Source organism: Pteronotus mesoamericanus, unplaced genomic scaffold (genome assembly GCF_021234165.1).
Source record: "Pteronotus mesoamericanus isolate MK-2021 breed Mesoamerican mustached bat unplaced genomic scaffold, CSHL_Meso_final contig_502, whole genome shotgun sequence".
Lineage (NCBI taxonomy): Eukaryota > Metazoa > Chordata > Mammalia > Chiroptera > Mormoopidae > Pteronotus > Pteronotus mesoamericanus.
In genome coordinates this window covers 5,801,304-5,944,860 of record NW_026555187.1, presented here as the reverse complement: position 1 = coordinate 5,944,860, position 143,557 = coordinate 5,801,304, and the positions used below count along the sequence as shown (strand labels likewise).

The 143,557-nt window shown below is 49.3% G+C and overlaps 1 protein-coding gene and 2 pseudogenes across 1 annotated transcript; all 3 read right to left on the bottom strand.

The window, feature by feature from the left end:
- Positions 1-30,394: 30,394 nt before the first annotated feature.
- On the bottom strand, positions 30,395-31,404 carry LOC129074891 (heterogeneous nuclear ribonucleoprotein A1-like; annotated as a pseudogene).
- Positions 31,405-49,824: 18,420 nt separating this feature from the next.
- On the bottom strand, positions 49,825-85,454 carry SLC25A37 (solute carrier family 25 member 37). The gene is made up of 4 exons (XM_054578984.1): positions 85,120-85,454; positions 54,554-54,782; positions 52,513-52,569; positions 49,825-50,716 (listed from the first exon to the last, which is right to left on the bottom strand). Exons 1-4 carry the CDS (start codon positions 85,327-85,329, stop codon positions 50,196-50,198), a joined length of 1,017 nt encoding a protein of 338 aa, XP_054434959.1. The 5' UTR covers positions 85,330-85,454; the 3' UTR covers positions 49,825-50,195.
- Positions 85,455-86,956: 1,502 nt separating this feature from the next.
- On the bottom strand, positions 86,957-134,621 carry LOC129074931 (60S ribosomal protein L10a-like; annotated as a pseudogene).
- Between the last annotated feature and the right edge of the window lie 8,936 nt (positions 134,622-143,557).

The window sequence follows — 143,557 nt, the reverse complement described above, 5'->3', positions numbered from 1 at the left end:
CCAGTAAATGTCTTTTGATGCTCTGTCCCACAATGAGACCCCTTGAGCCAAGCCTGGTGGTGTCCTGTTGAGGTGCTGGAGGGTGGCAGAGGCTGAGCAACGTGGGTGGAGGGACAGAGGCAGAGTCAGAGAATGTTCTCTGAGAGCTGAGCGTCATCAGCTTGGCAGGTGCAGTCGCACCGGGAGCCATTTGGGACCTCGGGATGCCACTGTCACCCTGGATGGTGTTTTGGGGGTTGCTGCCTCTGAAAGGCCAAGAGTGGGAACCATGTGAAGAAATGACTGGAGGTCTCTGGAAATCCAAGGTCTGCATCAGAAGAAAATAAATGGGACTCTAATTAGAAATACCCCGGCAAAGGACCATGGAAGTCGGCTGGGACATGAAAATCCAGGCATATGTCCTTCTTGCTTTTGCTGTCTTGAGCCCTCCCGTGGTCCCAGGAGAGCCTTTGTTTCTAGAGCTCCCATGGGGGACAGGATGGTCCCTCAACAATGCAGCTGCACAGGGTGGCTCCCCTCCTGAGAGGCCACCAGCACTCCACAGGCGATGGCCCGTTGGAGCCAGAAAAAGGGCTGTCCCGTGCAAGGAGCTGCGGCGAAGGGGTTCTCCTGGGTGGCAGAAGATCCACCCTCCTGGTTTGGTTCCTGGCCCACTCAAATACGTTATGCATCACATCTGTGATGACAAAGTAACTGTGACTGCTATTTTTTTTAAAAAATAACATAAAGCTACTATGATTCCTTCATGTATATGAGTCATTATTGTGTGTTTGTTAAAAGTTTCAATCAGCCATAATCCTTGGGTAAACCCCACGGGATGTGACAACACCAGTGTAAATGGAATATTTGTTAAAGGGGCGGTGGCGTGGGGTAGAGAAGCCATTCGCCGGAAGGCCCAGGCCTGGGTTCAGGTATTAGCGCTCAGTGAACTGGAGCCTGGTTCACTTCTGAGACCGCATCTGTACCCAGGAAACCAAGCCAATGACTCTTCTAGCCTTTCTGTGCAAGAATGGTTAACAAGTCCTCTTTATAACCACATCTCATGCATTGCCTTGCGTTTTCTTTCTTTTTCATGTGTCTTGATTCCACCAACAGTTCGAAAACACATTGTGGGTGGAGATCCTGTGTGTTGCTCCTTTCTCTACCCACTGAGGTCTCACCAGAGCGTGGGGGGCGACAGGGACCGAGCAGGTGATTTGCAGAGCAAATGTGTGAAAGAACGGCCTTGAATCTGTCTAAACTCTAGCTCATTGTTACCGCACAAAAGTAAAACATTTTCTCCAACTTGAGACGGCCTCGGTAACATAATAGGAAACCGTTGGCACCAAAACCCTTACAAACTCCAGCAGCTGTTGATGATTCTTTGTCTTTCAACTGGTTCTGTGTCAGCCAGGGGCCTGGGAGGAAGGGTGTGGCACTCTCAGAACAGGTCATCTAAAGTGTGTGTGTGGGGGGGGGGGGGGGGGGGGGCTCTGTGCAAAGGGTGGGGAGGTTTAGGTCAAGCAGGAGGGGAGGAGGCAGTAGAAGCTTGCAGGGAGCAGGAGCGGCTGGGAGCGGGGGCTCTCCGAGCAGAGACCTAAAGGGAAAGTGAGGAGAGCCGGTGAGAGAGAAGGCCGGCGGTGGGGGGAGGGGCGGCACCCAGGCAGGCCTCCCCGGGAAGGGTGTGGCCACGCGGCAGAGCGGCAGCTGGGCAGGCAGCCCCTATACCCTGTGTCGCTCTGGCCACCCTGACTCCGACACCCCCAGAGGGACCATGATGTCCTCAAACTTCTTTCCGTTATAATCCTCTTCCCACACATAACCCCACTGAAAGGTCATAAAATACATTTCTGAAAGACCAATGACAGTGCTGGGATTTTTTATTTTAATGAGATTGTGTGATCCGAACAAGCAAAGCAAGGGAGCCCCAGGCCAAACCATCAGCAGAGAGAGCAGTCCTTCCCGCGCGGGGCTCAGAGGAGGCCCCAGCCTGGGGCACCCGGTACCTGGGACCGGCACCGGGTGGGCCACGGCGGCGGCCACTGGGCAGTTGTCAGGGCTCCTGATGAGAGGCAATTACCTCTTTTCTTGACTTCGGCTGGCCCCAGAAGTTCTGGATTTTGGCTCACAATTCCCTTGCAATACACTTCTTTCGATGATATGGGTTCTTCTTACTAGATCTCTGCCGGCTTTGCCTAGCAAATCGAGTTCTGGAGCTGTTTCCGGGATCACAGGCCGTTGGTTCCTCCCATCCCATACTCACTTGCTCTGCTCTGGGCATCCTTTCTGCTCGGGATAGAAGTGCAGGCTAAACCCAGCGAGCTGCATGTTCCATGGGGGGCTCCTAAGGGCAGGCGGGAGGGCCTGAGGGAGCAGCGGTCCGTGTCCCAAAGGGCTGCCATTTCTACCGCTGCAGCAGACTGAAGGGAGAGGAAAGAGGGAGCTCCTTTGAAGAAGGAAATACAACGTCGATGCTGTGAACGTGCTCTCCTCATTTTGCCTACACACCTTGAAGATAAACATCACATCTGACATGTCCCACCCACCTAGAAGCCCCGAGAACACAGATGCATTTAACTGAAGAAGAAATCCAAGCCATCTGCTTACACAGACCAACCAAACGGCAATGTACGCTGCACACACGGTGCTGACCCTGCCTTTTTACCCTATAGTTTAACCATTAAATACAGGCTATCGGAAAAACTTTCATATCAGTACATAGACGACTTCCACATTCGTTGTTTTGTTTTGTTCATTTACAGCTATATGTTATTTCATAGTACTGATGTACCATAGTTTACTTAAACAGTCCCTTACCCAGAGATAATTTAGATTGTGTTAGCCAACTTTCTGGTCTTCACTAATGTAAGAAGTGATAAACGGTAATTTGAAGTAGTTTCATTTTGCATTTATCTTATTATGAGTGACATTGAACATCTTTTCAAGTGTTTAAGCGCCATGCGTATTTTTTTTTCTGTGATCAAAGATCTGTTTCTATACCTTTTCCTGTTTTTTTATTCATTGTGTTGTTGGTCTTTTATTATTCATAGAAATCCGACATCTAAATTTAGGGGCTAGAAAGCAATGGACTTAACATTTGCTAAAGCCCACACTCATTATTTCTGAAATAAATACAACGTAACTGTATTTAGATTACAAATCAACTCCACCGTCTTAACATACAGGACTTTGTTTGACTTCATAAATTTAGCTTAACAGAAAATATGGACATTGCTAAAACCACCACATGCCATAGACTCTTACAACTTGAAAACTAGAAGAAACCTTCCCCACTATTTAACTCCACCTCTTCATTGCACAGCTTTAACTGGGAGACACCAAGACCAGCAGCCTTAGTTAATAGAACTAGCCCAGCGATCTTCATACTCTACTTTGTTGCTCCTTTTAATCTGCTACTTGGAAAAACCAGAATTTTCCATCCTTGGCCAGAAGTCCCTCTCCGTGAGCTGCGGGAAGAGCCAGCACCAGACCCTTGAATGACAGCCCAGGGAGGCTGAGCTCAGTCTTGCTGGGCACTTCTGGCTGCTTCCCTTGCTCCTCCAACCTTGACCTTCGGCTCCTACAAAGGGAAAAGTCTGGCAATACTGGGTAGACAAACAAACATTTTGGATTTTCTCTCGAGTGATAGATGGGGCAGAACAAGGCAGTGGGGCCGAGGAGTGGCTAGGAGAACTTTCCAGAGCACAGCACTGCACCGAATCACGCCGTCCAAGGTAAACATGCAGCTCAGAGAAATTCTGAGCCCTTGGCCCCTTCTCTTCATGTCTGCCACCCTATAAAGCAGGCGTAATATTTGATGAGAAACAAAAGATTTGAGCAAACCAGATCATAATCATGTACTGAGAATAGAAACAGAAGCTTAATTGTTTAGATCCTGGAATAACAAATGACATGAGCTATAAAACTCCAAACGGGAGGCCCGGGGAGAATTCAGGCGCTAGAGGAGCCAGGGACCAAACTGGAGGGCAATCGGTTCATTCCCCTGCCTCACTCTGGCAGCCTCAGAAGAAGCAGATATCCCTAGGCCAGAAGGAAAGTTAGAAAGGCTGTCCTGGCGGGCCTGGCCGAGTCGTGCCAGAGGGAGAGAGGGGGGCGGCCCACCTGTGAGGGATCGTTGCAGGGCTGTCCTGGCAGCGGTGCGGGGACAACGGCCCACACAGGCAGGACTGCCCTGTGCAGCGGGCCGCTGGGGCCGCTCAGAGCACGGGCGGAGGCTGGGCAGGTGCTCGGGTCCAGCTGCCCGTCACCAGCCCAATCCCGCAGGCAAGGATCGTTTTTTTGCAACGGCACCTGCAGGGCTGCCCAGAGGCAAGGTGCCCTGCAGACTACTGGCACCCTGGGGGCTTGTGCAAATGCAGACTCTTCAGGCTTCGGGGAGCTACCCCATCGGACTCTTCCCATTAACAGTGCCCCAGGCGATTTGCACCTCCTTAGAGATGGAGAAGCACTGACCTAAAGCACAGGGGAACGCCCTTCATTTTGCAGAGAGGAGCTGGATCCACAGGCGAGAGCTTTGCTTGGAGAAGAGATGGGCTGCACCAGACCTCCTGGGCTCCAGCCCTTTCCTGGCTTTTCCAGACTAATAACCTTTATTATCTCTGATCTGTTCTATCAGAGTAGCACAGCCAAGGACACAGGGCCTGGGTCCCTCATTATTTTTAGAGTTCAAAGCCTCCTGGAATCCTCAGGACTTGTGACATATTTTTTCAAGACACCCTGTTCACTTCTGAATGGGGATCCTAGGATTCTCTCTGACCCAGAGCCATGGAGCTGCCCCTGGCCTGATCCAGCTCAGAGCTCCAGCCACCGAATTCTAGCCGGACCCGGGGCGAGGAGGGCGGAGGGTGTCAGGCGTGCGCGGGGGTTCACATGTGAGTGTCACAGAGCACGCACACGCGTGAGGAGGGGAGTGTGCATGCAAGTCTTGCTCTTCTACTTGTCTTTTGATTTAGAGCTTTATCACTCTCCTAAGGGTCTGAGCCACGCACTCAGCTTGTCACACAGTCCCAAAGGGCCTGCCCCCTAATTTTCTTTGCACTCCTTATCTGTACTGATTGTACTTCTAAACTTGGAATGGCTCTTAGCTTAAGTTGTTCCGTTGTTGATACATTTTCTCTCTCGGTCTCTCTCTCTTCAATCACTTTACTCACTGCTGGACAGAGAGAAAGTCTTGAGGTGGAAGTATCAAAGAGGGAATTCAGAGGCGCAAAGCCCAGTTACAATGCATCATTTTGGAGTAGCATCATCTGGTGGTTTAACCCTGGGTTCACCACTTCTCCAGAAAAGCTACTTTCTCCTCATTATTTTCTCATTATCTTTTTCTGTTCTTTTTCTTCCCTCTCCCTCCTCACACCTCCCTCCCGCCCCCGCTCCCTCCCCCGAGCTCTCTCCCCCTTTTCCCAGGGAGAACCTCTTTTGTCTTCTCTAAACTGATTGTGACTTCCAAGCTCCCCTTGGTGAGACGAGGAAAAAGAAAGTCCAAGGAAACCCGTGTCCACAGCAGGTCCTCCTGGCATGAAAGCCTCTTCCCCAACAGACCCTTCTGGTCGGCCCTCGTCCTGGTCAAGGGGGCCGGCCCCTCCCCTCGCTGCTCCCTGCGGCTGGAGACTGGGGAGGTGGCACTTGTGCATGGAGGCCACGAGGCCCTGGCCCGCTGGCCCCGGGAGGAAGCCGCTGAATTCTGTCCCTGCTCCAACACACCTCCTTCTTCTCCCCCCAACTCTAGCCTTTGGTAAGGCGGGTGGAAGATGCTGAAGGAGTTTCCACCAGATACCTTTCTATTAAAACAAAATGCAGGAGGACCCGCTGCTTTCTTGCCTGAGAGAGCAGGGGCGGCAGCAGAAGTTTAGGGACGTTGAGGTTTTCCGTTGCACGCTGGAGAAGAAGCGTGCGAGCCTCTGGAAGGAGCAGAGGCAGGGCGGGGTGGCTCTGTGACTTTCTTTCCACGTGCCCGGGCTAATGGACAAGGCAGCCTTTCCTACACTTTTCCTCCTCTCTTCTCCCTCTCATTCTGCTTCAGAGAAAGAAGGGTCCCACCCCCAACTCCCACCCCAGAGGGACTTTCGGCTCGTGAATAGCTAGGTTACAGGAAAAGCAAGGAGAGATGCTCCAGTACAAGGAGGCTGGGACTAGCCCAAGCCATGTGTCTCACTATTTTGTTCTGCCGCTCCACCTCTCTGAATCTTAATCCCCTTGGATATAAAATTATGATGTTGCCAGTGATCCAATCCACCGCACAGGGATATCAAAAGAACCGTGTTAGGTAATGTATGTGAAAGAATTTTTTAAAAGTATAGATTACTCTTAAGATATCATATTACTGTCTTAAGTGCTTTGTGGAAATAAGTTTGAGTAAGACTTCTTTACCAAACAGTTTCCAGTGAAATTGGGGAGACAAGGCCCAGGGCGTACTCTAACAGCTAATTATGCGAGGGGGGCGGCAAGGATCAGACGATGGGACAGACAGCGGTGAGCAGCTAGAGACCTACAAGCTGTCCAAATGTAGAGCAAAGAGTGGAGGAGAAGGTCGCATTAAACAGAGGGGAGCTATTGTGGGTTGAATTGTGTCCCCACCAAAGATAGGTTGAAGTCCCAACCCTCAGGACCTATTGGGAAATAGGGTCCTCGCGGATGTAATTAGTTAAGATGAGGTCACACTGTGTTAGGTCCAACAGGACCAGTGTCCTCATAAGAAAGGCAAAGAGAAGAGAGAAGGCCATGTGCTGCCAGAGGCAGAGACTGAAGTGATGCAGCCGCAAGCCAAGGAGAGCAGGCCACTATCAGCAGCTAGGAAGAGGCAAGAGGAGTCCCCCCCGACAGACGTCAGAGGGAGCACGGCCCTGCTGCCACCTCGACTTCAGACTGCTGGCCCCCAGCACTGGGAGGCAACAAATGGCTGTTGCTGCAGGGCGCCAGGTTGCGGCAGTTTGTTAGAGCAGGGCCAGCAGATGAAAGCGGGAGCTGAGCGGGCCTTGGGAGGTGTTGCCGTACCAGGCGCGGCAGGGAGAAGGGGACGCTGTGTGATGTTAGTCATTTCTCCGTAGGCTATCATGTGCTGGAGTAATGTCTGTGTTCCTGGAATAAGATCAATAATTTCTGGTTTTACTATCTACTGATCAGAATTATTGTAACTTTAGTACCTCATATATTTGGTTTGGCTGCACAAACTCTTTTTAAATGACTTCTCCTTGCCTATTATCTATTTATTGCCCATGAAGTATCCTGCTGACCCTATTCTTATTTTTAAATCCATGTTTAGCTTTCATGTTTATTGATACTCAGTTCTTAGTGGTACCCAATTTCCTGGTAAATTTTGACATTTATCTCTGAGGTGAGCAATACCAAATGACTTAATGTGAAATCCCTGAAAGCTCTGTGAGTTCTGTTTGATACTCAACACATTGTGCTTCAAGGAAATCCTGTTCTCTGAAGAAGCTTTTACGGTCTACTGGATCAGCATCATACCTCAAGAAGGATCTAAGAGCCGTATTTACACATTCAGCTGTCATAGATCCAAAGTAGCCATTAGTAATGATTAGGTAAATAGAGTAACTTCAAATGTCCCTAAATACATATTTGCAGGATAATAGGCTATTGGGTGAGGTGTTCCTCTTTTAAATAAGCCCAGCTTTTGCAAATGAAATTCTGTTGGGGTTACAAGCATGCTGGGCAAGGTGGTCCCTATTATTGTGTGTTAACCAGTTAAGTTATCATGGTTGTGTGTGATTGCATCTTAGCATTCTTCGGGCTCCCTAAGAACCATACAGAGTGTGCAGCACTTATTCAGTGCATGGCCCAGGATACTAAACAGTATTATAAGTTTTAGAGCAGAGGCTGTACTCAGGTGTCCCCAAAGTAAGTGATGGATCCTGTGTTCTCTTCTCATTGCTTCAGAAAGCCTAACAGAAATCATTCATTTACACTTAAGTAACCATATGATCTAATTTGAGCATCAACTATGCCTTTTAAAGGTTAAGAATTTAGATAGGCAGTCTGGTTCAGACTGCCTATCATTCAACGCACTAGCTATAAAAATCATGTCCAGTTTGTTCAGCCTCTCTGACCCTCAGCGTCCTCATCAGTAAGTAGGGTTGGCAACAGTACCTACCCTGTATGATGGTTGTGAGGCTTACCTGATTTGAAGGACAGAAGACATTTAGGGCAGGGCCTGGCATATAGTAGGTTCTTGATGAGTGCTTACTCTGACTTTTGGTTTACAGGTAAATTACATGAATTCCAACCCGATATGTTATGCTAGTCAGAATCTCTACTTGGATAACGGCATGTCTCAAATTAATTCCCATAATTATTAAAAATAACTTATTCAAAAGCTATTTCCTAAAACCTGGTTTATATAAGGAAGAAAAAAAGGAGTCATTAGTGGTGAAAATATTAAAAATCGCTGTGTCTTGGATTTTTTATAAAAGATGATCTTATTTCCATTGTGTTGACATAGCATTCACATCCATAAAGGAAAGATCCACTCAGAAAGCCCAGTCCTTGCAAACAGTATAATCCTAATGTAATAATAATAGTCGTTACTTAGCAATTGGACACAGTATTTAACCCACGCTCTCTCAATGTCCCATTAAAATATCCAAGGGGAGTCAGGAGAATGCAAAATGAAAATGAAATTTGATTGACACATAGTAAAATCTGGCAAGAACCGCCAGTAACTAAGGCAGATGGAGGTAAAGGGAAGAAGAAACCTTCCCAGGCTGATAGAATGTGAAGCGCCCAAACTAAAAGCCACGCTGGGGAGAAGATTTGCAGCACTGATGCTGCAGGCGATGTTATCGTTGCCTCGAAACTGAGCCAGGTGCCTGCTGGGTCATTTCCTGGGTCCCCAGGGCAGCCTCTGTGTTCTCCTCCCACGCCATTGCCACATCATGTTGATACTGACTGTTTAGCAGCCTAAGTCTAAATCTGAACTGTAGGAACTATGTACTGGGCACATTTGCATCTCCAACTCCTGGCAGAATATTGGGCCTACAATAGATACTCATTAAATGTTAAACTGAACTATGCAAACTTCACTCAGTGTTTGGCTGAAAGTGAGCTGTATTCTCTCTGCTGTACCTTCCTGGACTAATAGTTTTGTGGTCTGTCAAAAGAAAAGAACTTGTTTACTCATTTGGTCAGCAAATAACTTATTTAATTAATGTCTTCTGAGTTTCGACCATGTGCCAGACATTGTGCATGTGTTCAGCCTCATAAGACTTGTTTCTTCAGAACCCAAATGGATGCTTAGTGTGACTAACTTCTTTTCTAGGTTCTTAGAAATGCTTCCTCTAATAATTCATTCAAGAACTTTCCCTAAAATAGATGTCAATCTCATTGGTCTATAATTTGATCACTGTACTTTGTCACCATTTCAAAATTTAGAACAAGCCACCGCTTCCATCTCCAAACTCCTGACACTGCTCTCGTTGCCCGTGGCCCTTCAGACGTCACTAGCAACAGCAGCTGGACGATCTCAACCTCACGTTCTCTGTGGGGCACACAACGTACATATTTTAGGGCCAAAAGACTTGCAATCATTGAGAGCAGGTACCTTACCTTTCCTCACCCAGTTCAGTTTTAATTCCTCTTATAGTTTATAGGAAGATCATCTTCCCTGAGAAAGAGAAAAGGAGCTTGATGGAAAATGGAAACTGGATGGTCATGCTTCCTTGGTAACCTGAAGGCAGGTCACTAACCTAAGTGAGGAGACATCAATACCAAAGTTTTCATTTGCCTGAACTGAGGATGAACTGCTATAAGAATTGCCCTCTTAATATAAAATAATTATATTTTATGTAATTAGAAGTAGATGGACACAATTAGAAAACTGAACAACACGTATGAAGCAATAAAAATTATTAGAAAATAATTAGAACTGGAAAACTGGACAAAACATATGAAACAATTGTTTTCAGTCCCTGGTCAGGGCACCGACCTAAGTTGCAGGGTTGATCCTGGTCGGGGAACAAACGGAAGAAACATTTAATGTGATCAATGTTTCTATCACATCAATCTCTCTCTCTCTCCAATCAATAAACATATCCTCAGGTGAGGATTAAAAAGAAAAAAAAGAACAGGATTTAGGAGTCAAATGACCAGATTGTAGAACTGGATCTGTGTGAATCTGAAGAGGACAACAAGTTACTTAACGTTTCTTGGTTTCAGTATCATCCTTACAAAAGTGAGAACAGATAATCCTAAAGTGCTTCCAATAAAATCAGTTTCCTTGCTTTCTAGAGAAAGACTCCCACACAACCACTCCTCTGCTCTCATTGCTCAGCATCGTTCATCTGCTTTCTACTCATAAGTTCAAAAGTCACATCTATAATACTTCAATGCCGAATTGTATTCAGTTCAGTAGATACAATACACAATAGTACCTCTCCATCCAACTCTTAGTTTCCTTCATCTCTCTATTCTCCAGAATAACACCAAGAATCAGATAAAAAGTTTTGAAACAAGGGGGAGGGGAGGGGCTCTGAGCAGTCCATTCAAAGGTTGGGAAATTTTTTTAAAAGAAGAAACCTATAGTCTTACTTAGGGTTAATTCTGGGGACATTTTACATCCAAATGCAATAAGATTAATTAGTTGTTCTCAAATCCCTGCTAGATAATGATCAGCAAATTAAAAGGTACATTGACAAACCAATTACAAGGGAAGAGATAGACAAATTGTAAAACACAGGTACAGCAAAATACAAATAATTCTAGTGTAGAAAATAAACTGTCCTGCACACAGGCTTTAATAGGTCCTGAGGGAACTGCTGTGTTGGAGCTAAGTACAGTCACTAATGCTCTAAGGGACAACCTCTCAGAGGGTCAGACACCCGGATGGTTCTCCGGAACGACTCGGCCTCTGACGGTTGTGGAAGGCCAGTGTCCACCACAGTGCATTTCACTTCGCCACTGTTTCCTACGTGTGAGTGTTGCATTCTCAACCACACTGCAGCTCGGAGGGAGGCCCGGTCACATCCCTCTCTGTGCCGTCCCTGCAACCTCTTCATCTGCATCATGAGATTAATGACACCGCCTTCACACGAATGTAGTTCAGGTAAAGGACTCAGGCATCTAGACAGAGTCCAGTGCTCAGTTATCACAGGTCAAATGAATGATGTTTGTGTCTTGTTACCAGGAAGGACTCAGATGATGGACTTAGGGTCCCTCCGCCTTCTTCCACGCTTCATTCCATGCTTGGGCTCCTGCTCTTCTGCCCCGAATTTACTAATCCTCCTCCCTGCACAATTAAAACAATCTCTGCAATCCTATCCATTTCCAAAGATTTCTGGAAGGCCTGACAGCTTCTCCTCAGCCCCATGAAAAGCGCGTTCCTGTAAACTTCACATTGTCCCTACGCTTTTCTCAATGCTCTTCTCTGACGCTCAAAATTTCTCCTATCTGATATGAGGAGTTTACAGATTGGGTTTAATATTTTATTTTATTTTCTCTTTTCTCCTATGTCCACATCAAACGGTTGTCTTAGACTACATATTTTGCTGGAACATATCTTTGTAACTTTTTAGTTTCCTGTAGGCCATTGGGTGCTTAAAAATACCTTAAGAAATACAGTGTGAATTAGGGAATTAAGGATTCAAGCTCTTCCAAGAGGATATTTCCACTGGATGCTTTTCTATGACAAGCTTTTTACAATAGAAAAAGGAGAGTATTTATTCGTGATGAACTCTTCTGTAATCTCCCGGGACAGGGCAACACGCCCGCTGTGTGCCTCTTACAGGGCTAATGTGGGGCTACGGGAGGTAGACGGTGCCAAAGCGATAGAAATCAAGAGTGCTTAATATATTTAATTTGTCTTTGCATAATTGTTATAAGCACATTTTTCATCTTGGAACATTAAAGAAAAAGAAGAAAAGGACCCACATTGCCACCCCGCTGATTAAGACTGCTGGCACAGACTGCAGAAGTGCTGTTGGAATAGCGAGCCTGTGCAGAGAACCCAGTGCCCGCTGGCGGAGCGTGAGTCTCGGTGAGAGGAGACCAGAGCTGCTCTGGGGACGGAGTTACACAGCTGGGGGGAACCATGGGCAGCCCAGTGCCAAACGGAGTACTTACAAAGGGGAGACAGTAAAGCCACACAATTTGTTTCCACAAGTGCTTCACGATACTATATCCAAAGTGTGAGAAAATGTAAAGAAAAAAAAAAAAACAAACTGTTTCAGTGACCTTCTAGTTGAGGAAATGTTCCTGGTCCCAGTAACACCCACTGGCCAGGTAGCAGACAAAGATTCTTAGCCCATCAACTGTGATGCAACCAAACCTTCAAATAAGGTGGGTTATGAGATGTTGCAAAGTTTCATTTTGATTACACCCCAGCTTAGAGATGGCCTGACACTTCTGCAGAGTCATGGCCAAAACAAACTCTAAGATATGCCTGGTCGTTTGGGCAGATACGAAAACACACACTAACCTTAAGCAGGTTAAGTCCTCGCCGTTCCTCCAGAACAAACGACAGCCTGAGAAAAGCAAGCAGTCGTGTGTATTTGTCGTGGGAAATTCTTAAAATGTGCACTGTATTTGTGCAAGGTATGTACCAAATGTCCCCACTCCGTGCAAAGCACTGCCACCCCGACGTTGGGCGGCATTGCCTTTTTGTGAAGTGGTGTGGGGGCTGCTTTTCATTCTAGTCACAAGAATTTTACTTAGGATTTTTTACATTTATACCTGCAGCTTCTAGCTTTGAATATCAAATTCCATGCACCTTAAATTTTTAAAAATATTTCTCCCTTTCTTATTTATTCGTTTGAGAGGGAGAGACAGAGAGAAGAAGGGTGAGATAGGAGAAACATAGCAAAACATTGATTTGTTATTCCACTTAATTTTCCACTCATTGTTGACTCTAGTACGTGCCCTGACCAGGGATTGAACCTACCGCCTTGAAGTACTGGGACAGTGCTCTAACCAACTGAGCTAGCCAGCCAGGCCTTAAATCTGATTTTCATCACTCAAATCAAGTTTAAAAATTAATAACTTCATAAATTTCCACTCTAATGTTGCTAATTCTCCGGCTTACTAATATCTCTAAAATATTTCCAAGTCACAAAGTTTATGACTTACTCTGGGATTCTCGAAAATTCAGTAAAAAGTGATTTTCTCTAAATACTTCAGATAGAATTGAGTCATAGAATATTTGAGCTGTGCAACCTGGGAGATTATTCAGTCCCATCTCTTCATTTTACAGTTGAGATTTTGAGAGATCAAAAGCTTGACAAATAACAGCTGACCAGTGGGAGAATCCCTACGCATTTCCACCTTAGCAAACACTCAGCTGGCATTTGTTGACGGTGTTGTCTGTATCAGGAACTTGTATGGTCTTGCCTCTGGATTTGCCAAGATGGAAAAACTTCTCAAGGAGTTCACATTCAAGGAGGAGCAGATTATTCATGGTTAGACCTTGGGAAAACATACAATATTTAATACTTTGGTTGGTTAAAAAACCCCAGACCTGCTACTCACACAACCCTCATTTTGCCTCAGCCAGGTCCATGTGAGAAATGCGGCCACAACTGTGCTTCAGATCCTAAGATCTAAAGGGGAACTCACCATCCCGATACGGGTTATCCAGGCATCCAAGCCATGAGGATGCATAAAGCAGCAAAGCTCCTTTACACATTTATTTAGTGAACATACGATAACGTCCACTATATAACTTTCCACTTAAAAACGCATGCCCTCTCACTCAGCGCTGTGTTCAGTTTCACTCTCTGGGTCTATGTCTCGTTGGTCAGTCTTTCCCAGATCTTTTTAAACGTCAACACAACTCGGTTGCCAATCAGAATGAAACTCTTCCTCAAAAAACTGATAAAGTCAATCAAATCGATGTGGAAGAACTGCCCGATCACAGGCCAGCTGCTGAAATAAGATGGTCAGCAGGAGAAAATGGCAAAAATGGGGGCATAAAAATTATTTCCAGAAAGAATGGTCTGGGTATCCTTGAAATAAGAGAACTTAAAACAAAAATCAATGAAGTTCTTGAATACTTTTCCCAAAATGACCCTTCGTGTAACTATAGAATGAAAGTCAAAAAAAAGCAGAGGCCGCTCTATTACGCCAGCGTATACTTTTGCCAGAAAAATTGCACACTCCAAAGAGAATAAATGTGTATCATCCTTTGTTCCTTCTAAGAAAAACACAGTTTTAATTTAAATATATATTTTATATACAAAATAAGAGAAGCTTATTTTTAAGAGTTTCCGTTAGATTCTTCAAGATATAGGCCCTATCTATCGACTTTTTAATATAGGCACTTGTTCCCAATTTCAGGCGGTTTTTGTAAGCACAGCTTTCCAAAAAGAGCTGACCTGTAAGGGTCGGCATGCAGGACAGAAAGGACAGCAGACGGTCTGTGTCACACAGCCACCCTGGCAGCCCGGAGTCCCTTGATTCTCAGTCACTCAGGATTGCTAATCTCTATGCAAAGAGGGAAGGAATGCGCCTTGCACTCAACATGGCTTTTCAGTCGAGGTAAGACTTTGACGGCAAGAGAAGAAGTAAAAGACACTGAGGGAAGATCTTAGGGAACATCAAATAAAATTTGTTTTCCCTTCACTCTAGCTAAAGAAATGACATGTCTAAAATTGATTGTAATCCGAAACGTACATTCCAGGGATAAGACGTGCCCATTTTAAAGTGTGTTCTGGTGCAATTAAGAGACACACTTAAGATGGGGATTAATCTTGATTATTCTGTTTAGGGTTCTTTTTTTTAAAGAGAGAGTACACAGAAGAAACTGTACACCCCGGCACCATCGCCCCTGCCGCCTCGCGGCTTCCAGCAAGTGAAAAATAAGGCCAAAAGGGGTGGGTTCCAAAGGGCTGTGGATTGAATGCTTCCCCCCACCCTGATTCATATAGTGGTGCCCTAACCCCGATGTGATGGTATTTCGAGGTGGGGCCCTTGGGAGGTGGTCAGGGTCAGAGGAAGGCATGATGGGATCAGTGCCATGAGAAGAACAGGAAGAGAGAGCACCAGTGTGCGCTCTCTGCCTCCCCGCCCCCTTCCCCACCAGGTCAGGACACAGAGAGGAAGTGGCCGTCTCCACGCCAGGCCGTGCGCCATGGCCAGGAGCCGATCTGCTGGCACCTCGATCCCGGACTTCTAGCCCCCAGCACTGTGAGAAATAAAGGTCTGCTGCGTGAGCCGTGCAGTCTATGGTGTTCTGTTGTGGCAGCCAGAGCTGTCTAAGACACAAGGTCTCCAAAGCAAGTTCCGGTTCTTCATGGAAGGTTTCCAGGAGGCCACAATATCTTCTTATGCAGCCGTGAAGGAGAGGGCAGGGTCTGGAACAAACAGACTAGAGGTGTCCCGTCTCACCGGAGGACAGGGCCTGGCCGCCTCTGCATCTCAGGGGACAAAGCATCCGCCCCATCCCACCCGGGCCATGCCCTTGGCTTTAGAGACCAGGAGTTGTGCTGCTTTGGGTCATTTCAGGGACTAGATGGGGGAGAGGGAGGGGCAGCCGCAGGCCCTCCGGCCTGGCTCAGGCTCCACCCCGCCTAGCCCTCCCGTCCACCCGACTTCTTGCTCCTCAGCACGTACCCTGAGGGGAGCCCACCCAGGTCTGCCTTCGACGGTGACGTCCTTGGTGACGCTGCCCTGGTGACGGAGGGAGACCAGGGTCGGGCATCGAGACTGCGTTTCCCTAGCAGCCCTTGGCTGGTCCACACGGAGCCCCGTCAGCTGTGGCCCCATCACGGTGGCCCTTCCGTCCTCCTGCGCAGCTGTCCCCAGCGGCCGCGCCCATGGCCGGTGGTGACTCGCGGCCGTGGGGCCTCTCTCCTGGCGGGCCTGTCCACCTCACCCTCGGGCCGTCTGGGCCTGGCGCTGGGCCGCACTGCTCTCTCGGTGGGCCACCGACGGCAGCTTCCCGCAGGGCCTCCACGAGAGTCCCGTGGGGACGGCTGGGCTGTTTGTCACCTTCTGTCCTTGCGCAGAAGACCCCACCAGCACCGAACACAACTCACTAGCTCACCCCTCCTCCAGCCCCGACCACTTGCTCCATCGATGCCCACGCGCCAACTCCCGCAGCAGCGAGCTCGGCCCCGCCCTCGCACGGGCCGGGCGCGGACGTCCCCACTCGGTCGGGATCCGCGCTCGTCGCAGTCTCCCTGGCCCTGCTCTAGCCAGACTATTGAACGGCGTCCTCGCTGGCGTCTCCGACTCCAGCCTTTACCCTCTCTAGCGTATTTTCCACCCAGCCTCATTTATTCGTTCTTCGCCATGCGCAGTAATCTTTGGCGATTCCCTATTATTCGCAGTTTTAAAACCAAATGCTTTAGTAAGACAGGTGAGACACTGCACCATCTCAGGACCTGACCCAACTCTCCCCACTCACCCGTCACTGTACTCTACCTTGTACCTCGCATTCAGGTCTCAGTGGGACACGCACAGTGTGAGTTCCACCTGTGCCCTCTCCTGGGCAGGCCCAACCTCTCTACCATGAGCGTTTGTATTCAAATTCAAGCTCAAAATTTATGTTCTGCAGTTAGCCTTTCCTCCCTCTTCTCAATCTGAATGCACGCTCTGGTTCCCCCATTCATGTGACACTTTAATAATTAATAGGATGACCCCATCTTCTGGTTTGCTTGGGACAGTCTTAGTTTATGCTGCATATTCCTGTTTATTTTTAATGATTCTCTCCTTTTGCCCTCAAAAATTCCAAATTAGGACAATAAATGATATGGTCACTCCACGTACCTAATTCTTCTATTCTAATTATTTCTATACTTAACACATAGTAGATGCTGGGTATTATTTGTTAAAGTGAATTCTAGTTGTGCCTCAAAGGCTAAGTATGATTTGAAAAGGCAGAGAGTAGAGACATTTTAAAAATTATTACAGCGATATTAGAGATAATACTAAGAGATCCCACTGGGAAAAAAATTAGCTAATTTCAAGACCATCCCAGACGCAACAAGTGGATTTCCTGATCTGATGAACAAAATGCACCCGGGAGGTTCCGGAATGTGAGTTTTGGGCTCTGACTACCGCTGCTCCTCAAGCGCTGAGCAGCCCGAGAGGAGGCCGGGCAGTCTGCACAAGGACCTCCGTGAGGATGTGCCTGTGAACGTGAAACAGACTCGGTGCATCGGAGGCAATGAAACAGCACTGCTCCTCCTCACAGTGAATCCGTCAGTAGACCAGGTGTCCATTCAGTATGAATGTTTTAAAGGTTAAGTCTGAAATAACCAGTTAGCATCTCCAACTTGGGATGCATAGCTCTGTAGCGTCGCCCCAGCTTCAGAACTCCCCACCGGGTTGCCGATGGTATCTGCTGGGACCACATCACAGCTCAGTGTCTCCTCTGCCCAAGTGCAGTTCCGTCTCCCCAAGCACCGCCTACTAACCCTTCTACCCACTAACCAGGTCCGCATCTGCTTCAGGGAGCCTAGCTGGCCACGCTGGTCAAAGAAACAAAGACGAGGTTCGTGATTTCAACACACAATGCAACTGAAATGATCAAATATATACTCACAGAAATAAATAACAACAGTTTAACACAGGTTATAAATGTTAAGTCTTGAAGGTAGACACAGCGTCTCACTCACCTGAGCCTCTCCAGTGCCCTCCAGCAGTCGTGGCCCCACGAGCTCTTTGTTGGTTGGATTCACAGGGGGTGGACCGCAATGATCGCACCTGAGACGGGCTCTGCGCCCAGAGGAGCCCAGGTCGCTGTGGGGTCTGGCTCCTAGGAAAGTCTTCACTAAGAAAGTGCCACGTCATTAAGGCAATGATATAAAGCAGAGAGACAGAAACACAATCCGATATATAAGAGAGAGATCACAAAGAATCGAGACCAGATGAAGAGAAAGGAAGTCTGGGCAGCTGTCTAACTTGCCAATGATAAGGGGTAAAATATCATCAGAAATACAAACAGGTGAATACTTGTCTCTATGTGTCCAGACTTCTCTCCAGGACAGTGTGAGATGTGAACGGAAGTAAAACTGCTGAACCATGAGGAGAAAGCCTGAAAGGCGCATGCTCAGATGACAACACATGGCCACTTACCTTTCTTCTGAGGAGGCAGGGCTGGGGGACGCAGGTTTGGGGGGACAGCTAAATTGTCACAGATGTTAAAGAGGTTGGGGGCCATGGCCACCACCCCCTTCTCTGACCTTCCCCCATGGAGCCATCAGCCCCTCCCCTAAATAAATGGCAAACATTTAAGAATACTGGTTTAAAAGGATCTCAACTTCTTGGCCTTCCCTGGGTGCCCACATGTCTCAGTCCAGCCCTAAATCTGCAGATAAGCAGTTAAGAGGATAAACCAAAAGAGGTATTCCAGAAGTTAGTGATGTGACCCATTAATGCACGTAAATCCTATTTGAAGCTGTTTGCATTTTTCCGAGCTCTATACGCATACATTGTGTGTGTGTGTGTGTGTGTGTGTGTGTGTGTGTGTGTGTGCTGGAGACACAGAGGGGAGGCCTAAGCTGCGCTTTCACTGCGAATCTAATGAGGTCCAGGTACTTGTGGGAAGCTGGTCATTATCTCCTGAGACTGACCCCCAGCCCTCAGGACCAAGGCCTTCTCTAAAAGAGACTCCCCTTGACTTCCCTGGAAAGCAAAAGGATACAAAAGGAGGAAACTGCCAGGAGAGAGGCGTGGTGAGGCGAGGGTCACGGCACTGTCTGGGGAAGTGGCTGTTCCTGGGGGAGGGGTGATTTTCATTTTAAGCAGTGCGAGGTTTGCATTTGGAGCGTGTCCTCTTGACGGGTTGCTAGGGTCACTGGTGGTTGCTCAGTCCCACTGCTCCCCTGGAGCACAGAGCTTTGCATACCTGTTCCAGCTGAAGGTTGTAAAGAAGGCAGTTCTACTCTTGCATTCACCTGTCAGAGCATAGAGGAAGGTATAATAAGGCCATCGTGCAGAGTATAGGTAGCTCCTCGCGATCCGGAAACACAGCGCTGCCACAGGACTTTGGGAGGGTATTATAGCAAAGATGATGAGGCCAGGGCCACCAAGGAGGAGGACAAAAGCGCCAAATCCAGGTGGCCATTCTTGAGCCCCTATGAGACCCCAGGAAGTCTGAAGGGCCCAAGGACGTGTAAGGGGTTGGAATACCCGAAGCTTGGAGGAGAGAGTAAGTCAGAGAAAGACTGCTTTGGACAACAGTGTGGTGAGAGCCAGAAGGAAAGGGGGTGGGCAGAGAGGAGGGGGACAAAGCAGGGACAAATGGGGACTGAAAGAGACTTTACTTTGGGCAACAGGCACACAATGCCATGTGTGGATGACGTTTTGCTGAGTTGTACACTTGAAACGTGCGTGGTTTTGTGAACCAATGCCACCCCAGTAAATGTAATAAAAAATAAATACTGCTTTGTTGCAAATACAATGACTCTGCTGTTCACTCCTAACACCAGATGGCCGTTCTTGGGAACACGGGTACGTGTGCGTGACTCGATCCACTGGGTTCACAAGGGGGACACGTTCACATCTGGACAGCTGGAAGTCCCTCCTCTCCTGGCTGCTCGCATCTGCCGTGGAGAGCGAGGTGGGCAGGGGGCTCACGGCGGGAGCGCTCACCCGCTACTCTGGGAGGGGCGCTCCATCGGTTTCCACATCCTGCGGTTCCGGTTCCGGTCGAGGACTTCCGGAATCCGCAGCAGGAGGCCGATGTGGAAACAGCCTCCCGGAAGGCAGAGTAAAGTGGAGACCACGTGATCGGAGGGGCTGAGAGCTGAGGGACCGCCGCAGGGCCAATGTTGGAAGTCCTGCCGTGACAGCCACACTCAGTTTTGGACGCTGTTTGGGGGGTTTTGGAGTATTTTTCTAGGTGGCGGGTTGTTTTGAAACCACGTCAGCTCCTTTTTTAATGTAATTATTAGAGTGGACACTGCACCCACACGGTGAGGCAGGGCAGGCAGGACGTTCTGCTCAGTGGCACACACCGCGCTCCGTCCTTCAACCCCGTTATTGTCGTCAGTGTTGCCTTCTGGAGCCTCTTTTGGACAGAAAAGCAACATAAATATATATATATATATTCTCACCCCCTTTCACCTGAAATAACATATAACACTTTGTTTTGGGGAGAAGGGCTCTTGTTTTTTTAATTTTTGTGTATTTTTAACTGTATTTTTACTTAAAAAATGGGTGTCTTCGAGACCCTTCCATGTCAGAAGTTTTCCTATTATTTAAAACTGGGATGATATTTCCTCATGTAAAGACACCATAATTTTTAAACATGTCCCTGTAATTGCAGTTAGGTAGGATACAGTATTTTGCTCTCGCAAATAATCTGGCAACAATGCAGCCAGGAGGAGGGTGTCGCATGGTTGTACATGCACACGTGTATCCAGAAGATAAATTCTTAGAAGCGGAAAGGGATATACAGATTTGTAATTCTGATAGATACTGTGTGTCTGACTGTGTGCCTGTGCGTGACTTATTTGGGATCATTTTAGATTTACAGAAAAGTTGTAAAGATGACGCTGAGTTCACATACCCCTAACAATACTGTATGTTTTTTATAGACATACACAGAAAGTTTTACGTCATCAACTCTGTTTTGCTTTGTAGTTTTAATGGCAGAAAAATAATGCATGATTTTGGTTTAGTTACTTTTTGCTTTCATCTTTTACATTGAATTCTTTAATTCATCTGAATTTATTTTGGTATGATATAAAGTTCAGGTAGTGATATAATTTATATTTTTCCTTTTTTAATGGAAATTTCCAGATATCTTAGCATCTTTCACTGATTCTTCCCTTATCTCCTACTTTGCATTTCTGCCTTTATTACATACAAAACTTTTATTCATATTTGGGTCTATTGGTGGGCTCTCTATTCTATTACATTGATCTGGCTTTTAAGTATTGATGTTTTGGGGATAATTTCATATTTTAATCAACTCATTCCTTTCTCTGTTGTTTTCTGAGCTGATTTTCTTGGTTTGATAGGCAAGCCATTATATTTGTTAATAGCGGTGACTTTGTGTCCTTTTAAAAGAACATTGATTGCGTTTGCTTTCGTTCCTTGTCTTCTTCCACCTGCGAGACCTGGCGCGATGGGAAAGGGTGGCATCAGGCGCGCACGCAAAAGGGCCTCGCCACTTGCTCCTCTCTCCCCAGGGGCAAGAGGGAAAGGCAAGTGGGCTCAGAGAAGGGGCAGATGGGAAGGCAGGGAGTCGAAGCCCCTCCCGTCTGATGACTCCTGTCTCTGTTGGGTAGGAGGCAAGTGGTCCTCTTAGTGCGGGTGCTGAGGTGGAGGATGGAGAGGAGCAATTTCCTCTGGGGAGGACTTCAGGGGAGTAAGCGTCCTCAGGATAAGAAGCGGCTTTTAGTTAAGATGAGACGGAAAGCAGAACAACGGGAGAAGAGGCTGGGGATGGGGTCTGCTGAAAGGGCTCTGCGGGAATGCTTAGGAGCAAAAGGAGCAGCAGAAGCGTGGGTCACGGAGAGAATCCTCCAGCATCATGGGCATGAGAGTGCTGGAGGGGGGTGCGTGGGCGGGGAAGCGTCCCCCTGGGGCCTGACCAGGGTCCGCCGGGCCGTGAGGCACGGGCAGGCTGGTTGGCGCAGAGTTCCTGAAAGGGGCGGTGACAGCGCCCCATGGCGCCTGGGCAGGTGTGGAGCTGAGGGGCAGCTGCCACAAGGGGCGCTGATTATCTTTCTAAAGGGGTCCTAATCCAGGAGAGAGGACCAGCAACAAACCCTCATCATGTGTTAAAACTCAGCACTCCCAGGGCTTCCGGCGCTGGCCAAAATGGGCGCGCTCACCATTGCCTATCTTTGCCACTCATCACAACAAAAATTCTATTCCTGGTCAAGATGGTGCTGCCGGTAACTAAGAACCTCCCACAGGCACATCGGTGTTACACCTAAACTACAGAACACCCATCATTCAGAGCTGCCTGAAATCTAGCTAAATGGAAATCTTGCAACTAAGGATATAAGAAAGAAGCCACATTGAGACTGGTAGGAGGGGCAGAGATGTAGAACAGACTGGTCCCACACCTATACGTGGTGGATAAAAATCAGGAGGGATATCTCAGCTGCAGAGATCCCCCTGAGAAGTAGTGATCCCAGCCCCACACCAGCGCCCCCAGCCCAGGGTTCCAGGGCCAGGAAAAGAAGTCCCCATGACTTCTGGCTGAAAAAACCAGCAGGGATTGAGGCTGAGTATGACACGAGTTTCTGGAGTCGCAGGCAGTTCATCTTAAAGGGCCCACACACGGGCTGACGTGATTCACTCTCTCTGAGCTCCAGCTCTGGGGCAGCAGTTCAAAAGGCACCAGGAACCTATGGGGCTGGAGAGACAGCTCCTATAGGAGCTGGAGAGACAGCTTTCTCCCAAACGGAAGTGCTGGCAGAGGCCATTGTTTCTTTCCTGAGCCAGCACAAATCCCAAGCTCACCATTAAACTTCATGACTGTGGAACAAATCCAAAGAGGCACAGTAAATTTTGTGAGAAATGAACTATGATATAAACTACTGACCAAGTCCCAGACTACACTCTGAGTCGCATGTATGTGGGGGATGTTTACATAGCATAGGCAAGACTTTGGATGCCAAACTGGCATTGGACCCACCACTCACAGTAGGTAAAACAAAGCTTGCAATCTGAACATAATCAGGTTGCTTGCCTGCTAAAACAAAGAACGAATGCATATATATTGACCAGAAGATTTTAATAGGACCCTCACAACATAATATTCAAAGTATTCAGAATACAAATTAAAATTACTGAGTGACCAGGGAAATGGGGCCAATTCTCTGGGAAAAAAATTACATTTAACAGATGCCAACCCTGTGATAACCTAGATGTTGGAATGATCAGACAAGGACTTTAAAACAGTATTATAACCAAACTCCATGAACTTCAGGTATACACTTTGGACAAGAATGTAAAGATAGATGTTTCATCAGAGAAGACTATTTTATTAAATCTGGAAAATGTAGAACTAAAACTAAATTATAATACATGGAATAAATAATTCATTGGATAGGCTGAATAGCAGAATGATGATGACCAAAAAAAAAAAAAAAAAATAGTGAGCAAACCTGAAGGTTGATCAATAGTAATTTTCTAATCTGAAGGACAGAGAGGAAAAAAAATTTTTAGAAAAAATAAATCAAACTTTAGGTACTTCTGGAATGATATCAAAAGTTCTAACATTCATGTCATTGATGCCTCAGACTGAGATGATACTGGTACACAAACAGTATTTGAATAAATAAAGGTAAAAAACTCCCAAATTTTGTGAAAAGTATAGATTTACAAATTCAAAAATATTGGTGAGCCCCAGGCAAGAATAACTCAATAAATCATAATCAAATTGACAAAAATAAATTATAAAGGGAAAAAAATATTGAAAATATCCAGAGAAAAACAACATATGACATACATGAGAAAGCAGTCCAATGACAGCAAATTTCGCATAAGGAATTGTGGAGGCTGGAAGTCAATGGACAGGACCTCTTGTGCTGAAGGAGAATTGTCACCTGAGGCTTTATATCCTTTGAATACAATTCTCCAGGAAAAATAAAGACATTTTCAGATGAAGAAAAATTAATAATTTTTTTTTACCAGAGGATTTACTCTTTAAAAAGAAATATTAAAGGAAGTTCTTCAAGCTGAAGGGAAATGATAGCAAAGGGAAACCTAGGACTTTGGAAGCACAACAGAAAGTAAAAAACCTGGATTAAAATAATACACCATTTTTCTTGTCTCACGGTCTTGAACACATGTATGATCGCTGAGAGCAGAAAGTATTTTACGTTGTTTAGTCTAACTGGAATTCACATACATTGTTGGTGGGAATGCAAAATGATACAGCCACTTTAGAAAACTATTTGGCAGGTTCTTATGAAGTTAAACGTACACAAGCCGTATAACCCAGCAATCCCATCCCTAAATATGTACCCCTACAGAAATGACACTTATGTTCATATAAAAACTTGTATGTAGATGTTTAGAGCATCTTTATTCATAATCATCAGGAGCTAAAAGCAATTTAAATGCTCTTTGATTGGTGAATGGATATACAAATTGTAGTACATCCATACAAGACAATAGTCCACAATTTATAGCACACTCTGAAAAGGGCAGAACTGTAGAGATGGAGAACAGTTTGTCGGGGGTCAGCAGGAGTTGATTACAAGAGGGCGACACAAGGAAACTTGGGGAGGGATGGAACTATCTTGTACCTTGATCACAGTGGAGTTTACATGACTTTGCACTTCTCAAAACTCAGAACTGAAAACTAAAGAACCTCGTTATTCTTTATGTAAATCTATAAATTTTTCAAAATTTAGCAGTCTGTTAATTTCCTCAATTTTACATGTCCCTCCCTAAGTCACTGGATATATTCCTAAAAACTGAATGCAACTTGGGTTCTCTTAAATTTAAATATTTAAGAACTCACCGAGGGCTTGCTTTTACAAAGAATCTGTGGATTTTTTTGCAACGTAAACAGTTAGGGTATCTGATACTTGCTGTTATTTGTGTACCCTGGAGTTTTGAATTTCACCCTCATCTAAAATGAAGTGAATATGCAACTCCGATGATTTTTCAGGATATTCTTTTTGGGGTTTTTTTTTCTTTGTTTTTGACAGCTCTGACCTAGAGAAGGGCAAGTTATCCTCACAGCTCCCCCAATGCCGTGTTGGGAAGAGAAAGAGTCAGAGCGCGGCTGGGCAGCCCCAGTCCCCCAGGACTGGCCACTGGAGAACCCCAAGTTCTCTGAAAAGTGAAGAGGACAGTGAGAGGTGGGGTCGGGGGTGCCCAGTGCACAAGGACACGCCCTTTGTGAGGCTGAGCTGGCAGCTAAAGGTCCCTGGGCCGGCGCCCTGCCAAGCCCAGGGCCGCAGGCCTCCTCTCACCCTGCCAGCCTCAGAGCTCCCTGAGGTCAAGGGCAAACAGCAATGCCACTCGAAGGAGGAAGTCGCCTTTGTCTCAGCCCGGTGCTCAGTGATGAATGTCAGCAATGACACCTGTTCAACAATCCTGGTAAACTCGGTGCGCCTCGTTCCGGCCGCTGCCTAGCCCCACAGTTAGCTCAGGTGCTCTGCTCGCCAGGTCGCACATCCTGGTTGCATTTCCTCAGGCCTCACTGTCCCAAGCTGTGTTTCAGGGTCAGTAATCTTTCAGAAAAATTGCAGACAGCTCTGCCTTTGCCCCTCCTAGGAAGGTGTTCCTCCTTTGCTCAATAACTTCCTGAAAAAACAATGGGTGCAAATCTCATTGTTACCAGTCACGGAACATAATAAATGTCCAGGGGAGTTCCCCAGAAAGCAGGCCCTTCTGCAAATTGAAGCCTCCTTTTGTAAAGGAGCTAATCCTCCCTTCCCGTCACACACACGCACATGTGCACACACACACAAACACACATGCACACACTTATCCAGTTGCCTGTTTCTCCAGCTATTAAATGCTTATTGGAGGGGATTTTTGTCTGCTGAGCACTCTCTTGGTTCCTAAAGTCACCTGTGATTTACAGCAACGATTCTGGGAGGCATGACTTGAACTTACCTGCTGGATGTCAAAACCACTCCGGGGAGCTCTAAGCTGCTGACGGAGAATGTCCTCTTCTTTCTGTAGCGCTTCTGCTTCTGCTAACTTCGCAGGGGCACCCGGCCCTCCCACCGTCACAGAAGGAGAAGGTGGCGCCTTAACCCAGCATGAGGGGAGGACAGACTTTAGAAAGCAAGCGGTTAGTAAACAAGAGAAATAGACTGTAACATCCGTGTCCTCTCATGTTGTCCAAATACATCTAGAGTTTATTTTCTTACCCTGGGGTTCTCACTTTGATTCAAAGAGATCTATTACTACTGCTATGAGTTTAAAGGAAAGTGTAAGTCAAACTTCAATTGTTAATTGCCTTATTACTGACAAGCCAAAGAGTACCCATTAATAAGAAAGAGTCCAGCAAACCCTGGTCCAATCCCTTCCTTGTTCTCCACCAAGCTCGCCCGATGCTACCTGATCTACCTGTTGAAGGAAAGTCACAGGTCAGCATGAGTGAGACGCAGCCCCAGACCGTGCCTCGCCTGGCAGGCAGAGCCAGGCTCAGCCCAAGGACTCCATAAGAGCACCAGCCATAGAAGCAGAATCAGTGAACAGCTGTACAGGTCCGAGTCCCTAAATCCAGCTCCCCCAACAAATCAAAAATGTTAAGTTTACCCGCATCCCACGTTAGACATGCTTTAGAATGGCAGCTGCCCCTCTGCAGGGCAGGACATGCCCTGGCTGACAACACGGAGGCCAGGATGGGGTTGGTCAGAGGACGAGCCTCTCCAAAGGGACGGGAACCTCCCACACTGAGGTCCTCCTCCAGCATCATCCCCAGGGTCACCTCCTGCCCTGGGGTGGAGATGAGGATGGGCCTCATACCCGGCGGCAAACTCTGAGGAACCGGATGGAACACTCCTAGGCGGTGCCCTGGCCAAAGGGGGCGGCTGCTGTCAGCCTGCATTCCCGCCCCCACGGTTAGCGTTGCCCTGGGGGGTGTTTACTCCTCCCACCCACTTTTGTACTTTCTGGTCACACCTGACACAGAGAAAGCCCTGAAGTAGCCAAGGGCTGCTCCTCGGACGAAACACGCACAGGCCACCAGACCTGCGGCGGTGAGCGTGTGCGCGCCATCTCTGTGCAACCGGACAGCGAGCTCCTCGGGCGCAGCGATCATACGAGGAGGGAGAAGGCGATGCAGACAGTTCTAACTGTGGGTTAGCGTGATTTTGACTAAAACCTGGAGGTCGTCTTCTCTTTGTTGTTTCACATGGATGGCACATGATCCATCCCTCACCCCCACCCTCTCATTGAAAAGTGAAGCCTTCAGACCACTTCTCTGACACAAGCATCAGATAAGGAAGCAATACAAGAAAAACAGTGGCCTTCCTTCGCTCACCGAGGCGGCAGCCATGCCGGTCCCATCCTCGGGCTGTAATAATCTACAAAATATGAGTGACAAAATCTTACTTTTGTCCCTTAGGTCCTTTGCTGGCCCTTGTTCAACCCGTCCTCAGTAAGCAGCGACCGACCAGAGGGCCAGGCTGGCCTCGGGCAGGTCACTTCAGCTCCCTGAGCCTCACCTCCCCGACCTGTACAGTCTAGAATGGAACTGCGCTGACGTCACAGGGGTCGTCTGAGCATTAAGTACCCGCTGTCTGGAAAGGGGCTTGGTAAATGGTAGAAGCTACTCATATGCCGTGATGTCAGCAGGCCTGGCCCAGGGGCTCCCTGCCCCTGAGGCAAGCCCCGCAGCCCAGCCAGCCAGGGGCTTCCTTCTCTGAGGCATCCAGCTCAGGCTTCATTCTGTCCAAGGGCACATGCCCCATGTTGTCCTAAATTAGTATTCACACTAAAAGTCCCAAAATGGCACCGTGTCTTTTTGGTGCCCGCCCCTGCCTTGCACTCTGCATTTTTACAGTCCGGTCAGGTGGCTGAGGCCTGGCTATGCCAGCACAGGCCTGCGGCTCTTCTGCAGGGCCCTCTGCCTGCCCCTACCGCTCCCCTCCCCCGAGCACCGTCTCCCCAGGGTGCCACATGCTCCCCATTGGACTTTCTCCAGCCCACTCACACCCATCACTCTGGAGCCGGCTTCACCTCGCTCTTCTGTGAAACTTTTCTAAGGCCCCTCCTCCCACGCATTCCCCAAGTGTTTCTTTCTTCTGTGTCTAGCAGGTGCCCGCCCTGTGCAAGGCGTGGGGGGCGCCAGGGCCAACCTGTCAGAGTTGCTCCTTCCCTCGTGGATCTGGAGACCTTGCTGGTAATAATGGTCCGGAGCTTAGACAACCTGCCTTGGGAGTTTTTCCTGCGTGGTTACTTCATGCACATACTTTGTGCAGACGCAGCCGGACAGCCAGATCTGTTAGAAAGGCTCTTTGCAGAACCCCCACCCCGCCCCAGAGCAAAATAACATGAGAATTTGTCAAAATAGTTCATGCCGCCACTCGTGGCTGTGAGGTGAAGAAATACATGGGGAAAATTCCCAAACTCTGAAGGATATTCAACACAATGATCAATTTAAAAATTAAAAATGCACGAGCAGGCCTTGATGACTTACCAGGTACAAAAGGTTTACTGCAAGGCTCCTAGACAAACATGAGTTAATGCAAGTTCTTTTAGAAACGTTTCCATTTGAAAAAAAAATTCTGGTACTGTAAGTGTCCAGACGCTGAGACTGACTAGTTTCCGGTTTGACAGGTGAGAGGAGGGGACTTGTGTATTCATGAAAATCAGATGCCACCTCGTGGACAGAAGTAGAAATGCAGGAATTTAGCTGAGCCAAAGACTGGATTGCTCTGGGAATCACATACTTGCACAGAATTACAGTCTACAAGCAACATGCTCCATCCCAGAGGGGACCGTGTATTTCCGCTTTTACCCTCAAAATCCTTCTTTTCCCTACCCTATGATGTCCTTACAGACATCGTCTTTAACTCACACTCACGACATTACAAGCCCACTAACGCCTGCCCTCTCTAATCTTAGGGCTGGCTGTCACCTCACCCTAAATCCGGTGTTGATTAACCCCGGAAAAGCCCTCAGATAAATTTTGATCTCTGAAGAGCAAAGGTGACATCGCAGATACTCTGAAGGGTATTAAGTGAAGCACAGTTTCATTTCATAAGCAAAGAAAATCCCAGAGGCAAGAAAATGGATGCTTTGGTAAAAGTTATTGAAGCATCAAAGAATTTTTACATGTTTTATAATTTGCAATATTTATATTTTGTGATATTTTATGAATTACATATTTCTATTTTACAATATTATTTTATGCTATTTATTTTTTATAACATTAATAATTTGCAATATTTTATAGTCACATATAAGTAACCAATTTTGACATCCCTGAAAGTCCAGCATTTTCCTCAGACTAAGAGTTATTCACTAGAAAAGGTCGATATAAACATAATCGTGCTTTACTGAAGTTATTATCTATTTGGATGTTTTTTAAACAAAAGTTTAGACGTGCACTATAGAAAGACACAGACTGTCAGAGCAGATCAAATAAGACCCAGTTGTAAGTTGTCTACAAGAAATCCCCCTTACATATAAAGACACAAACAGGTGAAAAATAAATGGATTGAGAAATAAATATCATGATAAGAAGAATTAAATGAAATAACCATATGAATTTCAGACAGAGTGGACATCAGAGCAAGGAGAATCCTCAGGGAAAAACAAGGGCACACCCAGCGATGAAGAGTCCATTCCCCAAGAAGGAAAACAAACCTTAACGTGGATGCACCTGAACACAGAGCAGCAAAGGCTATCAGGCCAAAACTGACAGGACTACGCGGAGAGGCAGATGGCTCCTCTATTGCAGCTGGAGGCCTCAGGACCCCGTCAGAAAGGGACAGGCCCAGCAGGCAAGACAGCAAGTATGTAATTAACACCACCGTTAATTATCTGATATAACGGACATCTATAGAGCACTTCATCCAGCAACAGCAGAGCAACATTCTTCTCAAGCTCACACGGAAGAGTTACCCAGGGGGACCACATTCTGGGCCCTAAAACACACTTTAGCAAAATTAAAAGAAAAGAAATCATATAAAGTCTGCTCTCAGAGCCCAGTGGAATTAAATTAGAAATTGGTAACAAGAGTTAGCTGGGAAATCCAAGCATACTTAGAAATGGACATTAAACATTTCTAAATAACATGCGGGCCAAGGAAGAAACTAAAAAAAAAACGTTAAACTGTTTTAAACTACATGAAAATGAAAACACAATTTATCAAAATTCATGGGATGCACTGAAAGCAGTGCTTAGTGGAAAATTGATGGCTTTGAGTGCTCACTTTAGAAAAGAAGAAAGATCTAAAATCCATCATGTAAGATTTCACATTAGAAAACTAGAAAAGGAAGAGCAAATTAAACCCAGCATAAGGGGGAAGAAAAATAATAAACATTAGAGCAGAAATCAATGAAATTGAAAACAGAATTCGTTAGAGAAAATCAATGAAACCAAAAGCTAGTGCTTTGAAAATTGTTAAACCTCTAGACAGGTTAAGGAAAAGAGAGGACACAAATTACTAATATCAGAAATGAAAGAGGGATTATCACTACAGATCCCATGGACATTCAAAAATAAAAAGAACTACTATGAAATTTATTATTTTTTTAAAAGACACATTTATTCAGCGTCATGACCAGACTATTACATTTAGCAATCAACAGCATGGGTGCCAAAAAAAGAAAAACTACATTAAAAACCTTTCGTTGGAATGCTTTACACTTTCCAAAGAACAGAAGCTACAATAACCTGTTACACAATTAGTCACAAATACAGTCCTTGAGTTTTTGCCCATTCACATGAGTATTGTCTAAAACGTGTCTTCTTTATGGCAGCTGGGCCCTGCCACCACTGTGCCTGGCTGAGTTCACAAATCTGTCGTAACCTGTAGCTTTCTTGTCACCTCTCTGCCTCTCCTCTCCTGCTAAGCTTTGTTTCCTGGCAGCAATTAAAACCTTCTGCCACTGCCGTAGCTACTGCTGCTGCTGGAACCACCATAGCCACCTTGGTTTCGTGGTTTGGCAAAGTATTGGCCTCCACCACCATAGGGGCCAGAGCATCTGCCTCCAAAGTTTCCTCCTTTCATGGGTCCAAAATTTGAAGATTGATTGTTGTAATTGCCAAAATCATTGTAGCTTCCGCCACCTCCAGAACTGCTTCCATCACTACCAAATCCCGTACAGCCATCCCCACCGCCACCACGGCTGCCCCCAAAGCCGCCTCGACCGCTGCGGTTTCCTCCACGGCCAAAGTTGTCATTCCCACCAAAACCACCTCCGCGGCACCTCCAGAGTCTCGACCTCTTTGGCTGGATGAAACACTAGCCATCTCTTGCTTAGACAGGGCTTTCCTTACTTCACAGTTGTGGCCATTTACAGTGTGGTATTTCTGAACGACAATCTTGTCTACAGAGTCATGGTCATCAAAGGTTACAAAAGCGAAGCCTCTCTTTTTGCCACTGCCTCGGTCAGTCACGCTTTCAATCACTTCAATTTTCCCATACTGTTCAAAATAATCTCTTAGGAGATGTTCTTCAGTGTCTTCTTTAATTCCACTGACAAAAATCTTTTTCACAGTTAAGTGGGCACCTCGTCTTTGAGAAACTTCTCTGAAGACAGCCCTCTTTGGTTCCACAACTCTTCCATCCACCTTGTGTGGCCTTGCATTCCTGGCTGCATCCACCTCCTCCACAGTGGCCTATGTGACAAACCCAAAGCCTTTGATCCCTTGGTGTTTGGATCTGTCATCAGCACACAGTCTGGGAGCGTCCCCATTGCTCAGAATGGCTCCTCAGGCTCTCATCAGTTGTCCCAAAGGTCAAACCCCTGAAAAAGAGCTTCCGTAGCTGTTCCGGCTCTTTGGGGGACTCTGACTTAGACGTGGTGACTGCAGGAGAGGAGACTTCACTGATGCTACTCAGAGGCATCCACCGGCAGAAAGGAGCTGAAAATTATAAACCATAAATTTGACAGCCTAGTTGAAATGGACCAACTGCTTGAAAGGAACCATCTGCCAAAAACTCACACAAGAAGAAACTACCTGAACAGTCCTGTATTTACTAAATAACTTGAACCAATTGTAACATTCCACATGGAAAGCACCAATCCCAGATGGTTTCACTGATGACTTTCTACCAAACATTTAAGGAAGAAATTACCAGTTCTCTACAGTCTCTTCCAGAAGACAGAAGCAGAGTGAATACTTCTTAATTCATTCCATAAGGCCAGAGTTACCCTAATAACAAAAGCCAGACAAAGACATCACAGGAAAACTGCAGATTAAAATCTCTCATGAACATAGAGACAGAAATCCTCAGCAAAATATTAGTAAATCAAATCCAAAAATGTGTAAAGAGAATTATATACCATAATTAATTGGGATTTATCCCAGGCACACAAGATTGGTTCAACATTTGAAAATCAATGAATGTAATCCATCACATCACCAGGCTAAAAGACCATATCAGGAGATGCAGAAAAAGCACTTGACAAAATCCAACATCCGTTCATGATTAAAATGCTCGGTAAACAAGAACAGAGGAAAATCGCTTGAGTTGATAAAGAAGATCGACAGAGAAGCCACAGCCAACATCATGCTTCATGGCGAGAGATTCAAAGCTTTCCCACGGTTTCAGGACCAAGGCAGGGATGTCCGCTGTCACTGATCCCTTTCAACATCGCGTTGGACATCCTGGCTAACGCAGTGAGACAAAAAGCAAGAGCGATACTAATTGGTAAGGCAGAAATAAAACTGCTTTTGTTCACAGATGAAATAATTATCTATGTAAAAAAATTAGAAATTGGCAAAAAAAAACAGGACCCTTCTGAAAATAGTGATTATATTAAGGTTTCTGAGTATAAGGTTAATATACAAAAGACAATTATTTTCCTATATACCAGCAATAAATATGTGGGATTTTAAAGTAGAAATACATACAATTTACACTGGCACCCAAAATATGAAATACTTAGGTATAAACCTAACAAAATATTTAGAAGATATGAGGAAAACTACAGAACTCTGATGAAATGAAAGAAACAAACAAGTGAATGCTCATGTATAAGAAAATTCAATATTGTTAAGATGTCAGTTTTTCCCAATTTGATCTATAGATTTAATACAATTCCAGTTGAAATCCCAGAAGGTAATTTTGTGGATATTGACACACTGATTCTACAGTTTACATGGAGAGGCAAAAGACCCAGAATGATGAAATCGATATCCAACCTCAAGATTTACTACATATAAGCTACAGTTGTCAAGATAGTGTGGTTGAGGCACTAGAAAAAAAAGAAAAAGAACAATGGAACAGAATAAAGAGCCGAGAAGTTTCATCAGCTACCAAATTTAAAATTTTGACTCCGTATACATTTCTAAAATTTGAGAATACGTCCAAGCTTACCCAGTTCTCTAGACTTGCCTCCTAAAAGTACCATTGTTGCGAGGAACATGGGATCTTTTCTTCCGTGATGGTGTGGATCTGAGGTGACACGTGAGGATTCCAGTGTCCTGTTGATGTGGCTTCTCTTGGAAGCTCTTCACTTGCTCTTAGTCACCTGTTGCAGTCACTTTCCATAGTGGAAGGGAAAGCTGGATTCAACCACCAGCACTCTGCTCAGAGAACACAAGTGCGGCCTTAGAAGGACGGCCCAGCCCACTGTAACCAGGGACTCATCTGTGAGAAGAAGAAAGGTAAACTCAGGTGGTACCGGCCGGGGTTTGGCCTTTGACCCGGGGCAATCGAGGCCTGGGCATTGCCTGCGAGCGCCTACAAATTTCTGCTGCTCCCAGGGACTCACTGCTGCCAACGCTGCTGCACAGAGCTGCCTGAACAGGCCGGGGCCCAGAGCTCTGTGGGTGTGTGTGGGTGCTCCGCGGTCTCTCTGGCCATGGTGGCTGCCTGGGAGGGCAGAGGCGGGTAAAAGAAGAAATACAGAGGAGTACCGGGAGCGTCTGCTCTCGCCAGCCTGTGGAAGCAGAGGCTGGCTGCCTGCTCAGGAGGGAGGGCACTCTCCGTGGGAGCCTTTGCGTTGGGAGGATAGGTGACAACACATATCCCAAGATTCCTCTTTTCAGCTGAATGCAACCAGGTGAGTTAGTGCAGCAAATCCTCTCCCTTCCCCTGACTGTATCCATGTAAAATTTGGAATAAAATAATGTGAACATTTTAATAAAAACAATTATGGATACCCCTAATGCCTGTTTTTCTGTAGCACTGGCCTTCTCGAGGTTTCAATGGGCTCGGCTTTATATTACAGCAGGCACTTCCAATAGTGAAAGCCCTTGACAACAGAAATACCTGAGGACTTGGGCCATGTCCAAATGTCAACGGTGCGTTAGGTCCACGACTAAACCACACCATCAGCCTGGTAGCTGGGGAGCCCCGAGAGCTGGCAGCGTCCTGTGGTCCTTTCTCCTTCTCCAGCAGTCCTGGTGATGGTATCCATGGTTTCATCTGCGACACTAATGGTGAAGCTCCACAGTCCGTTCACAACCTCTTGGCAGGATGCAGGGTCTGAGGGCCAGTTGCCCTGTGCACTCCCTCTCATGTGTCCCCACAAGGTCATGGTGTCAGTCACACCTGGGGCATCACGAGCAATGGTACTGAGAAGGTAATCCTACTGGGAGGAGCGGCCAGGAGGAACGAATGTTCTGAATGGAAAGGCTGGACCAAATCCTGACCGTTATCCATCGCGGTAGAAAGGCTTCCCACAAAGGCGAACCTGAAGTCTTAAGGCCCATGGCGTCCCAGGGAACTGAGGGGACCAAAAGCCCTCATTCGGAGTAAATGTCCTTAGATTCTTACTCTCATGGTTCGTCTGATCCAGCTTTCTATGTTGAAGATATTATTTTTCCTGCTTTGACTTGGATGGATAACAACCTTCGTTTATTGATGCTCTCTTGAATTTCCACCTTTGCCTCTTTAACATGAATATTTTGTTTTTAAGATCAGCAAGTTTCTAAAAGCCACGTTTGCAAAGCATATCTTACAGTGAATACCAACACAAAGATAACCATTTTGGGGGGGGTGTATAATGAAATAATTTCTTGTCTCTGGTCCATTTCACCCACTGAGCACCCAGAGACTAAGTCAGCACGCCCAGAGTCCCCGTCACTAGACCGGCTGGTCACTAACTAGTCCTGCAGGCCACTAAATGGTGAGGCAGGTCACTGCCTGGTGGGGCAATGAATGACCTTGGGCATATCCTTTGATCCTCCTGGTCTGCAGTTTCCTCATCTGAAAAATCAAAGGGCGGGGCCCGGTGACCTGTGACCAATCCTCCAGTGGAATTGCCTGTGATACTGTCTCTCTAGTTGCTAATGTGATTCAGGTACGCTTGTGTGTGTTTTATGTAAGAGTAGAAAGAATCTCCACAGACCTTTCAGTCTGCTTGCCGTGGAGAATCCCTCATTTTCCTTTACTTCTCACTATGCTACAATTAGAGATAAAAGTCCAGGAAGTTGATATAGGAAAATGATGGCTATCAGTGTATTTCACATGCTTTCGGTGTGTTTTTTAACGGCTGCATCTCTGTGCAATGGTGATTAAACCATTTGCCTAAGTGTCTGCCTAAATTCTGAGGGAGAGCAGTTGACCTGTGTTGAACTCCGGGGCCCAGGACAGGGCCCGGAAGACTGGGCCCACTGAGTGCCCGCAGCCTGGGAAACGTGATGGCAGCAATGGTTTTATCTTTACACTGGACACAGCGGGGTTTTTCTGTGGCATTTATTATGGTAGAGTCTATGTGTCTACACCATACACACACACACACACACACACACACACACAATTTTTGGACTAGCTTTTTGTTCACAATAAAGTCGAGAGGAAGGGACAGAGTCCCCACATACCCCTGACCCTCCACAGGCACAGCCTCCTGCATTATCAGCATCCCCCCCACACCAGAGTGGTACACTTGTTACAACCGATGAACATACATGGACACAGCATTATCACCTAGAGTCCATAGTTGACATTAGGGTTCACCCTTTGTGGAATGCATTTCATGCATTAGAACAAATGTGTCCACCAGCATAGTAACACACAGGGTAGTTTCACTGGCCTCAAAATCCTACTCACCCCTCCCCTCTAACTCCTAACAACCACTGATTGATTTGCGCTCTCTGGATTCAGGCTTTTCCAGAATGCTATATAGCTGGAATCAGACAGCATGTAACCTTTTCAGATTTCTGATCGGCTTCTTTCACATAGTTCTATGCATGTAGGATTCCTCTGTGTCTTTTCATAGCTTGACAGCTCATTTCCTTTTAGTGCTGAAATATATCCCATTGTCCGGATGTACACAGTTTATTTATCCACTTGCTCACCATAGCAATGAGACAAGAGGAAGAAATAAAAGGCATCCAAATTGGAAAGGAAGAAGTAAAACTGTCTATATTTGCAGATGACATGATATGGTACACAGAGAACCCCAAAGACTCCACCAAGAAACTATTAGAACTGATAAATGAGTTCAGCAAAGTAGCAGGATACAAAATTAATACCCAGAAATCAGTTGCATTTTTATATGCCAATAACAAACAGAAAGGGAAACTAAGAAAATAATCCCATTCACAATTGTTTCAAAAAGAATAAAATACTTAGGAATAAACCTAACCAAGGATGTAAAAGACCTACACCTGGAAAATTATAAGAACTGAAGAAAGAGAAGAAAATACAAATAAGTGGAAGCACATACTATGTTCATGAATAGGAAGAATTATCATTAAAATGTTCATACTACCCAAAGCAATCTATAGATTCAATGTAATTCCAATCAACATTCTTTTTTTTCCTCCAATCCCAAAGCATGTAGGTATGTATGTAGTATTTATTTTTGTACATTAAATATGGCATTTTATTGTTTTATTTTTTTCAAATGTACAATTTTTTCTTTTTTTAAATTTATAAATCATGTTTATTCTATTATAGTTGTCTCTATTTTTCCCCCTTTCCCCCCTCCACCCATCCCACCCCCACCCCCGCTCCCACCGTCAATTCCTACTCTGCTGTCCATGTCCGTGGGTCATTCATACATGTTCTTTGTTTAGTCCCTTCCCCTTCTTTCTGCCATTGTCCTCTTTCCCCATCCCCCCTGATCCCTTTCAGTCTGCTCCATGTTTCCTTGCCTGTGGCTTATTTTGTTCATTAATTTTGTTGAATAGAGTCCACCTATAGGTGAGATCATATGGTATTTGTCTTTCATCAACTGGCTTATTTCACTTAGCATAATATTCTCCAGTTCCATCCATGCTGTTGCAAAAGTAGGAGTTCCATCTCTCTCTCTCTCTCTCTTTCTTAAATGCAGATTGATTTTATTTATTTTTTAAATGTCAAAGTTAATTGTAAAATATTTAAATATTTAAAACCATTATAAAGTCTCAGCAATTAAACCAATATGACACCAGCACAGAAATAATCAAGTAGATCAATGAAATATAATGAGCATTCTAGAGACAAATGTATATATCTGTCCAACAATGTAATATATGATTAAGTTGATATTTCAAATCGATGGATAAAATAAGGCTTATTCAACAAATAAGGTGCATGGATCACTATTACTTGAAATAAAACAAATATAGAGCCCTATTTCACACATTATACAAGAAGTATTCAGGTGAGTTAAAAATCAATATGTAGTATCTAAGGAGTTTTAGGAGAAAATACAAAATTATATTTTTCTTACCCTGAAGTAAAATATTCAAACCCAGAAGCTATAAGGTAAAATATTGACAATATGACTATATTAAACATTTAAGACTCTACAGTAATGTACGTATAAAAAAAGTTAAAGGACAAGTAATAGAATAAGAAAGTATTTGCAACACATCTAAAAAAGGGTTAATGGTTTGTTTTGGTTTTTTTAGGGAAAAAATTCTACAAACATTTAATCAACAAATGGATAAAGAATACCAAAAAGTCATTTAAAGCTTTTTTAAAATAATAGAAATAGGCAAGAAATCTACAAAAACAGGTTTAGTTTCAACAAATAAAGGAATAATTAAAATAATACATCATTGTCACAATCAGATTAATATGTATTACAGAATATTGGTAATATCAAGTATTGGCAACTGTGAAAGGAACTGGGTATTCATAGACTCTTTTTCTTCATTTTCTTAAAGCAGTCCCGTTAGCATATTTTGCAGTGCTGGTTTGATGAAGTGTATTCTTTTAAACTTCTTTTGTCTGGGAAACTCCTTATTTCGCCTTCCATTTTAATTGAGAGCCTTGTTGGGTAGAGCAGTCTTGGTTGCAGGCCTTTGCTTTTCATTACTTGGGATATTTCTTGCTATTCCCATCTGGCTGGCAGTGTTTCTGTTGAGAAGTCAGCTGCTGGCTGTATCGGAGCTCCCTTATATGTTACTACATCTTTCTCCTTTGCTGCCTTTAAGATTTTCTGTTTATCTTTGATATTTGCCATTCTAATGATGGTGTGTCTTGGAGTGGGCCTCTTTGGGTTCCTCTTGTATGGGACTCTCTGTGCTTCCTGGACTTGTGTGACTTTTTCTCTCCTCCAATTAGGGGACTTTTCCATCATTACTTTTTCAAACAGGTTCTCTATCCCTTCCTCATCCTCTCCTTCTCCTGGTATCCCTATTATACAGATATTCTTACGTTTCAGATTGTCCTGCATTTCTCTCTATGCCTCTTCATGCTTTTTGAGTCTTTTTTCATTTTCTTGCTCTTTCTGGGAGCTTTTTTCTACCTTGTCCTCCAGCTCACTGATTCGGTCCTCAGCTTCATCTAGTCTGCTTTTGATTCCTTCTACTGTGTTCTTCAATTCAGAAATTGTATTCTTCATTTCCTCTTGTCTCTTATTGATAGTTTCTATGTCCTTTTTCATGCTGATATAGTTTGCAGTAAGTTCCTCATAGTTTCCCTGTAGTTTTTTGTATTCTCTCTGAGCTTACTGAGCTCATTGAGCTTCCTTAGAACCGTTGTTTGGAACTGAATATCTGATAGTTTACTTGCCTCTATTTTATTTAGTTCTCTTTCTGGGGATCCCTCCTTTCCCTTCAAGTGAGGGGTATTTCTTTGTCTTCCCATTATTTGTGAGACTCTTCTTTTTTGCTTCTGCTTCTTAAGTTGATTTGTCTTGATTTCCTGACTTTGTGGTGTGAACTTCTATGGTAGGAGACTGCTATTTTTACTTTCTGGATCTGCCTCTGATGGTGTCAGATGTCATTCCTGTCTGAATTTAGGCAGTCTGTTCGAGACTTCTAGTAATCTACTATTGGTGGCTGTCTCCTTCAGCTGTTAATCTATTTACTCTGCACTCAGCAGGCCGCCTTAGACAGCACAGAGCAGAGTAGAGTCCCTCCTGGGGGCGGGATTATTGGGTCCTCTCTCACTGCAACCATATGAGGAGTCAGGACTGGGATCCCGCTGGCCACTCTCTCCGCTCTCTCCCCAAAGCCTCTGTCCCCAGCCTCTCCTCAAGTGTCTCCAGGCCTTTCTGCGCCCCCTTTAGCCAGGGATCTACTGTCTGTGGCTGCTGCTCTGCACTCAACAGGCCGCTTAGACAGCACAGGGCTGGTGGAATCCCACCTGGGGGCGGTGCTATTGGGTCCTCTGACATTGGTGTTGCTCAGGGGGAGGGGTGGTCTCTGCCTGAGCAAGATGGCTGCTGCCGCATGGGTGAGTCAGCTCCGAGATCCCGCTGGCTACTCTCTCAGTTCTTTCCCCAAAGCCTCCTCCCCCAGTCTCTCCTCAGGTGTATCTATCCCACTCTGTCCCCGCCTTTGCCGGAGACCAGGGTAAGTGGCTGCAAATAAAAATTTTGTTTTGGCCCTTTAAAAGGTTCTTGTGTCTCCAGCCGCCTGTCTCTGGCAGAGAGCAACCCTGCCGCTTTTCGCAGCTGGCTGTTTTCTGTGTACTTTTTGGGCTCTGGTTCTATAGGCTAGAGATCCCCACTTTTGGCTAGACCCTGCTCTTCTCAGGGGTATCCAACTGGCCATTTCAACATCCTTCTGGTGCTGCCACTCGTGGGCGCTCCGCCTGCCTTCTCGAGTCTACCATACTCCTTACCAGTTAGATGGCGCTAAAGCCGATTCTTCTGTCTCTGAGGTTACAAGGCTTCTCTCTCACTATCGCTCAGTTTGTTTGTTCCAGGTGATTTCTCCACAATTCAGTTGTAATTCCAGGTTGTCCCTGGGAAAAGGTCAGTGTGACTTCCACTCACTCCTCTGCCATCTTGATTCCCCCCAATCAAGATTCTAATGACATATTTCACAGAACTACAATATTTCAAAAATTTGTGTAGAATCCATAAAGGCCCCACATAGCAACAGCAATCCTGAGAAAGAACAAAGTTGGAGGAATCACACTACCTAATATGAAAATATACTCCAGTCAAACTGGAGGCATAAGTAGACACAGCTTTGCCTCCTTGCACAATGATAAGAAGGATCACAACTAATCTCAAAACAAAGAACACCCAGAACTGCCAGAAAATCAAACTGTATGGAAGTCTGACAACCAAAGATTTAAAGAAGCCATATTTGTCCAGACAGGTAAGCGGAGGGGGAGACAGGGAGCTGGGGCAGAGAGGACGTGGAGTGGCAGCAAGGCAGCAGCAGCAAGGGGGTGGCAGTGGTCGGTGGACCAGGTGGTCCCATATTCATGCATGGTAGAAAAAAAAGGGAGGGGGTAGATAAAAAAAAAAAGGGAGAGATACCTGGGGAGCGAGAGATCCCAGCCTCAGGCCAGACCATGCAGCCCACGGCTCCAGCAAGGGGAAAATAAAGCTTCATAACTCCTGGCTGTAAAAACCAGTGAGGATTGGGGCAGCAGAAGAAACTGCAAATCTCTCAGGAGAATCCATTTAAAGGGCCCTTGTGGTCCTGGAACGTACACAAACCCACCCATTCGGGGGAACCACCATGAGGGCAGCAGGTGGAAAGGCAATAGTTGCATATGGGAAGTGGGTAAAGGGACTGGAAATGGAGTGAGTGCAAGCAAGCCTCAAGTAGCCAAGCAACGGCATTGTCCCCTCTCTAAGCGCCGCCCCCCCCCGCCCCGCCACACACACAGAGCCACACAAAGCAGTGAAGCAGGCCTCCCTGCCCTGGCGATTACCTAAGGCTCCGCCCCATACAACTTAACAGGTGTGCCACAACAGGGAGTCAAAGCAGCTCTACCTAATACACAGAAACAAACACAGGGAGGCTGCCAAAGTGAGGAGACAAAGAAATATGGCTCAAATGAAAGAACAGAACAAAATTCCAGGAAAAGAACTAAATGAAACAGAGATAGCCAACCTATCAGATGCAGAGTTCAAAACACTGGTTATAAGGATGCTCAGAGAACCCATTGAGTATGGCAAAAGCATAAGGGAATAAATGAAGGCTATACTAAGTGAAATAAAGAAAAACCCATAGGGAACCAAGAGTGAAGGAAAGGAAGCCAGGGGTCAAATGAACATAAGAAAGAAATAAACAACCAGAACAGAATGAAGAAACAAGAATTCAGAAAAACAAGGAGCGAATTAGAAGACTCTGGGATGTCTCCAAAAGGGCCAACAGCCAAATCATAGGGGTACCAGAAAGAGAAGAGGAAGAGCAAGAAATCGAAAACTTACTTGAAAAAATAATGAGAGAAAACATCCCTAATTTGGTGAAGGATATAGACATACAAGTTCAGGAAGCGCAAGGAGTCTCAAAGAAGTTGGGCCCAAAGAGGACCACACAAAGACACATCACAATTCAAATGCCACAGGTTAAAGATAAAGAGACATTCTTAAAGGCAGCAAGAGTAAAGAAGAGAGTTACCTACAAAGGAGTTCCCACAAGACTATTGGCTGATTTCTCAAAAGAAACTTTGCAGGAAAGAAGAGGCTGGGAAGAAGTATTCAGTCATGAAAAGCAAGGACCTACAACCAAGATTACTCTATCCAACAAAGCTATCATTTAGAATGGGAGGGCAGATAAAGCACTTCTCAGACAAGGTAAAGCTAAAGGAGTTCATCATCAACAAGTCGTTATTATATGAACTGTTAAAGGAACTTTTCTAAGAAAAAGAAGATCAAAACTATGAACAGTAAAATGACAACTCACAACTATCAACGACTGAACCAAAAACAAAAACAAAAACAAACTAAGCAAACACAACTAGAACAGGAACAGAATCACAGAAATGGAGATCACATGGAGGGTTATCAGTGGAGAGGGGAGGGAAGGGAATGAGGGAAAAGGTACAGTGAATAAGAAGCATAAATTGTAGGTACAAAATAGACAGGAGGATGTTAAGAACAGTACAGGAAGTAGAAAGTAGAGAAGCCAAAGACCTTATATGCACAACCCATGGACATGAACTAAGGGTGGGGGATTAGGGGAAGGGAGGGGAGGTACTGGGAAGAGGGTGGCAAAGAGGGAAAAAATAGGACAACTCTAATAGCATAATCAATTAAATGTACTTGAAAAAAATAAACTATACTATAAGGCCTTAATAATCAAAACAGCATGGTACTGGCACAAAGACACATAGATCAATGGAACAGAATAAAGAGCCCAGAAATAAACCTATACTTTTATAGTCAGTTTATATGCAACAGAGGAAGCAAGCACATTACAATGGGCTAAAGAAAGTTAACTCAATAAGTGGCGTTGGGAAAATTGGCCACATAACATGTAGAAAAACGAAACTAGACCACCTTTTAACATCACACAGAAGAATAAACTCAAAATGGATCAAAGACTTAAATGTTAGACCCTAAACCATAAAAATCCTAGAAGAAAACATAGGCAGTATAATCTCAGACATTGCTCATAGCAGTACTTCCTCTGATATATCTCCTCAGGCAAGGTAAACAAAAGAAAAGAAATGGGACTACATCACTCTCATTATTGTTTTATAATTTGCACTTATCTGGTGACATATGATGTAGAGCACCTTTTCATAAGCTTACTTGCCATCTGCATAATTCTTGGTGAGGTATGTGTTAAGGCCCTTGGCTTGCTTTAAAATCAGATTGCTTTCCTTATTGTTGAGTTTTAAGTGTTCTTTGTGTATTTTGAATAACAGCCCTATCTATATCTGATAGGGTTTTTGCAAATATTTTCTCCCAGTCTGTGGCTTTTCATTCTCTTGACCATGTGCTTTGTAGAGCAGAAATGTTGTATTTTGACAAAGTTACACTCATCAACTATTTGTTTCATGGATCATGCTTTTCGTGTCGTATCTAAAAAGTCATTGCCGAAACCAAGACCAGTCATCTAGATTTTGTCCATTGTTAGCTTCTCGTTTTATAGATTTGCATGCTCCATTTAGTCCTGTGAGCCATTTAATTTTTGTGAAGGGTGTAAGGTCAATGTCTAGATCATTCGGCATGTGGAAGTCCAGTCGTGCCAACGCCATTGGGTTGCTGTCATTTTCTCCCTTTAGTTCCATTCGTATTTGCCATATAGATTTTGGTGCTCCTGTGTGGGGCACTATGTATTTACAAACATTATCATCATCTTGCTGGATTGACCCCTTTATCATTATGTAATGCCCTTCTTCATTTTTTAACACAGTCTGTTTAAAGTCTATTTTTTCTACTATAACTACATCAGCAGCTTTCTTTTCATTTCCATTGGCATAAAATTTCTTCATCCCTTCACTTTGTCTGTGTCCTTACATCTGCTGAGTCTATACAGGCAGCATGTAAGGGCCGTCTGTATCCATGATGCTGTTTTATACTGTTGCTCTTTACTCCTTCACACATATAACTAAACTGGGCACTGGCATATGTAGGGAAGCCTATTCCTACATTCAATGAACAATGAGGGCCCCTTTAAGGTTTCGAGCAAGTAATTTCACTAGTCAGGGGCCTGACCCTGAGCAGGTCTGCTGAGGGCCAGCTGTCATGTGTGGGTTCTTGACTTTGTGTAGGAAAGAGTTCACAACATGAGTCCCGTGACTATGAGGACCCATTTATTAAAGTTGGGGGCAATGAAACTAGCAAGGGCTTAGCACAGAAGCAACAGAAGAGCCCAGGCTGGGCTGCCTTCGCTCACTGGGAAATCAGAGAAAAGGGGGCCTTGGGGACAGGGTCAGAGGATCAGCCTGAGACAACACACCCATGAAGAAAGAACCGGTGGGGGGTGGGGGACGGGGGGGCGGGGAAGAAGGGAGTGGCGCAGGCTGCTCCCCAGAGGGAGAGCATGGCCCTGGGTCCTTTGTCTTGAGGCTTTTCTCTTTCCTGCCAGAGAGAATCTTAGCGGAGGTCTTGGAAGGGTTTCAACAGAATATGCATCAGTTCTCCAGGTGCCCCCCTTCAGGGTCATGGTCTCCTCTCACTGGTCAGTGACAGGGAAGGGTATCTTTAGTCATTACAGTTGATTCTGGCCTCGCCCACCTGGTTTTGCCGCTTTTCTGGGCCTGAAGCCAAAACACAGCTGAGGCCTAGATGTTATCTCCAGGGAGGAAAGGCAGGGGAGGAGAGGGGGCCAGGCCCTTGTTCTCCTAGTTTTGCCGCCTGCCAGGCACTTGGGCCTTCTGCCCTGGGGACCACCAGCATCTGGCTATAAAATTTTCAGCTGCTGTGTTCAGTCATCTGTCTCTGTTTCCCTATTCCACTCGCCAAGGAATTTTCCTAGCCTCTCACTCTTCTGTCTCAGTAAGATGCTCAGTGGGCCTCTGGAAGCAAGGGCAGGAGTCTCTTGGGTCGGCAGGGGGTGGGGAGGGACAGGCACTGAGACCTGCGAGATGTCCACCAGGCGCCTGGACACTTAGATCTGGAGCACAGGAGAGACTTTGGGGTGCTCCGTCCACATCTAGGAAACATCCTTCCATAAGGCCAGTAGAAGCTACAAGGACAGATAAGCACCAAGAGTTGGTGGAGAGCAGGTCCAAAGCGGCACCTTCCTGAGCAGCCAGCCATCCCAAAGTGGCCCCGCAAGGTCTGAAGCTGGCAGGGGAGCCAAAGGGCAGGAGAGTGGACGCCAAGAAAGGGGAGCAGAAGAGGGAGCTGTTAGCTAAGGCCTCAGAGCTCCAGTGTGGTACATGCCCGAGGAGAGGCCACTGGGTTTAGAAACGAGGCACCCCTTCTCAGCCACCACCTGCTACTCCTCCCGACACTGCCACTCCTGTCAGACGGCTGTCACCCGCCCTGCCCTCATGCCCAGTCCCTGTTGATTCCACCTCTACACTCATCGGTTACACTTATTCTGATCCAGTGTCCCTGCCTTTCCCTTAGTCATCCTTCTGCTGGACACTTGCACTGTGACGCCAAGTGTCTGTCCCGCTCTGTGTTCCTTCTCCACTCCATCTTGTCTACTTCTGCCAGATGACTCTTCCTAAAGCTGAGCACCAGTCACCATGTCCTCTGCCGAAGACCCTTAATGACTCCCCGTTACCTACCAATAAAAGGCCAACCTCCTTACGATGGCAGTCAAGCTCATTTACAGCGTCTCACTGTCAAGGAGCCACGACAACTCTTTGTTTTCCTGTAAGCAGTACTAGCCCACCTCTACTCCCTCCCAGTGGCTGTGTCTCTTTTACCAGGTTGGCCAAAAATTTCGTTTGGTTTTATCTGTACGATGGCTCTAGTAGCACTCGCTTGTCTTTAACTTCATTCAAAACAATTGTGTTAGAGTGTACTGACAGCTGTCATAACAGCATGCATTAAAAAACTTATCAAAATCAGTGAATTTTTGTATAACTAAACTGAATATTAAAGATGGAAGAATATAAGCAACATTTTTGACATATTATGCTTTATTATTTCAAGTAAGGTAAAAACGCAACTGAAACACAAAAAATGATTTGTGCAATGTATGAAGAAGGTGCTGTGACTGATTGAAGGTGTCAAAAGTGGTTTGTGAAGATTTCTCGCTGGACAATCCTCCACAGTCGGGTAGACCCGCTGAAGTTAATAGCAATCAAATCAAGACATGAATTGAGAACAATCAATGTTGTACCACACAGGAGATTGCTGACATACTCAAAATATCCAAATCAATAAAGTTATTGGTGAAAATGGACAAGGGTTTATTTTACGTAATAAATCATACAGACTTTTTGGTCAACCCAATACCACATTGGGCTTTGAAAAGAGCCCTGATTATAGCACTTGTCTGTTTCAGCGGTCCTACGTCTGCTGGTTTCTAGCCAGCAACGTGACATTACTGAATGCAGACAGGCAAGTGAAGCTGGGAAGACGCGCAGACACGCAGCCCAGGGGGCTGCGTGGGGCTGCTCCAGCTCACCGCCCCGGCGACGAGATGTCTGTACAGTTCACGGCTCCAGTTCACCGCCCCGGAGCCGTGAACGAGATGGACAAGCCTGGCTAATGGCATCGTGCTACTCTTTTATTTCTAACAAAGACCAACTGGAACTTTAAGAAAACACAACCAGCCCAGAGAGTCTATGGGAAGAGCTAGGGCTTATGGAAGTCCCACTGGCAATTGCAACAGCACGCAAGCACTCTACAGGAAGAACTCGATGCTCAGTGTAAAGCTCTCTGGTTCAGCTTCCTCTTCTTGTAACTTCCTTTTCCTCTGGCTAAATACCCCTCCACCTTGGCAGGCAGGCCAGAGTGTGCACGTGGCTGACTGTCTGCATGCACTGGGTTGCAACTCTTTCTAATTCCTGAATAAATTCTTTCTGGTGACGAAACACCTACCAGAGGTGTCCAACCTGTGGCCCATGGGTCACGTACAGCTCAGGATGGCTATGAATGCGACCCAACACAAAATCATAAATTTACTTAACATTATGAGATTTTTTTTGTGACCACATGCCACAATGTATTTAATGTGTGGCCAAGACAACCCTTCTTCCAGTGGGCCCAGAGACGCCAAAGGTTGGACACCGCTGATCCTAGTTGGTACTAATTTTCTGTTGCCACTCCCATGGTTGCCTCCAACCGTCCTGGTGGGGCTGGATCTGGCTGCCTTAGGGAAGTCTGTGTTTCCCTTATATTCCTCCATTGGACTCTAAGGCCTGACAGGGTGAGAGCCACCTCCTGCAAGTGGCTCCTTCCCCACAGGACCAGGCACAGTGCTCTGCTCCTGGTAAGACTTCAGGTTTGTCGGCAGATCAATCTCGTGGGGGCGGGGGTGGAATGTCTGAATGGATACACATCCACTGAAAACAAGCCCTCCCACACCTGCCCACCCACCCAAGTGGGAGCCACTCAAGCCACAAGTCAGCTTTGAGAAGCACAGGTTGGTCTAGGGTAAAACTATGAAGCAGCAAGTGTTACCTCCAGCCTTGTTCACCCTCCAACCAGTACCCCTTCCCACCCCTGGCACCCCGGGCCCTGGCTGGCTCTGTGCCCTTGCTCGGGCCTCCAGTGCAGCAGGTGCTGTGACCTCTAAAACCACGTGGAAGACCAAGAGCAGTCCCTGGCCTCTCGAAGGGCTCCGAGACCTCCCCCAGCCCACTCCCAGCCCAGAAAAGGTTCTGTTCTCTGGCGTACGCTGTGACCTTTAGGAAGCAGGTGTGGGTTCTGGTTCCCCGTGGCGCCTCCCACGTGGTGGGACCCTGATGGACTGTCACAAAGGGCCTATCTGGTGAGTATGTGAGAGAAGCCGGTATGCGGCGTGCACCTGGGCGTGCACACCGTGCACCGCAACACATCACACTTGGACGCCCACGCTCGAAAGAACAGCTGCCACCCTCCCTGGCACGGGGAGCAAAGCAGGAGGCGCCCAGGCGCTGTCGTGGCGCAGTAACGTGACCTCTCCGGGCCGGCCGGCGCTCGGCTTCCATTTGATAAGAGGGTGGAAAGCGACCTTTCTGTCACTATCACAGATCGTGCTGCCTGCAAGCCTGGAAAAGGCCCAAGCCCCATGAATTGGGTTTTTCTCTCCATCCACCTTCCTCTTACTTCAGTATGCCCACCACAGAGCCCACACCACGTCAAAGACCAAGGCTCTATTTGTCTCTAGCTCAATGTCACAACTGTAGCAGCAAGTCAGAAACACCTCCCACACACAACATGCATTTCTCCCTTCCAGGAGCTGGCAACATGGGAGAGGCAGAATCAGCATTTAACAGGCACGATCAGCCTTAAAGCTACAGCGTTAGGTGTTACAGCGTTGGAGATGCAGCCTTCAGGGACTTTGGGGGAGAGGGCTTAGAATAAGACATCAGCATTTAAAAAAAGAAGCAAACCATACAAAAGGATGTAGGCCGGTAAATAGCTAGATTGAACGCAAAATTTTAAAAACATAGTCCTGGGTTGAACACTTATCCCATTGGAAAAAGAAATCAACTTTTTACTTGAAAATAAAACTCTGACCCACAAGAGGCTGACTCTCAAATCACGGCCTGAGCAGAGTTGTTCTCCGAGGCGCACGTGGCCGCGAGCGCGCACCCAGTGCCAAGGGTTGTGCTCAGTGGCATCGCCTGGCTGAGACATCCCCCTAGAGACACTAGCGGCCGAGCACACGCCAGGACCCTGGGAGGCTGTCGTCACTGGGGGTGGGGAGAGCGTGTTCCTATCTAGCACTGCACGAGGGCAAAGCCACCATCAACACCTGCACTGTAGTCTGCACAAGGCAACAGCACACACTTCGGGGCCCAGGGTGAGCGGGGGACATCAGTTCACCCACATGAGCGGCCACTTCTATTTGTTTAGTGTTCCTTCAGCCCCAGGGAGGCCCAGCGGGGGAGGCAGGGCAGGAAGCATCACCTAGTGTCCCAGCCGATCCATCCACTCCGGGAGAGGGAAGTCGGGAGCGGACTTTCCGACTCTGGGCCCACAGAACTCTGAAATCCACTCTCCACCGCTGCTTCCCGTGTCTCCCCACCCAAAGGAGTTTTCCCAGAGCAACCAACAGCTTCTTTTCTGAATATCAAAAACAAAATCCTGTAAGAAATAAACATTTTGCCACAATGCGGCAAGCTTAAGTGGACGAAAAGGGGCAGTGGGGTCACTATTTTAGAATCGGATCTGTTTTTTCTATTCGCAGAATGTACACTAACCTAGGCCACATTTGAGAGATGTAAACACTTCCCATGGCAGCGTGGCCCCCGCGGGCTTTTGTATCTCAAGTGGGACAGATGCTTGCTGCTCCTGGTTTCCACGGAGGGGTTAACCCTGAGGTGGGACAGGCCAGCAGCTGAGCCCCCGGCCCAGGAGAAAGACCCCCCTTCTCCTGTCCCTGATGAGACTCCCAGCACTGTGTGCAGGGTCCCAAGGTGCAAACTGTCCCAGTGCCACCAGAGTCCCTCCCAGGGAGTCATGGGAGCGGGGACTGAGCCTCAGGGAGACGTCCAGGAGTGTGCTTTCAACTCCTGTGCAAAGCCGGGCTCTGAGAGGGAGCCATCGCGTTGCCCCCTGAAGCCTGGCAGCCCAAGGAGACCCCGGCCGGACAGAGCGGGCGCGTGTTTCCTCTGCGATCATGTGGCTCGGACTCACCACTTCAGAAAAGAAGGCAGTTAGGCCTCAGGGTCTCAGCTGACGGGGACCCACAGAGGCCGAAGATGATCCGGGGGCACCCTGACTTGGGTAGGAGGGCTCGGGCCTCGCTTCAGCGGCTGGGTCCCAGCTGGGGGGCCGGAACTCTGTCACTGTGCGCTGAGATGCTCTGTGACGGGGGGTAGACAGAGGCCATAGGTACACTCGCTGTTTTTTAAAATCTCTAAAACTGCACAGGGAACCAGATCAGGAGATTTAGTCAAAACACACACAAACAAGAATAGCCGAAGTGCCTGAGTTAGAAGGCGGATGCAGAGAGAAGTCCTAGGAAAATAAGAGGACTTATCCCAACTGTCCACCCACAGGTAGCCAGACGTGGGCGTCTCATAGGCTTCCAAGTGCCGACCCAGGGAGGCTGCGTTCCCGTCCCTGGGGAAGGAGACGGTCTCAGTAGGTGTAAGCCTGTTTGCTAGGGGCCACCGTCATCGGGTGTGGTTCCTGTCACCCCACGTGTGCGTGCACACTGCAACAGAAAACGTCCCAGGGCCAGGCCTCAGGTCCCGGAATTTTAAGGAAAGACAAAGGCTAAAGGCACGTGAAGGTGACTGCAGGAATAAAAGAAAGCAGCTACAAGATCCATATCATTTTGATTTTTTCCAACGTACCTTTCCCCCCCACAAAAAGAGAAATTCAAAATATAAACTTATATTTATTATTTTACATTCAAGTGAAACTTCCATTTGGGGGCTCAACACAACTTTAGGCCACACTCAGCAACTGATTACTTTGGTGCCTTTTTCCTTAACCCAACGGAAGGATTCAGCCCTGTGTTTTAAAACAGCTCCGCAGTCCCGGCTGTCACTCTGACTCACACACACGCACAGGCTCACACACAAATCCAAAAAAAAAAAACCCTCCTACATAGAAAAATAAAGAATAAACATTATCCATCTATTTTATACTGTGTACTGGAACTTTTATGTACATAATCTTTTTTTTTTTTTTTTTTTGCTTTAATGTTCTCAGTCGCTGCACATTTTCTTCCCTCCCCCGTGACCTGTGATTCTAGGGGAGGGGCCGGCCACACTGAAGCAGAAAAGCTACATTCCCCTGAGGGGAGGCAGTGCCCTCCCCTTCCAAAGCCTCTCCCCATCTGCCACCACCTCGGACGTCCCTGTGGATGGCCTTCTGGGAAGCAGCTGCCCCATCCGCCCCTCTCTCTAAGGCGCCAGGGAGCGGAAGGCCCATCCTGAAAACACCCTGCAAAAAATACTCTCGGGGCGAGGGCGAAGGGACGCAAGCTGGCAGGGAGAACTTTTCAAAAACACGAGATTCTGGACTCACGGCCCTCGGCCTGCTCCTTTAGTATGGAGCGCGACTCTCCAGCTTGTGCTTGGTGATGAAGTACTTGAAAAACTCGTAGACGGACCAGGAGATGGCAGTGGAAGGCATCTGGTACAGCACGCGGGCCTGAATGCCCTTGAAGTAGCCGGGCAGGCCGTTGAGCTGGTACACCGTCCGGAAGGCGTTGGCCATGCCCGACAGCCGGCCGCTGATGTTGGCCAGGTTCAGGGCCATGTTCTCCTGAGTGTTGAGGAGGGTCTTACAGACGTCCAGGGGGGTGGTGGCGGCCGCGGCCAGGGCCCCGGCCAGCCCACCTGAGATGATGTGGGACTGTGGGTTGTAGCGTCGGTGCGGGTTGACCTGCTCCTGCAGGAACTCGTAGGTGATGAAGTGGATGGACTGGAAGGGAATGTTCATGGTCAGCTGCGTGGTGTAGCTCCGGTAGAAGGCCCCCAGGCCCTCAGTCCTCCAAACCGTCCGGATACAGCTGAGGGCCGACCGGTGAGGCGAGTTGTACATCTGCATGCGCTGCTTCACAACTGTTGGCGGCCACAGGGCACAACAGACGGGCGGGCAGTCAGGGGGCAGGTGGTTGGCTTGGCCCCACCCCGGTCGGAGTGAAATGGGAAGCCAAGCCATAAAGAGAAACAAGCAAGTTTAGACACGCTGGTAACAGGTCCCAGAGAGACAGCACACTCACAGCCCCAGCCCGGGGCCACACAGGGCCAGCTCCAGGCAAGCCCGACCCCGTGCCAGGGAGGGGACTCTTTCTTAAAGTTTCTGCGGCCTGAGTCTTGTTTACGTGGTCCTGAAACCAGGTCGCCACTTCCGATTCCCTGGCCGGACCCTCGGATCCTGGCTGCCTGGGGCATGGCACCCGCCACAAGTCTAACTCCTGCCCCGGCCCTTCTGCCCTCCTCTGTCTTAGCACATCTCCTGGACATGCGTCCTGTCTTGTCTTTTCTGGTCTGTACCCGACAGTGTCATTAGTTTCTGAATCACAGTGCTCTTGGCAGGGACACTAGAACTGAGTCCGCCCAAGTTCAGTGACGACCCCGCTTTAACACAAAACAACTGTGAGTCAGAGGCCATGAGGCAAGGGAGGGCCAACTCTGGTCCCCTGAGCTTAGTGTTGTAGTCAGCCCCATGCATTGCCCAAATGAACACATATGGTGTGTGTTTCTTTACTGTTAAAGGAATCAAGTCCTTAAATAAATATAATGTCAAGGAGAAGAGGTGGGAGTTGAATTCATTTTTTTTTTTCTCCTTTTAAAAACAAAAACAAAACTCTCACCTGGTTGGCCCTGGCTAAGTGGTCACTGTGCAGGTAGGTCCCTGTATGAATCGCTTACACACACGCAGAGAGAAGCCCCCCCCATGGGACCCACTACGTCCCTGAAGGACAGGACAAGCCCCCGTCTGGTAGGGCACTGGAGGCGCCTGGGTGCCAACAAGCAATTTTAACTTTCAAAGACAAAAACAGAAAAACTTGTAAGACAAGACTGAAAATGTTGACATTTTTACCTCTGATTCCCCCTTCTGGAAAGGGACCGGTTTACGGGGGGAGGTGGAGAGCGCTCCCTGTCCCCAGAGACTGACCCAGGTGCCCGCAGGCTGGGCCCGGGCCCAGGGGCACGGAGCAGGCCCGAGTCCACACAGCTGAGAGGGGGCCTAATGCTCCCCAAATTCAAAAGGACAAAAAGGATACTGTGGGAGGAGAACGCTAAAACAAAGCGGCCAGATGATCGTCCATGAAGCAGAGGGGAGGCACACATGGGGTTCGCAACGCCCTCGTCTCTGCATGTGCCTGTTTGAAATGTTCCATAAACCTGAACGGACGCTTTCAGGAAGGCCCTTTGACAGGCTCCCCCTAGATCTGTCTAGGGCTGAGAAAGGCCGAGCAGGGGCCAGAGGGGGCTGTGTGTGTGCATGTGTGTGCGCGCACGCGTGCCACGATTTCAGGCTAGTGCGAAAGAATCCCCAGGAGAGCTTGTTAACACCAATTCCCTGTCCCTACCCCCACCGTCGGATTTAGTAGGTCTGGGGTGGGACCTAAAAATTGGCACTTCCAATGTGCTCCCAGGATATGCCGCTGGCGGCTACTCCCCAGGTCACACGTGAGTGGCGCTGTGGGAGAGGGCAGGGACACCAAAAGCTCAAAGGCGCATGACCCTTCTTGAGGCCTTTAATAAAATGTGGTTAAAATAAATCCCCCTGCTTACTCTGCCTGGGGGCCAGGAACCCCCTCGCCCAACCTCCTGTCCCCCACCCCCACCCCCATCACTCCTGCCCCCTGATGTCCCTACTGCCACTCCCTGGGGCTGTGGAACATTACCTTCCGCTGGGTTCATTACTGCATCGTGGAGCAGGGTGGCCAGACTCCCAGCTATCCCTGCAAAACAAACTCCAGAAAATTACCCTCTGGGACCAGGTGCTCAGAGAAACTTCCTGGAACCTAAAAATTGGACAGAATCCTGGGCACAGCTTTCTAAGAAGCACACTTCACTACCAGATCCACCCAGGAGAGCGCTGACTCTTCAAACCCTAGAGGGATCATGGAAATACTAGATAAAAACAGGGAAGCAAGCACAGGTCCAGGTGCCCACTTTTCCATCCTGTAGAAACCTCATTTTCTCTGGCAGTCAACCCAGGGCAGAGGTTAGACCTGCTAACACGGGATGGCACCCAGAAAGCACATTCTGTGGCTTTTCCCACCATCTAGGTGTGAATTCTAGCTCGTCCCTCGCCTCTGTCTACAGACGAACTCACTCTGTAGTTATGCTGCGGCCACTGGAGGGGATGATACCATGTAAACGGCTGAGACGGAGAAAATGCCAGAAAAGAAATCTTTAGGAAAATTCCTTAATAACCAGGCACTTTAGAGCAAATGGGCATGGAGAGAGGACGCCAGGAAGCACCTGCACATGGTCGATTTTCAAGGTTAATTTGCAAAGATATGACTTGTCTGAGGGATGGCCAGCCCGATCATGTGGCTTCAAGAACCAGGAATTTCAAAAGCCTGACTCAGGCCTGGAATTTTGCTTTTGGATTTGGGTTTCTTCCCTCTGTGAATCACATGCCCAGTAACGTCGATTACCGCTGGAAGGCAAAAGGCATGAGGAACAGCAGGATAAGGCTTCCGAAATACACATACACCCCCTCCCTCCACACACACTTATGATTATCCCCAGAAAAGTCAAAGGCAGCCACCACACACACCACAGTGAAGCAGTCACAGTGCGGGCAAAACTGGGCAAAAACTGGGCACCGCCAAATCGCGGTCCAAGGTTCAGCAACCAAGGAGCTAAACTATTACACGGGCAGTTTCTGCCAACGGAGAGCCATGGGCTCAGCGGTGCCCTCAGGGGGCTCTTAGTGACCATCTCATTAAGTGCAACTAACGCCCAATTTTTAAAAAGCAACACAAATGTCTGCAAACCAGCCATGTATGCTTATGACTACCCAGGTTGGCTGATGGGAGGAACATGTTTGGGTTTTGAGCAGAACAGGAAGAGAAGGGGAAAAAATTTTCGCTGGTCACATCTACCTCTCAGCGGTTGCACGATTAATTCTGTTCAAATAAGAACACTGTATACTGCCACGCACAGTCCCATTTCACACCCAAACAGAAGCCCAGCCCCACAGAAGGAGCAAAAACAACCGCTCAGCCGGACCCGTAAGACGTGTCTAGGTAGGAGCAGCCCGCCAAACTCAAGCCCCCTCCCAGCTCCCTCAAAACAACAAAAGAAAACTCTTTCAGCCCTTGATCGCAGAGAGATGCAACTCAAACAAACAGAAGAGAATGGGGACGAAATTCCCAAATCCCCAGAAGCTTAAGGTGGGAAAGGTCGTCTGCGCTGGAGCAAATCCTTTGTCAGCCATAAAACTTCTTGACCTTTTAAAGCTTAGTTAGATCTTGACGTTGTAGAGACCTGTTGAACCAGTTTTTAAATAGTCTCAAAGAAGCTGTCCAGATAACATTTTTTTTTTTTTTTTTTTTTTTGGAATCCAGCATTCAAAAGTTTTTGTTTCTATTCAGGGTGTTTTTCCTAGATCTGATCATTAATGGCTTTGGAATGTTTACAAAAAAGAAAAAAGAAAAAAAAAAAGAAACGAAAAACCCACACAACAATGAAAACTGAAACCCCTCTGTCACCAATTTCCCCCGGCTTCCGAAAGCGAAGAAGGGGGATGGAAAAAGCGCGCGTGTGTGTGCGTGTGTTGGGTGTGTGTGCACACACAACGCTAGAGTTCTTTATTCACAAGCAAGCGCGGCGGAGGCGAGGCAGCAGGCTGCTGGGCCACAGGGAGGAGACCCTGGGGGAGGGTCTGCTGAGGACAGAGCTTTCTAACTCCAGACAAACGCTTTCTAATACCGTTGGCTAGGTGGCTGTTTCCTTGGTGGTGGAAAACGGCATTTAAAGTCCTTTTCATGTTCTCATAGCAGGCAAAATACAGGGCGTGGGCCGGCCCTGCGCCCATCATCATCACGTTGAGGCCGCGCAGGGGCCTCCAGAAGCCTTCGGTCCGAATGATTTTCTTGAGGGCTCCGTAGACGCTCGTGTACTGGGCTTTGGGATCTGGATTCAAGCTCTGCATCCGCGTCTGTGGGAGGCAAGAGAACAAGACACACGCGGGTGTTAGTGAGGGCGGTGAGGAGGGAAGACAGAGAGCCAGAGAAAACAGCCCAGTTTCATAGTGTCACAGAATTTCTGGGTGAAGAAAACACTGACTCTCTCTTTCCTGGATCGCTCATGTCTCCCCTGTCCTCTCTCCCCAGCAGCCCCCGCCCCCACATGAATTTCATCACGCCCAGCAAAGGAGGGAAAGAGGAGGGGCCCGGGGCCGGATTCGGAAGGGGAAGACCTCGTCGGGGCCGGTGCGGCTCAGTTGGTTGGGGTAGGACCGAAAGGTCACGGGTTCGATTCATGGTCAGGGTACATGCCCAGGTTGCGGGTTCCATCCCCAGTCATGGTGCGTACAAGAAGGCAACCAATCGATGTTTCTCTCACATCGATGTTTCTCTTTTTCTCTAAAAAGCAATGGAAAAAAAAAGTGTCCTTGGTTGACCGCTGATGAGTCCCTTACCCTCCCTAGGCTTTGGGATCCTCAATTTTAAAAAAAAGTCACAAGGATGTAAAGTCCAGCATAGGGAATAGAGTCAATAATATTGTAATAACTACGTACGGTGCCAGGTGGGCACTGGAATTATAGGGGGGTCCGCCTCACAAACTATGTGTCTATCCCTATGTTCTACACCTGAAACTATATGATACTGAATGTCAACTGCAACGGACCAATTTTTTAAAAACAGGGTTTCCATGAGCATCAAATAAAACAATGCATGTGAAGATCCTCAATAAACTCAGACACCTAGTCGACTGTAAGAACAGCGTATTACTATTGACATCCTGCGGTTGCCACTCTGGCTCTGAAGCCTTCCGTGTCCGCGCGGATCGGAGACCTCTGTGTTCTGAAAGCGCCCGCTCAGCCCAATCGTGAAATCTCCCCACAATCCTTGAGCCCATGGCTGGCACGTTCGCTATCAGCGTTTTTGCTGTGAACATCTTTGCCACCATCATTTTTGTGACACAACTACTTGGCCATGAGGCAATTTTGCCTTAAAAGCTAAAATAACAAAAATAAAGCAAGGGCATTAAAAAGAACACAATGAAACATGAAAAATTAAGAAGAGCTTATTGCAAAAAAATGAAAACACTTTGTCTCTGGAGTCTTTAGTATGATACGTTTATTGGCTTGTTGATTCACCTCCTCATTTAGCACTGTGCTTTTTCTTTCTCCCTACAATTTCTTCCTTCATTAAGGGATGGATCAGTTTCCAGCTACAGAATCAATAATGCTCTTGAAGACTGTCGTGAACTAGGCAGCAACCTCTTTGATATTTGCACAGCTTGGTAAACTTTTAGTGTTGCGGGGAGTGAGGGCTGACTGTGGTCCCCAAAGGACGCATCTGTCACGTGATCATTTTCTAGAATAGGATGGAATCTGGCTTTCCATGCAGTTTTGTGATCTGCTCTGAACGTGCTTATTATCATCCTGTGTTATCATCCGCTGTTTAAAGACCACCACATCCACTGGTCACTGTACAGACCAGTAGGAGGGCTGAGATTTATGTAATCTAAAAGTGGGAGTAACCGTGAGAACTTTGTCAATGGAGTAAGCAAACTCACACCAAGCTTAGATACGTGAAGTCTGTGGAATCGTAAACCAAACTGTCAACTAGTTGTACAGTGAAAAGTTTTATGGCAAAAATACCTAGAACGTCCCTCATTTCCTCTAAATCCTTTTTACATTTTGTCTTTACAAGATAGCATCTAAATAAATATAAATGGTCCTGTTCTTAATTTTTTCATATGCTGTTGTGACTCCGTGCGGCAGGAGCCGGCTTTGCCCGCCTGTGAGGGCCACCACGCTTCCCAGGCGCTGGAGTAGACGGGACGCGTAATCTTCCGTGTCGACCTGGTGAGGCCTTGTTACCCACACGGGCACCAGGTGTGGCCAAACACTAGGTGTTGTGAAGGTTACTTTTTAGACTTTGGGTAAAGCAGGCCACCCTCCACAGGGTGGGTGGGCAGGCCTCAGTGAATGGTCGGCCTGAAGAGAAAAACCCTGAAGCACCTCCCCCACGCCCAAGGAAGAAAGAATTTTGCCCTCAGACAGTCTTTGGCCTTGGGCTGCAGCATCAACTCTTCCCTGGGTCCCCAGCCAACCTGCCCTGCAGGTTTTCGATTGCCAGTCTCCACCATCGCTAACTAAAGGGTGAACCACTAGATAAAGATGCCTCCCAGCCTGTGCGCTATCTAATAACGACCTCCATCCAGCCTGTGCAGTGAGAGTCACCCGTGGTTATGTGGGGAGAGGGTGTGCGGGGGAGGGCAGAGAGTGTGGAGGGGGCAGAGGCAGAAAGCAGTGTGGCACACGGTGCCAAGGCTCTACCAGCCAAGCCAGTGCCATCACCTGAATTCTAGCTGTGGCACTTGGAGTAGGTTCCTTAATTGGTGGGGTGGGGGGAGGTGGGGGCTGTGAAGTAATGCCCCAGAGAGCCGTTGGCAGGCCACAGCAGCGATGGGAAACACCTGCAATGAACGGGCAGTCAACAAGGACCAACCCCTCTGCTACCCACCCTCCGCGTGTGCCAAGGCCTCAGGAGGGTCTCTCCCTCACAGAGCAGCTCCCATAAGCTTATAAGGAAAGCTTGGACTCATTTCTCACTTTCCCTTTTTACACTTAGTTGTGGGGCAGTGGGAGGAGTAAATGTTTCTGAGCCAAAGCGCACCATCCTCGCTCCCATAGGGAAGAGAACCACTGGGCGCCTGGGTGCTCAGGGGCTTCCTCATGTTCAGTGGGTGGCTGGCTCAAGGGCAGACCGCATTTCCCGACGCACACCTAGAGCAGAGGCCAGCGGCCCCTGAGTGCAGAGGACCCAGCCAAGGCCCCTCGGGACCCATCACAGCCATGTGGCTGGGTTTGGGGCCAGAGCCTCCTTAGCCCTGCGGCACCTCCATTTCGTCTGCCTGCCCGCAGGGGGCACCCACTTGAGGCCGGGCTCCAGGACACGGAAAGGAGAAGCCGACAGGGCGGAGAGGAAAGCGTGAGATATGGGGAGAATGACAAGGACTGTCCAGAGTGCCCGGAAGGAACGGAGCGGAGCAGCAGGGAGGGACCATGCCGCCCCCCTACCGCCACGGGAGCCTTTCCGTAGAGAGGCCGAGAGGGGCCGAGTAACGGGTGAGGCACGAGAGGCCGGAGCCAGAAAGGAAACCATCGGTTTAGTTTCCCTTTTTCCTGTTCCGTGACTCTGCCAATGCAACGTACAACTGAGAGCTGGGCGTTTGCTATCCACCTGCAGACCAGAGAAGAAAGAAAAAATCAGGGGTGGCTGCAGAAAACCCAGATGTTCATCAACAGATGGAGGAGCGGGCAGCACAGCGTGGCCCACCCATTCTGTGGGGTATGACCCGGCCTTACAAGCGGGGGGGGGGATTCTGACACCTGCGGCCACAGGGGGAACGTGGTGGACACGGCGCTCAGGAGAATCAGTGTCTGGTTCCCTTTACATGAGGCACCTAGAGCAGTCGCGTTCACAGAGACAGAGAGTAGAAGGGTGGTTGTCGGGCTGAGGAGAGGGGAGGAGGAGTTCGTGTTTAAAGGGGACGGAGCTGTGGTTTTGCGACCGGCAGTCCTACGGATGGACGGTGATGGCGGCAGCACAACGTGCATGGATTTAGGGACGCTGAACTACACACCTGAAATGGTTAGGGTGGTACCTATGATGTTATGCGTATTTTACCGCAATTTTTTAAAAGGCGGGGAAGAGGGTGGAGAAAAGGAAAAAATAAAGTGAATGAAGTAGGATGCACGGAGAGAGGGCAGGGCTGGGGGAAGAAGAAACAAAAACAAACAAAAAAACCAGAGACAGAGAATTTCACACAGCACCTTTCCGATCCTGAGTTTCAGTTCCTGCTCGAGGGCTCACTGCGTGGCTCTCCCACTTCCTTTTGACAAATTCCCACTCTTTGCATGTTAATTCTCCCTTCTTACAAATTCACAGAGCACACGGGTGTAAGAGGCGCCAGCCGGCCCTTCAGGAAAGCGGCCGCTGAACTTGGTTTCGTGAGGTACTTCTTACGTGTTTGTGTCTTTGGCAGGGGAAGCCCCAGCTCGTTGAAGAGCCAGCTCCACCTTGCAGAATGCACTCGAGAAAACACAGCTGCAGCCAGCGTGGTCCGGGACGCAGGAAGTACAGCGGTCAGCCCCGGGTGTCGGAAGGACCCCGGCGCCTGGCAGAGCGGCCGGCGGAGCAGCTGGGGGACAGGCCCGAGAAGGGCAGTGGACAGGAGCAGGGGGAGCCCCATGCTGTGTTGTCACCTTGCTCCACGCGCACGTTGCCTAACTGCTGTGCACCCTCCAAGGGGTGGGACAGAGGAAAGCGCCTTGGCCCAGCAACGAGGAAGACCTGGGCCAAGGTCTTCCTGCCACTCGCTGTGTGGCCTCACTGAGCAAGTCCCCGCCAGCTCCAGAGCGGTGACGCCACACCAACAATACGAACTCTGTACCTGCTCTGAACTGGCCAGCATGGAGTAGGGTTAGCAAGCCCCTTACTCAGACACGCCTCCAGGAAGGCAAAACGGGACGGGCCGGCCCTGTGGGACTGTCCCAGCCAGCCCCGCGGGCCCTTCCCCATACTGAGGAGAGGAAGGGAGAGTGGAAAATGCGCGTGCTGCCCTAGGTGAGCTTGCAGGATCAAGTGACAGGAGCCAAGAGGGCCCTGGGCGCAGAGCACATCTAGCTCAGCACCTGCCTTTTCAGATGGGACACTGGGACCCGAGCAGGAAAAATGCTTGCCCAAGATCATACAGACAAGGAAGCGCGGATCTGGGATCTGGGATCTGGGATCTGGGATCTGGGCCAAAACAGAAAAAGCGAAGGAAGCACACTGAGCCTGGCCAGGCGACCTCAGACCCCCTCAGAGGGCGCCCCCCCCCCCCCCCGCAACCGCGAGACTGGCCCCGCCCCTGCAGCCTCACTCCCCCACTGGCGTGCGCCCCCCCTCCCCCACACACGGCTGGGGATTCCCAGCTCTCCTTTCTGAAACTTCTCAAAGTAACAAACAAGTAATAGCATAGGACCTCCCGTGCCGAATGTATAATAAAGGTGGCACTTCAAGGACCAGGAGAAGGTAACACAAATCTGCCCACCAGCCCATTCGAAAGCACGTGCGAAGGGCCTATTCTGGGGCAGGTGAACCGGGGAGCCGGGGCAGGAGTGGGATCCCAGTTCCTGATGTGAACAAGCAAAGACCACGGCACAGGGAGAGGCACAGCTGCGGGGGCCGGGCTGCGCTCCGTGCTCTGGAGGGCTGGCCAGGAGTTTCTGTTCCAGACTTTCTCCCAGAGAGACGAAAGAAGGTTCAGGGTCCTAAAGAGTTCTAGAAAGCCAAATAACGTTAGCATCTGCCTCCCAGTATCTGCTTCAGAACCAAAAATCAAGTTGATAAGGTTAATTCTACCCTGGCTGCCAGCTGTTGCCAAGTAGCATTGGGTCATTAGGTCGAGCCATAGTAAATGTCTAAGCCAGACAGCAGGGCCCAGCCCAGTCACCCCACCAGGGTCACTGGCCTCTCGCTGATCCCTGCGGCCGGAGCTGTCCCAGTGCCCATCCACGATGGCACAGTGTGTCCACTGCGCAGGGGTCTGCTGATGCCGCCCCAGCTCCCACCCACGACCAGCCAGGGCAGAGCGTGCCGCACGCAGGCCTCCCTCCCAGAGACGCCACCCACAGATCACAGCTAGGCCGGGAGAAAGAGGCATTTTTGGCACAGTGCGTTGTGGGAGAGCACTGCCTTCCAGAAGAAAGCCACGGGCCCCACTGAGGGCTTGGAAAGCCTTGTCTCACGCTCCAGAATCCTTGGAGGCACAAAACCACATCAAGGAGAACTGTGCACAGTAAAACCTCCAGCACTCAAGTTCAAAACCACCGGTGCGGACTCGGAACCTGCATCCGACAACACTCACTACAGAAGGCGGACTCCGCGCGGTGCTTCCGCCAATCACGGCCTGGCCGCCTGAGCACACACGCAGAAAGCACCCAACACGAGGCGCCAGGACACCGTCCAGCCTCGTCCCCACACGCAGAGCGACCAGGAACGGAGCCACGCAGGAAGCCCTCCAAGGGGGACCGCTGCTCCCAGCACGCTGTGGCACCTCCAAGTGTCCTCACAAGTTCCCGTTTCCGAGTCACATCTCTTTGCATCCCCCAAAGTGGCAACAATGTGTATAAAGAGAACACACTTCCTGCTCTCTTTCCTTTAATTAAAAGGAAAAACTGATTCTCTTGAAGTTTCAGAATCAGCAAGAGAAAAATGATTCCCCAAAAGCAGCCCCTGCCCCCTCCATAAAAGGTGGGTGCTGGAGAATGATTACGTATCGGAAGCAGGTGGCAGGTGCGCAGCGCATTCCGGGCGAGGCGCGCTAGAAGCCCCTGTGGAACCACGACTTCAGAAGGCGCAAAGGCCAGCTCACCAGAAAACCAGGCAGAAGGGCTGTACAGAAAGGACAAGAGGTGGCAGCTAACTCACACCAGCGCCAATGTCCCTGCCTCCTCTAGGGGTCCCAGACACCCCTCAGTTTCCAGGTCACCCTGATGTCGGGAGGGTGGGAGGAAGTGGCTCACACGCAGGAGAAGAAACCATCAGGGCAACCTTTTCACTTGTGGCCCCCCCAGGGCCAGATGTCAGCGGTCACTACTTGAAAGGACCCTCTCCAAGGCACAACGTAGTTAAAATGCCAATCGTTAAAGAATCTTAAAAGCAGCAAGAGAAAAGCAGTTAGTTACCTACAGGGGAGTTCCCATAAGACTGTCAGCTGATTTCTCTCAAAAGAAACTTCGCAGGCTAGAAGGCATGGGCAAGAAATATTCAAAGTCGTGAAAAGCAGGGACCTCCAGCCAAGATTGCCCTGCCCAGCAAAGCTGTCATTTAGAATCGAAGGACAGATAAAGAACTTCCCAGACAAGAAAAAAAACTAAAAGGGTTCATCATCACCCAATCATTATTGTATGAAATGTTTAAGGGACTTATTTAAGAACAGAAAATCAAAACTATGAACAATAAAATGGCAATAAATACATACCTGTCAACAATTGAATCTAACTAAGCAAACAAGAACAGAGACAGAATCATGGACACAGAGAGCGTTTTGATGTTTGCCATAGGGAAGGGGGATGTGGGGGGATGGGTGAAGAGGTGAGGGGATTAACAAGTATTAACAGGCTGTGACAGAATAGCCACGGGCATGTACAGTACAGGAAATGGAGCAGCCAAGGCACCTATACGTGTGCATAAGCCGTGGACACGAGCAATGGGGTGGGGACTGCCTGAGGGGGTGGGAGGTGCTGCGTGGAGGGGGACACAGGGGGACAAACTGGGACAACTATAATAGCATAATCAATCAAATATAATAAAACAAAAAAAGAGTCCCACTGCCCCTCTGAACGGACCGGCCACACGCTCACATTCCTGCCACGGTCCTCTCCCCTCTGAGGGGAGAGCCTGACGGCAAAGGGCTCACCCCTGGGGTGAGCACTCGCCACGCACCACCCGAAACCTCCATGGCTCCCTGGGAGCAGGCATCAGGGGACACTGCTGTTTCTAGGGACAAAATGATAAAGTGAAGAGCCCTCATCATGAATTTGGTAGAAAACACAAAGTCCATCAACACAACCAGAACCCATTTCCTTGACACCCCTGCCCCAAAGAAGCCGCAACACCAAACACCACTCCTCCTGGGAAGAGGCCACAGGGGGAGGCGTCAGACCCCAGACCACAGGTGACCCGGGATGGGCGGCAGAGGAGGGGCATCTGGGCTGCCCCCAGACAGAGGGCAGACTGCAACAGATAAAGAATGGAGCTATTGTTACAATCCCTTCTGTAACATCGGGTTTTTTGACTGTGTGCCTGTGTTACTCTGGAGCCCCCAAAAGACAACGCGAGCAGAGAGAAGAGACCAGCACTGGTTGAAGGGAATGCAGATGTGCTGGCGGGTCGGAAGCAGCGGGGAGCGTTCCGGGGGGTGCGCGGGACGCAGAGGGGAGGGATGGGTGACCAGGGAGCCCTGGACTCCGGAGGGGGGCTGAGCAGGAGGTGACCAAGAAAAGCGTCCTAGGAGAGAGGCAGGTTGGGGCTGGGCCATGGAGGCCCTGCATAACTTGCTGAGGAGTTTGGAATTTCCTGTATGGTCAAGTGTGTGCCATGGTTACGTACTGCAAAGGACGTTGGGGGCCAGGAAGCAAGACCAGCGGGCTCTCCGGCGCCAGGGAGAAGGGAGCTGGTCTCCGCGACACAGGCCCTCCCCACGGGGCTCACTGTCCACGCTCTCAGGGCTGTGGCTGCCTGCAGGGCCACCGTGACACCGTGAGCCCTGGAGGTCCCCGTTCCCACCCCGGGCAGCAGCTCACCACCCGCCCGCCCGCGGGTGAACCATTTCCTCATTCCTTTATCCTAGGAGCCAACCCTGGTCACTCCTCCCCTTCTCTAGAAAATTCTACAGCAGGAGGAGGAAGAGATGAAACACTCTGTGCCTGGCTGTGGCCCCATGGACCCAGGACACACTCAGTGTGTGGCCTGCCCAAAGGATTAAATTATTCTGCTCTACAGGTGGGCAAATTCCCAAGCTCCCCAGTCACAGAGCGCACATGGCATGGGTGCAATCGGTGACCTCGCTGGGAGGCCAAAGAGCAGGCAGAGCTGAGCTGGAGGCGGAGCCGGAACCACTGCCATCACTCCTACCCACCTCGCAGAGAAGCAGGGGCCACAGGCCTAGGTTCCAGTCCCACGTCTGGCCACTCACAGACCGTGGGATGTCAGGCAAGCCGACCTGCTCCTTGGAGCTCCAATGCCTCTATCCACAAAACAATTATATGTAAAACAGTCATCTAAGCAGCCAGCTATCTCTGTTCACAAACACGGAAACTGAAGCCCGCAGAGGATAGCAACTCACCCCAAGGCCGCGGAGCGTGCAGGAAGAATTTGGGAGCCAGGTGTTTGGCTCCAGAGCCACGCCCTGCATCACCACGCAACAGAGCCTCTCCCGAAAGCGCGGACTGGAAGGGATCACAGGAGATCTCCAACCTCCTCCATGACCACACGAAGGTGTGTGCGTACCACCCCCGTGTGCTCTCTGCAGAGGGCGTGGGCCCGCCTATGTCTAAATCACTTCAACTCCTCATGGGTGAAGTTCGTGCCGCTCCGATGGGGCCTGTCAACATCCACGCCGCACACGGTGCGTACGCACAGGCAGGCCTAGGACCACGGAGGTCACACGGCTTCGCTGCTTCCAGGCCCCGGTCATCAGCCTGGCCACTGGTCCCAAATGGAACTGGCTCGTTCACCACACGCCCCTTCTCTCTCCTTGAAAAGTGCACGAACTGTTCGCCCCCTCAAGGGAACTGTCACCCTGTCGATGGAGGCCTGGCCCTGTATCGGTATTCAAAGGCTGAGGCTGCGCACTGAACGGCCAGGCTGCCTGACTTCACTGCCAGTCCCCTGGCCTCCCCGGGCCTCCCCGGACACAGCAGCCTTGGCCATGTCATTGGCTTATAAACACCCCACTGACATGCGAGGACAGGATGTTAGAGGCAGAACTGGAGAGACACCTTCTCAAAAGCCCTGCATTTTCCTGGCATACAGGTAAACTTGCAACAGCCTCATAACGCCACATGGAAGCACAAGCTCCACTACGAGTTCACGTAGAAGCGCCCTAGAGGCCTATGAAGCCATCCTGAGCACCAGGACACCTACAAGACGCAGAAGAACAGAGTCCAGGAAGGTTCCTCCACTCGGTGGCTACGGTCCCTGCTCCCTCTCCGACCCCAGCAGCCCTGCCCCCATCCGTCCTGCACAGGACGGCTCCCTGTGGCCTTTCGTTTGCTGCCATCGTTCTGCGACCCTCCTGGCCTCTTCACGCCAACCCTGCTTTGCTACTGAGGAAACAGTCATGTGACCGGCCCCGGCAGGCCACCGCTAAGCCAGGACCCTGGAGCGCTCCGACGGCCAGACCCACCCTTTGGACCATCCTTCAATCACATTTTGCTGAAAGTCCCAACCTCAGAATCTCTAAGAAACCGCATTCAACGACCCACCCAACCCAGTGCTCAGAGAGCCCCCTGGGCCTCGACGTTCGTCCGTTCACGCAACCCTCCCCCGGGGAGCTCCTGCTCCGTGCCTGAGGCCGCCTGAGGACCTGGACACAAAGACGGCCCCTGTGCCCAGCCACCTCCCAGCAAAAATCCTCTTGTGTGCTTTCGCTGGGTGCCCCTGAGGAAGGGGCTCGCCGAACTGCGGCTCCTCATCGGCGAAAACTCCTGCCCCACGTGCTCCCTGCGATGGAGGGAGGAGCAGCAGACCATCCTCCCGGCAACACCGACCCCCTGGTCCAGCACAGCACGTGCTCCGCAGATGGTCCCTCCTCGCGGTGAGGATTTCTAAAGGGCTCCCGTACGTCCCCTGAGCCACCGCCCGCAGAAATACAAGGGGCTTTGAGACATTAAGAACCACGACCAAAACCAGCCTGACAGTGCGTAGCCAGCGTGGGCTTTTTTCCGTGGCTCCCCGATAAATGGCCATTTGACACAAAGGGGCTCATTACAGGTGTGAACTCCATCGTCAGACTGCAGACCAGGACAGGCCCTAAACCGCACGGCAGACCCCAGGGTTCCAGACGGCAGCCACCAGCCACAGGGCTCGGCTTCCTCCTCCCGCCTTTGCGCCTTGCTCTTGCCTGGGAGCTGGCACTCAGCTGCTGCTGCTTTTATTTATGCTTTTTTTTTTTTTTTTGATAAACAGTGACTTCCTATGATGTGTCATGAAACTCCCCTTCCCTGAGAGTCGGCCCTGGCGGGGAGCAAGGCCCCCAGCATCTGCACACTGAGACCGGACGGCTGCAGCCATCGTCAACACCTCCTAGGCAGCCGCCTCTGACAGGAGGGAACCCGAGGCCCAGAAAAGCGAGGGGACTCTGTCCCCCACCCCTCCCACCACCGGCTTCTTCCTTGGCGACCTCTAAATGAATGCGCCTCGCCACACACATTGATCCTGCTTGTGTAACAAAGGAAACTGAGATGGCTGGAGAGGTCGGGGAAAAGTCGGCGGGGCCAGGCTTACGCAGGCACGAAGGATCCAAGATGACGGTGCTGCCGACGCTCGCTCACCTGACCTGACTGCTCGGCGCCGAGGGCAGCTCTGCAGACACTGCACCGGTGCCAGGCTGAGGCCGGGACAGGGACCTAAATACCAGGGTTCCCTGACGCTGCTGACTACACCCGTTCCCACGAGGTCCTGCTCTGGGCAAGGCCCGCCTCCTGTTCAAGGACTTGCTGGCCTCTACCCTGTCGGAAACAGCCCGATGCGGCCAAGCTGAGCTGCAGGCCTGGCGTGGGGAGCCCTGTGGGCTCCGCTCCCTCCCCCGCGCTCCAGTCAGCTGGCAGGACTCGGATGTGTCCACGAAGTGTGGCGTGTGGCTCGCTTTCCCGACAGGGACGATCCCCCACAGGGTGCACCTAAATGTACGTGAGCACTACAGAGCGCAGAGCCCTGTCCTAAGCGTCAGAAGACCCAAACTACCAGGAGCTCTGCCTCCGCACCCCGCAGAACTCCGAGCAACCCCTCTGCCCAGCCAGGCATCAACACGAGTTCCCACCAGCAGGTAAACCCAAGAGGGCAGGGGGCTTCTCTGTTTTGTTCACCCACCTAGGGCTATTGTCAATATTTGTTGAATGAATAAATGGAGTTAGCAGACTGTCCCTAAGGAGGTCATTTTTGGCTTCTAGCATTCTAAATCTATGAAGCCGGTAGAGAATTCTTCAAAGAACACGTCTGTGGGTGCATTTTATTTAGGGGGGAAGGGGAGATAGATCTACATAACCACACATCGACTTTAAAACATCTGCATCAAAAAACCCCAAAAAACGCCACAAGCAGCTGGAACCCTTGTGCGCTGCTGGTGGGAAGGTTAAACTGGTGCAACCGCTGCAGAAAACATGACGGAGGGTCATTAAAAAATTAAATACAGAGTTACCGCATGATCCAGCATTCACTTCTGGCTACACAGCCAAGAGAAGTGGCAGTGGGGACTCAGACAGCTGTACACCCACACTGACAGCAGCATTACTCACAGCAGTCGACAGGTGGAAGCAACCCAAGCGTCCCCCCGTGGGTGAATGGATAAAATGTAGTAAATATGGGCAGTGGACCATTACTCAGGCTCAGAACGGAAGGGAATTCTGACACCCACTCCAAGCCTTGAGAACATCAGGCAATAAGGCAGCCATTTTCCAAAAAGCCAAGTATATTGTAGGACTCCACTTACTCACAGAAAGTTAGGATGGTGGGTGCCCGGGACGGGGTGGGGCGGTGGGGGACAGCGGGCAAGGGGGGATTGTTGTAAATGGGCATAGCGTTCCAGTTTGAGACGATGAAAACGTTCTGGAAACTGCTGTCCAACAATGTACATGTGTTTAACACTGTGCACCTAAAAAGGTTAAGAGAGTAAACCTTAACCCTAAATCTAATCCACCGCTCCTGCCACACGCATTTCATAGTCTGAAACCCTGTCACAATGAAGTAACTTCCTCAGTTTCCTTTATCTCCTCAGTGTCTGTTTGTCTGTTTTCAGTGAAGGTGGCCAGGGGTCCCAAACGCGCCGTGCGATCCCCTGGACACAGCAGTATTTCTGGCTCCAGATCCTTCCTTGGAAGGAAGCCCCTGGAAGGTCAGCCCAGGGGCTCTTGGTCGGAAGGCCACGCTCTAACGGGAAGCAGAAATGCTTAAGATGCAGAGTTGGAATCCTTGCCCTTTCCCACATGCTGGCCCCGCGCCCCCGCGATGCACGCTGCCCTGTGCCACCCCAGAGGCACTTCCCAGAATCAGGGCTCCAGCTGCTCAGGCAGGGAGGTGGCTGCCGAAAACCAGCCAAGTGGGAGAGGCCACCAGAGCCGGAGAGCGGGGGGGGAGGGGGGGGGCCCGAGGGCCGGGGCCACGGCGCCCCCAGCCGCCCCCGCGGACAGGCCCAGGGAGCTGGGCCCCTCAGAGGGCCCAGGCACGGCGGGTTCTCCAGCCAAGCGCGGTCCTGCCAGCTTCTGCAAGCCCGCGTCCACGCCCTTCCCACAGGCCACACCTTCTGAAGCATGCCCCACCATTAGCCTATTATCCACAGGAAAAAAAGACGTTGTTCAAAGCAGGCCTGTCGCCAGCCTTCTATTGCTCATTCCTCTACTTATAATTACATCAGGTGACGTGTCTGCAGGCCTGTCTCCCATTAAAGTCTGAGAAACACAAAGGAAAGGACGGCCTCGTGGGTCGGCAGCCTCAGGGCCCCCGCACGGTGCTTGAGCTCCCGCAGGCACGGCACCAACAGTCAGGGGCTCAGACACGCACCAGACTTCACGCACGGGCATTTACAAAGCGGGCCCCAGAAGCCTCTCTCCAAACGCTACAGGCCTGGGGCGGACCTGTGTTCTGAAGTTTGATGCCCTCCCCATTTTCTGGGGTCTACCACCTGGCCCTAGACACAAGGATACAAGCCCCATCAGGGCCAGCTCCAGGGCTGAGGGTCTAAGTGGCTGTCCAGGTAAATTTCCCAGACGTTCGCGGAGCCCAATTTCCCGTCAACACGACTACTCAGTTACCTCCATGGAGCTGGATGATGCGTGGCAGCCAGGCCCACTCACAGCCCAGGGTGCGGGGGGGACATTCTCCTGCGTTGTTCACATACCTTTCCTACCAGACAATAAGAGGAAAGATGATAAAACCCCAGAAACACCAGGCTCGATGTTCCCAGGTCTGGGGCAAAGACCCCAAAAGGGAGCATCCCAAAGAGTCACTTTTCAGGCTCTGGGATCCACGTGCCCGTACAAATATTTGAAGGTACAGTTTCACAAGCTTTTGGGTGAGTCATTTTTAAGTTTTACTGGATGCCACAGGGAAGGGCTGGAGCCCTCAGTCCTGGGTGAGATTTCGTGCTGACTCAAACCTTCGACCTGGAAACAGGAACTGGGGCGCACGATCTAAACCACGGCCGTCTGATGACGGGCCTCCAGGAGAGAGAGAGGAGAAGGCCGCCGGGGCCGAGGGCCAGGCTGCAGCAGCCTCAGGTGGGTAAAGCAGGGTCATTCCACCAGAAAGTTCTCCCTGCTCCGTACATGTGGGGCGTCTTCAGGGGTGCTGCGGGTGAGCAGAGCGAGCACCGGTCCCTGCCTTCAAGAAGTCCCTAGTCTAGTCGGAATGGAAAGAGTAAACCAAAAATCATACAAATAAGTAACGGCCAACTCTAAATGTCTTGAAGCAAAGCAGGTAAAGGGGCTGCAACAGCAACGGCTGGGGACCTAGGTAGCTGAGATTTCGGGAGGGTCTGGAAGTGACTTTGAAACGGAGACCTGCACGGCTGAGGGGAGGCGGGCAGGTGAAACGTTGGCCAAAAAGGGGCTCCTGGGGACACAGGTAGGGCACATGGGATGCAGGCAGAGCCCTGAGGAGGCTGGTGCCACTGGCAGCCTGCTGAGCCCCAGGAGGGGAGGCTGGAAAGGGCCTGAGGACACGGAGGCCATGCTGGGCCCTGAAGACCCTGAAGACCGTGGCCTCCGAGCTGTGTGTCAGCCGGCCCGGCCCGGGCCTCCCGCCTTGGATTCGTGAACAGAGGAGAAGGACGGCGAGAAGGAATGAGGCGGGTGACACAGGAGGCTTCTCCCTGGGAACCCTAAGGGAGCACCAACCGTGGGGCGCGACGGTGTCCCTGTCACCAGGAGGGGGGATGCTGCTGAGAGCCTCCCCCAGCCTGTTACTCCCACTGCAGCAGGAGACAGTCAGGAAGGAGGAAACTCCAGAGATGCCCCAGGGCTGAGATAAAGAACATCCAAAAAGAATGTCGATAAAGGTTGGAGACCCTGTTCTAAGACTGGTAGTTCCTGCATCTGGAAAAGCACTGAGTCCCAGTGAATCAGGAATGCACCTGCGCAGAAGATGCCACCTGACCCCTGCTTCATTATACTAGCATTATACTAAATCAGCATTGTGGGACACTCCCCCTTCCCAGTGGCCAATCAAGGAAATCCTGGGAGACCACATGCACAGTAACTTTAAAGTAATAGAGCTACTGGTACATGGGCGACAAAAGCCCGCCAAAACTAGCCAGGAGAGACCCGCCCTACAGGAATAAAAGCCCTCTAGTCCCTGAGGTCTGGCTTGGAAGGTGCGGCTCAGCTCTGCTCTGCTCGAGAGTTGGCCTGCTCCCATGTTCTATGTGGCTTAATACATCTGTTTTCTCTCGTTTTCTACTATAAACTCTGTGTTCGGTTCAATTTTTTGGTCCACGACCACCGAGAACCTGGTTACCTGTGCCCACCTGTGACACCACCACCGCCACCCCGAAATGCTTGGGCGCCTGGGCTAGACCCCACCTGTGCTGCCAGCGCCGGCGGCTCTGGGTGTCTGGCCTTGGCGGTGCGGCAGACCCCCTCGATGACTCAGCTTCCTGGAAGTGAACTTGTAAAAGGTCCCCGTCAGGAAGGAGTCAGACAGCTATAAACAGGGCCTTCCAGAAGCATCTGCTCCCAGCCCCCCTAGATTCCAGGGTGGGGCTCTGGCCAGTCAGCATTTCTGGAATTGCCTAAACGAATGGTTTGCAGCCTTTAAGTGTTGTGGTTGGAGGTTTCAAAAGCTTAAACAAACGGTCATTTCTAGCCAGGCACTTTGGGGGCACAGGGTCCCCAAGTGGTACATGGGCAGCTGGGTCCTCTCCCTGCTCCTCAGCCCAGGCAGAATTCCAGGCAGGGGTCTTCTTAACTTCCTCCTTGGCTGGGGGGACGGGGGGAGGAGGGAGGCGCTTATAAGTCTATACATTCCAAATTGTTGTACTGATTTCTAGAAGGGCTCCAGGATTTCCCCTAAACCAAAGTCAAAAGAGGGCATCCCAGCCTGGCCAGGTGGCTCAGTTGGTTAGAGCATAGTCCCATGCACCAAAGGGTTGCAGGTTCGATGCACGGTCAGAGCACATAGCTAGGTTGTGGTTTTGATCCTCGGTCGGGGTGCATATGCCTCTCCTCTCTCTCTTAAAAAAAAAAAAAATCAATAAACATACCCTCAGGTGAGGATTTAAAAAAGAAAAAGAAGAAGAAGAAGGTACCCCAAAGGTATACTGCTCCACGGGGAAATAAGGAGTGAAAATTTTAGAACTGGAAACCTCCCAGGAGACCGACAAGTTTGAATTCAGCCTTGCCATTCCACAGATGAAGAAACTGAACCTTGGACCTGGCAAGGGCCCCTCCCAGGGTCACTCCGCTGGCAGGCCTCTGGTCGTCTGAACCTCATTATAATTCACCCTCACATGCTAATCCAAGCCTCACGCATGAGTGTGCACAGAAGGAACCTGCTCCGGCCCTGCCGCTTCCAGTTTCCTTCCCTGCCCTCCTCTCCCAGGACACCGGCGTGGCCGTTCCTGGTCTGACAAAGCTTCTCCCTGTCCCTTCAACTCCAGCTGCTCGGAGATCAGATATCTGCTCTCAGTTTAAAGCAGCTTCTGGTAAAGGCCCAGCTTTGTGGTAACTTTCCATTTTTAGGATCTGAAAGAGAATTTCAGAAACTGTCTCATGGTTGGTTGGATTATCAGAAAATACAAAAGACCCTTGGAAGAGACACTCAAGGGAGGTTTATTAAAACAGATCCCCCCTCCCGCCCCCGAGTCAGGGGCAATGTCCCTGGCCAGCCCCCTCTCCAAAGCCTGTGGCGGAAGGACACTAATTCCAAGGATAGATGGACCCCGAGGCCACCCAGGACTGTACCAATTCACACCCCATCACGACAATCTGCCGCTTTCAACCTTCTTCCCTACCTTCCTCCAAAACTTGAAAGACTTGTTGTGGAAGCAAATAAGGAGTTAACAGTCGTTTCAATGTGCCAATATATTCCTGGTTGTTATTCTATTGTTTTTACAATGAAAAGTCCTGCCTGAAGCTGGTATCCCCCAAGCTCTCATGGCTAACTAGGAACCTTCGGTCATTCTCAAAGCAAGCTCGTTTGCTGCATTACCCTTCCTGACCTGCATAATAATGTGCGTTAATTCAGTGACTGAGAAGCCCAGATACAAGGGGGAAAAACTGAAACCCACTTACACGCCAAGAGAGCTCTCTAGTCCCACATACACGTTAGGTTTTTAACCCTTTCCCTGACAATCCCTCTCCTCTAATGGGGCATTTTCTGTGGGTCACTTAGACCCAATCAAATCTTTGTTTCTCTTCTGTTTGTCCTGGTAACAGCTCAGTATTGTCTAATGAGACTGAAAAAGGCCCACACACGACCTCCTTAAAGCGTCCAGCAAACAGATTTAGTAACAAGGGCCTCCTGTGCCGGGGAATCCGCCAACACAGACACAGAGGGCTGGCCTTGGGGTCAGCCATCCTTGCCCGCATCACCAGAGTGGACTTTTGGAGAAACAGGGCTCCGTTTCCCGAAGCTGTAAGATCCAGGAGCGTCTCTCTGGATCCGGGACTGATACAGGCGCCAGCAGGAAAATCCACCAGAGCCCAGCTTCAGGCCCTTTATCAAAATCCGTGGAGACCGAGGGACAAGCGCAGGGGGCCGCGGCCTCTGCCTTTCACAGGAGACACCGCTGAGTGTCCAGAACGGTGCCGCACGCTCCAGCTCAGTCTCTGTCCTGCAGAAGCACCGCGGCCACTCACTCCGTCCGTCAGGTCTCTGCTCGTCACCTAGTGAACCTCTGACACGGACTGGGAGAGGCCATGCAGGCAACACCGGAACCCCCACACACCACACGGCTGCATCCCCAGCAGGCATGTGCCACTAATGTCACCCATCAATTAAGAACGAGCTAGGAGCAGAAAGGCTTTGACACAACAGCTCTCTTCCCTCCGTCCTCATTTCCACCCTCCCCTGGTCTTCGGCTCAGCAGTGAGTGTCCCCACCCAAGGAGGAGGCCGGGCTTCTCTGGAAGCCACCAGATAGTTGTTTGGTGGCCAAACAGGGAGTTAAAGTTCCAGAAAAAGGGGGAAGATGAAGAAATGTCAGGAAAGGAGGGCCAGTGCCCCCTGGAGTCCCCAGCGTGGTGACCCCAAACCGCAGGAACTTTCTCAGCGGCTTCTGCAGTCAGAAGACTCAGAGTAGACCCCCAAACCAGACTGTCAGGCAGGTGCAGGTGTCCTGACGATGACCAGGCACCTTGGGGACAGGCCGTGACATTCCGGGGGACAGGGCGAATCATACAGCTTTGTACGAACACCCACGTCCCCCTCAGTCTCGATGTGGATGGCGAGATGTCATTCCCTCGAGGAGCCCTTCCTGAGGTTCAGGTCTCTTTGAGGACAGGTTCATCACTGTCCTCCCTGCCAGACGGAGACCTCAGTGGGGAGGGGACCTCAGGGACGTCACCCGCCTGGCTCCCTAGTGCCTGGTACATGTGGTCACACCCCCATTTAACCCCACTCCTTGGTTAACTGAGTCATTCAGTGAAGCCCAGGAGACGAAGCTGGATGTTTGCAAATACCTCTCAACTCTGCCTCAGGAGAGAGGTTTCTGTGAGCCAGGCCGACACAAGCCCTCGCCCAGCCAACAAGCTTGTGGGGACAGCGAGCGACTCGGGAAAGACGGGCTTGGTTCTCCAACTGAAACACAGGCTGGGATCGCCCCCCACCCTCACACACTTGCACAAACGGAGGCCCCTCGGACAGGCTTTCCCACCTCTCCCGTCTGACTTCTCGGGCCTGATCATCAGCCGGCACCCAGCTCCTTTAATCCAGGCCCTCGCCAGCACCGGGTCACCCGCGGGACACCCTCTCTTCCAGGGGAGGGGAGCCAGGAGTCACAGCCAGTGCCCCGCTGGCAAGCTTCCTGGGGGCGGCCACACCCACCCGCACTTTCCTTGCCCGCTGCCAGGCCTGGGCCGAGGCCAGGAGCCAGCAAGGCCCTCAGTGTGGGCGGCATGAGGGCAGGAGGGCCGGGGACCCCAGGACAAAGGCATCTGTGTCCTGCCGCTGCCCCTCATACTTTTCTACGTCAACATCATGAGCAAACAAGGAAAACAGGCGGGAAGGACCAAGGGCGGACTGTCCCGGCCTCAGCTGCCTGGCACTCAAAGGGGCCGACTCGTGCAACAAGGAAAAGTGAACATATAATAAGAAGCCCACAGAGGTGACTGGGCCCGGGCTGCCCATGGCACACGGCTGTCCTCCCTGACGGGGGCCTGGTCCTTCGCTAGTCTTCATCACAGTGGCCATGTCCAGCTCCTCCCACTGCCAGTCCCACATTAGCAACTGTAAATGGACTTCTGAGTGCACTCACAGTCTAACTTGCTGATTACCTAACAGATGGGAGGCACTGTGTAAGGAGAGAGGGCAAGTACCCAAGGCCACGCAGCTGCAGTGACTCCTACGGGCCCTGGAATGGGAGCCTCTATTTTCCATTCCAATGAGCTAACCTCACCCCTTTAACAGGATCCAGTTTGATAATAAATACCATGGCCTGGCACCTACACAAAGCTTTATAATTTTTAAGCTGTGTTCGCTGCAAACCTGGCTGCACGTTCTTCCTGGAGGCAGTAAGTGGACCTGAAAGGGTGGCAAGACAGGCATTGTTACTCCTCCCTATTTAAGAAGAGAACACTGCAGCCTAGCCGACCGAGGAGCTCTGATTTAGAGCTCTTCCTAACAGGTCGTTGTTATGCTGTGATCTGGAAAGAAATCCTCAGGCCAGTCCAAACTCAAATCAGTATGCTGAGTCCAGAACTGGCCCCTAATAAAATGGGAAGGTGCAATAGCAGAGAAGCCAGACAAAGTCAAAAACAGTCTATGACAATAACCATTTGCCATCATCCCCTTGCCCTCCACACTGGAGTACCTGACTGAGAAACTCCTACCTATACGTTAGAACCCCGAGTTCCATGCCCTCCTCTGATTGCTTGCTGGCACTCCTTCCACTCCAGACCCTCCCTTCCGAGAATACAGCTGGGGCCCATGGTCTCCTCTCTCAGAGCTCTGCTCCAGAGCTCTGCTATCATTAAGGTGTGACTGCACACCCCAGCACCTCACTCGCTCGCTGGCTCTTACCCAATCCCCTTCCTCAATCCTCCCCTTTCAGCTCTGATGTAGCAGAAAGAGGCCTGAGTTGGCCAGTGCGTGTTATTTTGCTGAAGCTCAGTTTTCCCATCTATGAAATGAGACACCCTTTTCCCACCTTCAAAGGGGAACTAAGAGGATCAAATGACAGAAAGTAGGTTGAAACAATACAAAAATACTGCACTATACGACTGCAACAGCAACATACAAGCGTAATCAGGCATTCAAGTAATAACACTTTTAGAAATGATAATAGAAGCTAATATTAACTGAGTGCTTACCATGCACCTGACACTATTCTTAACATCCTAGGTGTGTCATAATTAATTCCCATAGCAACAGATGGGTACTGTTATTATCCCCGATTGACAGATGAGGAAAATAAGGCAGAGAGAGGTTTCGGTAACTCGCCCAGGCACCACCCCAGGCAGATTGGCCCCAGTGCCCGTGCTGCTATCCTGAACCGTTCTATTCTCGATCAGGAAGCTACTGCCTCTGACACGACCTGTCACCAGCAGGGCATGTGAAGGCCGACGAAAGCCATCCACAAACGTGATGCGATCCCACCTGAGCCTCTCAACAGCCCCGTCAAGCAGGCCACCAGCTGACAGTATTCTAGGAGACGAACGGTCCTCTCTCCCTCCGACACGGAGACACCAGCCCGGAGAAATAATTCGCCCAAAGCTTCAGAGCTGACTAATGGTGGGACTCGGACTTCAATTCATGGTCTTCCCCTCCCCTACCCAGTCTGGAGCCCATTCTAGAGGCCTCCACACTGGCGCCCGCCCGATACGCACAGGCCCTCCCCCCGCCCCCGCCCACGGGAGCACCCCGTGCAGCCATCACGGCCGCGCCAGGGCGCGAAAGCCGCGGCTGCAGGGGGCGATCAGGCCAGGGGCTGCTGGCAGCCGGGCCCCAGGGGGCCGCAGCTTTCTGAGCCTCCCACCGGGTGTGCCCAATGAGCGCGGAGGCTGCTGGCCCCCGAGGAAGTCCTCTCGGTGACACAAAGCGGCGGCCCCCACCTCGACCTGCAATGGCCAGACGTTTCCTAACCCGATTATGCAACAATGGCTTCAACCGAGCTGCTGCTGGGATTTCTCTCTATTTCAACATGTTTTGTTTTCTCTTCCAAGAGAAAACATGAATGTGAAAACCGTAACACCTTGTAGAAACCAGACAACAGCCCTTCCTGCCCGTCTGGGATTACTGGTAGGGTCGGGGATGTGTGCAAAGTCATCTTCTGTGAGCCAATTTTGGCTTCAGAGTGACTAACAGCCTCAGGAGTTGGGGGGGCGGGGTGCGGGTAGGGGGCAGATATACAACTGAGGCCACTGCCTGTCCCAGGAAAAGGAGCCAACGAGAGAGCCAGGCGACAAGTCCGGAGGGATGCCCCCAGCAGGCTCAGACCTCACAGCAGCCCGAGCACCCGGGGTCCCCGCAGCCGAGGCCTGGTGCCAGTTTGAAAGTAAATACCAAGTTGGGCCATTCTTCTCTTTAACAGGACCTAGTTCTGTCGCCTGAGCTCAGGGTCGAATCAGGGAGCACACTCTGGGATCAGGGACTGACTTTTGTGGCCCAGTGTCTAGCCCAGAGCCCGGCAGCGGGGGACTCCGTACAGGGAATGAATGAATGAAGTGGGCGGATTCAGCCTCATCAGGATATAGCTGTGGCTTGGAGCTTCTACCGCCAAAAAGGGACAGACAAAAGGGCAGGAAAAGTCCTTTTTGTGGCCAAGACACATCATGGAATCAATGAAAACAGCACAAAAAATAAAAATGAGCATTTGTTTAATAGCAGTTTCAAAGCCTTTTTCTTCACATCTCTTGGAAACAACAGCGCCTGCACTCATTCAGCCCCACTCACGGGGCGCCTTCCTGCCACCCACTCTAGGGCGCCGGCTGTGCTTGCTAGTGTGCGGGGGGGTGGGGGGCGGGGGGGCTCCTGGGCCTCTGTGCGCGCCCCCCGCGGTGGTTCAAGATTTATTCTGAAGTGAGCAGGGACAGCGAGGGGAGCAGCAGGTGGGGAGACAGCGCCCACCCCGAACTGCAGACCTGGGGCTGCTCTGCGCCCCCGCCCCCAACCCCCTACCGCCAGCCCCCTACCCCAGGCCCAGGCTGTGCCACACCCTGAAAGAGGGGCTGGGTTTTCCTTGAACAGTATCCCAGTTTGATAATAATCACCATGACCTGGCACCTACAGGGAGCCTGATCCTTTTTAAAGGCAGAAACGTTTGTTCACTGCAAACCTGGTGCATCTTCTTCCAGGACGGACGTCGTTGCTCTACCACAGAGATTTTCATCCTTTTCCATCTCGTGGCGCACATCAGCTAAGTACTACAATCCTGCGGCATGCCAAAAAATATTTTATATTTTTTGCCGATCTAACAAAAACATAGGTATAATTTTGATTCATTCACACCAGACGGCTACTGTTGTGTTGGCCGTTGTCATTTGTTTATTTTATTTGACAGTCTAAGGGAAAAGGGGTCCATGCCTCTGACTAAATAGTCGGGTAGGGCATGTTTTAAAAATTCTTGGGGTGCACCAGCTGAAAACCGCCGCTCTAGCCTGTCTAAGGAGAGAAAACCGCAGGCGCAGGACGCTGGAGCGCTCCGAGGCCGGAGCGAGCAGGACCGGCGGTGAGCGGCTTGTGGCAGCTCAGTGAACAAACACTTCACTGAGCAAGTGCTGTCGCCCGCTGCTGTTTCTGGCAAGGGGAATACGCCAGAGAGCACAAGACAGCGAAAATCCCTGCCCACTGACAGCTTACAGGTGAAGGAGGGGAGAGACACCACACGCAATATATATAATATTTCAGATATAAAATATATAAACAATATAAATAACATAAATATAAACGAAGTTGAAACAAAGCATATAAACAATGACTATAAGGACATGGCATCGTACTTTAGAAGGTAATAAACACCGTGAAGAAAACCAAGCAGGGCCAGGCCACAGGCCAGCGTGGGAGAGGCGCCGGCGCGCTGCGCTGGATCTCGGGTGGCCAGGGAGCTGTGGAGGAAAAGGAGGCGACGGGGTGCCCCGAACCAAGGCCATCGCCGTGCGGACAGAGAGAAAACAACACATTCAAAAAGTGTTACAGAGGCAGGAATGGCCAGCTCTGGGAAGCACGTGGTGGGGTTCGGGGGAGAGGGGGCAGGCGGAGAGAAACTGAAGACGACCCCCAAGTTTCCGAGACGGGCCCAGGCCAAGCGCAGGCCGAGGGCAGGCCAGGGTGTCCACACTGCACACGCCGAGGCCAGGCAGGCAATGAGGCAGCCACGTGGACACGCTGGTGAGGCAACTGGACACCCAGCTCCCGGACACACTGGACCCGACAGCCATCTGCGAGTTAGCGGGATCCCGGCGGAAACCGAGACGCGTATCCTGGGGAGGAAAAGAGGGCAGAGGACAGCGTTCTGAGGAAGACGGGGGCTGCGAAGGGACCGAGCAGTAGCCGGCCTCACAGGGGAAACAGGGAGAGCCACGGGGTCCGGGGGGCTCCCCTCACAGAGAGGCCTCTGGGTCGTGCAGCAGAGGGGCCAGGAGAACAACAGTGACTAAGCTCGTCTGGGAGATGGGGAGCAGTGGGTACAAAAGCCAAGGGCCTGGGGGCGACACGGGGAGGGGGTAGAGACCGGTGTCAATGATCCTTCCACAACATCTATTATTTTAATGACAAAAAAATTAGAAGAGCAACAAGAGTTTGTCTGTTTCCAAGAAGAAAGAGGGCGGCCCTTGGGGCACAAGGCGTCGAGGTAAGACGTCTGTGGCTGGTTCGTTCATTGGACGGGACGGGACTGGACGTGGATGAACGATTTTAAGAAGGAACCAATGGGCAGGGGAAGGCTAGAGATGCTGGAACTGGGTTCAAGAGAGAGGTGACCAAAATAACCATCCCTGCGGCCGTTTACGGAGAACGGGCGCCCCCAGACTCCGCATATGCTGCTTCATTTAATTCTCCCAACAGCCTGTAAGGCAGGCGTTGCTGTGAATGCCCCCGCTGTGCACACAAGAAAACTGAGTTTAAAGTGGTCAAGTTGTGTGCCCCAGGTGTGGGGCCAGGATGCAACTCCAGGTGTGAGGGTGTCCTTCCCTGCCCCCGATGAGTCACACGAGAGGAAGAAAGCACCCTCTTACCTTATGTAGGAGGAGGGGTGGGGGTCAGAGGGCAAGTGGGAAGGGCCGTGACAGGAAGGTGACTTTGCTTGGGGTTCTGGTCCCCTGCCTGGGCACACGACAGTCACCGACAGTCTGTCCAGGGTCGGGGTTGGGACAAGCCAGAGTTTGAAGAACCGAAGACAGAGAAACTGAGGGCCCAGGGGCAGCAGTGATGGGCCAGGGTTCAGGCCAGACGAGGACGACAGGACAGGATGGGAGGGGGACCCCAGCCCAGGGTGACAGTGAGAAGGCTGTGGCCAGGCTAGGAGGTGTCCCAAGTCAAGATTTCAGAAGCCGGAAGGTCTGGGTTAGGACCAGGCCCCAGGAGCTCAAGGCAGTCGACTTGAGTGGCGAGGAGATCAGAACGTGAGTCAGGTGGTGCCCGTAAGGAGAGGTCCTCGGCGTGACGACGGGACTCGTGGAGGAGCAGCCTGTGAGCCACAGCGAAGTGCGCAGGGCATGGAGGAATGCCAGTGCACCACGTGGGTGGCGAGGAGGGCGCCGCCGGGACCTGGAGAGCATTCCCCTCACCACAGGGCAGGTGCTGTGCTCACAGCTTTGAGGACGTGACCCTCACCGCCACTCGGGGACACCGCTGCCCTCGTTCTCCCTTTTTACAGCTGGGGAAACGGGGCGCAGCCTGGTGAAGAGGCCTAAGTGCACACTGGGACCCGGTCCAAGCCGTCTGGCCCAGGGACCATGCTGGAACCAGTCTACCTTTGCCTCTCGGCAGGAGGACGCAGGCTCTCAGGTGAGTGGGTGACAAGAAAATGAAAGTGGATGGCAGGAGCCTCAAAGGGAAAGAACAGGTTCATAGGAGGGCGGTGGAGTAACAGAGAGAAGGAAGCGGTCCACCCCACCCTGTCCCCGGCCAAAGGCACCCGGGCTTGGGCTGATGGGAGGCCCTCTTCCTTGGATTTCTATCCGGAAGGACCACGCGGCGCAGCAGGGAAGGAGCTCGTTCCAAGGACTCCCACAGGTACAGTGGGAAACGAGGGGAGAAGGACGCGATGGAACGCTGGGCCAAGGCGGAGAAAGCAGGAAGAAAATTAGTATCTGCACTTTACAGATAAGGAAATTAAAACTCAGAAAAGCTATGTGTCCTGCCCAACCAGGAAGTCAAAGGCTGGGTTCTGAGTGTCCCCAAGAAAGTTCCCTGAGGGCGAGAAATCCCAGCCCAGAAGGCACTAGAGGGAAGGATTACAGTTAAACAGGACAAAGTGATAGGCATAGCCCTCCTGCGAAAACTAACCCCTGTGAACACTCAAGGTGGCGAGGGGAGAGGAATGGGGGAGGGGTAGGAATGTGGGTGGGCAGCCTTGGGCGAGGCAGAGCTCCCTTGCGCCTGGAGTGCCCCAGTAAACATGCCTGCGGCCAGGGCCCAGGGGACCAGATAGTTCGTGGAAGGTAAAAAAAACACAAAGAAAATTCTTTTGAGAGGGAAAGGTTGGCTGCTAAGGGGGATAGGAAAAGACCCAGAAAGTTCTAGGGTTTAGCGTTCAAAAGAGACTTTCAAAGGCTTCACTCAACACAAGCCAGTCCGTGCAGTGGGGCAGGGAGAGGCAACCTCCTGAAGGTGAAAGGGGGTCAAGACCCAGGCCTGTCCTAACAGGGAAGCGGGACACAGCTGTCGTGAACGAGGTGGCCAGGGGCGGCTAAACCACACCCAACGGAACCCAGGGAAGGGATGGGAGTACAGTGCACAGAGCACCGCTCTCCTTTCCACGCAGCACCCTCGACACCCTCCTGCACGCCCCTGCCTGGCTGCTGTCACCTAAACCCCCCCACTAAGCCCCAAGTGCCTCTCTCCAGGGATGAGCGGAAGTCACCTGAGGCCACTTTCACCACCCACTACAGCGAGGGGCTTCCCTCCAAGCCCTCTGCCCAGCCCGCCCCTCCCCCATTTCCAGGCAGCTGGGCCAGCCGCCCGCAGGAAAGTGGCCTCGCGGGGCCAAGTGCTGACGCCGGGACTGGGCGGAAGCCCTGCTCCGTTGGCAGCAGGTGGGCAGGCCTTAGGTGCCTTTCTGGGTGCAGCACACAGCCTGGGACTTCTGACACAAAGGTTAGGACAAATGTTCAAGAGTGCTCCTTTTCCAGCTCCACCTCCCCCCCAAGTCTGCCTTTTAGAAAAGCACTTCCCAGTGAAGAACAGAAAAGGAGGGGAGGAATCTGAAGGAGAGGAGACAGGGAGAAGAGTCAGAAAAATCACTATAACTTTATTACAAGAAACGTGGGCTCTCACAGCCTCTTGAACTTTGTTTCAAAAGTGAAATGGGTGGGACAGGACTCTGGCAGCTGCCTTCCCGCGCTGAGCACCTTCTTCCCAGTCACCCTGCACAGTGCAGACCGAGAGGCGCAGGCTCGGGAGCCCAGGGATGCTGGGCCGTCCTGGCACCTGCCGGCTCAGCGCCGCTCCGAGCTCAGGAGGGCCGGCTCCAGCCTCCCGCACCCGGGGCCAGCCCCAGGCTTCCAGGTGGCTCAGCAGCCAGGAGAGAACGCTGTCAGCCATCCACCTGCACCCTGGCTGGGAAGGAGGGCTCTTCCCAGCAGAGCTCAGGGCAAACGTTTCCCTGACAAGGAACCAAGAGAAGGGCCGCGAAAAGGGTCAGCGGATGTTCCCTCACTTCAAATCTTTCCTGTTTCCTCTCGGCCCTGCTTTCACCACCGCGGGGCTCAGCTCGCTCGGCGGCCGTGTGCCTAATCTGGTTGGAATTTCCTCCTCCACCCACCTGGCGTTCTCCCCAAGTCTTGAGCGCTCCCGACTGGGGGTTCTCACATCCACCCCAAGTGCTGGCCTACCTGCCCCCTCGGAGCACCAGGAAGAAGGCCATGGAAAACCTGCTGCAAACCCCACATGGAAAGGAACAAGTACTTGCCAACCGTTTGGCAAAAGCCCTAGGGAGCCCCCGCGCTCTCGCTCTCGCCTCACTGCTGGGGCTCCGCACCCACAGGAGAAAACATGCAGCCATGGGTCCCCGGAGCCCAGCCCTCACAGACCAGGGAACATTCCCATCCCACCACGTGACACCAGGTGAGAGAGGGAGACACAGAAAGAAACAGAAAAGCTGCCAAAGGTCTTCCAAACACCCATGTAAATAATCACAAGCGGATGACAGCGGGAGCTCCTGAGACACCAGTGATCGTCAGGCTCAGCGTATTGCGCATTTTTTTGGCCATAACCACCGGCCGAAGAGGCCGTCACACAGCCATGCAGGCACATACACACACACACACCCCAACAGAGCTTCGCGGGGCAACACCTCCCCTTACTGCGTGCCGCACGTTGTATCCTGTGCTCTCACCAACCTGTCTTTTTCAAAATGACCCTGCTCATAAGTCATGACCCAAAGTTTGAAAAACTCAGGTTCTTTAAGTGACCTTGGGGGTGGGATGGGACTTTATGGGAAAGTACATTTACTATTATAATGTGGAACATTAACAAGGCTAGCTTTCTGCACGTAGGACCCACAACACCAATCAGCTTGCTTGCACTCTATGGTCTACCCTATCTAGGATCGAAAAGTTACAAAAAGCAGGCCCACCCAACACTCTTATTTAAAGTACAACATCAAAGTGGAAAACGTGTGCCTTAGAAACAATTAAAGAAAATTTTTCTTCCAAGATCCAATTTACACTGATGTCACTTCAGCTGACAGACTTATTTAAAATTTCGAGTGACATAAGAGAGGACAATGGGTGTTCTGTGTTCATAGAAAGGGGGGCAGGTTAAAATGGGGAGAAGTACTGAACTGGGCCGCAGCCCCCATTTTAGCTAAGTGGCGAGGCTAAGGGACAGAACAGTGCCTGAGGCATGAAGCGAGTTGGGGGCAGGGCCTGAAACCCAACCCAGGGCTCCTGACTCAATTACTCACAGTCTCCATCATCCAAAACATTTAAAAACACAGTCGCCGTCTCTCCAAGTGAACTCTGCCGTGACTGGGGCATGGACGAGCCCCTGACGCATCAGGCGGGGCACAAACAAGCCGCTGATCTGGGCAGGCCTGGGCACTCCGCTCAGCCCCGCTGGGGTCCTGGGAGGGGCTCACAGGCTTACCTCCGTGTCTTTTGATTCGGCTGAAAAAATATAAAAGAATAAGCCTTCCTATCCCTTCCAAACATGTAGCAACGAAAGAGAGGTGCTCTCAAACCAAGGCTTCATCCTTAAAAACAGAAGAACCCCTGCAAGTCATTGTATTCAGAGTCAGAGTTAGAATCCCAGAACCCAGAAGACCTTGCACATCAGCTGACCCAAGCCCTCATTTTCTAGTCAGGCCCCGTATGCTGACGGCCAGACCAGCTCCTTCTGCCACACACTGTGCTAACTGTCCACTGGAGAAAACCACCACGGAAAGTAACACTGAGCACACAGTGACATCTGGATCAAAATACACCAGCGTCTACGAGCCAGAGGAGAGGCCGCGAGGAAACTGAACACAGATCACACAATTTAAGCACGTGAGAGGCATGCCTCTTTAGAGCGTCCACAGGAGCTCAGCAGGCAGGACTGCTTTTTACTGATCCTCAAGAGAAGCTCAAGTGATGCTCTGAACCAAAGTTCTAGCACAGAGGCCAAGGGCCTCGGAAGGGGTTCGGCTCCCCGAGAGCGCGCTCACCGCCCTGACCCACTGGGTCCATGGCCTGCTCAGGTAACGTCTCCCTGCTCCTAACTTCCCTGCACTCTGCCCAAAGCACTTGAGACAACAGCTTCAAATATGCGAAATTTTACTACACGGGATGGATTCTTTCCTGTGCAAATGCCACCTGGTATCTGTCCACGGTGTTCCCTGAAGAAGCCCTAAAAAGCTAAGAGACAAGACCTCCCCCAACCCCTCCTAACCCTGGCAGGCAAAGGCCATTTCTTTAATTCCCCATGGGGACACTGAAGGGACAGAAGGGGTGACGCCCGGAGCCAGCAGCAGAGACGCAGGGCCTCCCCGTACTGTGAGTGCCCGGGCCTTTCCTCACGCAGCGGGTGCCTCTCCAGCCACAGCCTGCCAGGTCTGAGAGCTGCCAGGGCGGGGAAACCCTCTGAGCTGGACGTTCTGGCCTTCAGGCGGCTCACGCGGGGCCAGCCTCAGTCATACGATACAGCTGCCCGTGGCGGCTGGGGCGGGCTGGAGGGGGGGGGGGCCTGCATTTCACCATAACTGCCACCTAGACAGGCCCCCGATCTCCCAAAGCACGTGCGGCTGGAGTCAGAGAGAGGGGGAGCATGAGCCTGGGAAGGTTAACCAGTGCACCTCTCTGTGCCTCGGTTTCTGCACCTGTTCATTGCCAAGCTTGCTGTATGAATTAGACGAGTTATGCCCGCACAAACACAATGTGTCAATTGCAGTAGGACTTCCCTGCACTAGCTTGTCTATACCCTCGGCATTCGGTGTCCTGAACAGGCTGGCAGAGGGCAGCTGTCTGTCAGGCAGACAGTAGCTACCTGGCTAAAGCTGCCTCCTTGCAGAGACGCATAAAACAAAAAACAAACAAAAAACACCCCACAAAACAAAAACACCCTACCTAGGGAAGTGTCGGCGAACTGAGTGCCTATTACACAACCCGCAGTTAAGAGCTGTAGGCAGCACACACCCTCCCTGCCTGCCCATCTCCCTCCCAGAAAAAGAGAAGGCAAATGTCACTGGAGGTCTCACTGCCGCTCTGCTGCTCGGCTGCCCAAACTCCAGGGGAAGAGGTGCAGAAACCCTAAGGACAGGGGCTCACACAGGGCGCCGCCGAACCGACACCCTCAAGAGAGCTGCCAAGACCCAAGAGAAGCCCTGCCACTCTCACGACCCCCAAAACACCCAGGGAGCAAAAGCTACAGGCCAGGGCAGGTGGGCACGCGGCCCGTCGGGGGCCACGTTTCTAGGCGCGAGTGTAGTTAGCGCTCCCCGGCGGCCAGCTCCCTCGGAAGCGGCGCACGTGTGGGCAGCCCGCGCCACCCATCACCTCCCGCGGACTCCTCTCGCTGCGCCTCGGACACCGGGCGCGCCAGCAGGAGCCGCGATGAGCCAGGACGCCAAAACCCTCGAATCGCGTGGGCAGGCGTGGTAAGGACTGTGCAAAGCTGCACCGATCGCCTCCCTCGGGAACCACGCACGCACGCGCGCTCTCCTCTCTGCTCGCTCCGTCCCTAAAGTCTCCTCGCGCCTCACCTTCACTGAGTCTACCGGGTACATGACGGTGTGCTCCAGAATCCCGGCCATCGCTCCGGCTGTCATGTGGGTGGATAAGGAGGCGTTGGTCGGCAGGTTCTCATAGTCCTCCGACCCGGCGTCCTTGCTGCCGCCGCCGCCATCTCGGCTGTCCCCATCCATCCTGCGCCCCACAGTCTGGCTCCCCACGCCGCCGCAGCGCAGCTCCATTCGCCAGCTCTGCGGGCCGCGGGAGGCTGCAGGAGGTGGGCAGGGAGGGGGAGGGGGCGAAAAACTTCACTTCTTAAAGTGGGAACCACCTCCCGGGTGCTGCGGCGCCTGACGCCATGGCGGGCTGGGGTGGAGCGGAGGGGCCAGAGACACCAATCACTGGAAAAGAAGAGGCAGGCCGCGACCGCGCCATTGGTGTGGGAGCCAGTGGGGACCCGCCTCCCTGTGTGACGTCACTGTCCAGTGCAAATTTCCAAGCAACCGGACGGGGGCGAGAGGAGACGTTGGGGGTGTCCCGGGAAGTTGTAACACCTCGAGGGTGGTGCCGCCTCTCTCGGAGCAGGCAGGAGGGGCGGTCCCTGGAGAGGGTCAGCCGGGCCATAGACGGAGTATACATAAGGCTGGAGAAAGAAGGGGGGGCAGTGGCTCAGGGGAAATAGGTCCCCAGAGCCCAGGGTTTTGCAAACAGTATAGCTCAGCAGGCTTTGGCATTCCTAAGGCCTGGGGGTGCGGAGGGAGTTGCTGCAAATGTCACCATGAAGCAGTTGTGGCGGCAGGATGGGGGTAGGGGAAGAGGTAGGGTGGCACAGGGAAGGGGAGTTCTAGAGTTGACACCACGCTGTGCCATAGCCGTGGTGCACCCCTTTTTGTGCAACGTGAGGGCATATAGTCGAGGGGACAGCGTTAAAACTCAGGGTCCTATGGTAGGCTGCTTGGTAGGGGGGATACCAATTTCTTTGAAATTTTTTCTCTCACTGCAAACACAATAGAGCTAAATTTGTTCCTCCCCTTTTACTCACAAAGAGTTAAATCCACCCTGTTCTGGGCTGACCAAGACAGTAAGTAATGACCGAGATGGAGCCCTTCTGAGCAGGACCGTCCGGCTCATTTTCCTCGGAGCTGATACGCCCCTGAAGGTCTTCAGAGGCTGCGACTCACCGCGGGGCTGCAACGTGGCCCAGGGCACCATCTTACAGCCTTGCATCTATCTGTCTGTCTCCTAAGACTCTGGTCTCCTCGTTCTTAAACTCCTCCCAAGCTGACTTCTTTATTTCAACCTAAATAGTACTGTCTTGCTCCATCTGGGGGAAGGGGAAGGAATCGGAAAATAAGGGACTGACCTGCTTATGGACGTCGCCATGAAAGCATGGCATTTGCAAGTCTAAACATGCGTACATGTTCTGGGGCTGAAGGTTTGGCTCTAGCTGATCGACTTCTACCACACCAGACACCTTATCCAGAGAGAGCTTCTGGTCGGGAAAGCTGGGCCCCAAGATATGAAAGGGAGGAGACCCTGAAGATGCTGTGCCTGCACTTTTCCCTCACCCTGGTCCCAAAGTTCAGGTTACAGCAACCCTGGCAGCTCTCAGCAACTTGAGATACAGTGATATGAGCATCGTCAGTAGAGGCTTCAAGGCCAAGGGCCCCCATTGCCCCATTTTTGGTAGCTGCCAACAGTGACTCACAACAAGAGTGTGAGGATGTGATAGGCAGAAACAAGCCCTGTGTTGAGTGTTTGCTAGAGAAGAATTTCCCTGCTTTGGCCAAAAGCGGTGTGTTTTGTTTGTTTGTTTGTTTCTGGGGTTTTTTTTTTTTTCTTCTTTTTTAATGGCAGCAGTATGGTTGGTTACGTTGTGCCTTCGTACGGGCACTGGGGCCTGCGCAGAGTGCTCTGGGTGTACAAAGCCTGGATGTTCTGCCAGGCCTTTTTGAGCAATGATATGAGGAAATTAACAGCTGACTGGATGTTGCACACAAGCTCATCATCTGTCATCTTCTCGTGGCTAACAGCCGCTGCCAGGCGCAGCAGCTTCTTCAAGTGGAACAGATCGCGGATTTCACTCCGGCGACTTTGGCCACCATGTTCCCCCTGTGGATCAGCCAGGAAGGGAACCTGCCCGCCTCATTCAGGCCTGGGCCCAGGATTCCTGGGATCTGCTGGAGGAGAAACTCGGAAGCCGAGAAGGCACCACTCTTCCTGGCCAGCTTCTGCACCAGTTCCTTGTTCTTGCTGAGTTTCTTCAGCACCTTGACGTCCATGTGGGAGATGTCCACGGCCTTGACCTCGTCCCAGTGCTGCTGGTCCCCCAGAACACAGACTGAGGACGTGAGGCAGGGAGTGGACGTAAGCCTGGCGGTGCCTGGGAAGCATTTGTCCTCCCAAGGGTCACAGTTCTTCAACCTGATCGGCCGCTCCACCGTCGCCCAGAACTTGTGGCCACCTGCGCTGGTTCCCATGCAAGAGTTCCCACGCTGCCTTGCGCAGGGAGTGCGGGGTAACCAGGGCGTTGCGGGAGACTGCGCTTCTCCTGGCTCCTCACACCGCACGCACCAGACAAGGGCCTAAAGGTGATTTTTAAGAAACACTGAGAAAAAGCTGTTGATAGTCATTTAAAAATGGATACCCTTTCACCAGTACATATTAACCCATCATCCTGCTTCCAGAAAAGTGACCCAAAACTCTGAAAATGCATGAAGCTCTTCTTCAAAGCAGTGTTTATAGTAACAAATAACCGGAAGTGACCTATATGTTCAACTAGAGAGGAATACCTAAGTAAATTATGGCACATGTATTAGAGAAATATTATGGGGCCATTAAAACCTGTGGTTACATTTTGCAACAGGGAAATGGTGATGATGCATGTTAGGTTAAAAAAGCAAAACGAGATTTTATAAATGTTACCTTTACAAAAATGTAAATACGCATATCAAAAGAGTGAACTGATTACAGTGATGGTGATGTAGGATTACACATAACTATTTTTACTGTATTTTTTCATACTTAAAGGGTACTTGTATTATTTTCATAATAAAAAAATGAAAATGAATCATTCTTTTTAGGGTATAATCTCCCAATGGATGGGAAAGTCTCTGAACTTGCCATGGCGATATTAGTGGAGAGAAGTCCACTTCCTTGGGGGGGTAAGTGGACTCTAAGCAAATAAGAACATGCCCACAATCTTCAGGGAAATAAGATTTTGAAAAATGTTATTAAATAAATATTAATCCAGAACCGTTTAGACAACCTTTGGAATATATAAGCAATATTATAAACAATATTATTCCATTATTATTCCAAGCAATAATGTTCCATTATAAGCAATATTATTTTCTCACCATATATGGTAGGTATTGAGGTTTGGCACTCAGCATCCATCCTAAACCCCACCTTGTACGGCAAGGTCCAGAAAATTTTAAACTACATTTCTCAGACTCCTTTGCAGCTAAGAGTCTACAGTGAATTCTATTCTGCCAATTAGATGAACCACGGAGATCTGGGAGGTAGAAGGGAGATAGAGGCCACCTCCCCGCTGCTTTGCTATTCTGTTGCCTAGCAACGTCATAGGCACATCCTTGGATCAGGAGCAGATGAGGTGGTCAGCGGCTTCCCTATTGCAACAACACTACAGGGTCTGGTCACCACAGCGAAGGCCACGTGGCCGTGGACGCGGCAGCAGTGATGGCAGCAGCCTCCTGGTCCCTGCGCCAAGGGCTTCAGCAGGTGGCTTTCCTCACCTGGGTGATGGAGGTTCCCGTGGGAGGCCAGTTTGACCCTATGGATCTGAGAGTCACCCTCAGCGGCCCCGCGGAGGTTCAGCTCCTCGCCTATGCCAACGATGTTGTGCGCAGTAGACACAGCCTGCTTAGAGACGGTGACGTCCCAGACTCTGTGTGGCTTTGGCCATGCTGCCAGCAAGGAGGGAGCAGGGCAGGGACGCAGGAGCACAGCAGCGATCCTCTCTGAGGGTGGAGCCAGGAGACTCAGCGATTTGCTGGTTCCCCCGGGGTCTTCTGTTAAGTCCCTGAACGTTGACACCCTAAAGACAACACTATCCTGCCCTAGACTCACTGGGAGCCAAGCTCCCCAGGGAAAGGGGAAGCTGCGGAGGGTGTCAGGTGAAGAGCACTGGACTTTGAGCCATGGGCCCTCCGAGCCCTTCTGCCATTTGCTGGCTGTGTGCCTCTGGCCCGCGTGGTAAGCATGCTTTCTTGTCCGCTGAGCCTGGGCACTGATACATACTAACTCAGGGCGAATAAAATACAGAAAAAAGTAGAATAAAATCTCATGATGAAGTGTATGTGATTTGGAGGTATTGTGGGGAAACAACACAGAAGGGAGTTATGGATGCAGAGGGAAGAGGCCCAGGCTGTCTCCAAAATCCCATCTTTTTTCCAGAGGAATTGCTTTAGACCTGACATCTGCCTGGCCACACAGGTATCTTAACACCCACCTGGAACTTAGCCACCCTGTGGTCTCCCACGGCCCCGCATTCCTCTGCCTGGAGCAGCTGCAGGGGCTGCGCTGCCCTGACCAGGACCACCACGGAGCAGCACGCGGCCTGGCCCCAGGGCGGGGGGCGGGGCTCTCTGTCTCTGTTTTGCTCCAGGAGGCTACCCTCATCCCCTCGAATTTTAAGTCAGGTTTCTGTGTGGGGAGGGCTTCGAAGGCCTCCAGACAGGCAGGTCCCTCCCTCCTATACCACCCTGTGCTGGAATCCCAGAATCCCTTCTTCTCCAAGGACAGCACTGCGTTTCCTCAAAGCTCCTCTGTGATTCATAATTATGCACGAGTCTCCCATTGAGAAAAAAAAGAAACAGAGGTGAAAAGCTAGCCCCACTCTAGAGTCCCAGGGCAAACAAGGAAGGGTGGGGGTGGCCAGAGCTCACCTCACCAGGCGTCCCTTACAGCGGCTGCTGAGCGGCAGGGCCAGAGCTGGGAGCTGAGAGCAGCCGCCGCCGCCGCAGAAACCAATCGTCCCCTGTGACGTGGGCCGGTCCCGCTGCTGCTGCCCGACGGGCCTCTGGCTCCCAGGCCGTCCTCCCGCAGCAGCCCTCGCACCTTCACCAACGAGACCCAACGCGACCCCGTGATCCCAGCTGCCCCGCAGCACATCAGGGGCTGCCCTGTCCCAGCACTGCCCTCGTGTCCGCTCTTAGTCACGGGTCTGCCCCCGCTGGATGGCTCAAGGCCCCAGAGGGGGAGAAGGGGTGGTGGGGGAGAGCTGGGGCCCGTGGAGGCAAAGCATGGCTAACACCTGGGCGGGGCGTGAGATACCTGCGTGTTGGCACAGGTGTGCCTTGGGCCATCCTTAGCCACCCACCCCAAGAGCTTACCTCTGTCATTTTCTGCTCTCCTCACCTTTCCCACAAATACACTCAGTTCTCTAAAATAAAATCCCTCTTCCCTACTGCATACCTTGAGCTACGGTCCTATTTCTCCCCTGGTCCTGAAGCCCCTGTAGGAACGACCTCCCCTTGCCCCCGTCTCCTTACTCAGGGTGCGCTCAGTCCTGAAGGCTCGGTCTGGCAGGTCCTCACGCCTGCTCTTTTTTAAAAGAAGCTCTTGACAAGGTTACTCTTGACAGGAATGCTCAACCGGCCCCCTCTCCCAGGGGGACCCGTGACCTGCGCCTCCGCCGGAATCCCTCTCCACGCCCCAGCCCACATTTTCGTGGGCCTCCCAGACAGCTCCACCCCCATGCTCCAGCTGGGCCCAGAGCTCAGACTGTGTATCAGTGTCCTGGGGCTACCGTCACAAAAGTCCGCAAACTGGCTGTCCTGTAACAACAGACATATGCTCTATTGTGTTTCTTGAGACCAGACGTCCAAGATCAAGGTGCCGACAGGCCCGTGCTCCCTCCAAGGCTCTCGGGGAGGCCCCTCCCTTGCCTCTTTCTGCCTCCGGCGGCTCCCCGCCGTCCTCGGCATCCTTGGCTTGCAGATGCGCCACTCCAGTCTGTTATCTCATGGCCTTCTCCCTGCGTGTCTCCGAGTCTATGTCCAGACTTCCCTCTCCTTATAAGAACATCTGCCTTTTTAGATTAGGGGCCTACACTATGCCAGAATGACCTTAACTTTATTATATCTGCAAAGACCCTCTTTCCAAACAAGGTCGCACGCACAGGTTTCGTGCAGACATGAATTCAGAGGGGCACTCTAACCCACTACCGTGAGGTAAAGACGCAAAAACCGCCAATGAGCGGGCAGGAGGCCTGAGCCCCAGTCCTGTCGGACGTCTCTGTCTGGACCTCTTACCTGCGCAAGGAGGGCTTGGGCCCGCTGGGGCGCAGGCCCCTACAGCTCTGTCTTTCTGATCTGAAACTGAATTCATAATCTTTCTCTGTAATTGGCAATTTCTTGTTGTGACATTTTTTTCCCCTCTGTATTTACCTCTGTTTATAAGGCAACCAGCTGCCAGGCTGAGAGTCATTGCTGCTTCTCAGGTCCTGTTAGCCATGCATAGATGCGGCCTCCGGGAGAGCATCACTTATGGCTACGGTGACTATATAATTCATCCAAACTGGGGTGCTTTTTGAGAGTGAAACGGGCACTGTAGGTAATTCCCCCAGGACAGAGGGATAAACTGAGGCTGTCTCGGGGAAACGGTCACACTGTCGATAGCCAGCCCTTACTGTCCACCCTGATACCAAATTCCTAGATCTTGGCCCTGTCGCCTCTTTGTGCCCCCCTCCAGGGGAGGGCTCCCCATGCCCCCATCTGTCGAGATGATACGCGTTTCTCAGCTCAGAGGGTTCCCCTCCCAAGAAGCCTTCCCTGACCCAGGGCCTGAGCTGGACCGGCCACTCCTCCCCCCGCGTGGCCCTCAGCACTGTCCACCGCAGCCCACAGTTCTAGAAGCCCCCTCTTTCCCTTCCCATTACACTTCAAGTTCCTTGAGGATGTGAACTGGGGAAACAGTACATATTTATTAAAGAAATAAGAGGGCTTCTGGTCAAGATGGCAGAGGAGGTAACTGCAGGATTGGAATCCTCCCAGGACCACATCAAAATTACAAGTAAACCTCAGAGCAACCATCATTCAGAACCACCTGAAGTCCTACAACTAAGGTCATAAGGAAGAAGCCACATTGAGACAGAGGAGGGGCAGAGACTCAGAATGGGCTGGTCCCACACCCACACCCATGTGTGGTGGTTAAAACCGGGAAGGCTATTTCAGCCGTGGAGTTCCCGCCCGAGGAGCGAAGGGTCCCAGCCTTACCCCAGACCCCCCAGCCCAGGGTTCCAGGACCAGGAAGAGAAGGCCCCCTAGCTTCTGGCTATAGAAACCAGCAGGGATTGAGGCTGAGTGAGACAAATGGCTTCTGGAGGCCAGGGAGCTCCTCTTAAAGGGCCCGCACACAGACTTACACGACTCACTCCCTCTGAGCTCCAGCTCTGGGGCAGCAGCTCCAAAGGCCCCAGGGACAGACGGGGAAGAACTGAACTGCCTGGCGTCAGAGCAAGAGCTGGGGGCAGCTTTCTCACAGACAGAAGTGCTGGCAGAGGCCACTGATCCTTTTCTGAGCACCCCAGCACCGCCCCCGCCCCACTGAGCCTGCAGGCAGGCGCCATATGTGAGTCTCCATCAACCTGGCTAGCACTGGTCACTCAGCCCTGGTGATTTCCTGAGGCCCTGCTCCACCCACCTTGCGGCCCCACCCAAGCCACTTCCAGTGGCTTTTCCACACAAATGTCCTGTCTTGGTTCCTGGCTCAGACTTTCCTAAAAGCTTTCAAAGTTTCAGAAACCCCACACAAGCAGCTTCTGTCCTCAGTGTACCCTATGTGTCTTGTTAAGTGGCCCCAGGCCTGGCGTTAGCAGCAGCCAGACTCTGGTCACAGCTTGACCTCTCCCGGGCACCTCCAAGCCCAGCACAAGCAGCAGCCATCTGCACATTGCCTTACAGCTCATGCCAGGTAGGCCTGGGCAGGGCACGGGAGGCAGCTGACCTTAGCCTGCACGTCCCAGGAGGCCCCACAGACAGCACACCAAATGGACAGCTTCAGACCATGACAGAGAACCACCAAACCACCTCCACACGAGACACACGCAAGGGGCAGACTCAGCAGGCACCAGAGCCCCGCTGATGTTCTGTTCCGTGGGGTCAGCCCGTGCATAGCAGGGTCTGCTGTGGTCTCAGCCGGTCCTCACAGCCAGTCAGCCTGGGGGTCAATCCCTCCTATTGGCACGCCAACAGCAATGACATCTCAGCTACAACAGGAGGGTGCACACAGCCCACAGGGGGCGTCCAGCTAGAATGACCAGGGAGACTGCGTTACTGGGCCCTACGGGACGCCTACTACATAAGGTCACTCTATCAAGACTGGGAGACATAGCAAGTCTACCTAATACATAAAAACAAACAGAGAGGCAGCCAAAATGGGGAGACAAAGAAACGGGTCCCAAATGAAAGAATCTCTAAGCCTTGGCTGGTATGGCTCAGTGGGTTGAGAGCTGGCCTGCAAACCAAAAGTTGCTGGTTCAAGTCAGGGCACATGCCTGGGTCATAGGCCAGGTTCCCAGTTGTGGGCATGTGAGAGGCAGCCAATAGATGTTTCTCTCTGCACGTCAATGTTTTTCTCCCCCTCTATCTCCCTCCCTTCCTCTTCCGTAGAAATGAATAAGTAAAATCTTTAAAAAAATAAAAAAGAAATATCAATAAAAAGAACTAAATGAAATAGAGACAAGCAAACTACCAGATACAGAGTTCAAAACAATGGTTATAAAGATGTTCAGGGAACTCAGTGAGAACTTCAATAGCATAAAAAGGACATAAAAACCATAAAAAAAGTGAAATGAACAATACTGAAATGAAGAATATGCTAGAAGGAATCAACAGCAGTACACGAACCAGAGGATTAAATCAGTGATTTGGAAGGCAAGGTAGCAGAAAACACCCAATCAGATCAGCAAAAAGAAAAAAAGAATTTTGAAAAATAAGAATAGTTTAAGGGACCTATGGGTCAACAGGAAACCTAACAACGTCTGCATCATAGGGCCACCAGAAGGAGAAGAGGGAGAGCAAGGGATTGAGAACCTATTTGAAGAAATAATGACCAAAAACTCCCCTAACCTGGTAAAGAAGAAAAGACACACAAGTCCAGGAAGCACAGACAATCCCAAAATAGACGGACCCAACATGGTCCACACCAAGACACATCATATTAAAATGGCAAAGCTTAAAGACAAGGAGAGAATCTTAAAAGTAGCAAGAGAAATGCAGCTTATTACCTACAACAGAGCACCCATAAGACTGTCAGCTGATTTCTAAATAAAAACTTTACAGGCCAGAAGGAGTTGGCACAGAATATTCAAAGTGGTGAAAAGCAAAGACCTACAACCAAGATTATTCTACTGAGCAAAGCTATCATTTAGAATCAAGGGACAGGTAAAGAGCTTTCCAGATAAGAAAAACCAAAAGGAGTTTATCACACCAAACCAGTATTATATGAATGTTAAAAGTTCTTCTTTAAGAAGAAGATAAAAAAATATGAACAGTAAAATGGAATAAATGCATATCTATCAACAATTACTTTAAATGCAAATGAATTAAATGCTCTAATCACAAGACATAGGATGGCTGAATGGGTAAGAAAAGAAGGCCTTTACAGATGTTTTACAAGAGGCTCACTTCAGATGAAAGACACACACAAGAGACTGAAAGTGAAGGAATGGAAAAAGATACATTATGAAAATGGAAACAAACAAAAAAATCTTGGGTAGCAATGCTTATATCAGACAAAATAGGCTTTAAAACAGAAGCTATAACAAGAGACAAATAAAGACCCAGCTATTTCACTTTTGGGTATTTATCCAAAGAAACTCAATACACTAAATCAAGGAGACATATGCATCCATTTGTTTATTGCAGAATTATTTACAATAGCCAAGATATGAAAGCACCCTAAGTGCCCGCTGATAGATGACTGGATAAAGAAGATGAGGTGCATGCATACAATGGAATATGACTCAGCCATAAAAAAGAATGAAATACTTCCATCTGCAACAACACGGATAGAACTAGAGGGCATTGTGCCCATTGAAATAAGTCAGGCAGAAAAAGAAAAATGTCATATGATTTCACTTATATGTGGAATCTAAATAACAAAATAAATAACAAGCAGAACAGAAACAGATTCATAGACACAGGGAATATTTTGATAGTTGCCAGATGAGAGAGGGGCTGGGAAGATGGGTGGGAAAAAAAGGCAAATGAACGAAGAAGTACAAATTGGTAGTCGCGGAATACCCATGGCTGTTTAAGTACAGCACAGGGGATATAGTCAACAATATTGTGATAACTAGGTATGGTGGTGGATGTGTATGAAATTTATCAGGATGGTCACTTCGTAAGTTATACAGATGTCTAGTCACTGGATTGTACACCTGTAATTTATATAATATTGTACATCAACTGTAATTAAAAAATAAAAATTATTTTTAAAAAAGGAGTAAGAGTTTCCTTCAAAAGATCTCCATACTGCTCTATAATAACATTATAATAATATAATATACAATATTATGGCAGGCATGCATAATCTCCAAGAAATTAAGACATATTGCACCTTCGGTACCCAAGTTCTGGACACAGTGCATGGGGAAGAGAGAAAAAAAGTGACATTTTCTTTCCTTCCAAAGTGCATGTCACAAACAATAAATTAGGATGCATCTTTTCTTAGGGATACAGAGTTGCAAAGCCCAGGCACTGTAAAAGACATAGAACATGATGTAGTCTGTAAATCCCATCTCACAGGTGAGCAAAAAAGGTCCAAGGGATGAAGTGACTTGTCCAAGGACACAAAAGTGGTTAGTGGCAGAAGTGGAATTAAAAAAAAAAAAAAACGCGGAAGTTTCGTTCAGTACTCTTTCCTTCACCTACCTTTGAAATAAACTTAAGGCTGGTAAGACTCCTTTATTGCTGTCATTAGTGTTATCTCAGCTGCCTGCTCTGTAAAAATAAGTCGTCATCAATCATCCACCTTGGCCGGGTTCACCTGGCACAGCACGTTAGCACAGGTGAGTTTTGCACCAAGCTGCACGCAAGAGTCCGTTGATCAGGATCCTTCAAACAGCACAGTTGCTGTGTGTCCAGCGCCTCACGTAGACAGCTCGGCACGGAAGAGGCTCTCTTTAGGAGAATGGAGGTGACTTTGCACAAAGGTAAAAAGCATGTGCTTTGGAGACAGAGCAGGATCCAATAGCTCAATGTCTGTTCCTTCCACGGGGTGCCTTGTCAGAAGCAGCTCCTGTGTGACCTGGAGCACCAGCCACTGGCCTGTTCCACTGAGGTTCCCTCCGGTTTCTCTGTCCACAGCATCCTACTATGCGTGGAATGTCTCCCACGTGTGGCCCTCAGTTCTGGGTGCTGTTGGAGGTGCCCAGGGTCATTACTGAGCAAAGCGAAAGCTGAGCTAGCAGTGGGCATCTCTCAGATGAGGGAGAAAGCTAACCGAGGATCACCGTGGAGTTACCCCTCCCCGCAGCTCCCTTCCAAACGGATGAGAGCCGGGGAGAGTTCTGCCAGTGGCCACAGAAACAGTCAGGTCTTCCCCCTTTTCTCAGGCTCCCAGGCTGCATGCCCAGCTGCTGTGCTGAGAGATGAGCCCCCATATCCAAGGCTCTCAAAGCAGTTACGCTGGAATAGGCCGGACATACCTCTTGCCTAACTTAAAGGACCAGGCTCTGGGGAAATCCTGACACACGCAGACTGTGAAGTCCTTATCTCTGCTTTGTTAGTTACCAGAGTCCCATCTGATGTAAAAAATACGTCCTTCTCAGTTTAGCCCAAATGTGGTCATTCACGAAGCCTGTCTATGTTAGTAGCGTGCGACATAGCGGCTTGTCCCAAGAAATATGCACACCTGGGACAGGTTATCAAAAACCAGGGTATTCGATCAGCATAATCAGAAAGAGTATTTTTAGTCTGGTTTTTAAAACTAACTGGCACTGACACAACCAATTTGGAAAACTGTCCAACAAAGTTCACTAAACCTGAACATGCACATAACCTTTGACCCAGCAATTCTATTCCTAATGTGTACCCAGTGGAACTGCACACTGTGTGCGCCAGAAGGCATGTACAAAACTGCTCATGGCAGCACAATGTGCCCCCAATGGAAACCACGCAGATCTCCATCGGCAGCAAAACAGACAGTTGCACTGGAGTGCACAGCGGAATGTTCCGAGGCAATGAGGACGAGTGATAGGTTATCATCGACAACATGGCAACAACGTGGACGCACCTCACACACATAGTAGTGATCAAAAGAAGCCAGCCACAGAAGGTAGGCCGAATATAACTCCTTTTACATAAAGTTTATAAAGAGACAGAACTACATGTCAGTGTTAGACGTGAGCAGAGCAGCTATCCTGTGACAGCAGGAAGCACTTCTGGGATTCTGGTTGTGTCTGGTTTCTTCACCTGGGTGCTGGTGACACAGGTGTGCCCACTTTGTGGAAAACATAGTATTTCCTCATGTATTTTTTTTTAAAGATTTTGTTTTTAATTTATTTAGAGAGAGAGGGTTAGGGAGGGAGAAAGAGAGGGAGAGAAACATGGATGCGAGCGAGGAACATGGATCAGTTGCCTCTCGCACACCCCCAGCCAGGACCTGGCCCACAACCCAGGCACGTGCCCTGACCAGGAATTGAAGCAGTGACCTTTTCGTTTCGTGGGACAATGCCTAACCCACTGAGCCACACTCATCGGAGGCCATCTCCATGTGTAATGATGAGACTTGTAGTTGACAAATCCAGAACTAAATTCCCTGCTCGTTCTCTTTCCTCCCTCCACGCAGACAAAGGCGAGGAGCCTGAGGATGCAGGGAGATGGAAAAGGCATTGAAGAACTCTTCTTCCCCTGACACTTTCAAATCAGATCCGAGTGACCACCACCTACCCCTCCAATATCATCCCCTCGTGGGGAACAGAGGAACCCTCAAGTGCCCGGCACACACCTGTCCTCCTCCTTGCTCTCCCAAGCCTCTCAGTCTTCAAGGAGCAAGCAGCCTCAGCGGGATCCCATTTTCCTAGGATCCAAAGCCACACTTTCCAAAGCTGAGCCCTCCCGAGCCCTGCATAGTCCAGCCCTGGCCTGTCTTGTCCATCTCACCTTCCTCACTCTCCAGGCCTTTTGCTCAACAACAGGCTCCAGCCGCACGCTCTGCCTGGCTCCCTCCCCAGGGCTCTGGGCTTGCTGTTACTCACACTGTGCCAGCTCTCCCATAGCCGCCTCTTGTCTCTCAAATATCAGCTCAAAGTCAACTTCCCCAGAGAAAACAATTTAAGCCAGTCCCCCATCGTTAAAAATATTTTTATAGCATCCAGTGCTTTCTTACATTATCTTGCTTGTTTATTTTCTCTCTCCCTTACCCCCACCTCTCCTCCTGTCTCTCTCTCTCCCCTCTCCCTCTGACTCTCTCTCTCTCTCTCTCTCTCTCTCACACACACACACACACACATACACTCACACAGTAAGTTTCCAGAGAATAGACATCAAGTGTCATATCTTTACAGCTGTGTCCCCAGTGCCTAGGGCCGTTCATGGTACAGAGTGGGCTGTCACAAAAAAAGTGCAAAAGAATAAATAAAATGTCACTTCCTCCAGGAAGCCTTCCCTGACCCCAAGAGTGTATACACCTCTCTCCACAATGAACTTCTCCAGGATATATGTGCTGCATCATGCACATGACAATTATCATTTACTACCATGTACTGTGGCTTTTTTCAGCATATGCTTTGGTCCCCTTTCTAGGTCTTAAATCCCTGGAGAGCAGAGTCTCTGGTTTATACTGGTTTGTGTCCCTAGAACCTAGCAAATGGCAGGAGAGCCAATAAACCTGTGTTGAATTGATTAAGAAGGAAGCAGAACATAATACACATGGTGAACTTTGAAGCCAAAAGTCCTGACTTACCACTTCCTACACAGCTATAGATCCTTGGAAAAATTACTAAGCATCTCTGAGTCTAGTTTTTCAACTATAAATGGCCACAGGAATTATTCACAGGATTAAAAGAGAAGTTATTATATATAATATATGTATATATTATATACACTCACGAAGTTATTTTATACATATAAATATTAAATATAAATATATAAACACATATCTATATCAGTTCCCCTTTAGCATTTGACAAAGGTTTGTCACCTCTTATATAGCCATGGACATATTTCATAGCATATTTATGTTCACCAAAGATTTTCTGTCTCTTAAGAAGCAGTCGATTCTGCTTTTTTGTGCTCTCTTCCCCCCACCCCTTCCTCTGAAAAAGTGCAAGTATGTAAAATCAGGGCATGAACACAACTTGCTCAACTTAGTTTCATGTTATAATAAAAAGGATCTATTCAAATTTTCACCATTTGTTTCACGTCCACAAAAGTAACTTCAAGAGCAATAGCAATCCCTCAGAGCTGGTAGGTTTGGTACACACACGGTATATGACAATATAGCATGGCCCCTCTGTTCTACGACAATAGCGTGCTCACTGAGTCCCTGTGTCTCTCTGTGCCTGGTGGCCAAGTGATAGTAAATAACGACAATTTGTGTAACTCTGGAGAACTTTCGAGCACTTATCTCATCGATTCTCAGGGCTGTTATTAGGGACTGAGGTGGAGAAAGGCAGGCTGTGCACTATTATCTTACCGTTGGCTTGATTTGCGGCTGTACCCCGGGAGGGCTGGTTAATGGGGCCGGTATCAGCAGGAAGGGGGGTGTGACACAGGACTCCGTCCTTGACCAGGTTTGACTCAACTATTTTTTTTTTATCAGCTACTGGGAAAACATGTGGAATGCAGATTTATCAACCTCTTAGAAGACATAATACTAGGAAGAACAGCTTCTTGGAATGCTAAATTCAAGGTTGTTTTTAAAGTCTTTAAAAACAAAAATTTTCCCTTAAATCCTGGGTGTGCTAGAGAGGACAGAGCACTCCTGAGTGGGAAAGACTTCACAGGACCCGGCAGTGCCCGTAAGCTTGGTACAAGCTTGGTACAAGGTTGCAGATTAAATATCCGGTCAGGGCGCATGCCTGGGTTGCAGGTCGAGTCCCCAGCCAGGGAGGCAGCCAATCGATGCTTCTCTCTCACATCCATGTTTCTCTCCTTCTCTTTCTCCCTCCCTTCCTCTCTCTCTAACGTTAACAAGCATGTCCCTGGGTGAGGATAAAAAAAATCATGCCACCTCTACCATCTAGGTAGATGGTAAATATAATTGTATTTATTATGTATTAATATATACGATAATTTTTATTATTCATAGTTTTATTTATGCTTTTGTCTGTCTCCTGTCAAGAGAATGTAAGCTTCTTAAGAGAGAGAGATTTGCTTGTTCTACCGCTACCTGCCAGAATCACCAGCAGTAACTAACACGTGGCGGGAACCTAGTGAGTATTCATTTTTCACGAATGAATGAATGAATACATGAGGGTGAGTCAGATACCCCACTTTTGAGCTCCCATATCACCCTGTAAATCTCTCATCCTAAGACTTAATACGCTGGAGTGTAATTGGGGCTCATTTCGACTTAAGAAGGTATCTTTTAATTATACGCTTGCCCATGAATGAATTCTAGTTGTCATGTAATGGTTTATTTGCCCAACCACTTCACTAGACTGTAAACCACAGAGAGCCCCCAGCCGGGCTGCCGGGCTGCCTGCCGGGCCTCGGGCCCTGGCACAGAGTCCTGCCCAGGGAACAGCACATGTCTTGAGTACCAGGCGCTCTTCTATGTTTCTACAGACATTCATTCAATCCATCCTCGCAACAGCTCAAAGAGGTGGACTCTGGTATTATTTCTGTTCCATAGATAAGGAAACTGGAGGTGTGAGGAGCAGGGTATGTGCCCAGCGGCACACAGTGAGGGATGGATTCTGGAACCTGACCTTGGGCAACTGGCTCCAGAGCACAAGCTCTAGGCTGCTGCCCTGGACCGCCTCACCTTAATGAGGCACCCAATAAAACTTGATCAATACATGAATCAAAGAAATACGGCTGCCAAAAGCAGGCAGCGTGTTCTCAGCCCGTGTGAGGAAAGGGCTGAGATAAGACAGGCTGTAGTCCCAGACGAGAGACCAGGTCGGCTCCATGCAGGATAAGTCCTGTTTAGAAGGAGATCAGTACGTTCAAGTGGGTCTGAAAACCTACATCCTAATGCCAAAGGCACACTCAGGACCTCCCTTCCAATCCAGGCGCCGTGTGGGAAGGGGGCCGGGCTGATGCTGTGGCCCCAGGGCAGAGCTGGCAAACCTGTGCGGTGTTGGGCACAGGAGGCAGGTTTCAGCTCGCCGTGTGCAGGAACCGACAGAAGCTTTCAAAAACCAAGGGTCCGTCCGCGGATGGGTGGATAAACAAAACGCGGTCTGGTCTGCACACACAATGGAATATCACTCTTTCTTAGAAAGGAAAGAAATTCCAACACATGCTACAGTGTGGGTGGATCTTGAAGACGTGATTTTAAGTGAAATAGGCCAGTCACAAGAGGACAAATACTGTAGGGTCCCAATAAGTCAAGATACCTGGAGTCATCAGAATCGTCGGGACAGGGAGAGCAGCGGTTACCAGGGCCTTGGGACACAGGGGAACGGGGGTCGCTGTTCTGTGTAGTGAGTATAGAGTTTCCATCTGGGATGATGCAAAAGTTCTGGAAATGGATGGAGGAACCGTTGCCCAATAATACGAGTACACTTAATGCCACTGTGCAGGACACTTAAATTGGTTAAAATGGTAACTTTCGTGTTATGTATATTTTACCACAATAAAAATAAATAAAACTTAACACACACGAGGGTCTGGGGCGGCGAGCTTTTCACCACAGACTGTGAACAAGCAGAGCCGGATGGCAGGGAAAACATACGGGCATCCCTGGGTTTGGCTGAGAGCTGGACTGGAGGGCCCTTTCAGCTCTAAAGGTTTTATTTGTTTAACATGTATTGAGACTCACGATGTGTGGATTATCTCACTGAATCTCCACCTGTCTGTAAGACATCACTACCATGGTGCCCATCGAGGAAGCCAAGGCTTAGGCATCTCAAGTAACTGGCTCCAGGTCTCCCGGCCCCAGAGTAAGGGGAAGAATGGGGACCGCAGAGACGTGCTGCGGAGGACAGGGTGCGCCCGGGAGGGAACGCGGAGGGCGCTGCAACCGTCAGGGCCTGGGTGCCCGACGCTGCCTGGGGCCCCTCCTGGAATTTATGCTGCCTCCCCGCTCTCCTTCCCACCCCGCGTGGGCATCCCTGGTCGGTCACAGAGGGCCCCGAGCTGCCCTCGGGCCGGCACACCCTCAGACAGACAGCTTCTGAGCGTCTGATTCTGGCCGGGCTGTCCTAGGAGGGACGTGAAACCTGCACCAGCTGGGCTGCATCCTTGTGGTACCTTCAGGGTCGATTTTACTGGTTAACAAGCAAGTTACTGTGTTATTTCCATCATAATTTCCCACGTCGCAGCCTCTGTGTTCCCTTTTGAAAAAGGTGGTTGTAAATGATGGTCTGGGAATACAAGCTCTTCATGGACTCAAAGCCCATTTTACTTTTATGAGCATTGTGCTTTATATACGATATGGTCTTTCAATGCTTTGAAGCAGAGGCTAGACCAGCACCGCCCAGCAGAGGTACCGGAGAACGCACACCACATGGGTGATTTTAAATTTTCTGGTAGCCACATTAAAAATGTAAAAAGAAACAGGTGAAATGAAGGTTAGCAGTATAGTTTCATTATCTCGATGTATTCAAAATAATTCTTAATGAAATCTTTTACGTTCTTTTTCATACTGTCTCTGAAATGGGTGTACGTTCTGCGCTCGCGGCACGTGTCGGCTCAGACTGGCCACCTGTCCAGTGCTTCCTCGCCGCGCGGACCTAGGGGCCAGCGCACTGAGCAGCCCAGGTCTCATCCCCTTTTTCAAAGAGTTTGTTGGTGAAGAGTCAGAGAGAAGTAAGGCCATGTTTTGAGGTGAGGTGGGTCTAGTGAGGGTTTTATGGATGTGTGATATGTGATCAGGTAAGTTGACTATGGGGGATAAAGAGAGGAGAAAGTGAAGATAAAAGCAAGAGAAGATAAATAATGGTGGCTTGTCTGGGAAGAACCCGGATGGAAGGGGAGAGGGATGAGAGGGTGGGAGGGTGGTGGTATCAAGGACCCAAGACACTGAGGTTGATGCGGGTTGGGTTCTTCTTCTGTAATTATCTAAAATCATTTTACTCTCTTTTTATGAGTCTCAATTTTCATTCTTACCTCTTTCTCTCCACCCCTGCTTTCCTTGAGCGGAGACTCAAGTCCCTTACAAGCCCGTTCCAGGTGCTATCGCTCAACTGTGTGACTCAGAATGAATCAACGTCCCCGGTGACTCTGGTTTCCTCCTTGGTAAAAAGAAGCCGTTGGACTAATCAGACCAGTCAGTCGGTCAGTCAGACAGTAAGTATCGAGTACCTAATGAGTACTGAACACTGTTCTGGGTGCCACCTGAGTGTCTTCCTTCTGATTCTAATGTTTCGTGTTCCCCATGACTTCTGGGTGCTGCTTTCTCTGTGGCCATGTGCTGGAAGTCACAGGCTGAAGATCTGTATTCCCAAAGGAAGCCAGTGGCTCCTTGGGCAGGTTAGAGAGTCCCTACTAGTGACAGAGTCAGGGAGGAGAGAAATGGCCACTAACAGGGTGGGCCAAAGTTGTGCCCACTCCCCGTCCTCACCCAGCGCCGCACTGCGGGGGGTTTCCTCAGCATCATGGCTTCCTTACCTGGCACTGGAGGTTTTGACCGCCATCTGTCTAAGCTCTTTGTACTTCCTCTACACCACAGCACTGAGAGGGTAGGAGAGACCCAGGTCGGACAAGAATCCCTGTGCTGATCTGTCCAGGAGCCTGGTTAGTAACTGCTGCCCATTAGTACCTGAGGGTACCATGTGCTCTTGTACGCGGAATCTAAAAAAAACCAAACTTATAGAAAAAGAGATCAGATTTGTGGTTACCAGAGGCCAGGCTGGAGGTGGGGGAATTGGACGAAAGTGGTTCAAGGGCACAAACTTCCTGTTACCAGGTAAATAAATGCTATGGGTACAGTGCACAGCACGGTGACTACAGTTAATGCTGCCGGATGGTAATTTGAAAGTGCTAAGAGAGTAATTCCTAAACGCTTTCATCACAGGGCAAAAATGGTTTTATAACTAGGGGAGGAGATGGGTAGTGACTGAGCTTATTGTGGTCATTATGTCACGGTGTGTGTACATCAAGTCATTATGCTGCTACTTTCAACTCAGAGAGCGTTGTATGTCATTTGTATCTCCATAAAACTGGGAAAAAAGAAAGGGTTATAAAGTCAACCAGAAAGCGTTATAAAGTCTAGGAGTCAAAGGAGAGGCACAGGTAGAAACCTGCCGGGGCAGAAGACAGAGGCAAGGCCGGGATGGCCGGTCCTTTGACAGCCTTGACGCCAAGTCACGCGGGTCGTCGGGGCCAGCGGCACGCCAGCGCTTCGCTGCCTCTGCCTGGGTGACAGTATAAAGCCCCTCAGTCATCCTGATGCCAAGAGACGTCTGGTTCCTATAGTTCCCTGCTTCTGGCTCTGCGTCACCGGGTCACCACCTGGTTTGGTTCCGAAGAGGACTGCCGGCAGACAGAGAACGTGCCAGGGCTCGGCACACCTAACCCTCACTGTAAGCCCGGGGGGAGCTTGGCGTCCCAGGCCCACGTGTGAACCCCGAGTGCCTGATAGAGACAGAACAGGCCCTGACAGCAGAACCCTCTCGGGCTCCAACGGACTTGCGTTCTGTGTCTGGACGTCTTCGGCCCACACCCGGGACACGTGGTCAGCCGTGCCGGTGTTCATTAATGCCACCAGCAGGGCGTGGCTGTCCCCCTGATGGCCATACCCAGATAGTGGCTCATCCATTCAACACCTCATTTTTCAGCCCCTCGTTACTGCTGGACACCGGGCTGGGTTGGGGAGACACCAGTGCCCTGCTCTCTTGGAGCCTCTGGTTTTGTTTGCCAACCGCAATTTTCACAGAGATTAAAATAGCAACCTCTTCCTCCTGTTTCTCAAGCCCAGAAAGCTTCATCTTTCTAAAAAATATAATAAATGCAGGCCGAAGGAAACGTCTGTAGCCCTGTCCTACCTGCCCTGAGGTCTTGCTGACGTGAATGTTGTCTTGGAACGAGTGGCTTCCCCTCAGAGGGGCCTTCTGGAAAGCCAGCTCCGTCTTTGCCGGACAGACCATGGGCAGAGAGCGGCAGAGGCTCTGGAGTCAGGTGGGGACCTGCTGGGAGGCAGGTGGGAGTGACCAGATGCTTGGCCCCCACAAGACAGACCCTCCCCAAGGTCCCAGTCATCACAGAGTCCCCGGGGACCCAGCTGGGGTCAGACGTGTTCTCTTTTGGTTTAACTCTGTTTGGAAGTGCTTGCTGAGCACCGCTGACCAAGTTGTGCAAAGGGCCCTTGGCATGGCCCTCGGCATGGCCCTCGCTTGTCCACATGCCATGGTGAGCCTCCTAAGACATCCCCACAGCGGGGACCCCAGTCATGTTTATCTCTGGGAGACTGGCCGGGTCCTTTGGGTCGATTAGTGGAAGGGTGGGCTCAGTCTCGTGTCAGAAACCATCTGCTCTTGGGCCAGAGACACATGTATGAAGCAAGATGTGTCCCAGAGGTGGCAGTTATGGGGAGATAAGCAAGAGCGATCTGCCAAAGCCACACGCCCATCCCAGAATCCCAGGCAAGGAAAGCTTCTTAAAGGGGCCACACAAGTATGCTTGTTTCCTGTTTGCTTAGACTGTCCAGAATATTTAACTGTATGATTGTGGCTTAAAGGTCAGGAGCTAACTGTCCTACAGCGTAGCTAACTGAGGGCATGGCGTTTTTCAGTGGCAATAATAGCATGTGTTCTTTTTATGTTCTCCAGGAGACAATTTATAAATGGCAGCTACTCTACATGGATCATTTAGAAGCAACGCTCGAAGATGGTGATGAAATAAAGCAGGGCTGCAGAAGAGTTGCTCGATGCTAAAATACAGAGTCCAGGGTACCACTCCTGAGAGACTGATTCAGTAGGTCTGGGGTAGGACCCAGGGCTCTGCATTTTAGCAACGCACCACAACCGCCGTCGCCCCTGCACCCCCATCCCTCCCCCCAAAAGCACACACTGGCTGATTTGGACCTGCACTAGCAGAGAACCCCGCTTTGAGAAAGTCTGGGTAAAGGGCACTGGGCTTCTACACCGAAGGCTCGGGTCTGAGAGTAGCCGTGTGACCTTGGAGAAGGCCCTTCACCTCCCGGGGCCTCCATCGCTGTATCTATACAATGAGGGAAGTGCTCTTCAGCCCTTCCCAGGACCAGTAATCCAGGTGTGCAGGCCCATTCACAATACCTACCCGGGGCTGTGGGCTTCCAGGTCTCCGCGAATGGGAACCCACCCTCCAACTGCACTTTGTCCTAGAGAGGATCAGTGGACAAGCCCGAGGGAAGGAGGCAGGAGGGAAGGGGAACGGGGAGGAGAGGAACGGGGAGGAAAGGGGAAACACAGCCTCTCCGAAAAGACTGCAGACGCCTCGCTCCTACCCCAGCACAGAGGCCAGCTCCGGGGCACTTGTGCCTGAAGGTGTGCTCACTGTGAACCAGCGGCTGGGACAGGGGTCAGATGTGACCTGGTTTACAGTCCAGCGCCTTGCCCAGCTCCAGGCCTGGAGGAGAGGGAACAGAAGCACCTGACAGCGGCGAGTCCCCGGTGCTGCCCGGCTGTGCCACCCACTCCTGCGGCCGCGGGTGCCCTGCGCACTGACAAGAGCCTGCAAAGCCCGGGACCAGGCAGGCGGCGCTCTCGGCCTGGGCGGAGTGTGCTGAGGCTGTGCCCACCGGCGCGGCTTGAGACACTAAGGCGCCTGCAGCCGCAACTCTGCTCCACTTCCTCGAGCCTTCAGACCAAATCTCACTTCTTTTCCTCAATGATTATACCAATTTGTCTTAATTTTAACTTTTTTCAATTACAGTTGACATTCCATATTATATCTGTTTCAGGTGTACAGCGTAGTGGTTAGACATTTACACAACTGACAAAGCGCTCCCCTGGTAGGTCCAGTCCCCACCTGGCACCACACGGTCACTACAACACTCCTGACTGCGTTCCCTACGCTGCACTTTGCATCCCCGTGGCTGTCTCGCAACTGCCAATTTGTATTTCCTTAATTCTTTCACCTTTTTCACCCAGCCTCCCAAACCCTACCCCGCCCCCCACATCTGGCAACCAAAGACAAAATAAACGAACACATAAAACCAAATTTTTTAAACAAGCCATCTAGAACAAAATAAATAAATGACAGTTATTTCAAAACCAGCAACAAAAGTACACCCTACGCGTATCTTTCCGTGTGATTAACTGCGCTTCCACACCTGTAATGGCTCCGTAGAACGTGTCAAAATTGAGCTAACCAGTCACTATTGTTAGACGTTTGGATTGGTTCCAGTTTTTGCTCAATGCTAGAACAACATTCCTACAGCAAACCCCTGACATACAATTTATTTCTTTAGGGAAAAATAATCCTGTAAGTGGAAACTTTCTTTGTCAAAGAGTCTGAATATTTTCAAGGCTTTTGAGATACAAAATATGTTGTATATTTGCCAAATATACCTCCAAAAAGGTTGAATCAATTCATGGACACATAAGAGTCTCTTTCCCCAAACTGGAGCCAACATTACATGTTTATATTAAATAAAAATAGGTTGTCCACTGGCTAGACAAAAAAATGGAATCTCATGGTTTTGATTTGCTGTCAGTCACAAAGCTCAAATGCCATGTGTTAATGTGACATTTCTGATTCATGGACTTTGTTCTGTCTTCTATTGAAACATTCCTCTTATTGATTAGTAAGAGCTTCTTCCTTATGATAGTAACTCTTTTTCATGTATGTTGTTAATACTTTCTTTTTTGTTTTGCCATTTTGCCTTTACATTTCATTTATTGTGTTTTGATGTACAGATATTTTAATTTAAATATATTAATATTTCTCATTTCAGATTCTGTCTTTGGTGTTTTTTCTTCAAAATTAATATAAATGGTTGCCTATATTTTTCTCCAATATTGTCTGGTGTTATTTCTGAAATTTTTTTCTAGTCTGAAGGCTGAGATGAGACTCTATTTTTCCCAAAGTTAGTCACTTCATGAATAAGGCATCTTTTTCCTACTGATTTTAAATGGGACTTTAATTATATACTGAACAGAGTCTGTTTCTGAACTTTCTTCTGCTTTAATTGATGTGTATTCTTTTGCCAGCATTATGTTAATTATTGTAATTATGGTATATGTCATTTCTAGTATTATGGAAAGTCTTCATTATTTCTTTCTTTTCTTTTTTTTATTTCCACATCAGCTTAGTTGTACTTGCATGTGTACAAATCCCTCCGGAATCATTCTGGCAATCTTCTTTTTTTATTTTTTCTTTGCATGTAACAGTATGAGCATTAATGGTTTTTCTCCTCTTTCTATCTTCTAAGCCCCTTATCATCCATTCATTCATTTTCACTATCATCAAGAGCCCCCCTTGTGCCATGTCTGGCTGAGAAGGAAGGGTGGGGACACAACAGTGAACAAAAACTAAGCACCTCACAGTCAGGGACGGACAAGGGCTGAACCGGCAGAGGGCCCTGGGCAGCTCGGAGGCATGCAGGGGCTCTCCATTAACGGGGGTTCCTAAACCCGGCCACGGTCTTGGCCAGAAGATGTGGTTGGAGGAGAGAGAAAAAGTATAAAGAAATACTTACCAGGCTAGCCAAGACATTAGAGCTTTTTTTTTTTCCCTCTAATCATGTTATAAATAGCCAGCCTTTAAACGGCTCCAAATCCATACCATCAGAGGCATGAATGAAAACCTCCTGTGTAAACAGAGAGCTAGGGAGAGAGATACTATAATAACATATGGGTAGAAGTAAAAGAAAGAAAACAGAATCTAAAAATTTAGAGGAACACAAAGATACATGAAACTGAGTACTGAAAGTAACCTAAAAAACATTATCCATGGTTTTCCTTTGCTCACTTTCATTCCTTTCTTATTTCTGTAAACACAAAAGCTAAATGTTTCTAAGCAAGCAGTGAAATTTCTCAGTCTATCCCCTTATCGAATGTATGGTGCCCAGACAGAACTTGCATTTCAGAGTCACGGGACAGCAGGGTCCTAGAGCTGGCCTTGGCGGGTGCGTCTTTGCAGGCTTTGCTGCCTGACCAGGCCCGCTGCCTCACCGCCTCTCTGAGCTCTTTCCATGTTTAAACAGCCGAATTATTAGAAGCTTCTCGCAGCAATAAAGTCAGAACCTGTCTCCTAGCGTTTCCCCGCTCCACCCCGCGCCTCATTCTGCGCGCCGGAGCTGACACAGGCCCCCGCTGCTTTGAAAGCAGCTCTCGGGTCCTCTTCGGCTTTATCTCTCACAGGCTTGTCATTCCTGAGTTCTTCAAACTAGTCCTTTTAGGACACAGTCTACATTTCTCAACATCCTGCTTTCTCCTCTGGAAATGCAGCTCAAATAGCCCACATTTCTTTGAAAAGTGAAACTCCAAAGTTCGCATAAGCCTCTAAATTCCATCTAACTGTGCAGTCGATTGGAAGAAGCTCACGCCTCCTGTTGAGATGAACGCGCCTAAGGTTCCCTTCTGTTTGAGGTGACAGACCCCGGCCTCAGCTAGCTGGCCTTGTCATCACGGGAAGGCTTCGACCCTTTTCACACTAGCCAGAGGACACGCCTCACAGGGAAGAGGATGAACTCCTAACAAGAGGCTTTGGTGAAATTTGGGAGGAGGCTTCAGAGCCAGGAATAAGAAAACAAAAGACGTTCCCATGTAAAAACTCAAGAATCCTTGTGGTGCAATGTGCTATGGAAGCCTCTGTACTCAGGGGCGACCGGTGCTGTCGAGAGGGAACCCCGGGGAAGCTTCCAGCCAGGCTTTAGTGAGCTCCGGCCGGAGAACGAGGGAGGCGGCAGGGAGGAAGGGAAGGGCCTCCGAGCTGGCTGGGGCGGGCTCCGTTCGGCTTCCGTAAGCCGGGGGCACAGTGGGCTTGCATGAAAAGGTGGGCTTTCTAAAAAATGCGGCTTGCTGAATTTTCCATTTTAGGGTCAAGTGACTTCACTTGGCAGCTGCATTGCTTGGTGACTCTGCTTGGCACCTGGGCTGCGGGGACAAGATGTCTGACTGCTCATTACCGCCACCCCAAGACGGTCCTGCAGGGTCCAACCTTGATCAGCGCATCTGGGTCAGGAGTTCAAGCAGGCAGTTAGAAGGGAGATAAAAGCAGCTGCCTCCAAGTTTGTAGGAGGAAGCGGAGCGGGGTGGCGATGCCATTTCTGCCCGAGTTCCTCCTGACCTCCTGGTCTTAACTGGGCTTGCTGGCCCCCGGTATTTCCCGCGCCCGGGCCCAAGTCCCTGTGCGGTCCCACGGGGCAGCTGCGTGCCTGCCGTCGGGTGAAGGAACCCCTGCACCATCAGTTCCGGGGGCCTTGTTCCAGCACGGGCCTCCGCGCAGCAGACGGGGCGCTTGATAACCCCACTGTCGCCACTATTCAGTCTTCCCATTTCTCAGGACTGGTCAGGGGCCGTGACAGCTGACATTTCTGTCTTGTTTATGCCAGTGTGTGTGCAAAATGGACACTAATACTCAAGACTCCAAATACTCTGTGTCTAGCTCCCTTGGGATCCTGGAGAGCTTCTGACGAGCCCTTCTGGAAGCTTCCCTCTGATTCACGGAGATCCTAACCCTGGGCTCCTCTCGCTTTGGAGCAACGCCCTCAGCGGCCCAGCGGACTCCCGGGTGCGGGCAGGTGTGGCAGGGACTCCCCGTGGAGCCGAGCTGTGGCCCCAGGGCACTTGACAGCAGTGGGGTGGTTTCAGAAACTGGTGGTCTCTCCTGAGCCTGATTGGCCATCTCCTGCTGCCTGCAGACAGGAAACATCAGGCGTATTCCCACATCGGCCCTGCGAAAAATCTAGGCCTAACTACAGAGCTTTGGACCTCGGTTTCCTGTTACCCTAATTCCTAGCATCAACCGTAGTGAGTGAGGTCAGGAACTAAACACTGGTGTGGGGGTGGGGGTGGGGGGCGGGCCGGGGGTTGCACCCTCATTGAGCTTCTATTGGTAAAGGAGGAGCTAGGATCTCCCAGCACACGGATGTCTCTTCAACTGCTTTATTGTCAGTGGGCCCTGCCCACCTCACCTTTTGGGGGGCATTGTTTTCTGTTAATCTATCTCTTACAATGTAAAGTCTATTTTGGAGTAAATTACATATATCGCCTTACACAGCTATTCTTCTTCCTGGCGAACTAAGTCACTGAAGAAATATAAAGCAGCTCAGCTTTTGCTGCCACGGAAGGCAGAGAGAAGGTGTGGAAAAAGAGGCACGTTCTCTCTCTCTGCTTCAGCCAGCTGGGCAGTCGTCTCCCTTCGCCTGTGCACAGCCAAGCCCAGGCCTATGGTTATAAAGCAGAGAGGGAGAAGGGACGGTGGCAGCGCCCTGAGCCCTGCCTCTGACCCGGGCTTGGTTGGGAGCCCCAGGACCCTCAGATGCGAGGGGTGGGGCGTGGGAAAAAAGAAACCAGCCCCTTGCGCAACCCCTTCCCCGCTCCCCCCCGCCGCGCCCCCCCCCCCCAGCTTCCTTCCCTCAGCTCGTCCCTTTCTCCAGAACTCTAACCATCGGTCAGAGGACACAAGCCTTGCTCTGCTCCCTTGTCACTTCCAGCCTCCTGTAACGCTTGAGACATTTGCTGAACTGTTACATTGTGCTGCTCACTTTTTGTTTCTATACAGGCATACGTTGGAGATACTACGGGTTTGATTGCGGGCCACCACAATAAATTGAGTATCACAGTAAAGTGAGTCATAATCTTTTTTAAAAAGATTTTATTTGTTTATTTTTAGAGAGAGGGAAGGGGAAAGAGAATGGAAGGGAGAGAAACATCTATCGGTGGTCCCTGGCCCACCACCCAGGCGCTTGTCCCAACTAGGAATCAAACCCGCAACCCCCCTGTTTATAGATGGCACCCAACCCACTGAGCCACACCCGTCACTGTGTGAGTCATACTCTTGCTGGTGGAGGATCTTGACTTCCATTTGCCCAAATCTGCCACATCTGTGAAGCGCAATAAAGCAAAGCGCAGTAAAACGGGCCTGCCTGTGTCTTATCTCCCAAACTCAGTGGTGTCCGACCGAGTTATCCTTGTGCAGAAGATGAAAACGAACAGTTCTTAAATGAATAAACAAACCTCTAAGGTTCCCGCAGAGGAGCTGGGCCCATAGGGGATGTTTCCACGCACTGACAACTCTGGGGAAGAATTTTGGAAAGCTGCAGCCACGAGTTGGGTTAGTTTCCGTGTTCTACTCTGAACATTCACACTCTGGGTTGGAATAGCCCTGCAAAGGGCATTTGTGAACTAGCCAATGATTTCAGATTAGAAAAAAAATGCTTTAGCATGGCACATTCCAGGCAAATACATACACATATCCACCTCCGTCCTTCAGCAAATCCAACTCACAGCTGACTGTCACTCATGCTGCATGCGTTTGTTACGCCCCCCTCGCGCCACCATCATTTTGAAGCAGACAAAACACATCCTGTCATTTTGTTCCTCAGTATATGTGTGTCTCTAAAAGAGGACGACCCTTGATTTTAATAACGAACGACCCTGGATTTTAATAACCACCTCTGTGCTGCTATCAGAGTGCTCCATCTTCGGGGCAGAGCCTGGAGGCTGCCGAGCTCCTTTAAGATAAACCTCTGTCAGGCCCCTATTGGCAGCGCACGGGATGCCAGGGGAGCGCTGAACCTTCGCTTCCTGCCCACCCCGCACTCTCCTGCCTTTTCCCTGGGGGCAGGCGGGCTGGCTTCTTCAAAAGGCTCCCTTGCACACAATAGGCTTGCAAGCCAGACTGGTTTGGGATTCCAGCTCCATTATTTCCTAGCTCCATGGCCTTGAGCAACATACCTAACTCCTCGGTGCCTCAATTCTCTGATCTAAAAGCTAAGATAATTAATAGTTCATACCTCATAGGGTTGTTCTAAAGATTAAATGGGATAAAAATAAAACAAAGCTGTTGTAACAGTACATGACACCTAGGAAGTAGCATGTGTTTGCTTTTTTGTGTGTGTGTTAAATCATTCTTTACTTAGTACATGTACCACTTCCGGAACACCAACTATTTCCTGAATTAAATGACAAATAACAATAACTCCTCAGATATGCAGAGCAATGTGTGTATTTCTCAAAGCCCTTTCACGATTAGGAGGTACAGTCTTGCCGTAGTCCATGAGGGCACCGGGCCAGGGATTCAGAGCGGTAAATGCAAACAGGGCCATGCAAGGCTGTTGCTCCAATTAGCCCACTTTATGATGGGAAGAAATTAGAACCAAATCAAAGTTCCACAGCTGGAGATTGGCTAAATAAAACGTGGCACATCTGTCTGTGTGTTCTGCCGTCATAAATAAGGCAAAAGACCATTTAATGATACAGAAAACATCCATGCTGAGTTAAGTGAAAGAGGGAAGTTACCAAAAAGTAATTAGAGGATGAACCTCCTTGCTTTTTTCCTCCTTGAGGTATATTAATACTCATTAAAAAGACTAGAAAGTTAACATCAGAATATTAACGTTTGTCATTTCTCAATGAAGGGACAAGAAGTCATTTTCTTTTCTTTGTGGTTGAATTTCCTGAACGCCGCCTAACGAACATGTATCTCATTTACAATAAGGAAAAGCCATTGTTTTAAAACAGGATGCGTACTTGTATACGTGGGGTGACTCAGTTATGTAAAAGATATGTGAAAACAGCAAGATGCTGATGGGAGAATAGAGGGTGATTTTTTCTTTCTATTTTTCAGGCTTTTCCAGATTTTCTACTCTGAGACCAATACGCTATTTTTAGAAAGGTGGTTCAGCTAGGGACACGGAGGCACGGGTGGGCAGGAAGGCTCTCTGGTTCCACACACGTCCTGCCCAAACTAGAGCAGGTGTGCTCAGTCCTCCCTAGAGATGCCCTTTGGGGTTCACCCTTGACCCGTGACTTAAGGCTTGAGGCTGTAAGTGACTATCACATAGTTTGAGAGTGCAGTCCCTGAGCCTCTCCTCTCATTCTTGACCAAAGAACAGCAAGAAGAAGCCACAGGAGGAGATAAGAAACCGGCTGCCAGCCCCATGTGTGTCTGGGACAAGGGTGGGGAGGCTCAGCACCTGGCCGTGGGGAGGGGTGGGAAGCCGGCCGCAGCTGGGCCACACTGCAGCTGCACCTCTGCAGATTGCGCGGCAGCCGCCATCTGCCCGCTCCAGATGCGACTGTCAGGGAAGAGGCAGCCCTGCCAGCAGGTGTGGCCAGATGTGATACTGGGCAGCCCACCCAGGTCAAATATTTTGGACCTCCCTGATCTACTTCCCCAACAAGTGTGTCTGGAACAAAACCAAATAGAGGCAGGGATCAAAAAAGAAAAGGGAGAATGAAAGACAGCATGTTTGCCAGATAAAGCGGTTGGATTGGACGGCAGCAGCAAGCAGGGTGGTGGGGTCTCATGGGCGAAGCTGAGGGTTAGAAGCCACGGACCAGGAGTGCCTGCTTCCCCCACTGCCTTCCACTGTATGATCCAAAGCACGTAACCCCTTCCCGGGCAGTGCCCCTCCTGCAACATCTGTCACTGAAAGGGGAAGACGGTTTCCTTGCTCTTGGAAGGGGGCTTACTGGCGCCCGTCTGCCTGAGACCCACAGAAAGGGCGCTGGGCACGGCCCTCCCGCACAGGCCGGTCTGGAGGCGGCTGTCAGGGCAGCTGGCTGTTGTGTCAGACTCGCTGCTTCCGGATCTGCAGGTGAGATCCCACAGGAGGCGCGGGCTGCACAGGCAGATCTAGCCTGGCCTGGCTGCGTGTGTGAGAATGGAGGCCTGGCCCTCTTCCGCGCAGTCCACTCCAGGGGCTCAGCGGCCCACGGCCGCCCTCCAGCAGACCCACGCTGCCCAGCAGGACAGTCATATACCTTTCCATTGGCCTTGGAGTAAAATGAACTTTAGGAGTTTTTTTTCCCCCAGGTGGAACATAAGCAAAAAAAAAAAAAAAAAAAAAGTATCAGTGGCCATGGCCATTAAAATTTTACCTATGGCCCTGGCAGCTCTAGAGATGTCCCCAGTCTGTTTGAAGGTAATTACTTACCTGACTTTGGACAAAGGGGGGTCTCTAACAGTGATTTCAAGACAAGAACATAAAAAGAGAGCAACCATGAGATTTGGATGGTAAGAAAGAGCCATTCTTACCTATTCGCCAGCTTTCTAAGGTTTCCTTCATAGGCTGTTATTATTGTATAATCCCACCAAATCCTTCTACTGGCATCCATTTGGCTTTGCAGATTGACTCGGGTTTAGGTGCAGCCATCTGGGCCCGACATGGGGCAAGGTGTGGAGAAGGATACAACGGAAGGACAGGACTGGGTCCTGGTGACCCCAATCCAGAGGGGATGATAGAAGTCACACCGTGAGCCGACCCTGACGAGGAGGCGGCCCTGTGCCTTAGACGGCAAGAGGTGCAGGGCGGCCACCCAGTGCCAGACCTGGGCAGTCTGGGCGTACAGTGATGTCCTCCTCCGGGCAACATCAGCTGGGCCGTCTCAAAGTGTACCTGGCAGTGTTTATATGTGTCCTACCCCGAGGACAGCACAGCGCACAGCAGGTGTTTACAGGGACCCAAAATTCGCGTCGGCAGCAAGCAGCTGCTTCTGGCAGGGTGCAAAGACAGGCCTCGCCCCTCACGTCCACCTCTCATCTGCTGCGTGCAGGCTCAGACAGTGTTTCTCTCTCTTTCCAAGGTCCAGTTCAAGCCTCACATCTTCTCCTCAGCCCTGTCTCCAGCTGCTCTTCTGATTCCAAGTCAGCATCGCTACAACTAGAACTAGTTAATAACTTGCATTCTATGTTTCATACGGATGTTTCTATTGTAGTCCAGAGGGTGTAAGAGGTGATACTTTTTTTGAGCCCCACCAAGGAGCCTCCACAAAGCTGACAGTCCTGCCACCAGGAAAAGAATGTTGAACACAATTCTAAGTATGTGGTGATTTTCCATGGTCTGTCACTGAACTTCCTATTAAACGAGCCCCAGTGATCATTTGCTTAGCTGCTTTGCAAATACCTAAGGAGAGCCGTGACATGCACAATAGCCTAGGCCAACTAGATTTTTATATTGTATTGTTCAAACCAATGTTCACGGGCAAAGGTGCCAGATAGGATGAGGGCCTCAAGGTCTGAGCAATTCTTGCTAAATGTTAAAATGCCACATGGCATTTTGCAGATGCAGCTGTAAACAGGATGAGCTTGACAGGAACCCAATAGGATTAAGTGTAGCCGACTGTAAAGAAGAAATCAATGTATAACTAACCAAATAGTGTATATGAGTAATGTCTAAGCCTCCCTTCCTGGAGACATTGTTGTGGGTATGAATCTTCTGTCTCCTTTACTTGCTGCAAGTAAATAAAACTACCTAACAGCATCCACGTGTCTTTTTTGAATAGAAAACCCCAGGCAATGAACCCTTTGAGTTCAGCAACAAAAGGATTACAATTAAAACAGCCATTATTACAAACAATAATTTGCATAGTCGGTGGTAACTCCAGCCAGACAATGTGTGAAATAAACATCATCTTTGTGCATAACAATTATACAAAAAAAACCAGAAACACATCCAAGAGAGAGCACAAGGCTGAAATCCACATGCTAACTTCTTCTGGGAGAAGAATAAGCAAGCCATGAATTTTCTTTCTGCTTACATATCTGGTCCCAAAAGTAAAGGGTTGAAGTATTTGTCTTGCATAGTATTTAAAATAATAAGCTATTAATATTATGCACATGAAGCTTAAAAATTACATTGTGTGCCAAAAAGACGCATTTCTATGTAGACCTCATCACCCAAGACAGAAATGTATAACTGAACAAATAATTCTTCATCAGAATAAAAGTGAACTCAAAGGTAAGTTGCAAATTCTTTCCTCCTTGCCAAGTATATCCGTCTTTGTGTTCCATGTACTAAGTGTACTTCCTTCTTAGATCCACTGAGGGGAGGTCAGCCTGAGCTGGTAGAAGTCTGATACAGAGTCTTTAAAATTTACTTTCAGATGCATAAACAAAAGTTCCATATTCTCAATATAACATTAGGTCTTGCCATACCTAGCCTAGTATAGTTTGGGTTTATTAGTAACTTAAAATTATTTTAAATTCAAATATCCAGGAGCCAACCAAGTGAAGCAATCATGGCTTCTGTTCACAGTGAATAACTGTAGATTATTTACATGTTAAATGCTTTAATTTATTTTCTTAAATAGATGAATAGTACTTGTATTGTTTCCCGTGACTGCTCTAATTCCCCAAATTGGCAGCTTAAAACAACACACACTTATTCTCTTAGTGGAGCTATGGGGGCCAGAAGTCTGAAGTCAGTCTCACTGGACGAAGTCAAGGTGCCCGGGCCAGGAGGCGTCCTGCAGGCTTCCCGGGGCCTGTTCCCTTGCCTTCTGCAGCTTCCGGAGGCTACCTGGACTGCTTTGTCACCCACCTGCTTCCTCCCACCGCCACGCCCTCCTCTTACGTCCTCACATCTCCTACCTCCTCTTCTGCCTGGTTGCCTCCTCCTTGGAGGATGCTCGTGACAGTATTTAGGGTGCCTCTGGGCGATCCAGGCTAATCTCCCCATCTCAAGCTCCTTCAGTCACCACACCTGCAAGCCCCTACGACCATAGAAAGTAACACTCCCAGGTCCCAGGGATCAGGACATGGGTACCTTTGGTTGGGGGGGGGGGGGGGGTATTATTCAGCCTGCCACACTCCGCATCTAACCTTCTCTACAGGCATCTCTTTTTAGAGATGGATAGAGCTGACTTCGGAGTGTGGAGCCGTAAGCATAGCGTGAGTCCAGGTCGGAGCCGGCGCTGGGCGCGCAGCGAGGAGTCCTGAGTTTGGGTCGTCCCTGCCGCCGCGCGGTAGGGTGGCTGGGGAAAGGTCGGCCGTGCTTTGAAATCCTGGTTCTGACTTATTAACCGAGTGCCCTCGAGCAAACTGCTGGACTCAGCTGCGGAACAGCCACGCTGCTGGGCCCGGCCCCTGAGAGGAAGCGACTGGCGACCTATGAGTGGAGCGCGCGGCAGAGCCGGCGCCAGGAAACGGCTGCCGGGCCCCCGTGCGCTGCCCACTCCAGCCCACAGGGCGCTGGAAACACGGGGAGCTCGAAACCACGGCGTGGGTTGGCTTTTGTGTTTAATCTCTAAAAGTTCAAAGGATCTTCCAAATATAAATCCATGCGCCCATCGCAGACGAGGTCAGTTCAGCCGGTCCTCTGACCAGTTTCCTCCTAAAGGGGGAGCCAAGTGTGCGGCGCGGAAAACAGTCTGTCTCCTCCGTCTCTGGACGGGTGAGGGAAGCTCCCGTAGAGGCCGGCTTTGGGGTCAAGGATCGAGAAGGAAGGAAAAGAAGTATGAGAGAATACGGGCTTGTGGGGTTTAAGGAGTTAGGAAGGGCTACCCGAACCCACGGCCGCTGCCCCGGGTGTGCCCGTGGGCGATTTCAGCAAGGCCAGCCCTCTGAGTTTCAGCGTCCCCGTCTGTGAATTGGACCTTACAGGAGTATCCCGTCTGGCTCTGATTACATACAAACAGCAAGTACAGACAAATCGAGATAATGTTTCTGCAGCGTCGTCAGTGGTATTGGGCCCTACAAACTTCAGGTGTCAGGAGACCCGTCCAGAGGGGCCGCACAACAGGCGCCACGACTAAGAAAAGGAATTTGCAACCAAATCATGTAAACAAGCCACTCAGGTCTCCCAGCCTCGTGTTTTCCCAAAGAACCCTTGCAAACACTTCCTCCTTCAGGACGCCCCAAGCGGTGTGCGTTCCTCCCCAGCCGCCACCCCCAGGCGAGCCTGGCCCTCCGCCTCAAACCTCCAGGTGTCCCATTTCAGTCGCTGCTGCAAACACCAGTTCTTGTTGTTTCTGAGGAAAATGGCTTTGAAAGCTCTGCGGTCAGGGCACAGACATGAAAGGATCAGAGGCATCCAACTCATTCTGCCCGGAGCCCCGGGACTAAGGCGAAACCCCCCCAGGGTGAAACTCTCTGAGCTTTGCCAGCTCCAAAGGGCTGAGGGCCTCTTCCCCTCCCGCTGGGCCCCACTGGGCTCATTCCTAGGTGTCAGTCCCCGGCTCAGGAACAAATCAATGCTCTGCTGAGGGTCAAATCTCTTGGTTTGCTTTTCTGGCTGTGCTCCAGCTATTTTCTGAGGTGATCCTCCCCCCTGGCCTCGGTGTCCCCACCTTCTCATTAAGTGGAGTATGCAGCTGAACATGAATAACTACTTGCACTCCTCTTTCTGCAGATAAGGAAGCTGAGACCCAGAGGAGGGAAGGGACTTGGCAGAGGTCGCCCAGGTGGTTATGTGTGAATGCTTGTGTGTCTTTGTCTCCTCAGCCAGTTCTCCGGCAACTCAAGTGTCCCAGCCCAAAGACACGTGTAGATCGGGGAGGGCTGACGAATGGGACACAGGCCTGGTGGGTTTGGGTTGGGCAGAAGCTGTCAGGTGTTCCAGGCTGTGAAGCAGGTGTGGGTGGGGGCTCTGGGCAGCTTGCTTACCAGCCTGTCACCTTGGGCAAGTTTCTTGACTTCTCTAAGCCTCCATTTCTTCAACTATAAGACAGAGCTGACAGTACCTATTCCCCCCGGGTTGGAGTTCATAAGATTTAATAAGCCTAGTAGGCTCAACACCAGCTTCTTTTTGTGGCAGTTGTTATTGTAATTAGGTGGGGCAAGCACAGGGTGACCAGGGCAGGCAGGAAACAACGAAAATGTAATGGAAAGACGTAGAAAATCAGGAAAACCAGTCCCCTGCTGCGGCACTGGAGGTCAAGGATCATGGAAGAACTGGAGGAAGCTCCAGTGGGTCTGGCGGAGAAGGGGAGAGGGTGGGGAAATGAAGCAACGCCGGTTCCCGTGCTCAGAAGACCTTTGGCTCTGACACCCATAATTAGCCTGGGAGCCCCACCCCATCGCCCCAGTGGGCAGGGCTGCCCCTCCTTGCTTCCACTCCCATCTTCCGTGGGGGTGACCCTTTTAGACACCTCTGTCACAGCGCCCAGTGTTTGTGCTGAGTGGGGTTCACCTGTGTACAGGGGGGCAGGGCCACACTCAGTGTAAGTTCCATCCTAGAATGGGAGTTCCCACTCTAGATGAGTTCGACTCTGCCAGCGCCGGCAAGACGCTCGGAGAACGGGAGGTCCACAAGCCCCAGCTGGGCCTTGGAGATAAGACGGGCTGGGCAGGCAGCTGGGTGGGCCACCCCCCATCAGTCCATCCCCCGTGGAAGCGAAGGGATGCCCACACACCGCAGCGGCAGAAATCCCTTTTCACCCTGCGAGAACGCAGTGGCAGAGTGGTTGGTTGCAAGGAAATTTTTGAGGAAATCTCATCTCTGGGCACAAAACTTAGGTGATAAAACCTAGGTCATCTCAGAAAACCGTTTCCCAGGTGGCCCTCGCTGACACGGGGGTGGTTCTTCCAGAAGTGGGGCCCTCTCCCCAGTGTCAGTCCTGTGACCAGTCACAATGGGATTGTGTTCTCAATAAACCTCCACTTATCCCTGCAAAAGTATGAGCTGATAATTAAGCAGAGGCAATGACCAAACCAGAGGGATCTGCTCTTTTAATGGAGACGGAATGAAGAGGGAGACCAGTGAAAGCCAGGAGACCGGCTCTGAGCCCGAGGACCAGGGTCTGAGCTCTAGCTGTACCACTGCCTTGCACAAGCTGCATTTCTTTTCTGGGACTTAGTTTCCTCATCTGGGAAGTGGGAACAGCGATCTTTCTTGGGCCCTATGGTTGTGCTGAGGCTCAAGTGACATATTTTCTGTAAAGTTACCTGGGAAACTACAGAATGTCGTGCACTCGTAGGAGGCTGTTATTGCCAGCTGTCTCTCTCACAGTTCGTTTCACCTTGTTCCGAAGTTGGGAGGGGAGTTCTCAGCTGGGCCTCAGCTGACAGAGCTCAGGCCCCCCACCGCTGCCGCTTCTGGGGGTCCGTGTGCCACCACAGTCCAGCCAGCACAGCGCTTCTCAGTTCAGCAGCTGCGCGCTCGCTGGGAACCGACCTGACTCCCTCTGACCTGAGGGAAACCGAGCCATCCTGGGCATCGGAGCTGGCCTGCTGGAGACTGTCCCTCTGGGCCAGTGGGGTGGGGAAGCAGCTGATGGTTTGGTCCCGGGCCGGCCCTGGGCCGCTGAGCAATCCCAGTGCCCGCACGCCCTGCCGGGCCCCTCTTCCCAGCTGTACAGCTATAAGCCTTGAGGATTCTCTAAATGTGGGAGCAAAATAAGAGAATGACTCTACTAGCTTCTTGAAGGTGCTGTGTTGGCATGGTGGTGCACGTGGCCAAAGGGGAAATTGTGTGTGTGTGTGTGTGTGTGTGTGTGTGTGTGAGAGAGAGAGAGAGAGAGAGAGAGACAGAGAGAGACAGAGAGAGACAGAGAGAGACGACTGTATCTAGAGCCTGTGGTCAAAAAGGAAGATGGGGAGAGAGAAGAGGGGCAGGAAGAAAGGAGAGCTGGAAAGCGAGGCTGTGGGAAAGAATACCCAGAGCTGCAGATTCCGGTCAGGAGGGAAGGAAAGAGGCCTTCCCCCAAGGACTCTTGTGGGCGGCTGTGTGGGCAACCTCTCCTGTCAGGCCACACTGCCCCCGGGGTTTCCTTAACCAAAAATGTGTATAAAACGATTAAAGGGGCTCTTGCCTAAAGATCAGCAGCAGCCCATGCCAGTTCCGGACCCTTAGTAGGTGCTCAGTAAATAGTAAGCGAAGGCCAGGGTGGTTCCAGGAAGCCATTTCCAAAGGGAGCTGGATCTAGGCTGGACCAAGTTTGGTAGAGTCTTGAAGCCCAGCTCAGCGGCCTGGGACCCCCCAGGACAGTGATGCACACATGCATGTGCACGGAGGCTGCTGAGTGGCTGCTCCTGACCTCAGGGAGTGGCCGGGGGGTGGGGGGAAGGATGCCCAGAGAATGACGTAAGAAAGCCGTAGTCCGTGGAGATAACAAGGGGGCACCTGCAGCAGGAGGGGCAGCAGGCGAGGCCAGAGCAAGGGCCGGGCGTTCAGCCGCACCAAGGCGTTGGCTGCCAGCATGGGCTGGAGACAGTCAGTGGGACCTGCCTTTTCCTCGCTGTGTGATCTCAAGAGAATGGCTTAGTGGCTCTCAATCTCCATGACCTGCAAAATGATGATAGCCATACATGTCTCATAAGGTGTGTACAGAGTCACTGAAATACTCTGCTATGACTGGTGTCTCAGTAGGCTACTGTCCTCTGGCAGAAAGATCATTGTTATGGTGAACATTAATAAACAGAAACCTCATCTAAAATGGAAGCAGGAAGCTAAGGGAACTCACGCATGTCGCTCAACCCACACCACGGACCTCATCCGGAAATGGTGTACCTTGCACCCCCAGCAGGAAGTGACAGTAATTCACGACTTCAGCAGGAGAAAGCAGAAATTCCTTCCCGCCAGAAACAACTCCGTTCAGGAAACAACTCCAGTGGGAGACCGCCCTAATTCAGCCAATGAACCGTCCCTATACCTCCAATGTCCATTCCACGCCCACGCAGTCTTCCTTTAGGACAGCCCCTCCCACATCCATAAAACACCTACATCGCCTGTTTCTCTGGACTTGCACATAGTTTCCCACTAGACCACACGTCCCGAATTGCAACTCTTTGTTGTTCCCAAGAAAACACATTTTGCTGGACAACTATTTGGCTGCCTATTTGTTTAAGGTCAACATTAGCAGAAGTGCCCCAAGGAGAAGGTATAGAGGAAGGTGACAAGAAAAGCACAAGGGGATTTCCCTTTTTCTTTTCTTGAAGTTTAATCGACAAACAATATCCTATTAGCCTCAGGTTTACCTCACAGTGACTTGATATTGATATCCATTACAAAATGATCCCCAAGGTAAGTCTAGTTACCACCTGTCACCACATGAAGTTATTACAGTATTATTGACTATATCCTCTGTGTTGTACATTACATCCCCATGACACTTATTTTATAACTGGGAGTTTCTACCTCTTAACCCCCCTCACCTGCGTTGCCTGCTCTCCAACCCCTACCCCTGTCTGGCAACTACCAGTTCGCTTCCTATGTCTATGAGTCTGTTTCTGATTTGTTTTGTTTTGTTTTGTTTTGGGGTTTTTTTTAATAGATTCTACATGTAAGTGAAATCATACAGTATTTGTCTTCCTGACTCATTTCACCTATATATTACCCTCCATGTCCATCCATGTCATTGCAAATGGCAAGATTTCTTTTTTTTTATTGCTGAGTAATAGTCCATTGTTTATATGCACCATACCTTTACCCATCATCTATCAATGGACACTCACATTGCTTCCATATCTTGGTTACTGTAAATAATGCTGCAATGAATGTAGGGGTATATATATGTTTTTGAGTAAATGCTTTTGTTTTCTTTGGATATATACCCAGAAGTGGTTTTGTTGGATTGTCGGGTAACTCTATTTTTAATTTTGGAGTTGAATATTTAATTTAACTCCATACTATTTCTTCCGTAGTAGATGCACCGATTTACAATCTCACCAACGGTATTTAGGGGTTCCCTTTTCTCCACATCCTCGCTTGCACTAGAAGAAGGGGGTTTTTCTGGCTGGGGTTAGTCTGAGGAAGAATGAGTGGGTAGAAGGCCCCCTCCCTTCTCTCTGGGGATTTCAAAGAGCCATGGGAGAGACCCACATCCTGGGCTGGACTTCTGAGGCCCAGGCTCCATCCCGTGGGAGGGACTGTGTTCCATCTGACAATGAGTGACCAGGCCTGAGGCCCCTGCTCTGGGGGCGGGGCCCTGGGGCCCTTGGACGAGGATAGTGGTTTATCAGCCTGGCTCCCGCCCCCGCCCAGGAGGTTCCCCAGAAGAGATAAGCGTGACTCATCAGTCTCCCTCCATAGACCAGGTATTTATTTTAAGACAATTGTACATTTTTTTCTATTTACACAAGTAATAAATGCTTATATTTGAAAAGTATAGAAAAATAAAAATAACATTTATAATTACCCTGAGTCTCACAACCCAAAAAAATTTTAGTGCATTACTTTTTGCTTTTTTAAAAAATGATATAGTTGTAATCACAATATAATTTTATTCTGCTTTCTTAACATTGATTCATAAGCTTTTGTTATTACAGACTTTATATACACAATTTTAAAAGTCCGCCTTCATTGTAATTAGATCATGTGCTTTTATGTAACCTTTCCTGCTCGTTAGACTGTTTACAATTTTACCCTAATATAAATTGCATAACACTAACATCTTTGTATGCAGTATATTCTGTTATTTGAATTACCTATTTAGATTAAATCCCCAAAGTGGAATTCATATAGTTAAAGGGCATGAACATTTATAAAGCTACTTACATGTGTATTAACCATCTCAAAATGTTTTCCAGTTTTTTTTCTTATGAGTAATACATAAAACAGAGAACTAAGTAAAATGAATGAAAAAATGAAAAAAATGATGAATAATTCCACCACCCCAAAATAACTACTTTGGGCACTTCATATACTTCCTTCCACATTTTTCTGGGATTATGTTATAAATAAAATAGCATTTTTTACTTAGTTTTCCATATATTAAAGAAGCATTCTAAAACATGATTTTCAAATGCTGTACAATGGCCATTGTGTGTGTGTCATAATTTATACCTTCTTGGTGGTAATTGGGGTATCTCCCCCAATGCTTCATTATTATAAGTGACATGAGAGCAGATGCTAAAAGGCCACTGCATTCACGAGAAGGGTTCTGTCACCGTGGGAGTCACAGAATGACAGACCTCTACCACGCACATGCTCCAGGGAGTCTCTCATCTGCCACACCCTGCAGCTAGATTTGACACCTTTATATGCTCATTTTACCGAGGAGGCAGACTGCACTGAAGAGAATTTGAGTGGTTGGTCAAGTTCATAGATCAGGAAAGTTTCAAAGAAAAGAACTGAAACCTAATGTGCTGGGTCCAATGCTCCTTCCACACATGATTCAATTAGATCACTTTTAATTCTGAAACGTTCTTGTTTTTTTAGTGTTTTGAGAGCCAGAAGTGCCTCAGATGATGATATGCTCAGGGAACCCTAGGGGCTTGATCTTTTCCTCATTATCAGCCTGAGGGAAGGTCTCCTTCCGTTCTTTTCTTTGAAACTTTCCTGATCTGTGAACTTGACCAGCCACTCAAATTCTCTTCAGCGCAGTCTGCCTCCTCGGTAAAATGAGCAAATAAAGGTGTCCAGCTTTCTGACCTGGACTCTATCCTGTCTAACATTTTCAAGAAGACAGACAAAGCAGGATTCCAAAACTTGCAGGTAGCACATACCTAATATGCTGAACGGCAGCAGCGAGGTTCTGAACTTACCAGGCCTAAAAGGTGGACCAAACTTTTCCTATGAGGAAACTTTATGAAGATTTCCCTTCTAAACAAAACAAAAAAAAAATTTTTTTAAAGAAAAGGAAACTATACACTGAAAGGAGGAGAACTGAAATTTTTGAAAGTGCAGCTAACTCCCCCCACTCAGCGCTGGGAAACCATGTGGCACGGGGAGCCACCGGGGCACAGCGTCAGGGGGCACCAGTCACGTGTGCTTCAGCAGGACAGCCTTGAAGACGACTTCCAAGGAGCTGCTGCGATTTTAGGCTGTAGTAATAGAATGTTAGGGTTGTTAAAATTTTTTCACAATACCTGTTACAGACAGCAAGGCACGCTTTATTCAAGGGGAACCACCATAATGGGGGGTTGTAGTAGGGGAAAGGGAAAGGCTTAACTCTGAACACAAAAAGGACAAGTGGAAACATATAGTCAAGGAGCAGGGTCAGACTTGAAAAATTACTACGAGGACACATTGTGGGTGTGGGTAACAGGGATCCCTGCTAAACCAACCCAACAGCAGTGCCGTGGAAGGCGGGCCTGGGCGGCAAGACACTGAGGGGTACGAAAGCTGCTCAGAAATCAAGGCTGAGGGATTGTCGCTCAACTGACCCAACAGAGTTCTTGCTCAAATTAGACGAAGCAGAGATGAACGCGGAAGCCCAAAAAATCAGGGCCTAGTTGAGAACAGAATTGGGAAGAGGCCAGTTAGAATTAGGACGAGCAGTGCTGGCTGGTGTGGCTCAATGGATTGAGCACTGGACTGCGAACCAAAGGGTCACAGTGCAGGGCACATGCTGGGGTTGCAGGCCAGGTCCCCAGCAGGGCGTGCGAATTGCAACCACACATTGATGCTTCTCTCCCTCTCTTTCTCCCTCTTTTCCCCTCTCTAAAAAGAAATAGATAAATTCTTTAAAAAAAAAAAAAAGGAATTAGGACAAGCAGAGAATCTTTGGCAAGGTCCATATTTGTAGAGGGATACTGACCAACTTGAGTACACCAAGAGAAAGCTAACCTGGTTGACAAAAGGCCAGGGGAAAAATGTCATGTTTATCTTTCAAAAGACATTTACTGAATACCTACTGTTTGCCAATTGAACAGTGTGGACAACAAAAATTAGATTCCCGTCCCAAAGAACCTCACATTTCAGTGTGAATATAGGAAGAGACTGAAAATAAGCTAGTACCTGAAAAAAAAAATAAGCAAGATCATTATAGTATGAAAGAAATAAAGGAGGGAAAATGGTGGCGAGTTGGATATAATCTTTAGAGCAATTAACGAGGCAGAAGACAAGCAGGAGTTTGGGGTGTCAATGAAACAGAGAGGAAACTTAGAAAATGAGAGAGAGCTTGGTTGTGCTGGGCGCTGCTGAGAGCACAAGATGAGAGCAGAGAAGAACCACAGAACCTGGCAAGATGGATGCCACCCGTGACCGCAACCCAAGAGCGGCTTCGGTTGAAGTACTGAGAATGGACGCCCAGTGGGAGTGGGTTGAAGGGGGAATGGGAAGTGAGAAAGCAGAAACAACCCTTCCCAGAAGTTTCTCTGTGAAAGGGGAGCCAAGAGTAGGATGGCAGCTACTGGAGCATATTGAATCAAGGAAAGGTGTATTTTAAAAAGTAGACGGCATTAGGGCACAATTATGTGCTAATGGGAAGGATCCAGTAGAGGGAAGAAAAGGGGTGATGAGGTAGGAGACAGGGAAGTTAAATGCAGACGCATACACCTTGAGACAGCAAGTGGAGGTGGGTGCGGAGCACGGGTGGGAGCTTGGCCTTTGATAGGGGCAGGGAGGCACAATGCTTACAAAGAAAGCATTGTAACTGGAAAGAACAGAAAATGTGAGTTCAGTTGCCAGTAGGCTTGTCGACTTGGTGATAGGAAGATGTCAAATGCTTCCATATTCTCGAGGAAGTATGGACTGAAGCTTGGTGGGGCAGAACGCAGGTTGGAGAAGAGAGGAAAGATACAGATAACTCTCTTGGAAGGTGGAAGTCCATATTGACTAGGGCCAAGTAGCAGGATTGTTGGGCACAGGAGAGTGCTCATTTAGGGTTTGTGCAAGTCTCAGACATCGGCTCTGGCTAAGTGAGCAACAAATCTAAATGGACAGAACAGAGTTTACACGGTCACAGGAAAAACTGAAGGAGCCAAGTAACAGGGACGAGCTTAGCCCCGTGGATGTCAAGCAGGAACTCGCACATGGCAGTTCTAGAATGCGGCTGTTGGGATTACTGAGTTCTAGCCCTCCACATTCAAATCGCAAGGAGAGTGCATCTGATTGGCTAGATTGGAGCAAAGAACAATTAGATCGAAAGTCTCACCAAGGCTGTTCAGTGAGGGGTGGATACTTCATCCAGCAAGGTTGTAATATTATTATACAAAGAGGAAAAGGATTCTGGACAGACGAAATCAGATGACTAGTACGTGCCATGAATTACAGTGTAGCCAGTCAGTAGGTTGTGTTTTTTCTCAAGCAATATTCATCCTCTCTGGGGCAAGCTCAAAAAAAGCGGGTCATGGGCATTGCGCTAAGTAAGCATTGTGGATTATAGTAATTAGACCTCTTATGGGCTTACACAATCGTGGGAGGGGCAGGGTAAGTAAAAGTCCAAATCTGGAGCTAAAGGATCAGAGAAAAACCACTAACCAGCCCTGTCATGGGGCATGATCGGGCATTTGCAGGAATTCTGGAAGCTCGCCACGTCCAGCTGCTGCGGGAGGACCACAAAGGGCCAGTGTAGGAGTCCATGGATCCGTGTCAGTTCTCCATAGCTACCGCCTCTGTGTCTGGGGTGGGCCTGGGGTCACTGCTGGTCAGCAGACCCCGCAGGTGGGCGGAGAGACCCAGAGAGAGGAAGAATAAGTACAAAGTGGAACCTCTGGCGCTTCTGTGTCCGCCCCTAAGTTCCCAATATAGTCATCAATATAAAATTACGGCATGGTAAGCATAATGGTCGGAAAGACCGACAAAGGAATTTAGGGTATTTTCAGGAGAATGACTATAATGATGGACCATAAGATCCGGAATATGAGGATCATATGAATTGGAGTCTCAAAGTCAAAAAAAAATGTGTGCACTGGGGGTGCTCGCGTAAGCGAGCTGTAAGGATGGATAAAGATGCTAAAAGTGGGAATTTGAGATTTCAGATGTGGTGTGGTAGCAAGATAATGATAAGGAGGTCTCAGGTGGCTGGGGGTGATGGAAGAATCATTCACGTGGATGATGCACTTGCGAGGGTGGCGGCTGGGACCGGGCCACAGAGGAAGTCCGTGGGCCTGGAGCTGAAGTCCTCACGGAGGGTGCGGCCATGGCTGGCTGATCCGTAGGCACAGCAGGAAGGGCAGGTGCAGACCGAGCCTGAAAGAAGCCGGGGAGTTTGAAGCAGGAGGAAGAGGGTGGTTTTTACGTGGCAACAGGGAGCGGAGCAAGGAGAGCTCCTACCCACCTGATGGCTCCGAAGGTGAGGCGAAAAGAGGGACTGTCCCGACGGCCCCGCAGGGGAGCCCGCGTCCTGAAGGGGGCGCGAGATTTTACTCAGTGAGGCGGGAGGTGCCTTCCGGGAAGACAGGGGGACCCAGGAGAAAGCACCGATCGCTCCACGTGTGTTCCAAGAGGACACTGACATAAATGTGCTCCCAGAGGCAGGGGTAGAAGGTGAAACAGGTTAGAGACTATATAAGGACTTTTCAGCTTCGAATGTCGGAGACCCAACTCCAACTAGATTAAGCAAAAGAAAAGAGAATTCAATTGCTCCCGTACCTGGAAACCCAGCGGGGCTGCGGGCTTCAGTCCCGTCTGCATCAGGGACACAACGTGTGTCCTGGGTGCTCTCTTTCGGTCACTCTGTTCCGCTCTCCTGGTTGGCTAAGCTCTCGGACCGCCTCTCCCCACACAGCCGCGCCTGGCGCCCAACAGCTCCAGGCGGACCTGGGCGTTCGCCCCTGCCTCTTCCCTCAGCTCACCGGTGAAACCCCGGCGGGACCCTGCGGTTACTGCGGCGGAACCGCTCAGTGGCTGGGCCTGGTGGGCAGAGCCACCTGTTGGCACGTAAGGGAATTGCCCTTCGTGGGAAAACTGCGATGCCGTCATCCAGAGCACCAAGGCAGGGTGCTGGACAGGCAAGGGCTCTGTGATTCCCTCAGATACACACAGAGCAGATGGGGGCGGGGTTCGGGGTGATGTCGGATCACTGCGGAGGCTGGGATTTAGACTTCTGGTGGTCGCTGAGGGAAACAGTCATGCGAGACGTGATGGCGTTGGCAATGATACCTTCTTAAGGGAAGTGGGCAACCTTTGGGAGTCCTGAGGACCGAGAGCACCAGAATCGGCCGTGGCCAGAGCGCCCCCCAGCACTGTGTCACGGCGTAGCGGGAGAAGCCAAGGCGCAAAGTCGCCTCTCACTAACGCTCTCCTGAAGTCTCACGAGATTTGGAGCCAGCGCTCAGGAGATCTTGGCCCCACACTTCACAAACTCCACCCAAAATACCGAGATATTTGATAGCAGGTCCGAAGAACTGGCCTCCGGGAGAGGCAGAGACGTCATCCACGTGGCTCCAGCCTGGAATCGGTAACGATGCAGAAGCTAGAGGAAAGTTTTGAGCTAATGATTACAATTAAAACTGTCTAATGAAGATGAAAGTGTTTATGCAGTAACTTGAATGCCTCTAGTCACAGATAGTATATAAAGGCTTCAATTTTGGCTGTGAGATCACAGAGTTTCCAGATTTAAATTCCATGACTTTATTCATACTGGGGAAGAGGAAATGATCATCAGCTGAATAGTGCAGTGGCAAAATGTTATCTTCAACATCGTTTCATCTCCCTTTTTTGACTCTTTTTTTTTTCCCTGTCTCCTCCCTGCTCCATCCCATCCCTACGAGCACAATGCTTTTGACAGGGGAACTCAAGAGTTAAAAGATTTTAGCTCCCGTCATAGTTGGGAGGCTGAAGTGATTGATACATATTCCAGGAACTGGAATGCAGGACTACTGACTCCAGGGGGGCTGAGGAACAGTTCAGCCTTGTGCCCCAGGGACTGGGGGAGCGATGGAGAAGGTATCTGAGTCCTTGTGTTCCAAGGAGGACTCAGATAAAGAATTGATCAGCAAATAAAGGAGTACTAAGGAACTCACCAAGGAACTGAAACTCTTATCCAATTAACCTTTATTTTTCTAAACCATTTACCTGCCATTCCCCATATAAAAAAGCTTGGCTTGAGATGAGATGTGAAGGTTTTGGGGGGTACATAACCCACCGCCTTCTCAGGTCCCCGGCATCTGAATAAAACACCCATCAAGATTCAATCCTTGTCTTTCCTTGTTGGTTTTCGTAGTGACAGGCAGTACAAATGCCAACTTTTCTAGTTTTACTTTCATGGATACCCACCCAGACCTGCCCTTGGGCAAAATGTCCCTGCTGCATGACTCTTCTTCCTCATCAAAATGTCCAGGATCTGCCAAACAGCCCACTGTCAGCAAACAGCACAATGTGAGCTAACCCCGTGAATGTCAGATTTTGGGAAACCGAACCCTGTTGAAAGAACTATAAATGTAATTATAAACAGTCGGTACCATACATTTTTAGTCATTTCATTTCTTAGCTTCTGTGTTCACTGTTAAATGTGTTTTGATTAGTCTTGTCTCCTCCAGTCAGATTGTTAAGAACCGTGAGCAGAAGTTTTATGTTATAATTCTCTAAATTCTCCCCAGTTTGGTATTTCAGTAATAGGAGATTAGTCCATTTCAATCAAGGTGAGTAAGCTCTATTCGTGAGCTAATTTCTTCATTTGTTCCAAACACTACAGAGAACCACCTATTCGTCAGGCACTATGAGGCTGACAGTGTATGGAGGTGAGTAGGACAAAGCCCCTGCTCAGCCTGGGGAAGATGTGAAATAGAAAGTGCCTACGAGGGCTGGGCACCATGGCACACACATTGCGTCATTCCCATAGTTTACCCTCCCCCAACCACACCAGGCAAGGATGGTTAGATTTGTTTTGGAAGAAAACTCAGGACCCAGAAAACGAGAGCCAAAACTCAAACCCAAGTCAGTATGACTCTGTGCCGCCCCTAAACAAACAAATTGCAATCACAAAACCATTTGATTTTCATTAGGAAAGGGACGCTTTTTCTTTTGGGAGACTCAGGAACAAAAGGATTCTTTTTTACCTGTGATTGGACGCAGAGAATAGAGCAAAAAGTTTAGTTTAAAAGGATGCTGACATGAAATTCAGAAAAATCAAGGGTAGGTGTGGCTGTGTGTCTCATCAGGTGGAGCTCTGAGTGGCTCTGTCCAGGCGTGTGCTGGGCCCGGCTCAGTAGAGGTGTCTCAAACCACCAAGGGCCTGACCTGCGGGCTGCACTGCGGTGGCGAGCCAAAGCTCGGGTGCCATCTAGTGGTGAGCACGAAGCCTCGTTGTAGGGTTGAAAAGGGGTCTGGTGCCAGCATACCTTGTTGGTGGGTGAAGAGCTAAGATTCAGAGTCAGCTGTAATTGGGAGGGGGGTGGGGTGTGTCCTGAATCCTAGGCCCAGAACCCATCATAGCATTCCCACCACCCAAAAAATTATTTGTTGCCTCAAGATCTGTATCCCTGAATTCAGTGGCTTCTCTCAGCCCACACCTTCACCTCGCGGGCTTTCAGGAAAGAAATGTGAATGCTTTCTATGCTCTCCTTCCTATTTCCATTGGTGTTAATCTCCCCCTCCACACACACACCCCACCTGTTATCAGGATCACCTATCGGAGTGCCTCTCCAGGGAGAACCTTTCCTGAAAACAAGATCCAGGCAGGAAAAATCCAGCAGGCTGGGAGGGCAAAGGGATGAGGACGACCAAGGAAGAAAATGCATTTCTTGCAGAAGGAACCCCTTAAACAGAGCCTAGGAAGCTGGGCATCCGCAGCAGCCTCTCAAGGTACCAGGCCACCGTCAGGGCCTCCTTTCGTCTCTCCTGTGCCCTCTCTTTGCCTGGGGTGCCACACCTCAGCCCCAGCTCCACCTCCCCACAGGGCAGGCAATTGTGCAGAGCCTGGCCCTGGAAAGGAAGGGAGACGGGTAGTTCCGATGGTCCAGAGGCATGGGCTTGACCTGGTGACAGAGGCAACGGAGAACGTGCGTGGCCTACCAGAGGATGCTCTCTGAACGCCGCTGGGTGATGGAGCATTGTCTGAGCTCACACCTACAGTTACACTTGCGTCACTCAATCCAGTCATTCATTATGTAAGTGAATGAATAATGCTGCATGTTTTGGGAATGCGTGTATTTTTAAGTTAAAATACATCTGCATTTTTGATCTTGTGGTTGGCACCCCTCCCTCCAAAAATGTCCCCATCTTAATCCCCAGAATCTGTGAGTGCATGACCTTCTGCGGCCAAAGAGACTTCACAGACGTGATCTAGGTTAAGGACTTTGAGATGGAGAGATTAGCTTGGATTATCCAGGTGGATCCAATCTAATCACATTAGTCAGGTAAAACCAGGGAAACTTCATGGCTATTGACCTGGGGGGGGGGGGGAAGGTGGGAGAGAGCGAGAGAGAACAGTAGAATATTCCAAGAGAGATGTGATATTGCTGGCTTTGAAGATAAAGAATGGGGTCATGTATGAACCAAGGAATGTGGGCAGCTTCTGGAAGCTGGAAAAGGGAAGACAGCATTCTCCCTGGAGTCTCCAGAAAGAATGTGGCCCTGCGGATATCCTGAATTTAGCCCAGTGAGACCCACGTCAGACTTCTGCAGAACCGTAAGATCATTTGCATTGCTTTAACCCACTAAAGGTGTGCTAACTTATTAGAGGAGCAATAAAAGCTAATACAGGGAGTAGGTTCTGAGGTCTCCAAGTCTTGTTCAGCATCAAAGCAAGAACTGCCTGGAGCGATGCTGCCCCTCAGAGACTTCGCTCTGACCACGCTTTTTGGACGTTGCTTGAGGATCTATTTTACTACTCAGAAACCAAAAGATCTCCATCCCACCTAGTGGGCCTCTGATGAATGTCTTCAGACACCTCTAAGAGCTGCATTAGGGGGCTTTTGGGAGTAGCGTCTGTGCCCCTCATCACTGGCTTGGACACACTCTAGAAATAGATATACTCGTATGAGTATGAACTACAGAGAGGGCACAAGTGGATTGTCTCTACCAGGAAGTATTGGCTCCTAAAGGAAACACTCATTGAATCATGAAGTTGTCCAAACCTCTTTAACGCATAATTCCATTATTAGAATTTTTTTATTTGAAACCAATTCCAAAGCCGTTAAATACAATGTGCATAGAAATTTTTATAAAATTATCTATTATAGTAAAAGCAACAGCAAAGGAAACAGTCAAAATTCCAACTTAAGGAAACCTTGAATAAATTACTATTCTGTGCCAAATACAGCACCATTAAAAATTACAATCATTCATAAAATGGAAACATAGGAAAATGTTACTATGCAAAATGGAAACAATATATTATAAAATAGTATTTATTGTATAATCCTTTACTGACCACATGCTATGTCTCAGGGATCGTACCAAGTGCCAAGTAACTACGGGACGCCAAAGTACATATACTCTCTGCCCTTGCAGACTGAGGTTCCCCATGACTGTGAACTTGTGAAATGATCTATGCCTGTGGAAGGACACACAGCAACAAACGAAGCAAGGCGTTACGTTAGGGCATGGTAAATATTCTACTCAACCTTCTTAAACTATCATTTCAGTTAATAATCATTCTATGAAGGGAAGGCAGGAAGAAACGTAACCCTCTGGACCCAAGTCCAGATGCAGAGCCAGAGTGGTAGCGGGCTGCTTGCTGGGGACACCGGGTCTGAATATCCTGGTGAAAATACAGCAAACGACAGGGTGGCAGGTCAGAAGGCCAGGCTCGTCCCCAGCAGGGGACAGGAATCCATCTGTATGTACACACAGGTCCTTCCCAGGTGGGGCCACACTGGAGCCTCACACCTGCTGTGTGTTTGGGAAAGTTTCACTGCACGTGGAGTGGCCCTGAGGGACAACACCCGAGTCTACCTGCCCCCTCAGCTGCTGAGGGGTTACCTGTGAAGCAGAGGCTGTGTGGCTCCCAGTTTCCTGCTGCCGCCGCCATGGCTAGGCCCTACTCAGTGTTCCCGAGGGAACAGGGGACGGCAGGGCTGGTCAGTTTCTCAGGCACCTTCTGAAGACCACAGCGAGGGGAGCTGTGCGGGCTCTCGGCCAGGCAGAGGACAGCTAAGCGAGCGTGGCGCTCGGCCGCTAGCGTGGAGTCCGAAGACCCGCGCCAAGAGCACTCGGAGGACTGCACAGCCACCGAGGCCTGCGGGGAGCGGCGTCGCTGTCCTTGCTCACTTCGCGGTAGCTCTGCTTCCTCCCTCGTCCTCCCCTCCTTCCCTCCTAGGGCGAAAAAAGAGGAGCCAACCCCCACACTACAGGGAGACCCCAACTCACAGTCTCAAGACAGCGGCTACTGAAAAGAGCAAGTGCGGGCGAGGACGCAGAGACCAGGGCCGGCGCTCCCGTGCGCTGCTGGTGGGGACGCCATGTGGCGGCTTATCCAAAAATTAAAAGTGGAATTACTCTGTGCTTCAGCGACCCCGTTTCCGGGTGTTTACCGAAAAGAACTGACAGCAGGGTCTCAAAAAGATAGCTGCACATTCATGTCCATTGTGGTATTATTCACAATAGCAAAAACGTGAAAAAAGTGAAAACGAACAGATGAATGGATGAACCGAATGTGCTATTTGCAGAGGATGGGATGTCATTAGGCCTTCACAGGGGAAGACGCAGAGACGTGCGCTGCCCGGCGACGGCCCTTGAGGATGGTGATCGATCGGCGAAATAAGTTAGTCACAGAAGATAAATATCGGAATCCCCTTCTGAGAGGTACACAGAGGAGTCAAATTCATTGAGCAGAAAGTAGGCTGGTGGTTGCCAGGGGATGGGGGTCGGGGGGATGGGGAGTTGTTGAAGGAGAGCAGAGCTTTAGTTTTGCAAGAAAAAGAAGTTCTGGAGCGTGGCTGCAAAACAATGTGAAGATACTTAACACTACGGAACTGTACACTTAAAAAGGTTAGATGGTAAATTTTATGTTGTGTGGTATTTTACTACAGTTAAATAAAAATAAGAAGTCTTTCCTCTTCCTCCCACCAGCTCTTCTCTATACCTCCTCAATCCTATCTCATGCCTCCTTTCCCAGGAGACTCTCTCTTTTGTCTTCTGCCGGGACTGCCACGAATATTTGTAGGGCGAGGGGAAGGGCGCATGCATATATTTAGAGATGTTTAAGATTATAAATCCAGATAGCACACAGATAAATAAAATGTATCATTCTAACTTCAAAAATGTAACTTTGTAGCAACAAAAAGCTAGAGTGTGAAGCCGGGCTTTCCATCCTCAGTAACCTGCCAAGGCCCTGGCCGTGTCCCTGAGCCAGGCTCCTTCCCGCACGGGCCATCTCTGTGGCCGCGCAGGCCAGGCCAGGCCAGGCCACCCCACGCTCTCGGGCCCAGCAGAGGCTCCCTCAGGCCAAGGCCGCCTGAGCCCCCAGTGGACTTCCCGGCCGGCAGTGGGCCGTGGATCCCTCCAGTCGCTGCCGGCACAGCTGCGCAGAGCTGTGTGTTCCTCACACGGGCCTGGCACTGAGCCCTGCCTTTGGTTTCAGGTTCTGCTGCCACGCTTTTGAAATTCTTAATAATTTTCTAACAAGGAAGCTTTCATTTTCATTTTGCGCTGAGTCTGCAGGCTATGCAGCTAGTGCTCGGTAGCCATGCCCTCCTGGGAGAGCGCAGAGCCTCAGCCTGGGACAGGGCAGAGGGAGCTGGGGGGTGCTCCGCCGGCCTCAGGTCCTTCCTGTCCCCTCCCCGCAGCCTACAGGTAGTAACTGCTTTTCTGCACCGGCTTCTTCCAGGCTTCTCTGTGAAACCTCTTCTTTTTTTTTCTTTAACCTCTTTTAGTAGTGAACAACCTTCTACTTTACATTAAATTCTTTACATTAAAATTTTAAATACTAAATTAACAAATCTTTACCTTAAATTTTTCTTGTTCAAATAACCTGGATGCTTTCTGCTTTCTTACTGATACAGGGATATAAACAGTAAACTAACAAAAGAAATAGATAATGATATATGCTAGCGAAAAAGTTAAGCAGAAATGGGCGTAAAGAATATGAGGTCAAAGCAACAGCAGAAAGATGTTGGACTGAAAATTTACATTTGACTTCTTGTCCCCCATTACAACTGAAAAATGGCGAGGAAATGTAAAAGTGAGGGTTCGATTTGCCTCATCTAAGTGGAAAGTGCTTCATCTAAGCCCCCAAACTTAAGGCACTTCCTGCGAGGCACATCAGGCGAGCAGGATCAGGTCGCTGCGAAGAAGATGCAGCCCCTCTCTGGACCACCCCTCCTCTCTCCCCCTCTTCAGGCTCCTCCCTACAGTGGCTTTGCAGGGTAGTAAGCAGACAAGTGACCTCTCTTGACAAGCTCTATGTAACTTCATTAGTGTCTCCTCTGATCAAGAAGGAAAATAACAGCATTCACTCACTCATTCATTCATTCATTCATTCATTCACTAATCACTTAGCAAACATGTTTCAAGCACCTCCTATGTACCAGCTCTGTCCTAAGCACACTGGAGGGTATAAAGTAGAAGACACAGTCCCTGTCATCAGAGAGATTACAGTCCAATGGGAGAGATAATGGAAGACTGACATACATGCAACTAAGTATTATTCAAAGCTAAGAAGAATCATAAGCTGGTTAAGAAAATATGAATTCCAGAGATTCTGACAGATGAAGCTGTTAGCCTTACTTGAACCAGATAACCTATTCAATTCAGGTCAAGTAGACATTATTGAGCACCTATACAGTGTGGATTTCAAACAGGAATGAATTTGGAGACAGGGCAGAGAAGCATGGCAGCAGGAGGGGTAATGCCCATTTCTGCCTGTGGAAGGCAGGGAGCTAGAGTCTCCTTAGTTCTGCAGGGCCTGGGAGGAACAGGTCACCGGAACACAACAGGTGTTTGTTGAATTGAACTCACATTTGCTCCGTGCAAGCAATACATGGGGGGGATAAGACAGCAGCAAAGACCAACAGCAGTTAAACCAGACAATGGCTCGTCATGATAGAGGAGACACTCTTTTGCCAGTGGAGGTTAGGGACAACTTGACTGTAACACGACTGTGGAGGGGCAAAGGGAAGGATGAGTAGAAATTTTTTTTAATAAGTTAAGAAAGAGGAAGTTATTTCAGTCATAGAAAATGTGTAAAGACACTAAGGCATTAAAATAAGGAACAAGGGGGAAAATTGGGACAACTTTAATAGCATAATAAAATATAATTTCAATTAAAAAAAGCTGTTTTCACTGGAAAAAATAAAAGTAAGAATAAAATAAGAAAGGAGGTGGGAGCAAGCAAGTAGTAATGTGTATCAGAACACAGGGAATATATGGGGAAGTGTTAGGACGTGAGAGTAAAAAGCCGGAGGTGTCTCGGTCGTGGCCTTGGAGTGTCTAAGGAGGCGGGTGTGAGGGCAACTGACATCTAATGAATAGAATGACGTCTAATGTTAGAATGACATCTAACCGCCCCACTGATCCCCGCCATTGATTTGCTAGGAATTTCCACTCCAACCTAGAGGTGAAGGATGCTAAGTAGAATGGTATGTTAGCTGGGGGGGGGAAGGAACAGAAGCATCGGATTCAAGGGGAATGTCCAACCAACAACCTACTGCTTCCTGCCCAAGTCTGAATGATTTGAGAAAGGAAATAAAAATGGAATGAAAACCAAAATTTCTTTTTTTGCAGATGAAGCTGCTATTGAAAAATGTGGCTTATATCTAATCTGAACAGCACGATTCACGTTCCAATCTCAGTGGCCAGGGGGTGAAACTGCTCCGCCTAACCAGCCCAGGGGGTGCTTTGTGATTCAAATGGCTGAGTGCGAGATGGGGTATTCCTTTGGAAATGTAAGGCGCTGCTATGAAAACCAGAAGGTGTGCCCTCTCCTGTTCCTGAGTGTGAGTGCATGTGAGTGTGTGTGTGTGTGTGTGTGTGTGTGTGTTTAATGTTCCATATCCCATGCGACCCCTTTAGGGTGCAGCTGGGCCGAATTTAGGGGTTTAAAAAAACCCTATCCTTTGAACAAGCCACTTGCTCTTTCTGCATCTCAAGTGCTTGCTCTCCATAACAAAACACCATAAAATAAGACTTTTCATTGGCCCATTCCCTGCCTTAGGAATGCTGGGCTCATAAATGACATTATATCTGTAAAGAGCTATGATCTCCTTGAAGACAACTGCTGTATAAATATATATGATTATTAGCTAAGTCGCTCAAAAACGAGTCTATGCACGAGTGCGTTGGAAGTCCAGCAGGACCAGAAGAGGACGACAGGCCTCCTCATTTCCCAGGGCCACTGAATGCCTTTGTTTCCGGGACATCTAGCACCTCACAGTTACCTCCTCCCAGCACCCACATGCTGCCCAGGGGGACAGTGTAGCCAATTAGGCTCCCTGGAATGATGGGTTAAAACATTTGGAAAGTAAAGCCAGCAGAATTCCAAGCAATTGCCACTTTGGGGGTTTTTTTAGAAAGATAATTAAAAAGAAATCCTGTTTAGGTTTTAAATACTGATGGTTGTTCATCTCCCCTAATCCATTCATCAAGGTTCCCACATGCAGTTTTAAAGGAACCTGGAGTTTAATTTTAAAAAAAATTTTTTTTTAACTGTGGGAGTGAGGAGTGGGGGTGGGATGGGTGGAGGAGGGTAAAGGGGGAAAAATTCAGACAACTGTAATAGAATAAACATGATTTATAAATTAAAAAATAAATAAAATTTAAAAATTCTTTAAAGGAAAGGGTTCTTCTATCTTATGTTTGCTTTTATAAGGGGAAGAAGAAGGAAGAGGAAGGAGGAGCAGAAGGGGAAGAACAAAGGTGGAATGGGAAGACCTGTCTCTAGTTTTTCTTTTGTCTTTTAGATATCATGGATTTTAGACCGTAAAAGGAACCTTAGAAGTCAATCTAGCCACAGGAACCACTTTGGGTTTTGGGGGCTCCCCATTCCCTTTTTAAGATTATATATGGATGGTGAGAACCAATGAGGTAAACTCAATTTCCTAAGCTTACGCAGTCAGTCAGTAACGTAGCAGGGACTAGGATTCGTTTCCACCTCCGGTTTGGTTCTCTTCCCATTTAATCATCCTGTCCCTTTCCCAGGTTTGGGAGTTGAGCAAGTCACTTTGCTTCTGACCTCAGCTGTCTCTTCTATAAAATGTAAATGAGGCCTAAACTAACTGAAGAAAGACAGCCGGAAAATATGCCCCCTTGAAGTCCCTTCTAGTTTTCAATCAACTAGTCAACAAATATTTTCAAAGACTAACAGCAAGTAATGGACTATCCAGCCAAAAGTAATTTAAACAAATAAGGGCTTTCGTAGCTGGTATTCATTCAGTGCCTTGGTAGACATGAGTAACTGCATCTGCCTATTTCATCATGTTTAGTATTAGCTTCTCACATGCATTGCCGTTGCCTCATGGTTGCAGGATGGCTTCTGCAGTCCAGGTGTCACATTATTTTCCAACCTTTCATTTAATACCTTAAAAATAACAAACATGTAACGAGGTACTTCGATCTCATTCTTTTGTAGACATCCTGTCAAACTGAAGAAGGTCATCTTTGATATAGTTGATGAGAGCCTTTTTGTGTTTTTGTTTAAATTGTGAATGAGCCCTGGCTGGTGTGGCTCAGTGGACTGAGTGCCAGCATGTGAACCAGAGGGTCGCTGGTTCAATTCCCAATCAGGTCACATGCCTGGGTTGAGGGCCGGGTCTGAAGCAGGGAGTGCATGAGAGGCAACCACACATTGATGTTTTTCTCCCTCTCTTTTTCCCTCCATTCCCCTCTCTCTAAAAATAAATATATAAAATCTTGAATGATTAAAAAGTCATGAGTGTTAAATTTTGTAAAATGTTTTTTCTACATTGATTGAGAGGATATGAATTACATGATTTATCTCCTTTATTCTGATTTTAAAGTGTTGAACCAACCTTTTACTTCTTGCGAAAATCACATTTGGTTAAGCTGTCTTACTTTTTGTGGATATTGCTGGATTTGATTTGCCAAATTTTATTAGAATGTTTGCATATATGTTTCTAAAGGATACTGATGTATAATTTTATTTCTTTGTGTTGGGATTATTCTGACCTTATAAGTTAGAAGGTGTCCCCTTCTCTATTTCTCTGAAATAATTTATGTGAGATAGATATTTCTTTCTTTCTTACATGGTTGATAAAATTTACTGGTGACCCATCTGGGCCTGGAATTTGGGGGTGAGGAGGAACCTTAAAAAACATAGGCCTACTCAGATGTTCCATTTCTTCTTGTGTCAGTTTTGGGCTATTATGTTTTTCAAAGAATCTTTCCATTTCATCTAAATTGAAATTATCAGCATAAAATTGTTCATAATATTTTCTTATTCTTTTATTTTCATAGAATCTGTAATGATGTTTCTCTTTTATTCTTGATATTCATTGTGTCTTCTTTCTTTTTTAGGAAAGATTGTAACTACCAGAAACTAAGGAAGGGTCCTCCCTAGAGTCTTCAAAGAAGCATGACCCTGCCAACAGCTTGATTTCAGACTTTTAGCATCCAGAACTGCAGAAAAATAAATTTCTTTCATTTTAAGCCATCCAGTTTGGGGAAATTTGTTACAGCAGACCTAGGAAACTGATATACCATGTTACATGTTTTCCTGATCACTCTCACTAGGAGTTTATCTATTTTATTAATTTTTTCAAAGAAATAACATGTGACTTGTTAATTTTGTCTAACTTATTTTAAAAAATTATTTTCCTTTCTTCTATTCACTTTGGGTTTCATTTTCTTTTCTTATCCTAACTTCTTAAGGTGGAAACTTAGATCATTGATTTCTAATTTTTTCTTTACTAAAATATGCTTTTAAAGCTATAGATTTCTAGGTAAGTACTGTTTTATCTACATTCCATGAATTTTGATGTATTTCTTTATCATTCCTTTTGAAATGTTTTCTGATGCTCTTAGACCTGTGTCTGGCATAAAGCACTCAATAAGTGGTATTTCCTATTAGCTTAGTTTTTTTTCTCTTGTTAGTGAGGATAAGTTGATGGATCACTCTGCCAGTTGTATTCCTTTCCTTCTGAACCTCTGCTGTTTCCATTGCCTGAAGCAATACTCCTGTATGTAGGCCCAGACTTCATGCTTCTTCAAGTTAATTTCTATTTGTCTTGCAGGTGTGACCACAAACATCACCTTCTCAAAGAAGCCTTCTCTGATAACCCAGACTGAGATGGCCCTCTCATGTGCTGGGTTGAATAATGTCCCCCTAAAAGTTTATGCCCACCCAGAACTTGTGCAAGTGACCTCATTTGGAAATATGGTCTTTGCAGATATAATTACATTAAGAGCTCATTCTGGATTAGAGTAAGTCCTAAATTCAATATGACTGACGTCCTTGTAAGAAGGGGGAAATCTGGACACAGAGACACACAGGAGAACATCATGTGACAACAGAGGCAGAGATTGGAGTGATGTGTCTACAAACTGAGAAATGTGAAAGATTGTAACTACCAGAAACTAAGGAAGGGTCCTCCCTAGAGTCTTCAAAGAAGCATGACCCTGCCAACAGCTTGATTTCAGACTTTTAGCATCCAGAACTGCAGAAAAATAAATTTCTTTCATTTTAAGCCATCCAGTTTGGGGCAATTTGTTACAGCAGACCTAGGAAACTGATATACCATGTTACATGTTTTCATCTGTCTTTATACTTTTCTTTCCTATCTCTTACCAAATAATTATCACATATAGATTATCAGGAAATACTGACGGGGTAATAATACTAGTCTGGCATTTTAGCGTAGGCCTTCTTAAGAAACACTGCCATAATCTAAAGCAGTATGTCAAATGGTAAGGACTTTGAAGGTCACATCCTTTTGAGGGAGCATGTCAGTGGCCAACTACTTCAGCCTCTCAGAGGTAGCCCTAGGCACATGGCACAGAGGTTTCTAATGTATAAGCCTCCAAACTGGTCATTTTTAAAAAGAGCAACAGATTGCCATAGAAGGGCCGTGAGGTAGGGAGTCAGAGCCATTGGTCCTGCTTTCCTCTCCGCCTCCAGGGGTTCTGAGCACAGCGCTCAGCCTCTCTGGGTTCCAGGTTCCTTCACAGTGAAAGGAGGTGGCTTGTATTAGACAGTTCCTACAGTCCCTTGGGCTGGAATATTCTGTGGTTTTATGATTGGGATGTGGCAGGAGAGGAAAAAGACAGTATTCAGTTCTAAAGCACAAGGCTCCAAGTCACTGCTAGCCTTCTTCCACGGAGAGTATCTGAATCCAGAGATGAAACATTTCCACGAGTAAGAGATGACCCTGTCTGGTGCTGGACCAGGAAGCATTCTGCTTAAAATGTTTACCAACTAGTTCTTTCCAAGCTTGTTTTACTTGACAAATGCAATGGAATAGCTCTGGTCAGGTGGATCAGTTGGTTGGAGTGTCGTCTGTACACCAAAAGGCTGCAGGTTCGATTCTGGTCAGGGCACATACCTAGGTCGCAGGCGGTGGGTCCTGTACTGATTGATGTTTCCATCTCTCTCTCTCTCCCCCTCCCCCTTCCTTTTCTCTCTCAAATCAATAATAATATTAATAATAGAAGTAATGGAGTAGACCTTTCTAGGGCTTTCATTAAAAACATTTTTTAAGTGGCTACAATGGCTGGTCACTTCATTTTTCTGGAAAGCAGTTTATTCACCTGTAACAAAAGAGGGAAAAAAGGATAAAAATCATGATGACTGGTCACGCGGTCAATCTGAGGAACCAGTTTTGTTCACCTTACTAGCTGTCACAACCACGGCCTGTCTTGGGGCCATCTGTCTTCCCTAGCATAAGCGTTGATGTCCGCAAGTTTAGGCTCTTCCTAATTATGTGGGCGTTAAGAGATTCACTGAATGAGTGTGCCTCTTAGTTTCCCCATCTGTAAAGTAGGTACAGCTACTGGCGAAGTTGTAAAAAATGCCGA

What these genes read in the sequence shown, in the direction of transcription:
- SLC25A37 (XM_054578984.1), bottom strand. Translation starts at nt 85,329, where the DNA reads ATGGAGCTGCGCTGCGGCGGCGTGGGGAGCCAGACTGTGGGGCGCAGG. An exon ending in ACCCGGTAGACTCAGTGAAG is followed by an intron (nt 54,783 to 85,119) that starts GTGAGGCGCGAG and finishes TGCCTCCCACAG; the next exon opens with ACGCGGATGCAGAGCTTGAA. An exon ending in AAACAGCCACCTAGCCAACG is followed by an intron (nt 52,570 to 54,553) that starts GTATTAGAAAGC and finishes TTTGTTTTGCAG; the next exon opens with GGATAGCTGGGAGTCTGGCC.